This window comes from Pseudophryne corroboree, chromosome 8 (assembly GCF_028390025.1).
Source record: "Pseudophryne corroboree isolate aPseCor3 chromosome 8, aPseCor3.hap2, whole genome shotgun sequence".
Classification (NCBI taxonomy): Eukaryota; Metazoa; Chordata; class Amphibia; order Anura; family Myobatrachidae; genus Pseudophryne; species Pseudophryne corroboree.
This window is the reverse complement of record NC_086451.1, coordinates 375249018-375361614: the sequence shown is the minus strand read 5'-3', so window position 1 is coordinate 375361614 and position 112597 is coordinate 375249018. Positions and strand designations below refer to the sequence as shown.

The window sequence follows — 112597 nt, the reverse complement described above, 5'->3', positions numbered from 1 at the left end:
GTGGCTACGCCAGTGGGTGGCGGGCGCAGAGTCTAAGCGGAGTGTAGAAGCCTTGTCCTTCACAGGAGATTGGCTGTTTGGAAGTGAGTTAGACACTTGGATTTCGAAGGCTACCGCAGGAAAGTCCACGTACCTCCCCTCTGCAGCTTCACCGGCTAGACATTCTTACACTGGGCCTTCACTGCAGTCCTTTCGGACAGCACGCTTTATGGTTAAGGTCAGTGGTGCCTCAAATGTGGCATGAGGCTGCAGAGGTAAGTCATGTAAGCCTGTCACCACAGGGTCTCAGGACCAGGGAATCAGCTCTGTCTCCTCACAACCCTCAGCATGACGGTGTCCCTCCACTCCTGGGGGATCTCAGGGTGGGAGCTTGTCTGAGATTCTTCAGTCCCATTTGGAACAGCTCCTGCCAGGATGCCTGGTAAAAGACCTGATCTCCCAGGGCTACAAACTGGAGTTCGAAAGTTCTCTGCCTCACTCAAATCGGGATTACTGATTTCAGAAACCCTGCACCTCACACTACAGGAGGCTATTCAAAAATTGGTTCAGATCCAGGTCATTGTTCCTGTGCCTCTTCCACAATGGGACAAAGAATACTCTTCCAGTCTTTTTTGGTACCAAAACCGGACGGTTCAGTGAGGCCCATTTTGAACCTCAAATTGTCAAACCCATATCTGCAGGTTTTCTGGTTCAAAATGGAGTCTCTGAAAGCAGCGATCTCAGGTCTGGAGGAGGGGGAGTTCTTGTTCTCTCTGGACATAAAGGACGCGTACCTCCATATTCCGATATGGCCGCCTCATCAGACCTACATCAGGTTTGCTCTGCTGGATGAACATTACTAGTTCCAGGTGCTACCCTTCGGCCTGTCCACGGTGATGGCGGAAATTATGTTCCAACTCAGGATTCAGGGTGTGAACATTGTACCCTACCTGGACGATCTGCTGATAAAAGCGAGATCAAAGGATCTGCTTACTGCTGGACAGCATCCGCCGCACGACATCCCTGTTGTCATACCATGGTTGGGTTCTGAACTTTAAAAAATTCCACCTCGAGCCAACCCAGCGTCTCCAGTTCCTCTGAATGATCCTGGACACTGTGGCTCAGAAGGTCTTCCTTCCGGTGGACAAGGCAAAGGCACTTCAGGAGTTGGTTTGGGCGGTTCTGCAGCCGAACCGGGTCTCGGTACATCTTTGCCCCCGTCTGTTGGGAAATATGGTGGCCTCCTTCGAGGCCATTCAATTTGGCAGATTCCATGCGAGGACATTCCAACTGGATCTCCAGAAGAAATGGTCGGGTTCGCATCTGCAGATGTACCAGGTCATACGTCTCTCGCCGCAGGCCAAGATTTCTCTCCTGTGGTGGTTACAACCCTCCAATCTCTTTGAGGGGAGGAGCTTCGGGATCCAGGATTGGATTCTCTTGACCACGGACGCAAGCCGTTTGGCAGCATCACTTTACTGCACCGGGGATCACAGCACAACATGTGGAAGATCCGGCTCCCGGCAGCCCGCAGTGGAGCACCGATCACCGGCTCCTGGACGGGTATGTTTTTTTGGTTTTTTTTTACTTTTTTTTTTTTTTACCAGTGATCAGATTGTGTGTCCATTGGACAAGTTACTATATAGATACTGGTCGCACAGGTTAATTCACATCAAATAGATATACCCCCATGTATTATTATCTTAACATATTCGCAATTCACAGGAATATTTGGGGGGTGCTACCATAGGCAAGCTAAGTCAACAATAAAAAGGAGAGAAAAAGGCTCGAAATGCCCTAAGGTGGTGCACACAATTATATATTAGAATATAACTTTTATTATAATATACTAAAACCAGCGAATATTAAAAGAAAAATAAAGTAGTGTATATAAGAAAGAAATAGTGATTAAAATAAAAATGCTGCGCACTAGATGTCACTGGATTAGCTCGTATAATATTATTTATCTGTATTGGACATTGGACATACAGAGCTGATCACACTGCCGGGTCCCTGCACAGATTTTGTTGCCAGGGGGCAGCGAAAGCTGTGCAAAAGGCTGCATATCACAGTGCTGCCCGGTGATTTCGCCAACTTGAGCTGGCGAAATTATCACAGGACTCATTGCGATTTTTTTCCCATCTTTTTTTTTTTTTTGTAAATTTGGCTTAAATCGCATTTCCCATTATAAGTATGGGAAATGCAATGTGGGTTACTAAAAAAAAGTTCAAGGGTTTGGAGCAGTTCCAAAAGCACCTTAATACATTTAACTGATACTAAAATAATGTTAAAAGGGTGTGAAAACACCCTTTTTCACATTATTTTAGTAAATGATGATAATGATAATAGGCCCCTAGGGATGGCCATCGACCACCGATGATTCCTATTTATCGATAGTTTATGGCCGATGTCGAGTGCGCGTACCATCAATTGGAGAGAACCAGATGGTTTCCCTCCAGCAGGGGTCTATCTAGGGGTCCGAGCACCCATGGCACAGTAAGGGACTGGAACCCCCCCAATAGTTGAAATATGGAAGTCGCATGTGCCAAAAAAGGGGCGAGGCCACACAATAGTACCCTTAATTCATATTACACCACACAGTAGTGTCCCTTACTCACATTACACTGCACAATAATGTCCGTTATTCACATTATGCTAGGCAGTAGTACCCCTTATATACATTACACCACACACTAGAGCCCCTTATTCACATTACGTTACATTGTAGTACCCATTATACACATTATGCAACACAGTAATGCCGTCATCAGATGGGGACTGTCTGGACACCCACTTCCCCACTTTCCTGGTTTTGGCAGGCTTTCCTCTTCTGTATTTAAGGTAATTATAAGGCTTATTCAGGACTGGCACTCACACAGATTTCTTGATAAATGCCATGGTGCCCCCAGCATGGAAAAAGAATGCAGGCTGTAGTAAAGTAGCTGCGGCACTCACGGGCAGAGCCAGCCCTAACCAATATGATGCCCTAGGCAAGATTTTGGCTGGTGCCCCCTAGCACCGCCACTAGTTCTGAAGGAGATGCCTGGCATGAGTCAGCTGGAAATCTGCTAACGTCTGGCGCCTTTTGTTTATGAAAATGCATCTTATTTGCATTACTATGTGGCTAGGATTCACAAGCAGCTTCTGCTGATTAAAGTGATATGCAGCATGCCTATATTATGTGTGCGACTGCGGCTGTATCTGCATACGAAATACTACATTACAGTGATTTCCAGGAATACACTGCAACGTGGCATTTCGTATGCAGATACAGCCGCAATCACACACAGAATATAGGCATGCCGCATATCATTTTAATCAGCAGAAGCTGCTGGTGCCCCTAAGCATACCAAATGCCCTAGGCATTTGCCTAGTTTGCCTATACTTAAGGCCGGCTCTGCTCACGGGTCTTCCTGTTAATATAAGGCTACAGCCACACATAGCAGCCGGACCCGCTTGGCCGCAAGGTGACTACACATGGATGCCTATGCAGGTGCCCACACATGTGCAGCAGTCCCGCTGCCACTAGGTGTCTGGGGGTTGATCCGGATCGCGGGATTTCAATGAAAACACAAATTTCAATGTATGTGTTCAAACAGTGCAGCTATGTCGCACTGTGTTCCATTAAAATCCTGTGTGTCACTGGTTAGATCTCTGCAAAACTACAGGTGGCTGCTGGGAGCTATAGATTTGCAGAGTTACTTTATTGTAGTGAGGACTGCAAAGCGGTGCCGAACCCTGGCAGGAAGAACAGTGGCTGCCGCTGCTTCCTTCTGTGGTCGTTGCCGGGCAACCCTGCTGGTGGGGGACACAGGGGCAGAGTGAATCTGCCCCTTGGCCACAGGTAGCGCAGTCAGGCGGCGCCCCTCCTTAGCAGGCGCCACTGGCGAGTGCCATTCTGGCCAATGGCTAGATACGCCCCTGCCCTCCAGCGATGGCAAAGCATAAACCAATTTATTTATTTTTTTAAAGGTGCCAGAACATAGCCCCGCCCCTGACAACCGCGAGGCCCCGCCCCCAGATATGATTGGCCCGCGGGCCATTCACTGAAGGAACAGGGATGACCATCGATGGAGGAAACCATCGATGGACTCTCATAACATATTTGGTGACCATCAATGGCCACTCTAAATGTAATCATCGAAGGTAAGAACGCCGATGGCCATGCCTATTTTAAGACTGCAATGTTTTGTAGCCAATGTATAAAAAAAATAAAAAAAACAACAATAAACATTGTTTAACCGATGTTTTCTTTTGATGTTCGATCGTTACCAGAAACCTCACTATAGAGGAACTATCCTGCTGGCGTAGCTCCTCCCCCTTGCGTCGTAACTCCTCCCCCAAACGGAAAAGGTCCCTTAGCCCACTTGATTCTAGCATCTACCCTACCTAGAGTCCTGGACTGAAGTCATCATCATTATCCCACCCCTTCCTCTGATTGGCTGACTATAGGTCACGCGGTGTCCTGCACTAGGTGTCTGGGAGTTGTTGTCCCGCGCTCATTACCCGTGTATGTGAGCACAGCGTCAGAAAACTGCAAATCCCAGAATTCCCCGGGGTAACAAAAAACACGCCCCGTCCCCACCTCCATCCAAGCAGCGGCAGCAACGGTAGTACATACTGCCCCGTCCCAACTCCGGCACTTCCTCCGACACAACGTGAGCGCGGCAAGGTACGACCGCTCCGGGGCTGTTCCTCTGCGCTCTGTGGTTAGGGCACATGTATCTGTGCAAATCCCATCATGTCTTGTCAGTGTTTGCCTAACACTTTTGATAGCAGAGGGATCCCCACAGACTTCTATGCCCCGGGCCCTGGCATCACTGCTGCTATTGTAGTGGCTGGGGCAGTTTGTGCTAGTACATAGTTCCCTTCCTCTGCTGGGTCTGTTTGCATTACAGAAGACTTATAGTGTAGGTTATGTGGCAGGAGGGTGAGCACATACTGTAGCTCCTGTGTGCAGGTCAACGATGACTACAGCTCATACTTGCGTACCTGACCCTCTCCATGAGGGAGAAAATGCTCTGTTCCTGGACTTTCCTGGTAATGTATGATTGCCATCACCTGTGGTGAGCTAGGTAATTGATAAGGTGTTTCACCACAGGTGATGGCAATCATACATTACCAGGAAAGTCCAGGAACAGAGCGTTTTCTCCCTCATGGAGAGGGGCAGGTAGGCAAGTATGCTACAGCTGGGATTTTAGTGTCAATAGGTTATTTCCTGACTGTTTAGAAAACTTTAGGATTGCTACAATTATACCCCTTTCACACTGCCAATGCCGGATCCCACCCGGGAATTGGAAACGGGTCCTTCCCGTGTGGGATCAGGCATTGGACGCTGCTGCAGGCTTTCCCGACCTGGCTATATGGGGCAGCAGGGGCGGCGGTGGAGGTGGCGCTGGGAGATTAACTCATCTCCACGCTGCCTCTCCCTATCCAGTAAACGGGTCCCGGGTCGCATCGACCCGGGAGCCCGTTTACGCAGCCACTGACCCGGTATTCAACCCGGGTATAACACTGCTTTATACCTGGGTTGAATTGCCGGGTCGATACCGGGTTCTTTGTGCGGTGTGAAAGGGGTATAAGTGGCTTCGCCGCCGTCCCCCCTTGCAGAGCCAGAAGACAGAAGATGAATGACGAAATTGGCGGCAGAAGACTCTTGTCTTCATTAAGGTAGCGTACAGCACCGCAGCTGTGCGCTATTGCTCCCAGCACACTTACACACTCCGGTCACTGTAGGGTGCTGGGGGGGGGGGGGGGTGTGCCCTGGGCAGCAATTATAATACCTTTTGGCACTAAAAATACACATCCCCTAGGGTGGTCAAGGCGCTCACACGCTTATCTAAAAGGGTGGCCCTGCCGTCTCAGGATACGGCCGCCCTAAAGGAGCCTGCGGATAGGAAGCAGGAAGCTATCCTGAAGTCTGTGTATACACACTCTGGTACTCTGCTGAGACCTGCTATTGCTACACCCTGGATGTGTAGTGCTGCAGCAGCATGGACTGATACTCTGTCAGACAACATTGATTCCCTCGACAGGGATACTATTTTGCTAACCCTAGAACATATGAAAGACATCGTCTTATATATGCGGGATGCCCAGAGGGACATTTGCCTGCTGGCATCTAGAATTAATGCAATGTCCATTTCTGCCAGGAGAGTATTATGGACTCAGCAGTGGACGGGTGATGCTGATTCTAAAAAACACATGGAGGTTTTACTTTATAAGGGTGAGGAATTGTTTGGGGACGGTCTCTCGGACCTCGTATCCACAGCAACAGCTGGAAAGTCGACTTTTTTACCTCCGGTTTCCTCACAGCCTAAGAAAGCACCGTATTATCAAATGCAGTCCTTTCGGCCTCAGAAAGGCAAGCGGGACAGAGGCGCATCCTTTCTGGGCAGGGTAGAGGAAAGAAGCTGCACCAGGCAGCCAGTTCCCAGGAACAAAAATCCTCCCCTGCTTCCACTAAGTCCACCGCATGACGGGGCTCCACAGGCGGAGCCCGGTGCGGTGGGGGTGCGTCTCCGAAACTTCAGCAACCAGTGGGTTCGCTCACAGTTGGATCTCTGGGCTGTACAAATTGTATCTCACGGATACAAGCTGGAGTTCGAGGCGACTCCCCCTCGCCGTTACCTCAAATCAGCCTTGCCAGCTTCCCCCAGGGAAAGGGAGGTAGTACTGGCGGCAATTCACAAGCTGTACCTCCAGCAGGTGATAATCAAGGTCCCCCTCCTTCAACAGGGAAGGGGTTACTATTCCAAAATGTTAGTGGTACTGAAACCGGACGGTTCGGTGAGACCCATTCTGAAGTTAAAATCCTTGAACACTTACATAAAGAAATTCAAGTTCAAAATGGAATCGCTCAGAGCGGTTATTGCAAGCCTGGAAGAGGGGGATTTTATGGTGTCGCTGGACATCAAGGATGCTTACTTGCATGTCCCCATTTACCCACCTCACCAGGAATACCTCAAGTTTGTGGTACAGGACTGTCATTACCAATTCCAGACGTTGCCGTTTGGTCTCTCCATGGCACCGAGTATATTTACCAAGGTAATGGCCGAAATGATGATACTCCTTCGTAAGAAGGGAGTTATAATTATCCCGTACTTGGACGATCTCCTCATAAAGGCGAGGTCCAGAGAGCAGTTGTTGGTCAGCGTAGCACTCTCTCAGGAAGTGTTGCAACAGCACGGCTGGATTCTGAATATCCCAAAGTCGCAGCTGATTCCTACGACGCGTCTGCTTTTCCTAGGCATGATTCTGGACACAGAACAGAAGAAGGTGTTTCTCCCGGTGGAGAAGGCCCAGGAATTGTCGTCTCTGGTCAGGGACCTCCTGAAACCAAATCAGGTGTCGGTGCATCACTGCACGCGAGTCCTGGGAAAGATGGTGGCTTCATACGAAGCAATTCCCTTCGGCAGGTTCCATGCAAGGATCTTTCAGTGGGATCTGTTGGACATGTGGTCCGGATCGCATCTTCAGATGCATCGGTTGATCACCCTGTCCCCGAGGGCCAGGGTGTCTCTGCTGTGGTGTCTTCTCGAGGGCCGCAGGTTCGGCATACAGGATTGGGTCCTGGTGACCACGGATGCAAGCCTCCGAGGATGGGGGGCAGTCACTCAGGGAAGAAACTTCCAAGGGCAGTGGTCAAGTCTGGAGACTTCACTACACATAAATATACTGGAACTAAGGGCCATTTACAACGCCCTGAGTCAAGCAGAGCCCCTGCTTCAAAACCAACCAGTGCTGATTCAGTCGGACAACATCACGGCGGTCGCCCATGTAAACCGCCAGGGCGGCACAAGAAGCAGGATGGCAATGGCAGAAGCCACAAGGATTCTTCGATGGGCGGAGAATCACGTGCTAGCACTGTCAGCGGTGTTCATTCCGGGACACGACCTCCACCCGGGAGAGTGGGGACTTCATAAAGAAGTCTTCACACAGATTACAAATCGTTGGGAAATGCCACAGGTGGACATGATGGCGTCCCGTCTCAACAAAAAGCTAAAGAGGTATTGCGCCAGGTCAAGAGACCCTCAGGCGGTAGCGGTAGACGCTCTGGTGACACCATGGGTGTTCAGATCGGTCTATGTGTTTCCTCCTCTGCCTCTCATACCCAAGGTGTTGAGATTAGTAAGACTAAGAAGGGTCAGAACAATTCTCATTGTTCCAGATTGGCCAAGGAGGACTTGGTATCCCGATCTGCAAGAGTTGCTCACAGAAGATCCGTGGCCTCTTCCTCTAAGGCAGGACCTGCTGCAGCAGGGGCCCTGTCTATTCCAAGACTTACAGCGGCTGCGTTTGACGGCATGGCGGTTGAACGCCGGATCCTAGTGGAAAAAGGGATTCCGGAGGAGGTCATTCCTATCCTGATCAAGGCTATGAAGGATGTGACATCGAAACATTATCACCGTATATGGCGAAATATGTTTCTTGGTGTGAGGCCAGAGCTGCTCCTACGGAGGAGTTCCATTTGGGCCGTCTGCTTCACTTCCTTCAAACGGGAGTGAATTTGGGCCTGAAATTAGGGTCCATAAAGGTCCAAATTTCGGCCTTATCCATTTTCTTTCAAAGAGAATTGGCTTCTCTTCCTGAAGTGCAGACTTTTGTGAAGGGCGTGCTGCATATTCAGCCTCCCTTTGTACCTCCGGTGGCGCCTTGGGATCTTAACGTGGTATTAAGTTTCCTCAAGTCACCTTGGTTTGAACTACTCAAAACCAGTGGAGTTGAAATACCTCACTTGGAAAGTGGTCATGTTGTTGGCCTTAGCTTCTGCAAGGCGTGTTTCGGAATTAGCGGCTTTATCATATAAAAGTCCATACCTGATTTTTCACGTGGATAGGGCAGATTTGAGGACTCGTCCTCAATTTCTGCCCGAGGTGGTCTCATCTTTTCATATGAACCATCCTATTGTCGTGCCTGTGGCTACATGGGACTTGGAGGATTCAGAGTCCTTGGATGTTGTCAGGGCTTTGAAGATTTATGTGACCAGAACAGCTAGGATCAGGATGACGGAAGCTCTGTTTGTTCTGTATGCGGCCAACAAGGTTGGCGCTCCTGCTTCAAAGCAGACAATTGCTCGCTGGATCTGTAACACGATTCAGCAGGCGCATTCTACGGCAGGATTGCCATTGCCTAAATCGGTTAAGGCCCATTCTACTAGGAAGGTGGGCTCTTCTTGGGCGGCTGCCCGAGGGGTCTCGGCACTACAACTGTGCTGAGCTGCTACTTGGTCGGGGTCAAACATCTTTGCAAAGTTCTATAAGTTTGATACCCTGGCTGAGGAGGACCTCCTGTTGCTCAATCGGTGCTGCAGAGTCATCCGCACTCTCCCGCCCATTTGGGAGCTTTGGTATAATCCCCATGGTCCTTACGGAGTCCCCAGCATCCTCTAGGACGTTAGAGAAAATAAGATTTTACTTACCGGTAAATATATTTCTCGTAGTCCGTAGAGGATGCTGGGCGCCAGTCCCAAGTGCGGACTTCTTCTGCAAGACTTGTATATAGTTATTGCTTACATAAGGGTTATGTTATAGTTGGTCGGTCTTCAACCGAGGCTATGTTAATTGTTCATACTGTTAACTGGGTAGTTTATCACAAGTTATATGGTGTGATTGGTGTGCCTGGTATGAATCTCGCCCTTAGATTACAAAAATCCTTTCCTCGTACTGTTCGTATCCTCTGGGCACAGTTTCTCTAACTGAGGTCTGGAGGAGGGACATAGAGGGAGGAGCCAGTGCACACCCAGAATCCAAAGCTTTCTTAAAGTGCCCTATCTCCTGCGGAGCCCGTCTATTCCCCATGGTCCTTACGGAGTCCCCAGCATCCTCTACGGACTACGAGAAACAGATTTACCGGTAAGTAAAATCTTATTTTCTCCTATGTCCACATGTTCCACAGGGATCCCACCCTGACGCACCTGATTTGAGCATCTTTCTACTCACTAAACCTCTTCCTTCTTGTATGGAAGGGTGTGCATATGTGTTCTTCTCGCCTGAATAGGGCTCTACATGATGCTCCTGCCTAATTGCTTTGAAATCCAACTGATTTGCCTGAGCCAGTGGGTGGGGTTATATGGACGGGCCCGTTGCATCCTGGGAGGACTGAAAGCTTGTGATCGTTTGGTGCCAATCCGCTATCGCTCCATCTTATCCCATTGTTATCCTGTGGAACCTGTAGACAAAGGAGAAATACCGTTATCAATGGTATGTTCTTACCATAACGTATATTTATGCGTTATCAACTTATGTAGTCGCATATTTCACCAAGTATTGCTACATATTTATGCACATGCAAAAAATTCCTTACCAAGAAGAACAGACGCTCAATATACAGTTGCTACACCAAGCAGCTGCCAGGAAAGCAGGAGAGTCACTCCTGAAGATACACAGAAAATTGAGAGTAGACACCGCTATAGATGAAGTGATTGGAATTGACAATGATATGATAATAAAACAATTTATTATGTTAAAAAGCAATAAAACCACTTAAAAGATGATAATTTCTCTCCTCAGAATTATGTAAATGATGAAATACATACACCTCATTCAGTTCATATATCTGTATATAGTCAGACCAATTGGTGTCTGTTCCTGAATATGTACCCAGGTAAGTCCACTAGTCCCACAGAGGATATGGAATAAATCAGCACAGTTTGGTTGTTGAATATTTACCGGTCACCGTATTAGAGGTGGAAATGCTTCCATGAGTAAAAATCCATGTTGGAATTTAATGTCCTTATTTATAGCAGTGGGTGCTTTAGTTATCCTCTTATTGATGCACAAAGGGCTGATGGTGGGTCCGGGGTTGGTTCAGACACTCAGTTGCAGTCACAGGAGCTGAAGTGGTGCAGAGCAGGGGGTTCTGATGTGTTTTGCTGCTCCCCAAAAGTTTGCAGCTTTATCAAAGGATACCATGCAGTGTATGAATGGGGTTTATATACCCTTGCTAATGAGGAGGATTGGTAACACTTGTAACAGGAAGTCAAGCCAATCCAATCACTTCAAATAATATCTAAAACATGTATACAATATCTAGGAGGCAGACCTATTATATACATTTAATGCATAAACCTGGTAAGATCCTATTAATAAGATCTATTCCATATGCAAACTTTAATTAGGTTCATTCTGTATATCTGGGAAAAGTACATAGAGCGATTTTCAACCAATGAGTAAAATTATTTATTTCTATGGTAACTGTGTATTATGCAGCCCTATTGGTTACAGAGAGAGAGACTGGAATTACAGCCAATCGGAGCCTTATCTGTTGGTTGGTCAGTTGCGGTAACATGACTGCAAGTGTCTCATATCTCTGACTTATTTAATTTTTTATTATAGTCTCACATCCGGGTCACATGACGCGCACCCTGTCGCGCCCGGGTCACATGTTCCGGCGCCGACCCGCGACCAGGAAGTGAGCACACAGCTTGTAAAAAGATGAAAATCTTCATATATTAAGAAAGAAATTAATATTTGTAAGGGAGCATTAACTATTGAATAATCAATCGCGGTCACATGACCGCTGATGTCATAAGTCGCTGGCTTATGTTTGTTCCATGTGGTCTCGCTTCTGGGTCACGTGCCCTGGCACCAATCCACGACCAGGAAGTAGACACACTTTTATGGGGGAGGAAAGTCCTCATTTGAGAAATTGATTACTCAAAAAAAAAACAATGTTCAACTTCACATTACTTAGGAAGGGCAGTTTATGTCTTTCTGTATAAAAATGCCCAATGAGGGGGAGGTGCGATACTACATAGGTTATAAGGTGTCACATGACTCGGACGAGTCCGGTCATGTGACACTAGTAGGCGTTATAATCCATTGGACAGTCTTATCACATGACTATAAGGTGTTACATGATTTATCACATGGCTAAAAATAGCCAATCCTAGTGTTTATATACTATATCCATACTTATAGAGAATATGCAAGCAAATATTGATTATAATTGACTGTAAACATAGGTATAGACACAATTTGATGATAGAGTAAAAATGATCATTAAAGACAAGAATTAAAGGAATATATCAATGGTCATTAATAAAAGTAATTATTATAAGAAAAAATAAATTTCTCTTCCATTAGTTATTTGTTCTTATCCAATATGGAAGGCAATATGGTCTGTTTTGCACACATTAATGGTTAATAAAATATACTAAAGAATAAAAAGTAAATTCAGTACATAAATGGACATTATAACAATACATTTAATTCTACTGCTTCGTTCAACCCTTCGGGGTAAATAGAGCCTACTTTATGCATCCAATTAATTTCTTGAAGCGATCTCCTCCTCTACTTATGGTTGGTATATGTTCCACTACCAATTTCAAGCTTCCTGGATCCCCATTATGATGGTCAAAAAAAATGCTTAGATACACTGTCAGTATGTGATTCAGGATATTCCTACGATGTTCTAAAAATCTGACCTGTAATTTTCTAGTTGTTCGGCCCATATATTTTTGATTGCAACTGCTAACTAGTATGTAAATGACATAGGAACTATTGGAATTGATAAAACTTCTAATATCCCAAGAGTTCTGATGACTATTACTAGATTTTAATTTAGTTTCCTGTACGTGATTACATGTGATGCATTTATCCCCACCACATTTATAGAAACCTTTTGGTTTAGATGGAAGCCATCAGAGATTATCTTCACGTTGTATAATTCTATCTTCACTTTTAAGGGAGCTAGTATATTTTTTAGGCATACATTCTTTTTAAAAATGAAACGGGGTTTATTTAGCTGCTCCTATTGGATAGGGAAGACTTATTAGTTCAAAAAATGAAACCCCTTAAGCAGCTAAATAAACAGGTAGCATTTATATCTACCTATAATGACCAGTGTTCTGAAATTAAACGAATCATAAAGAACTACAGCATTCTAAAGCAGGATCATTTATTAATAGAAGACCTACCAATAGAACCCTGTTTCATTTTTAAAAAGAATGTATCCCTAAGAAATATACTAGCTCCTAGCTTCCTTAAAATTGAAGATAAGTGAAGATATTCCCATTAGTGTCACATGACCGGACTCGTCCGAGTCATGTGACACCTTATAGCCTATGTAGCATTTGTACCTCCCCCTCATTGGGCATTTTTATACATAAAGACATAAACTGCCCATCCTAAGTAATGTGTGATGTGAAGTTGAACATTTGTTTTTTTGAGTAATCAATTTTTTCAAATGAGGATTTCCCTCCCCACATAAGTGTCTACTTCCTGGTCGCGGATCGGCGCCGGGGCACGTGACCCGGAAGCGAGACCACATGGAACAAACATAAGCCAGCGACTTATGATATCAGCGGTCATGTGACCGCGATTGATTATTCAATAGTTAATGCTCCCTTACAAATATTCATTTCCTTCTTAATATATGAAGATTTTCATCTTTTTACAAGCTGTGTGCTCACTTCCTGGTCGCGGGTCGGCGCCGGAACATGTGACCCGGGCGCGTGACCGGGTGTGCGTCACGTGACCCGGAAGTGAGACCATATTAAACAATGAATAAGTCAGAGATATGAGACACTTGCAGTCATGTGACTGCGACTGACCAACCAACAGATAAGGCTCCGATAGACTGGAATTACAGCCAATCTATTTCTGTAACCAAAAGGGGTGCATGATACACAGTTACCATAGAAATAAATAATAAACCACTTTACCCATTGGTTAAAAATCGCTCTATGTACTTTTCCCAGATATACAGAATGAACCTAATTAAAGTTTGCATATGGAATAGATCTTATTAATAGGATCTTAACAGGTTTATGCATTAAATGTATATAATAGGTCTGCCTCCTAGATATTGTATACATGTTTTAGACATTATTTGAAGTGATTGGATTGACTTCCTGTTACAAGTATTACCAATCCTCCTCATTAGCAAGGGTATATAAACCCCATTCATACACTGCATGGTATCCTTTGATAAAGCTGCAAACTTTTGGGGAGCAGCGAAACGCGTCAGTACCCCCTGCTCTGCACCACTTCAGCTTCTGTGACTGCAACTGAGTGTCTGAACCAACCCCGGACCCATCATCAGCTCTTTGTGCATCAATAAGAGGACAACTACAGCACCCACCGCTATAAATGAGGACATTAAATTCCAACATGGATTTCTCTGACGTCCTAAGTGGATGCTGGGGACTCCGTCAGGACCATGGGGATTAGTGGCTCCGCAGGAGACAGGGCACAAAAGTAAAAGCTTTAGGACTAGGTGGTGTGCACTGGCTCCTCCCCCTATGACCCTCCTCCAAGCCTCAGTTAGGTTTTTGTGCCCGGCCGAGAAGGGTGCAATCTAGGTAGCTCTCCTGAGCTGCTTAGAGTAAAAGTTAGACTTAGGTTTTTTATTTTCAGTGAGTCCTGCTGGCAACAGGCTCACTGCATCGAGGGACTAAGGGGAGAAGAAGCGAACTCACCTGCGTGCAGAGTGGATTGGGCTTCTTGGCTACTGGACATTAGCTCCAGAGGGACGATCACAGGCCCAGCCATGGATGGGTCCCGGAGCCGCGCCGCCGGCCCCCTTACAGAGCCAGAAGAGTGAAGAGGTCCAGAAATCGGCGGCAGAAGACGTCCTGTCTTCAAGAAAGGTAGCGCACAGCACTGCAGCTGTGCGCCATTGCTCTCAGCACACTTCACACTCCGGTCACTGAGGGTGCAGGGCGCTGGGGGGGGGGGGGGCGCCCTGAGACGCAATGTAAACACTATATATGGCTAAAAATACATCACATATAGCTCCTGGACTATATGGATGTATTTAACCCCTGCCGTTTTACCTCATAAAAAGCGGGAGAAAGGCCGCCGTGAAGGGGGTGGAGCCTATCTCCTCAGCACACAAGCGCCATTTTCCCTCACAGCTCCGCTGGAAGGACGTCTCCCTGACTCTCCCCTGCAGTCCTGCACTACAGAAACAGGGTTAAAAAGAGAGGGGGGGGGCACTAATTTGGCATATAAACATATATAGCAGCTATAAGGGAGAAACACTTATTTATAAGGTTGTCCCTATACATATATAGCGCTCTGGTGTGTGCTGGCAAACTCTCCCTCTGTCTCCCCAAAGGGCTAGTGGGGTCCTGTCCTCTATCAGAGCATTCCCTGTGTGTGTGCTGTGTGTCGGTACGCGTGTGTCGACATGTATGAGGAGGAAAATGGTGTGGAGGCGGAGCAATTGCCTGTATTAGTGATGTCACCCCCTAGGGAGTCGACACCTGACTGGATGGTCTTATTTAAGGAATTATGTGATAGTGTCAGCACTTTACAAAAAACTGTTGATGACATGAGACAGCCGGCAAATCAGTTAGTGCCTGTCCAGGCGTCTCAAACACCGTCAGGGGCTCTAAAGCGCCCATTACCTCAGTCGGTCGACACGGACACTGACTCCAGTGTCGACGGTGAAGAAACAAACGTATTTTCCAGTAGGGCCACACGTTACATGATCAGGGCAATGAAGGAGGCTTTGCATATTTCTGATACTACAAGTACCACAAAAAAGGGTATTATGTGGGGTGTGAAAAAACTACCCGTAGTTTTTCCTGAATCAGATGAATTAAATGAAGTGTGTGATGATGCGTGGGTTTCCCCCGATAAAAAATTGCTAATATCTAAGAAATTATTGGCATTATACCCTTTCCCGCCAGAAGTTAGGGCGCGTTGGGAAACACCCCCCAGGGTGGATAAGGCGCTCACACGCTTATCAAAACAAGTGGCGTTACCGTCTCCAGATACGGCCGCCCTCAAGGAGCCAGCTGATAGGAAGCTGGAAAATATCCTAAAAAGTATATACACACATACTGGTGTTATACTGCGACCAGCAATCGCCTCAGCCTGGATGTGCAGCGCAGGGGTGGCTTGGTCGGATTCCCTGACTGAAAATATTGATACCCTTGACAGGGACAGTATTTTATTGACTATAGAGCATTTAAAGGATGCATTTCTATATATGCGAGATGCACAGAGGGATATTTGCACTCTGGCATCAAGAGTAAGTGCGATGTCCATTTCTGCTAGAAGATGTTTATGGACACGACAGTGGTCAGGTGATGCAGATTCCAAACGGCACATGGAAGTATTGCCGTATAAAGGGGAGGAGTTATTTGGGGTCGGTCTATCGGACCTGGTGACCACGGCAACAGCTGGAAAATCCACCTTTTTACCCCAAGTCACCTCTCAGCAGAAAAAGACACCGTCTTTTCAGCCTCAGTCCTTTCGTCCCCATAAGGGCAAGCGGGCAAAAGGCCAGTCATATCTGCCCCGGGGTAGAGGAAAGGGAAAAAGACTGCAGCAGGTAGCCCCTTCCCAGGAACAGAAGCCCTCCACAGCTTCTGCCAAGTCCTCAGCATGACGCTGGGGCCTTACAAGCGGACTCAGGTGCGGTGGGGGGTCGTCTCAAGAGTTTCAGCGCGCAGTGGGCTCACTCGCAAGTGGATCCCTGGATCCTACAGGTAGTTTCCCAGGGGTACAGATTGGAATTCGAGACGTCTCCCCCTCGCAGGTTCCTGAAGTCTGCTTTACCAACGTCTCCCTCCGACAGGGAGGCAGTATTGGAAGCAATTCACAAGCTGTATTCCCAGCAGGTGATAATCAAAGTACCCCTCCTTCAACAAGGGAAGGGATATTATTCCACACTATTTGTGGTACCGAAGCCAGACGGCTCGGTGAGACCTATTCTAAATCTGAAATCTTTGAACACTTACATACAAAGGTTCAAATTCAAGATGGAGTCACTCAGAGCAGTGATAGCGAACCTGGAAGAGGGGGACTATATGGTGTCCCTGGACATCAAGGATGCTTACCTCCATGTCCCAATTTGCCCTTCTCACCAAGGGTACCTCAGGTTCGTGGTACAGAACTGTCACTATCAGTTTCAGACGCTGCCATTTGGATTGTCCACGGCACCCCGGGTCTTTACCAAGGTAATGGCCGAAATGATGATTCTTCTTCGAAGAAAAGGCGTCTTAATTATCCCTTACTTGGACGATCTCCTGATAAGGGCAAAGTCCAAGGAACAGTTGGAGGTCGGAGTAGCACTATCTCGGGTACTGCTACAACAGCACGGGTGGATTCTAAATATTCCAAAATCGCAGCTTATCCCGACGACACGTCTGCTGTTCCTAGGGATGATTCTGGACACAGTCCAGAAAAAGGTGTTTCTCCCGGAGGAGAAAGCCAGGGAGTTATCCGAGCTAGTCAGGAACCTCCTAAAACCAGGAAAAGTGTCAGTGCATCATTGCACAAGGGTCCTGGGAAAAATGGTGGCTTCCTACGAAGCGATTCCATTCGGCAGATTTCACGCAAGAACTTTTCAGTGGGATCTGCTGGACAAATGGTCCGGATCGCATCTTCAGATGCATCAGCGGATAACCCTGTCTCCAAGGACAAGGGTGTCTCTTCTGTGGTGGCTGCAGAGTGCTCATCTATTAGAGGGCCGCAGATTTGGCATTCAGGACTGGGTCCTGGTGACCACGGATGCCAGCCTGAGGTACTGGGGAGCAGTCACACAGGGAAGAAATTTCCAGGGAGTGTGGTCAAGTCTGGAGACTTCACATAAATATGCTGGAGCTAAGGGCAATTTACAATGCTCTAAGCCTAGCAAGACCTCTGCTTCAGGGTCAACCGGTGCTGATCCAGTCGGACAACATCACGGCAGTCGCCCACGTAAACAGACAGGGCGGCACAAGAAGCAGGAGGGCAATGGCAGAAGCTGCAAGGATTCTTCGCTGGGCGGAAAATCATGTGATAGCACTGTCAGCAGTGTTCATTCCGGGAGTGGACAACTGGGAAGCAGACTTCCTCAGCAGGCACGACCTCCACCCGGGAGAGTGGGGACTTCACACGGAAGTCTTCCACATGATTGTGAACCATTGGGAAAAACCAAAGGTGGACATGACGGCGTCCCGCCTCAACAAAAAACTGGACAGGTATTGCGCCAGGTCAAGGGACCCTCAGGCAATAGCTGTGGACGCTCTGGTAACACCGTGGGTGTACCAGTCAGTGTATGTGTTCCCTCCTCTTCCTCTCATACCCAAGGTACTGAGAATTATAAGACGGAGAGGAGTAAGAACTATACTCGTGGCTCCGGATTGGCCAAGGAGGACTTGGTACCCGGAACTTCAAGAGATGCTCACAGAGGACCCATGGCCTCTGCCGCTAAGAAGGGACTTGCTTCAGCAAGGACCTTGTCTGTTCCAAGACTTACCGCGGCTGCGTTTGACGGCATGGAGGTTGAACGCCGGATCCTAAGGGAAAAAGGCATTCCGGAAGAGGTCATACCTACCCTGGTCAAAGCCAGGAAGGAGGTGACCGCACAACATTATCACCGCATTTGGCGAAAATATGTTGCGTGGTGTGAGGCCAGGAAGGCCCCCACGGAGGAATTTCAACTCGGTCGATTCCTGCATTTCCTGCAAACAGGAGTGTCTATGGGCCTCAAATTGGGGTCCATTAAGGTTCAAATTTCGGCCCTGTCTATTTTCTTCCAGAAAGAATTGGCTTCAGTTCCTGAAGTCCAGACATTCGTCAAGGGAGTACTGCATATACAACCCCCTTTTGTGCCTCCAGTGGCACCGTGGGATCTCAACGTAGTTCTGGGATTCCTCAAATCACATTGGTTTGAACCGCTCAAATCTGTGGATTTGAAATATCTCACATGGAAAGTGACCATGCTGTTGGCCCTGGCCTCGGCCAGGCGAGTGTCAGAATTGGCGGCTTTGTCTCACAAAAGCCCATATCTGATTTTCCATTCGGACAGGGCAGAACTGCGGACTCGTCCCCAGTTTCTCCCTAAGGTGGTGTCAGCGTTTCACCTGAACCAACCTATTGTGGTGCCTGCGGCTACTAGGGACTTGGAGGACTCCAAGTTGCTAGACGTTGTCAGGGCCCTGAAAATATATGTTTCCAGGACGGCTGGAGTCAGGAAAACTGACTCGCTGTTTATCCTGTATGCACCCAACAAGCTGGGTGCTCCTGCTTCTAAGCAGACGATTGCTCGTTGGATTTGTAGTACAATTCAGCTTGCACATTCTGTGGCAGGCCTGCCACAGCCAAAATCTGTAAATGCCCATTCCACAAGGAAGGTGGGCTCATCTTGGGCGGCTGCCCGAGGGGTCTCGGCTTTACAACTTTGCCGAGCTGCTACTTGGTCAGGGGCAAACACGTTTGCAAAATTCTACAAATTTGATACCCTGGCTGAGGAGGACCTGGAGTTCTCTCATTCGGTGTTGCAGAGTCATCCGCACTCTCCCGCCCGTTTGGGAGCTTTGGTATAATCCCCATGGTCCTGACGGAGTCCCCAGCATCCACTTAGGACGTCAGAGAAAATAAGAATTTACTTACCGATAATTCTATTTCTCGTAGTCCGTAGTGGATGCTGGGCGCCCATCCCAAGTGCGGATTGTCTGCAATACTTGTACATAGTTATTGTTACAAAAATCGGGTTATTATTGTTGTGAGCCATCTTTTCAGAGGCTCCTCTGTTATCATGCTGTTAACTGGGTTCAGATCACAAGTTGTACAGTGTGATTGGTGTGGCTGGTATGAGTCTTACCCGGGATTCAAAATCCTTCCTTATTGTGTACGCTCGTCCGGGCACAGTATCCTAACTGAGGCTTGGAGGAGGGTCATAGGGGGAGGAGCCAGTGCACACCACCTAGTCCTAAAGCTTTTACTTTTGTGCCCTGTCTCCTGCGGAGCCGCTAATCCCCATGGTCCTGACGGAGTCCCCAGCATCCACTACGGACTACGAGAAATAGAATTATCGGTAAGTAAATTCTTATTTTTTACTCATGGAAGCCTTTCCACCTCTAACACGGTGACCGGTAAATATTCAACAACCGAACTGTGCTAATTTATTCCATATCCTCTGTGGGACTAGTGGACTTACCTGGGTAGATATTCAGGAACAGACACCAATTGGTCTGACTATATACAGATATATTAACTGAATGAGGTGTATGTATTTCATCATTTACATAATTCTGAGGAGAGAAATTATCTTTTAAGTGGTTTTAATTGCTTTTTAACATAGTAAATTGTTTTATTATCATATCATTGTCAATTCCAATCACTTCATCTATAGCGCTGCCTACTCTCAATTTTCTATATTTATGCACATACCTTGCAACATAAAATAGCATTTAAATCCCAGCTCTGATAATGACCGTAAGGGAGGAAATGGGTAACTATGGAAAACCAGAACTGGATGCACCTGAGACTGCTGCCTTGAAGGCTAATGGACAGAGGAGGTCTCGTCTGCCCGACCATAAGACAAAATTACAAGCTTGTATCCTTCTCTCTAGATTATAAACTTTTGCATGTAAAGCTGGGTACACACTAGACGATATTTTGGACTATTTGTTGTTTTGAGCCGAATTGGAACGACAAATCGTTTACATTTTCTAGTGTGTACGCACTATTGTGCGCTTCTGTGCGTCGTTCATTGCATCTTCAGATCTGCAGTCAGATTGGGTGATATTGTTTGCGGCGCCATGCAGTGTATGAGATGTTGTTTAGTCATTTAGTAAAATGGCTAATGTGTATCTCCATTCTTGCGTGGTGTGGGGCGAAGGTAAAACTGCCCCGACCATCAGCAAGATTGATGGCCGTCTAGTGCACATGTTCTCAAACTCGGTCCTCAGGACCCCACACGGTGCATGTTTTGCAGGTCTCCTTACAGAATCACAGGTGAAATAATTAGCTCCACCTGTGGACCTTTTAAAATGGGTCAGTGAGTAATTAATACACCTGTGCACTTGCTAGGTTACCTGCAAAACATGCACTGTGTGGGGTGCTGAGGACCGAGTTTGAGAACCCCTGGTCTAGTGTGTACCCAGCTTATAGCTTTTGCTGGATTTTATAATTGTACATGACATGCCATGTTTTCGAGATATACTTTATAGGGGGTATTCAATTGAAGTTGGAAACTGCCGTCTTGTCGGAAAGATGTCTGTTTCCAACTGTTTTAGGTCGGAAGGAGTTCCGACCTATTCAATGGGTCTTGTTTTTTTCCGGCAAGTCGGGAATTCCTGACTTGTTGGTAAACACGTGGATTGTCGGAATCCATGTTTATTGTCAGGAACACAGCCAAACTCGACAGGTTTTAGCCCCGTTTCTGACAAGGGCCCTCATTTCGAGTTTATCGCATGTAGCAACTTTTTGCTGCTCGTGTGATCAACTAGACGCCGCCTATGGGGGAGTGTATTTTAGTATAGCAGGGCTGCGATCGCTTGTGCAGCCCTGCTACGCTAAAAAAGTTTCCTGCAAAACAAGACCAGGGTAAGAGTTACTTACCCTGTGAGACAGATCCAGCGACGAAGGTCCCGGGATTGACGTCAGACATCTGTCCTCCAAACGCCTGCGTTCGGCTCGCCATGCCTTGCCGCTACGCTCACTGTCTGCACTGGCGGCGCCGCCCAGCGACTACATGCGTGCGTATTGCGGGCGCCACGCAGCCGTAGTCCTGACCCGTTCGCACCGCAGCGAAGAACCGCTGCGTGCGAACGGGTCAGAATGACCCCCAATGTCAATCCTACTTTAAAAAAAGTTGGATTGACATCGTCTGGAACGGGCCAAATGTCGAGTTTGGCCGAGTCATTGAACACTTTCATGGCGGACAGGATCCAACATGAATTGAATATACCCCAAAATGATCAGCTGTCAGTCACCGTGAAGGAGCTCAACTTGGGTGTTGTGTATGTAATGTTTAGAAATACAGACATTTTATTTGCTGTTTGGGACCTTTAAAAGTGGGACACAATTATAATTTGGTTTTCTATTTGCAATATAAACTATATCCTGTCATTATAAGAGAGGGCAATTTTAAAAAGATTTAGTTGCATTGCATAGCAGATTTCATTTTGGATACAGCAAATACAAGTCATTGAGCAATGCAGATTGGGTGCTATCAATAAGGCAGTATACCGGGAAGGGTGCGAAAGAATTGCATATATTCTATTTCATTCAGTTGCATTTTTGTTAATCTTTAAAGGTTTGTGATGTCTTCCCACATTTGAACTACTTGTATTTTCAGCCTTAGTTACATTACAATATTATAGTTGTATACATTTTTTGTAAAGCCCCAAATATTCATGCACTATTTGTTGCAAACATTTCTTTGTCACTTAATCTGTCAAGTATATCTGAAACCCAGCATCCCCATATTTTTCCCTCAACCTATTTTAAATCTTAAGTCCAGTTTGAGCTAAATCGAAACAGGAAATCCGTCTAATATTCTCACTATCCGTTATTTATAGGGTCCCACATATATTACATATAAAATTGCACTGCAGACTCATTGATGAGTGCAGCATAACGGTTCAGAGCTACTGCTATTAAAACTAATGGCATATGTAAGAAAGGATACACTAGGGAGAATTATGCTCTATAGATACTTAGGGGTATATTAAAAAACGGCCGATAATTTGCCGCTAATTGCGGCAAATTATCGGCCGTTTTTTAATTCGACCGTCCAATTGACCATATTCAATAAAAAACGGATTCGACAGTCCCGCGGGCGAAAAACGGCCGATTTGACGGATTTTGATCCGTTTTTTTAAAAACAGGAAAAAACCCGAAAAAAAATGGCGTGGGGTCCCCCCTCCAAAGCATAACCAGCCTCGGGCTCTTTGAGCTGGTCCTGGTTCTAAAAATCCGGGGACAAAATGGACAGGGGATCCCCCGTATTTTTAAAACCAGCACCGGGCTTTGCGCCTGGTGCAAAAAATACGGGGGACAAAAAGAGTAGGGGTCCCCCGTATTTTTTACACCAGCATCGGGCTCCACTAGCTGGACAGATAATGCCACAGCCGGGGGTCACTTTTATACAGTGCCCTGCGGCCGTGGCATTAAATATCCAACTAGTCACCCCTGGCCGGGGTACCCTGGGGGAGTGGGGACCCCTTCAATCAAGGGGTCCCCCCCCCCAGCCACCCAAGGGCCAGGGGTGAAGCCCGAGGCTGTGTCCCCCCATCCAAGGGCTGCGGATGAGAGGCTGATAGCCTTGAGAAAATTGGAAGAATATTGTTTTTTCCAGTAGTACTACAAGTCCCAGCAAGCCTCCCCCGCAAGCTGGTACTTGGAGAACCACAAGTATCAGCATGCGGGAGAAAAACAGGCCCGCTGGTACCTGTAGTACTACTGGGAAAAAAATACCCAAATAAAAACAGGAGACACACACCTTGAGAGTAAAACTTTATTGCACACCTGCCGACACACACATACTTACCTATGTAGACCCGTCGACTGCCACGTCTCGTCTCCGACGATCCGGGGTACCTGTGAAAAAAATTAGACTCACCTGATCCAGTGTCCAGAGATAAATCCACGTACTTGGCAAAAACACAACACGAACACCCGACCAAGCCGGACTGAAAGGGGTCCCATGTTATTGGAGGACAGTGATCCTTGGACTGTGCCTTCTTTATGTACCAGCCAAAGCAGGGCATCATTGAGCACTGTGGGGACCATGTAGTTAGAGAAGTAACAAGCATAGCTCAGCAGTCGGGATTTCTTATTGAAGTGACTAGGGCAAAGAAAATAGAGCAGGGGTAGGCAAGTAATTTTTAATGGAGTCCGGATGTTATCTAATTATTTTGACCGAGGTCCAAAAAAAACACAAAATCAAATATCTGGAATGTAAATAATAACAAGCTTTTATTTTGTTGCTGAAACAAGCAATATACTACATTCCTTAAAAGGAATTTGAAGCCTTAAATAAAACTTTACTAGACATTACGGGGTATATGCAATTCCGGGCGAATTGCGGCTTTTTTTCGCCCGTTTTTAAATTTGACACAATTCGACCGCGGAATTCCGTCCGGCGGGTGCCGGAATTCGACATATTCAATAAAAAACGGATTCGACAGTCCCGCTGTCGAAAAACGGACCAATTGACGGATAAGTGCGTCCTGGATTCGACTTTTCGGACGGCACAAAAATGGTTAAAAACCCTTAAAAAAAAAATTGCGTGGGGTCCCCCCTCCTAAGCATAACCAGCCTCGGGCTCTTTGAGCCGGTCCTGGTTGTAAAAATACGGGGAAAAAATTTACATGGGATCCCCCGTATTTTTAGAACCAGCACCGGGCTCTGCGTTGGGTCCTGGTGCAAAAAATGCGGGGGGACAAAAAGCGTAGGGGTCCCCCCCCCGTATTTTTAACACCAGCACCGGGCTCCACTAGCTGGAGAGATAATGCCACAGACTGGGGACACTTTTATACCGGTCCCTGCAGTCGTGGCATTAAATCCCCAACTAGTCACCCCTGGCCGGGGTACCCTGGAGGAGTGGGGACCCCTTAAATCAATGGGTCCCACCCCCCCTCCAGCCACCCAAGGGCCAGGGGTGAAGCCCTAGGCTGTCCCCCCCAACCCCCCCCCTCCCCCATCCAAGGGCTGCGGATGGGGGGCTGATAGCCTTGTGTAAAATCAAAGCATATTGGTTTTTTGCAGAAGAACTACAAGTCCCAGCAAGCCTCCCCCGCAAGCTGGTACTTGGAGAACCACAAGTACCAGCATGTGGGGGGGAAACGGGCCCGCTGGTACCTGTAGTTCTCCTGCAAAAAAAATACCCAAATAAAAACAGGATATGCACACCGTGAAAGTACAACTTTATTACAAACATGCCGACACACACATACTTACCTATGTTCACATGCCGACTCTGTCCACGTCTCCAAGTAGAATCCGGGGTACCTGAAATTAAAATTATACTCGCCTAAATCCAGTGTGTCCTGTGTTTTTTTTTTTTTGTGTTTTTTTTTGTAATCCATGTACTTGGCAAAAAATCTAACCGCATACCCGATCCACGAACTGAAAGGGGTCCCATGTTTACACATGGGACCCCTTTCCCCGAATGCTGAGACTCCCCGTGACTCCTGTCACAGAGGGTCCCTTCAGCCAATCAGGGATCGCCACGTCGTGGCACTCTCCTGATTGGCTAAGCGCGTCTGACCTCACCACTGACCGCAAAGTTCCCACTATAGAATATAATGGAGCGGCTTTGCAATGCACTGTCTGCCAGCTCAGACTCGCATAGCCAATCAGGAGAGTGCCACGACGTGGCGCTCCCTGATTGGCTGAAGGGACCCTCTGTGACAGGAGTCACGGGGGGGTCTCAGCATTCGGGGAAAGGAGTCCCATGTTTTTTTGCCAAGTACGTGGATTACAAAAAAAGAACAGGACACACTGGATTTAGGTGAGTATAAATTTATTTTCAGGTACCCCGTATTCTACTTGGAGAAGTGGACAGAGGTCGGCGTGTGAACATGGGTAAGTATGTGTGTGTCGGCATGTATGTAATAAAGTTTTACTTTCACGGTGTGCGTGTCCTGTTTTTATTTGGGTATTTTTTTTGCAGTAGAACTACAGGTACCAGCGGGGGGCCCCCATGCTGGTACTTGTGGTTCTCCAAGTACCAGCTTGCGGGGGAGGCTTGCTGGGACTTGTAGTTCTTCTGAAAAAAAAAAAAAAAAACCAATAATCTTTGATTTTACACAAGGCTATCAGCCCATGGATGGGGGGGACAGCCTCGGGCTTCACCCCTGACCCTTGGGTGGCTGGAGGGGGGGGGGACCCCTTTATTTAAGGGGTCACCACTCCTCCAGGGTACCCCCGGCCAGGGATGACTAGTTGGGGATTTAATGCCACGGCCACAGGGACCGGTATAAAAGTGTGCCCCGGCTGTGGCATTATCTCTCCAGCTAGTGGAGCCCGGTGCTGGTGTAAAAAATACGGGTCTTTGTTACTCTTAGGCAGTGATTCAGGTTGGTTTGCAAAAGCAAACTCCTTCTTTAATGGACAAAACCATGGGGGTAATTCAGAGTTGATTGTTAGCAGTTGTGCAAAACCATGGGGGTAATTCCGAGTTGATTGCAGCATCAAATTTGATAGCAGATGGGTAAAACCATGTGCACTGCAGGGGGGGCAGATATAACATGTGCAGAGAGAGTTAGATTTGGGTGGGTTATTTTGTTTCTGTGCAGGGTAAATACTGGCTGGCTGCTTTATTTTTACACTGCAATTTAGATTGCATATTGAACACACCACACCCAAATCTAACTCTCTCTGCACATGTTATATCTGCCTCCCCTGCAGTGCACATAGTTTTGCCCAACTGCTAACAAAGATCCTGCTGCGATCAACTCAGAATTACCCCCAATGTGCACTGCAGGTGTGGCAGATATAACATTTGCAGAGAGAGTTAGCTTTAAATGGGTTATTTTGTTTCTGTGCAGGGTAAATCCTGGCTGCTTTATTTTTACACTGCAATTTAGGTTTCAGTTGAACACACCAAACCCAAATGTAACTCTCTGCACATTTTACATCAGTCCCACCTGCAGTGCACATGTTTTTGTACATTAAAGAAGAACTTTGCTTTTGCAAACCAACCTGAATCACTCCCTTAATGCGAGAAATTGCATTTCCGATCCTGAGACAGTTTTTTAAAGTTTGGAACTCTTGGAGAACAACTTCAAGGTGGGCATCTGTTAACCTTGATCGATGTCTGTTTTTCAGAAAATTCATCTTGGCAAAAGAGGTCTCGCATATGTATGTGGAGCCAAACTTGGTGGCTATGTTGATTTTTGTTTTTACAATTTGTGTACTTGTCTAAAACATGCTTAGCCCAAAAATCTTCAGTAGATGCAGTTTTGTACATTTTCAAGGAAACATCTTGCATGTCGATTATCTCCATTTGAAGGATACGTTTTGAAATTCCGAACAACTTCTCAGCTACATCAGTCCATTCTCCCGCTGGAGAAACTTCGTAAGGAGTTTTTATAAAATGTGACGGTTTCCCTATCTCTGCAAAGTCTTGGAATCTTGCTGCAAATTCCCTCCTAAGATCTGAGACAAAACTTGAAAATACTGCAGTGTCCATTTCAGAATAATTTTTTCTTAATTGAAGAGTAGTTGGAAAATGAATAAATTCTTGCTTTTCAATGTCTTTTTCAAATACAGGTTGAGTATCCCTTATCCAAAATGCTTGGGACCAGAGATATTTTGGATATCGGATTTTTCCGTATTTTGGAATAATTGCATACCATAATGAGATATCATGGCGATGGGACCTAAGTCTAAGCACAGAATGCATTTATGTTTCATATACACCTTATACACACAGCCTGAAGGTCATTTTAGCCAATATTTTTAATAACTTTGTGTATTAAACAAAGTTTGTGTACAGTGAGCCATCAAAAAACAAAGGTTTCACTATCTCACTCAAAAAAGTCCGTATTTCGTAATATTCCGTATTTCGGAATATTTGGATATGGGATACTCAACCTGTATATCAAGCTTGCGACGGAAAGCAGAGACACTTTGTATCAGATCACATATTAACTTTCCGTTCCCTTGCAACTCGGTATTAAGCTCATTTAAATATTTGAGAATGTCTTTCAGAAAAGACAAAGCTAGCATGTTGCACTTGTTGGCTAGGAACTCCATGTACTTCCTTGCTTCTTCGGTATTCAAATTTTCCAGGAATGCTGTCACTTCGTCTTTTATGTGCCAAAATCGTTCAATAACTTGGCCTTTACTCAGCCAGCGAACATTGTTGTGTTGTAATAAATCGGAATAGGCCGAATCACATTCAGACAAGAACTCTTTGAACTGTCTGTGCTGAAGAGCAGAGCGAGACCTCATAAAATTGATCAACTTAATCAAGGTGTCCATTACGTCTTTCAATGTAGCACTGAGTTTGCCACAAAGGGATGTCTGATGAATTATGCACTGATAAGATAATATCCCAGCATTCTTATCCCTGATTCTCTTTACCAAACCCTTTTCTTTGCCTATCATGGCCGGGGCGCCGTCAGTGGAAATGGTCACAATTTTATCATAGGTAATGTTTGATTTTGTAATGAATTCATCAAAAGTCTTGAACAAATCTTCTCCGCGAGTCTTGCCTTTAAATGGCAATATTGCTAGCAACTCATCTCTAATTAGTTTACTTTCAACGTCATAAAATCGCACAAAAATGGACATTTGTTCATTGTCAACAATGTCGCAAGATTCGTCAAGTGCAATGGCGTAACAAGGTGCCTTATGTAGAAGTTTGAGCAAGCTGCTTTTGTTGTCAGCAGCTAAAATTTCTGTTCTTCTTGTATTGCTTCTTGATGACAAAGGAATGCCTTGAATAGCCGCAAGAATGTCCTTCTTCTCTTCAAAAAGTGCTGTGACTGTTTCCAACATACATTCTTTTACGATCTCAGAGTCCGAAAATGGCTTCTGGTGCTTACTAAGCGTCCAGGATATGCGCAACGCTGCTCCTGCATATTTTTGTTGTTCGATCATGTACCAAACTAGTATAGCCGTACTATTTTTGTAAGAAGACAGACAAGACTGCAGTTTGTCTTTACGCGCTGCACTGCCAGGGGTAAACTTTTTATGAAAATCCTGATGATTTGTTTCGTAGTGTCGCTTTAAATTTTCACTTTTAATAATAGCGACCGTCTTGTTGCATATGAGGCAACGTGGAACAGCTCCAGTTCTTTCAGGCAGCGTAAAACAGTATAGTTCGGTCCACTCTGACAGAAACTTCCTATTTTCAGTGTCAACTTTACGCTTTTTATAAAACATGTTTATCCACAACACGATGTTTGAGTAACTTAGTAATTCGTACTCACGGATGCTCCACGTATACTGCAGCGTCACCGGGGTGCCCTTTGTGCCGTTCAAGACCCGGTCCGGATGCAGGATTCACCTGATCTACAATAAGCAAATAGAAAGGACTCAGCTGCCTTGATACACCACTCCACAGGGGGGAGAAAACACCAATTTCCTTAGAATAGTATACAAATGAAAAAGTGACATATCACTGGCACTAGGACAGTCCTTAAAGATGTGTAATCGCCCATTAGTGGGGAATATCACAGCCCAGGGTTTTACTTCACACACAACACAATGGGATGAAAATCAGTAATAAAAATCAATTTATTATAATAAAACAAATACACACTGCACTGAGAAGTTTGTGTATTTAATAATAATAATAATAATAATAATAATAATTTTATTTATATAGCGCTCTTTCTCCAACTGGACTCAAGGCGCTTTACAGACATCAAAAACAATGCACATGATACAGAGGATTTGAGTAATACAACAATTGACAAGCAACAGACATAAAAGAAAACCTTAAGCCCACAGAAAGCATAACGCAGGATTGGTGCAGGCATTTTGGGTAATAACTTCCAAGGGTTGTGTATTCCACCCTCACAAGGTACCAGGTGCAGCAGCCATATTAGGCGCTCGGCGTAGGATTACCCAGGGTGGGATAGTCCACCCCTAGAAGTGATGACACAAAATGGGGGTGATTTCAGAGTCCTACAGTTCAGAGTAGGGTTCCATCAAAACCATCAGGCCTATGTATTTTTCATCCCATCCACAAGTGTACCATATGGGGCAGCCATGTTGGGCGCACTTTGGAGGTTACACTGTGGGAGGTGAGCCATACAAGGGCCAAGGTCAAATGTGGGAAAACTGATGCTTATGTTGTAGTATGATGTACCCTGCATGTAGGGCACAATGGAAAGGTGTGCAATCAGTGGAGGTAAACATTACAGGAAAAACACATGGTGGAGTGGAAGCGAGCAATGGAGGAAAAAAAAAAAAAACAGGTAACTAGTGGCAGAGTAGGATTGGGCTAACATTTTGATTAGATATTAGTACGGGTGGGTAGGATAATGTGGGGGGCATACTCAATACTTAGAAGCAATAGGGATGTCCCTGCTGAACCTGGTCCTGTGCCCCACAGTTCCTTGTTCATCTTGGGGATTAGGCCCGGGGGCGGGCTTGATGTTCTCAGCCAGAGAGGTGCTAAGCCTGGTCTTGGTGTTCTCATGTTTGATTATTTGTTCTTGTGAATGTCCCAGGGATGTTTGGGCTGTGATATTTCCCCACTAATGGGCGATTACACATCTTGCGCCAGTGATACTTCCCTTTTTCATTTGTATACATTTGTAATACCTAATTGTAATCTTGTAAACTACAGAATCTGAGTACATTTGTGAGAGTGCACCCGCCACCTGTGTGGACACCAATATAATTGTAATCTTATGTATACGATGACTTCTTTACTCCCAGGGTGTAAGAATTAATTGCATCCCAAACCCCTACAGTGGAGCGCAGTATCTTTTCTTGTGCAATACAGACACAAAATATGTTTCAAAATATGACTGCTCACCCTTATGTGCAAAGCCCGCGTACGTGGGGACGGGCAGGCCGCAACCCGCAGACGCACTAAAAAGTGCCTCCCGGCTTCGCCGCCTGGTAGCTTGGTTTCCTCTTGAGAGGGTGAGTCCCCTGGGTGCGGGGGCTGGGTCCAGTCGGGGCTCCTCCACGCTGTGGTGCGGTGCGCGGGATCCACTCAGCGCCTCAGCCTCCATCAGTCCTGTGACGCAGCGTCAGCCCGCTCACGTGGGACGCAGCGTCAGCCCGCTCACGTGGGACGCAGCGTCAGCCCGCTCACGTGGGACGCAGCGTCAGCCCGCAAACGTGGGACGCAGCGTCAGCCCGCTCACGTGGGACGCAGCGTCAGCCCGCTCACGTGGGACGCAGCGTCAGCCCGCTCACGTGGGACGCCGCGTCAGCCCGCTCTGTAGGGGAAGGAAGATGGATGCTCTTGCCTCTCTGCGTCATTACAGTGTGACTGCCATCTTCCTTCCCCTGCCAGTATCCTGCCAGTATTTATAATTAGAGTTTATCTTAGATTAGTAAACCGGTCCGCTGTTCTGTCATTTGCGGTCCGGAGATGGACCGCGGTCCGGAGATGGACCGCGGTCCGCCAGTTGCCGGTTCCTGCAATAGAGTACAGGTGTGGGTAATTTTCAGTGAGTTAAGTTCCCTAACATTGGTCTTTTTTTGCTAGTATTGTATCCTATTTTTGTTTATATATAACAGTAGATTGCATATTTCACCCACTACTAGACAGGTGATTAAGTTAGCCTATTGAGTAACTGGGAAAGCTAGGGGTGACGCAAGAGGCTAACCTGCAGACAGGGCTTAACAATCTAAACTTTACCCTGGTATCCTCACATCCTGATTGTATCTTTTCTCTTTGAACTGCAGGCACCCAGTCCTCCTAACTGCTCTCTTATCTTATGTTACTAAGGAGAAATGAAAAAATGCGGGCGAAGGGTGCGAATTGCCATTGCTACGGTGTTTAAATGCCGGCAATGGCACCACTTTTCGGACCCCTCGTCTGGCCGAATTTGCACAAACCGGCTTGCAAGCAGTTTAGTGTGAGATCCAGATGCCGTACAATGCGGCTGTTGCTGCGCTGGTTAGGCTCGGCGAAGTCATCCACCCTTAATTGACCCCCCCACCCCCCTAAATGTCCATTATACATCGGACAATAATAAAGTCCATTTGCTTTCCTTTTATCTAATCTGTGTTCTCATTCACCGTCTCCAGAGTCTCACTAATGATTACCAAAATGAACAAGAAGCAATTGACTGATAAGATTTTGAATCACGCTCTGGGGATCATCTACTTACTGACAGGAGAGGTGAGTGTGGGCTCATTTTCCAGGTTGCATTTTCTCAGTGCGCTACATCAGAACAAGATAGAGATGGATGACTGGATTTAAATCAATAGAGCATAAGAAAATGAGTCTGGAAAGCAGAAACTGGTGGTGATTTAGAGGTGGACACATCGTCTCTATGTTAATGCCGCAGCCGATGGGTGTCCTATTGAGATGACGATGTGCATGCAGAGACATTAAGGCAGACCTGTGGTAGCACTGAATGTCCATAAGTACATGGCCGTCGGTGCTAGTGGAACGGCGTCTTCCAACATATTCCCTGCTGCTGACACGCCTGTTGCCGCACACCCCTAGTCACCGCCCAGGAACACCTATTGAAATTATATGGAAATCATGCATTGGGATCAGTACTAAATGCCGCCGGCCAGAATCCCGGTGGTCGAAATACAGACGCCGGAATCCCGACCACACAATCCCGACAGGGGTGGCGAGCGTTCCGCGGGCACGTTGCCTCGCTACGCTCGGCACACTATTATATTCTCCCTCTATGGGTGTCGTGGACACCCACGAAGGGAGAATATGTCGGGATTGTGGCGGTCGGTATTTCGACCGCCGGGATTCCGGCCGGCGGCATCTTGACCGCATCCCCATGCATCACCCCAGAAGCAACCATCGGAATGCATGTGAAAATTAAAACACCGGGCATGTTTTAATCCCATCCACCTGTGAATCCCACTATGTACTATATGTATGGGATTTTAATTCAAGAGAAATGTTTTTCAAATTGTTTTATAGGGAAGACTTAAAGTTTCATGGTATGTCTACAATCCACTAAATGCTTGTACAAGCTCTCTCCTGACTTTACCCATGACCCAGGCATTTCCCCTCTGATAACAGGGTTGAAGGCAAACCTTTTTTAGCACTGAGCACGCTCCATGGGGTCAATCCAATTAGCCGTGAAGGGTACTCGGACCTCTATGGGGTGGCCAGCACTTTTGTGCAATTTCGGTCCGCCATTAAGTGAAGTCGCTGCCACAATGACTCGCATCCGCATCGCTGCTAATTGGATTGACCCCAATAATTGAGAGGGCATAACTGTGAGGCAGATCAAATTGCTAATGATGACGGCTATTTCAGCAAGCGGATGGATAAGGGTGGTGTGGTTGCGTAGACACATACAGGCAAATATCTGCATTTAGTTCCATGAATGAAATTGCGTTCAGTTTACATACTGCTCCGAATCAACCCCAAATTATTTAGCGGCGCTCCTCACAGTGACTCAAGTGAGAAGCGTGTAATGTTCAGTTCTGTCTGTATGACGTTAACACTAGGCAGCAGTGATTTACTTCTTTCTGCTGCGGGGTACACTGGGCTCCACAAGGAATGGACAATGGGGTGTAGAGTAGGATCTTGATCCGAGGCACCAACAGGCTCAAAGCTTTGACTGTTCCCAGAATGCATAGCGCCGCCTCCTATATCACCCCGCCTCCCTGCACATGATCTCAGTTTTGTAGTTGGTGCTTCAGTAGCAGGCACTTAACAGAGGGGCTGCTCCAGGCAGCCCTAAGAAGAGCTTTTTTCTGAGGAAAAAAGTGAAGACTTCAAGGGCAGCAGCAGTGGTACATGTCAGTGGACATTCACGGCTGCAGCTCCGGCTCTCCCCAGCGGCGCTGTACACTCCCGAGCCCTGGTTGCCGGGTAACTACAGCAGGAGGCTCCGGTTTTCTTCTTGTCAGGCACACACGACGGGGGCTCTCCGGGATCGCATGGCCGCGCTTCGGGAGGTGGTAAGTGGGTCCTGCTTGTGGGACCCGGTCTTTATTGCGATCCGGCGCGGTCAGTGGGAGGCGGGCTGCGCGCGCTGGCGGTGGACACTGTGGCAGTACAGGCGATCCCACTAGATCACCAGGGCATGGGACAGGTCAGGTTTTCTCTATAAACCGTTTTATTAGAGCCCGCAGTACCCGGTGGTTTTGCCAGCAGGGGTATAGAGCTTGGACCTGAAGCCCCTTCCCCAGCCCCAGGGTGCCATTTTCTACAAATGTTCCCGCCCTGGAGCTGCATATCTGTCTCTCCCTCACTCCCTGGCAGTGTCTGCGGCGCCATTATCCCTCAGCTCACTCTTCCTGGAAATGCTTGGGCAAATCCTCCTATGTAAAGCCGCCTGGTTGTCAGTGCTGTGACTTTACAAGACACTTAAGTATTCTACTTGCCTTTTTTAGTCAGTGTTAGTTAAGAGAGAGTGCACTTAGTCAGGGTTTCCTAGTACAATTACCCTGTGATATACATCCAGTTCTTACTGTGTACTGTTATATCTATTGTTATATAGCTGTGTAAGCTAGTCCAGTGCAGTATTATTGTCAGTAATAACCTCTGCATTATACAGACTGTGACTATTTGTGTGTGCATTTGATAGCTGAGTGGTGTCCTTTTCGTGTCTTTCACTCAACCTGCTATCCCTATATTCTATAACCTGAGGGGGCTTGGTGCGTCACGTTTTATCTAATATAGGATTTTCACAAAGATATACTGTATTACGTATTTCTCTGACGTCCTAGTGGATGCTGGGAACTCCGTAAGGACCATGGGGAATAGCGGCTCCGCAGGAGACTGGGCACAAAAGTAAAAGCTTTAGGACTACCTGGTGTGCACTGGCTCCTCCCCCTATGACCCTCCTCCAAGCCTCAGTTAGATTTTTGTGCCCGAACGAGAAGGGTGCACACTAGGTGGCTCTCCTGAGCTGCTTAGTGAAAAAGTTTAAGTATAGGTTTTTTATTTTCAGTGAGTCCTGCTGGCAACAGGTTCACTGCACCGAGGGACTAAGGGGAGAAGAAGCGAACTCACCTGCGTGCAGAGTGGATTGGGCTTCTTAGGCTACTGGACATTAGCTCCAGAGGGACGGTCACAGGCCCAGCCATGGATGGGTCCCAGAGCCGCGCCGCCGGCCCCCTTACAGAGCCAGGAGACTGAAGAGGTCCGGGAAATCGGCGGCAGAAGACGTCCTGTCTTCAATAAGGTAGCGCACAGCAACGCAGCTGTGCGCCATTGCTCTCAGCACACTTCACACTCCGGTCACTGAGGGTGCAGGGCGCTGGGGGGGGGGCGCCCTGAGACGCAATAAAAACACCTTAGATGGCAAAAAATACATCACATATAGCTCCTGGGCTATATGGATGCATTTAACCCCTGCCAGTTTTTCCTTAAAAAAGCGGGAGAAAGGCCGCCGAGAAGGGGGCGGAGCCTATCTCCTCAGCACACAAGCGCCATTTTCCCTCACAGCTCCGCTGGAAGGACGTCTCCCTGACTCTCCCCTGCAGTCCTGCACTACAGAAACAGGGTAAAACAAGAGAGGGGGGGCACTAATTTGGCAGATTAATAAATACAGCAGCTATATAAGGGAAAAACACTTATATAAGGTTATCCCTGTATATATATAGCGCTCTGGTGTGTGCTGGCAAACTCTCCCTCTGTCTCCCCAAAGGGCTAGTGGGGTCCTGTCCTCTATCAGAGCATTCCCTGTGTGTGTGCTGTGTGTCGGTACGTTGTGTCGACATGTATGAGGAGGAAAATGGTATGGAGGCGGAGCAATTGCCTGTAATAGTGATGTCACCCCCTAGGGAGTCGACACCTGACTGGATGGTCTTATGGAAGGAATTACGTGATAGTGTCAGCACTTTACAAAAGACTGTTGACGACATGAGACAGCCGGCAAATCAGTTAGTATCTGTCCAGGCGTCTCAAACACCGTCAGGGGCTCTAAAGCGCCCGTTACCTCAGATGGTCGACCCAGACACGGACACTGACTCCAGTGTCGACGGTGAGGAAACAAACGTATTTTCCAGTAGGGCCACACGTTACATGATCACGGCAATGAAGGAGGTTTTGAACATTTCTGATACTACAAGTACCACAAAAAAGGGTATTATGTGGGGTGTGAAAAAACTACCCGTAGTTTTTCCTGAATCAGATTAATTAAATGAGGTGTGTGATGAAGCGTGGGTTTCCCCCGATAAAAAACTGCTAATTTCTAAAAAATTATTGGCATTATACCCTTTCCCGCCAGAGGTTAGGGCGCGTTGGGAAACACCCCCTAGGGTAGATAAGGCGCTCACACGCTTATCAAAACAAGTGGCGTTACCGTCTCCTGATACGGCCGCCCTCAAGGAGCCAGCTGATAGGAAGCTGGAAAATATCCTAAAAAGTATATACACACATACTGGTGTTATACTGCGACCAGCAATCGCCTCAGCCTGGATGTGCAGTGCTGGGCTGGCTTGGTCGGATTCCCTGACTGAAAATATTGATACCCTGGACAGGGACAGTATATTATTGACTATAGAGCATTTAAAGGATGCATTTCTATATATGCGAGATGCACAGAGGGATATTTGCACTCTGGCATCAAGAGTAAGTGCGCTGTCCATTTCTGCCAGAAGAGGGTTATGGACGCGACAGTGGTCAGGTGATGCGGATTCCAAACGGCATATGGAAGTATTGCCGTATAAAGGGGAGGAGTTATTTGGGGTCGGTCTATCGGACCTGGTGGCCACGGCAACGGCTGGGAAATCCACCTTTTTACCCCAGGTCACCTCTCAGCAGAAAAAGACACCGTCTTTTCAGGCTCAGTCCTTTCGTCCCCATAAGGGCAAGCGGGCAAAAGGCCACTCATATCTGCCCCGGGGCAGAGGAAGGGGAAAAAGACTGCAGCAGGCAGCCTCTTCCCAGGAACAGAAGCCCTCCCCTGCTTCTGCCAAGTCCTCAGCATGACGCTGGGGCCTTACAAGCGGACTCAGGTACGGTGGGGGGTCGTCTCAAGAATTTCAGCGCGCAGTGGGCTCACTCGCAAGTGGATCCTGCAGGTAGTATCTCAGGGGTACAAATTGGAATTCGAGACGTCTCCCCCTCGCCGGTTCCTGAAGTCTGCTTTACCAACGTCTCCCTCCGACAGGGAGGCGGTATTGGAAGCCATTCACAAGCTGTATTCCCAGCAGGTGATAATCAAGGTACCCCTCCTACAACAGGGAAAGGGGTATTATTCCACGCTGTTTGTGGTACCGAAGCCGGACGGCTTGGTAAGACCTATTTTAAATCTGAAATCCTTGAACACTCACATACAAAGGTTCAAATTCAAGATGGAGTCACTCAGAGCAGTGATAGCGAACCTGGAAGAAGGGGACTATATGGTGTCTCTGGACATCAAGGATGCTTACCTCCATGTCCCAATTTGCCCTTCTCACCAAGGGTACCTCAGGTTTGTGGTACAGAACTGTCACTATCAGTTTCAGACGCTGCCGTTTGGATTGTCCACGGCACCCCGGGTCTTTACCAAGGTAATGGCCGAAATGATGATTCTTCTTCGAAGAAAAGGCGTCTTAATTATCCCTTACTTGGACGATCTCCTGATAAGGGCAAGGTCCAGGGAACAGTTAGAGGTCGGAGTAGCACTATCTCAAGTAGTACTACGACAGCACGGGTGGATTCTAAATATTCCAAAATCGCAGCTTATCCCGACGACACGTCTGCTGTTCCTAGGGATGATTCTGGACACAGTCCAGAAAAAGGTGTTTCTCCCGGAGGAGAAAGCCAGGGAGTTATCCGAGCTAGTCAGGAACCTCCTAAAACCAGGCCAAGTGTCAGTGCATCAATGCACAAGGGTCCTGGGAAAAATGGTGGCTTCTTACGAAGCAATTCCATTCGGCAGATTCCACGCAAGAACTTTTCAGTGGGATCTGCTGGACAAATGGTCCGGATCGCATCTTCAGATGCATCAGCGGATAACCCTGTCTCCAAGGACAAGGGTGTCTCTCCTGTGGTGGTTGCAGAGTGCTCATCTTCTAGAGGGCCGCAGATTCGGCATTCAGGACTGGGTCCTGGTGACCACGGATGCCAGCCTGAGAGGCTGGGGAGCAGTCACACAGGGAAGAAATTTCCAGGGCTTGTGGTCAAGCATGGAAACGTCCTTTCACATAAATATCCTGGAACTAAGGGCCATTTACAATGCCCTAAGTCAAGCAAGGCCTCTGCTTCAGGGTCAGCCGGTGTTGATCCAGTCGGACAACATCACGGCAGTCGCCCACGTAAACAGACAGGGCGGCACAAGAAGCAGGAGGGCAATGGCAGAAGTTGCAAGGATTCTTCGCTGGGCGGAAAATCATGTGATAGCACTGTCAGCAGTGTTCATTCCGGGAGTGGACAACTGGGAAGCAGACTTCCTCAGCAGACACGACCTCCACCCGGGGGAGTGGGGACTTCACCCAGAAGTCTTCCACATGATTGTGAACCGTTGGGAAAAACCAAAGGTGGACATGATGGCGTCCCGCCTCAACAAAAAACTAGACAGATATTGCGCCAGGTCAAGGGACCCTCAGGCAATAGCTGTGGACGCTCTGGTAACACCGTGGGTGTACCAGTCAGTGTATGTGTTCCCTCCTCTGCCTCTCATACCCAGGGTACTGAGAATCATAAGAAGGAGAGGAGTAAGGACTATACTCGTGGCTCCAGATTGGCCAAGAAGGACTTGGTACCCGGAACTTCAAGAGATGCTCACGGAGGACCCGTGGCCTCTACCTCTAAGAAAGGACCTGCTCCAGCAGGGACCCTGTCTGTTCCAAGACTTACCACGGCTGCGTTTGACGGCATGGCGGTTGAACGCCGGATCCTGAAGGAAAAAGGCATTCCGGATGAAGTCATCCCTACCCTGATCAAAGCCAGGAAGGATGTAACCGTGCAACATTATCACCGTATTTGGCGTAAATATGTTGCGTGGTGTGAGGCCAGGAAGGCCCCTACAGAGGAATTTCAACTGGGTCGTTTCCTGCATTTCCTGCAAACAGGACTGTCTATGGGCCTAAAATTAGGGTCCATTAAGGTTCAAATTTCGGCCCTGTCGATTTTCTTCCAGAAAGAACTGGCTTCAGTTCCTGAAGTTCAGACGTTTGTCAAAGGGGTACTGCATATACAGCCTCCTATTGTGCCTCCAGTGGCACCTTGGGATCTCAATGTGGTTTTGGGGTTCCTAAAATCACATTGGTTTGAACCACTCACCACTGTGGACTTAAAATATCTCACATGGAAAGTGGTAATGCTGTTAGCCCTGGCTTCAGCCAGGCGTGTCTCAGAATTGGCGGCTTTATCCTATAAAAGCCCTTACCTAATTTTTCATACGGACAGGGCAGAATTGAGGACTCGTCCTCAATTTCTCCCTAAGGTGGTTTCAACGTTTCACTTGAACCAGCCTATTGTGGTACCTGCGGCTACTAGGGACTTGGAGGACTCCAAGTTGCTGGACGTAGTCAGGGCCCTGAAAATATATGTTTCCAGGACGGTTGGAGTCAGAAAATCTGACTCGCTGTTTATCCTGTATGCACCCAACAAGCTGGGTGCTCCTGCTTCTAAGCAGACTATTGCTCGTTGGATTTGTAGTACAATTCAGCTTGCACATTCTGTGGCAGGCCTGCCACAGCCAAAATCTGTAAAAGCCCATTCCACAAGGAAAGTGGGCTCATCTTGGGCGGCTGCCCGAGGGGTCTCGGCTTTACAACTTTGCCGAGCAGCTACTTGGTCAGGGGCAAACACGTTTGCTAAATTCTACAAATTTGATACCCTGGCTGAGGAGGACCTGGAGTTCTCTCATTCGGTGCTGCAGAGTCATCCGCACTCTCCCGCCCGTTTGGGAGCTTTGGTATAATCCCCATGGTCCTTACGGAGTTCCCAGCATTCACTAGGACGTCAGAGAAAATAAGAATTTACTTACCGATAATTCTATTTCTCGTAGTCCGTAGTGGATGCTGGGCGCCCATCCCAAGTGCGGATTGTCTGCAATACTTGTACATAGTTATTGTTACAAAAATCGGGTTATTATTGTTGTGAGCCATCTTTTCCGAGGCTCCTCTGTTATCATGCTGTTAACTGGGTTCAGATCACAGGTTGTACGGTGTGATTGGTGTGGCTGGTATGAGTCTTACCCGGGATTCAAAATCCTTCCTTATTGTGTACGCTCGTCCGGGCACAGTATCCTAACTGAGGCTTGGAGGAGGGTCATAGGGGGAGGAGCCAGTGCACACCAGGTAGTCCTAAAGCTTTTACTTTTGTGCCCAGTCTCCTGCGGAGCCGCTATTCCCCATGGTCCTTACGGAGTTCCCAGCATCCACTACGGACTACGAGAAATAGAATTATCGGTAAGTAAATTCTTATTTTTTATCTGTGATTTAGTCGCCATATCTCTCCTTTATCTCTGCTGGTGCTGACTACACTGCGCAGGGGATTGGGCTAGAGGTATTGTGCTGCTGACAAATTGTACTGTGTTACCTGATACTGCAAGTTATATCATGTCTGCTTCTGAGGGTAACGGTTCTGGGGCTGAACACACTGCCGGTGTTGCTGAAGCCGCAGATACCTATGAGGAGAATATAGCAGCTTTGGGCTCTGGTTCTGGAGGCTCCTTGCCCCCCAGTGGGACGGTGGCAACGGGGGCAAATAATGACCCGCTGTGGGCCGCTTTTTCCACGCTTCTGCATACGCTAGTTCATAAACATAACACCCCCTATGGGACCCCCAATGCCGGTGCAACCGTTTGTGGTCCCTGCAGCTAACCCGCCGTGGGCGGACGATTTATCTGCTCAAATAAAGAAGTTGAACCAGTCCCTGACTACTAAAAAGTCTGACCGTCGCTCGCCTACGTCCAAGGGGTCCTCTAAGCGAGCGCTTGTCTCCTCACAATCCACTGTTGTAACTGACACCTCGTCGGATGAAGACGGCACTTACACTGACCCCACAGGTTCTGATTCAGATACGGCTGATGGGGAGGGTGGTTCACATGTGGATGTTCCTGATCTTTTGGAGGCTATTAAGTTAATTTTACAGATTACGGATGATCCCGAGCCATCCGTTCCTCCTAAGAAACCAGATAGGTTCAAGTGTCAGAAGGTGATTAAACAAGTTTAACCTCACTCTGACCACCTAATTGATATACGTCAGGAACCCTGGGAAAACCCGGGTCCGAAGTTTGTGCCTCAAAAGAAGATGCTGGCTCGCTATCCCCTCGCGCCGGAGCTGTCTAAGAATTGGGAAACGCCTCCTCCAGTAGACTCACATGTGGCTAGGATGGTGGTTTCCTCAGCTTTACCGGTCACCATTGTCACGTCTCTAAAAGAGCCTACGGATAAACGTGTGGAGGGTTGTCTGAAAGCGATTTACACCCTCACGGGTGCTGCACAAAGGCCCACTATTGCAGCTACTTGGGCTGCAGAGGCCATTGAAGCATGGGCCTTGGAGTTAGATGCTGAAATCTCCTCTGACCATGCTAGACAATGCTTGTCTTATATTGTCACAGCTTCTCGTTATATTAAAGAGGCGGCTTCTGATGCCCTTATCCTGGCAGCCAAACGCCTCTGCTACATTAGTCGTGGCTCGCCGGATATTGTGGCTGAGATCCTGCTCTGTGGATCTGGACTCTAGAAAAACCCTGGAGGTACTCCCTTTTAAGGGAGATATTCTGTTTGGGGAGGATTTAAATAAGATTGTGGCTGACTTGGCTACTGTCAAAACTGCCTGTCTGCCAAGTACTGCTCCTTCTGTGTCGAAGGCTAAAGGTACTTCCTTTCGCCCCTTTCGTCCTTCAGGTAAAGCAAAAGGTTAGGCGTACAACAAGCAGGCCCGCACTTCCAAACCTGGTAAGCCTAAGCCCAAAAGAGCCTGGGCTGCCCGTCAGCCAGCTTCCAAGACAGATAAGCCTGCCGCATGACGGGTGCGGGCCTCCCTCTGGGGGATCCATGGTGGGGGGCCGGCTTCTAGGGTATACCCAGGAATGGTTGAAGACCACTTCAGATGCCTGGGTACGGGAAGTCGTCACTCGAGGTTATGCCATAGCCTTCAAAAACTGACCCCCCTCATCGATTTTGCCAGACAGATGTCCCGTTGGACAAGACAAAGGCAAACACTCTACATTCGGTGGTACAGACCCTCCTGGATACAGGAGTCGTAGTACAGGTGCCTCTTGCGCAGAGGGGCCGGGGGTACTATTCTCCGCTGTTTCTTGTCCCGAAACCGAATGGGTTCTCCCGGCCCATTCTCAACCTCAAGGCATTGAACAGGTTTGTGAAGGTTTCCAAGTTCCAGATGGAAACCCTTCGCTCTATAGTTCTGTCCTTGGAACCTGGGGACTTCATGGTCTCCCTGGATATACAGGATGCTTACCTGCATATTCCTATAGCAGTGTCTCATCAGCAATACCTGAGATTTGCGATTGGCAACTGCCATTACCAGTTTCGGCATTACCTTTTGGTTTAACTACGGCTCCGCGAGTCTTTACAAAAGTCATGGCGGTGATGACGATGGTACTCCGCCGTCGAGGGGTCAGGATACTGCCGTATTTGGACGACTTGTTAATCCTGGCAAATTCCCCAGAACTTATCCTGCGTCATCTAGATGTGACGATCCGGTTTCTGCAAGCCCACGGGTGGCTCATCAACTGGAAGAATTCATCTCGGATCCCTGCTCAGAGCATGGTGCATCTGGGAGCACTATTGGACACTCACAACCAGCGGTTGTTCCTGTCTCAGGAGAAAGTCCTGAAACTTCAAGACAGGATTCGTTGCTTCCTATCTCGTCCGCAAGTGTCGATACATTCGGCGATGCAGGTGCTGGGACTCATGGTGTCCGCATTCGACATGGTGGAGTACGCTCAATTTAACTCTCGCCCTCTCCAGAGGCTGATTCTAGCCAAATGGAACGGCCTGCCTCACCGGATCAGGTCTCAAATGATCTCATTCACTCTGGAGGCCCGTCTGTCGCTGCTCTGGTGGCTCCGGGACCAACAGCTGTGCAGGGGCCGTCCGTTCTGGATATCAGACTGGGTCCTGTTGACGACAGATGCCAGTCTAAGAGGTTGGGGCGCGGTGCTGGAGCAACACTCCCTTCAGGGGGGCGGTGGACCAAGGAGGAGTCCCTCCTCAATCAATATTCTGGAGTTGCGGTCGGTCTTCAATGCCTTGAACCTAGCCCAGCATTTAATTCAGAACCGTCCTGTTCAAGTACAGTCGGACAAAGCCACCACAGTGGCTTACATAAATCATCAAGGCAGCACTCGAAGCCGCCTAGCAATGAAGGAAGTCTCACGTATTCTACAGTGGGCAGAACACCATCTACCGGCCATATCGACAATATTCATTCTAGGAGTCCTGAATTGGGAAGCGAACTTTCTCAGTCGTCAGGACGTGCATGCCGGCGAGTGGGGCCTCCATCCAGAAGTGTTTCAACTCCTAGTGGAAAGGTGGGGCCTTCCACACGTAGATCTGATGGCGTCTCGACACAATCACAAGGTTCCGGTCTTCGGAGCAAGGACAAGGGATCCTCAAGCAGCATTCGTGGATGCGCTGGCGGTACCGTGGAGGTTTCGGCTGCCGTACGTGTTCCCTCCGGTGTCACTCCTGCCCAGGGTAATTCGGAAGTTCAAGCAAGAAAAAGGAAATCTGCTTCTCATAGCTCCGGCATGGCCCAGACGGCACTGGTTCTCAGATCTGCAAGGCCTATCGTCAGAGCTTCCAATTCTACTTCCACAACACCCAGACCTCCTCGTTCAGGGCCCCTGTGTCTACCAGGACCTAGGCCGGCTGTCTTTGACGGCGTGGCTCTTCAAACTTCCGTCTTAAGGGCTAAAGGGTTTTCTGAGGCGGTCATTCAAACTGTTGCGGGCACGGAAACCGGCTTCTGCTCAGATTTACTATATGGTCTGGCATTCTTACTTTGTTTGGTGCGCATCTAACGATTATGACGCTTCCAAGTTTAGTATAGCCAAGTTATTGGCTTTTCTTCAGCAGTGCCTGGACTTATGCCTGCGTCTGGCCTCCCTCAAGGTTCAAATATCTGCCTTGTCGGTGTGGTTTCAGAGAAAAATTGCGACCTTACCTGATGTGCATACCTTTACTCAGGGCGTGTTGCGTATCCAACCTCCCTATGTCCCGCCTGTGGCTCCTTGGGACTTGTCGGTGGTTTTGGAGGCGTTACAAGAGTCTCTCCGTTTGAACCTCTTGGTTCAGCTGACCTTAAGTGGCTTTCCCTTAAGGTGGTGTTTCTACTGGCTATTGCTTCAGCTAGAAGTGTCGGATTTGGGTGCCTTGTCCTGTAGTTCCCCATATCTGATATTTCACCGTGACCGGGCGGTTCTTCGGACTCGTCCCGGCTATCTACCTAAGGTGGTTTCTTCGTTCCACCTTAATCAGGAGATTGTAGTTCCGGCACTTGTTTCTCCTGATCTGTCTCCCAAAGAGCGGTCTTTGGATGTGGTACGGGCTCTCCGTATCTATGTGAAGAGAACTGCTTCTATTAGGAAATCTGATTCTTTTTGTTGTGTTTGGGTTTCACAAACGGGGCTGGCCTGCTCACAAGCAAACTCTGGCCAGATGGATTAGAATGGTGATTGCACATGCTTATGTGAAGGCTGGTCACTCTGCTCCTGATCACATTAAGGCCCATTCTGCTCGGTCTGTTGGACCTTATTGAGCGGCCCAACGTGGTGCGACCCTTTAACAATTGTGCAAGGCGGCTGCGTGGTCCTCTGTGAACACGTTCATAAGGTTCCATGCCTTCGATACTGCCGTTTCCCAGGATGCTTCCTTTGGACGCCGGGTACTTGTGCCCGCTACAGTGCGTCCCCTCCCATAAGGAACTGCTTTAGGACATCCCCATTGTCCATTCCTTGTGGTGCCCAGTGTACCCCGCAGCAGAAAATTAGTTTTATGGTAAGAACTTATCTTTGTTAAAACTCTTTCTACGAGGTACACTGGGCTCCACAAGGCGCCCACCCTGACGCACTTAGCTCCTTTGGGTTGGTATGGCATTAGCCGCAGACACGTCTCCTGTCGTGAGAATGCGGTATTGTGGCTACTAACCGTTGTCTCTTTTCCTGCTACTGCATTGGACTTAACTAAAAACTGAGATCCTGTGCAGGGAGGCGGAGTGATATAGGAGGCAGCGCTATGCATTCTGGGAATAGTCCAAGCTTTGTGCCTGTTGGTGCCTCGGATCAAGATCCTACTCTACACTCCATTGTCCATTCTTTGTGGAGCCCAGTGTACCTCGCAGAAAGAGTTTTAACAAAGGTAAGTTCTTACCATAAAACTCGTTTTCTTAAACCGCAATTGGTCTGTGGAACTTTTTGGATAGTTTGGAAGTTCTTGAGAAAAGGCCCCGGAGCTAAGGTCCAAGTGGCATGTGCCATTCAGAAGAACTGTATGATTTTACGAAGATCCAGAGGCTGATTGCTGCTGCCAGGTGCCTAGTGAATTGCTAAGCATTGCCATGGCTATTGTTTTAGATCATAAAAATGCATCTGACATGTATTCTCATTCTGTAGGAATATGTGGTTATAAAGAAGACTACCCCACACAACACCATGCACCTGCTGACTGGAGAGGTGAGCATTGCTGGGGATTGTCATTCTGATACACTGCTGGACACCATTCAATCAGCGAAGACTTTTACCTTTATTTCTATATACCTCTAGAATAAATTTCTGTGTGACTTTAGCTCTGTTGTCTGCAAGTTGCATTTAAAGTGGTTGATCCCCATACATGATAACCCACATTTATAACGGTCATATCTGACGATGCCAAGCTGGAGAATGCTGAATGCCATCAGGAAGAGGGGGAAGTCCATGATGGTGCCGGAAAGAGTTTCACTTTGTTCCTGTTTGCAGCTATATGTTATAAACTGAATTTCAACTTCCTTATTGTCAAGTACATGCCAATGGCCATACTAAGGCTATCGGTGGGAAAACTATTATTTGCTGATTGAGTGTCAAATGCGCAAGATCCAGTACAGCTTGACGCTTTATCGATCATCAAGAAGAATTGAAGCAGTTACTGCAGAAAAAAAATGCTTTCTACCATATCTGTAAACTTGTACCAATGTAGCTGCCGCCATACTCTTGTATGGAGACTGTATTGCAGCAGCATTTATCACAAAGCAATAAGCTCACCTTTGTAACTTACAACTTTTTCACATGTCGCCAGTATGTGTAGTGTGTCCAGTGGCTGCTGACCGGGAGCAGTGGTCTGTCCTGAATCCACCCTGAAAGAGATCCATGTCAGCAGGCATCTACTAGTATTGACTTACAGGGATGCAGATGCTAAGGCTGTTCCTGCTTTGCAGGAAGCAACACCGAAGTGAACTAATATCTCGGCCGCCAGGGTGGTGGAGAGAAAACTTCCCCTCTCCAGCGATTGCTGCAAGTCCCATAGTGTATAATCTTAGTGCTGATGAGCTACGTCACTGCTCCTGGTCAGCTCCAGTACACCTGCGCCAGACCTTACAAAATCTGTGAGATCTCTTTCAGGGTGGATTCAGGACAGACCGCTGATTCAAAAGTCGCAGTACACCCTTTTGTTTCAAAAACTGCAAGAAATGGGAGAACTAAATACTCAAGTAAGGTTACATGTCCAGTAAGGTTGTGTGTAACATGTCAAACAACATCAGAATTTACTGCAAAGTTTATTGCCGCAAACAGAATTGAAATAGCAGTTATGGTTCAAAAGTTACAACACTTTTTTGTTGTTGCAGGTAACTGAAGATGGCTTTGACAAAAGAGGAGAGAATTGAGGTAATTTTGATGTCGTGTGCTGTGTTGTGAAGGATGCCAAAGCCATTGTTGAGGTTGTCAGCTACAGTTCCAGTTTCTCGGAATTTGGAAATTAGGCACCTGACAGTGTTATGTGAAATTGGAGGTCTTTCTGGGTGCCGGTTGTTAAAATCTTCAGCTATGACACAGAAACTTCGTTCTCCAGACATCAAAATTATCTAAATTCTCTCCTCTTTTGTCAAAAGCCATCTTCAGTAACCTGCAGAAAAAGTGTTCTAACTTTTAAACCATAACTGCTATTTCAAATCTGTTTGCAGCAATAAACTTTTTAGAAAATTCTGATGTTGTTTGACATGTTACACGACCCCCTTTCCATTTGAAAAAACTGACTTAGATTCAAGATGGCACCCATGTTCGATAGATACCCTAAAAGATAGCCCTCTTCACCCATGGCGTACTGGAGTATTCAGTTTTCTCATTACCTGCATAGTTTTTGAAACAAGGGTGTACTGCGACTTGTAAATCACCCTGTGTATATGTATGTATGTGCGTGTATGTGTAAAATATATAAATATATATATATATATATATATATATATATATATACACACGTGTGTGTGTGTGTGTGTGTGTGTGTGTGTGTGTGTGTGTGTATGTATGTGTATATATATATATATATATATATATATATAATATACGCATATTTATTAATTATATGTGGCTGTGATTCCACAGGCATTGACCTTAAGATTGACCACTGTATATTTGAATGTTACTAAAAGAAACCCGTATTTATCCTGAAAGCATTTTAGTTTAGTTTACTTTGGTAGAATGGGATGCGGTCAAGATGCCGCCGGCCGGAATCCCCGGCGGTCGAAATACCGACGCCGGCATCCCGACCGCCACAATCCCAACATATTCTCCCTCCGTGGGTGTCCACGACATCCATAGAGGGAGAATATAATAGTGTGCCGAGCGTAGCGAGGCACTGTGCCCGCAGCGTGGCGAGCGAAGCGAGCCCGCAAGGGGCTGCGTTCCGCTCGCCACCCCTGTCGGGATTGTGTGGTCGGGATTCCGGCGTCGGGATTTCGACCGCCGGGATTCCGTCCGGCGGCATTTAGTACTGATCCCGGTAGAATAAGGAATTAAAAACTACTTGCCGACAAAACCAATGCAGCATGAGTCCATGAATATGAGTCTGGTTATTAAGGTGTAAACCGCCTCTTTTTCTGTAGAGGTTTAGGAATAGCTTTCCGTCAGTGTGTATTAATAGGACTATCTGTTTTAGGTACCAATAAAATGTGGCGACATCTCCATCTATTTCTCCATGGAGGAGTGGGACTATATAGAAGAACACAAGGACCTTTACAAAGACGTTGTGGTTAAAAATCACCAGTCCCTCAGCGCATTGAGAATGCAGACAGAACAGTGCTCAGGTGATGCATGTTTGTAGTTGAGCAGTAAAGAATGTATTGCACAAACAATGTGTTGTGAAGCTCTTCAAATACATGCCCTGCTTACCTGTGCCTAGTACGGAGGGATGCACATGCTAGCAATCTTCTTTTTCTACAAGTTTAGTTGTGCTTGCTTCCCCTTTGCCTGGTCTATGTTTTAGTTTCTTTGGACCTAATCACATCATACTGACGGCAAACAGTGCATCCAGGCTGATAGAGATTAATAGAAGGCATTTAGGTGTAAATAAAGGCATTATGAAGACAGGTACAGAAACCAATGTCCTATAAAGCTTATACAAACTAGAGAGACTCCTGCAACATAAAAAATTGTTAAACATTTTACATTTTCCCATAAGAAAATACAAAGGGTGTAAACAAACCTAGATAATGTCTTTTATAGTTTAATTACAGTAGATGCCTTTTGATAAATACCATATTTCACTGGCCTAGAGCTCTCCCAAGATATGACTATCACAACCAATCATATCCTGCGTTTTAGTAAAACATATTTCTCTATCGTCCTAAGTGGATGCTGGGGTTCCTGAAAGGACCATGGGGAATAGCGGCTCCGCAGGAGACAGGGCACAAAAAAGTAAAGCTTTACTAGGTCAGGTGGTGTGCACTGGCTCCTCCCCCTATGACCCTCCTCCAGACTCCAGTTAGATTTTGTGCCCGAACGAGAAGGGTGCAATCTAGGTGGCTCTCCTAAAGAGCTGCTTAGAGAAAGTTTAGTTTAGGTTTTTTTCTTTACAGTGAGTCCTGCTGGCAACAGGATCACTGCAACGTGGGACTTAGGGGGAAAGTAGTAAACTCACCTGCATGCAGAGTGGATTTGCTGCTTGGCTACTGGACACCATTAGCTCCAGAGGGATCGAACACAGGCCCAGCCGTGGAGTCCGGTCCCGGAGCCGCGCCGCCGACCCCCTTGCAGATGCTGAAGCGTGAAGAGGTCCGGAAACCGGCGGCTGAAGACTCCTCAGTCTTCATAAGGTAGCGCACAGCACTGCAGCTGTGCGCCATTTTCCTCTCAGCACACTTCACTGGGCAGTCACTGAGGGTGCAGAGCGCTGGGGGGGGGCGCTCTGAGAGGCAAATATAAACCTTATACAAGGCTAAAAATACCTCACATATAGCCCATAGGGGCTATATGGAGATATTTAACCCCTGCCTGACTGGAAAAATAGCGGGAGAAGAACCCGCCGAAAAAGGGGCGGGGCCTATCTCCTCAGCACACGGCGCCATTTTCTGTCACAGCTCCGCTGGTCAGAACGGCTCCCAGGTCTCTCCCCTGCACTGCACTACAGAAACAGGGTAAAACAGAGAGGGGGGGCACATTAATGGCTATATATATATATATTAAAGCAGCTATAAGGGAGCACTTAATATAAGGATATCCCTTGTATATATAGCGCTTTGTGGTGTGTGCTGGCAGACTCTCCCTCTGTCTCCCCAAAAGGGCTAGTGGGTCCTGTCTTCATTAGAGCATTCCCTGTGAGTTTGCGGTGTGTGTCGGTACGTGGTGTCGACATGTATGAGGACGATATTGGTGTGGAGGCGGAGCAATTGCCAAATATGCAGATGTCACCCCCCAGGGGGTCGACACCAGAATGGATGCCTTTATTTGTGGAATTACGTGATGGTTTATCTTCCCTTAAACAGTCAGTGGAGGACATGAGGCGGCCGGACAATCAATTAATGCCTGTCCAGGCGCCTCAAACACCGTCAGGGGCTGTAAAACGCCCTTTGCCTCAGTCGGTCGACACAGACCCAGACACGGGCACTGATTCCAGTGACGACGGTAGAAATTCAAACGTATTTTCCAGTAGGGCCACACGTTATATGATTTTGGCAATGAAGGAGACGTTACATTTAACTGATACTACAGATACCGTAAAACAGGGTATTATGTATGGTGTGAAAAAACTACAAACAGTTTTTCCTGAATCAGAAGAATTAAATGACGTGTGTGATGAAGCGTGGGTTGCTCCTGATAAAAAGTTGATAATTTCAAAAAAGTTATTGGCATTATACCCTTTCCCGCCAGAGGTTAGGGCGCGCTGGGAAACACCCCCTAAGGTGGACAAGGCGCTCACACGCTTATCCAAACAAGTGGCGTTACCCTCTCCTGAGACGGCCGCACTTAAGGATCCATCAGATAGAAAGATGGAAGTTATTCAAAAGAATATATACACACATGCAGGTGTTATACTACGACCAGCTATAGCAACTGCCTGGATGTGCAGTGCTGGAGTAGTTTGGTCAGAATCCCTGATTGAAAATATTGATACCCTAGATAGGGACAATGTTTTACTGTCGTTAGAACAAATAAAGGATGCATTTATCTATATGCGTGATGCACAGAGGGATATTTGCACACTGGCATCTCGGGTGAGTGCTATGTCCATTTCAGCCAGAAGAGCCTTATGGACACGACAGTGGACAGGCGATGCGGATTCAAAACGTCACATGGAGGTTTTGCCGTATAAAGGGGAGGAGTTATTTGGAGTTGGTCTATCAGACTTGGTGGCCACGGCTACTGCCGGGAAATCCACTTTTTTACCTCAAGTCACTCCCCAACAGAGAAAGGCACCGACTTTTCAACCGCAGCCTTTTCGCTCCTACAAAAATAAGAGAGCAAAGGGCTTGTCGTACCTGCCACGAGGCAGAGGAAGAGGGAAGAGACACCAACAGGCAGCTCCTTCCCAGGAACAGAAGCCCTCCCCGGCTCCTGCAAAAACCTCAGCATGACGCTGGGGCCTCTCAAGCGGACTCGGGGACAGTGGGGGGCCGTCTCAAAAATTACAGCGCGCAGTGGGCTCACTCGCAGGTAGACCCCTGGATCCTGCAGATAATATCTCAGGGGTACAGGTTGGAATTAGAGACGGATCCTCCTCATCGTTTCCTGAAGTCTGCCTTACCAACCGTCTCTTCCGAAAGGGAGAGGGTGTTGGAAGCCATTCACAAGCTGTACGCTCAGCAGGTGATAGTCAAAGTACCCCTATTACAACAAGGAAAGGGGTATTATTCCACTCTATTTGTGGTACCGAAGCCGGATGGCTCGGTAAGGCCTATTCTAAATCTGAAGTCCTTGAACCTCTACATAAAAAAGTTCAAGTTCAAGATGGAGTCACTCAGAGCAGTGATAGCGAACCTGGAAGAAGGGGACTTTATGGTATCCTTGGACATCAAGGATGCGTATCTACACGTTCCGATTTACTCCGCACACCAGGGGTACCTCAGGTTCATTGTTCAAAACTGTCACTATCAGTTTCAGACGCTGCCGTTCGGATTGTCCACGGCGCCTCGGGTCTTTACCAAGGTAATGGCCGAGATGATGATTCTTCTTCGAAGAAAAGGCGTATTAGTTATCCCATACTTGGACGATCTCCTAATAAGGGCAAGGTCCAGAGAACAGCTGGAGACAGCTTTAGCACTATCTCAAGAGGTGCTAAGACAACACGGGTGGATTCTGAATATTCCAAAATCCCATTTAATCCCGACAACTCGTCTGCTGTTCCTAGGAATGATTCTGGACACGGTTCAGAAAAAGGTTTTCCTTCCAGAGGAAAAAGCCAAGGAGTTATCCGATCTGGTCAGGAACCTCCTAAAACCAGGAAAAGTGTCAGTACATCAATGCACAAGAGTCCTGGGAAAAATGGTGGCTTCTTACGAAGCAATTCCATTCGGCAGATTCCATGCAAGAATATTCCAAAGGGATCTGTTGGACAAATGGTCAGGGTCGCATCTGCAGATGCACCTGCGAATAACCCTGTCACCAAAGACAAGGGTGTCACTTCTGTGGTGGTTGCAGAAGGCTCACCTATTAGAAGGCCGCAGATTCGGCATTCAGGATTGGATCCTGGTGACCACGGACGCCAGCCTGAGAGGCTGGGGAGCAGTCACACAAGGAAGAAACTTCCAGGGAGTATGGACGAGTCTGGAAAAGTCTCTTCACATAAACATTCTGGAACTAAGAGCAATCTACAATGCTCTAAGCCAGGCGGAACTTCTCCTGCAAGGAAAGCCGGTGTTGATTCAGTCGGACAACATCACGGCGGTCGCCCATGTAAACAGGCAGGGCGGCACAAGAAGCAAGAGTGCAATGGCAGAAGCTGCCAAGATTCTTCGCTGGGCGGAGAATCACGTGATAGCACTGTCAGCAGTGTTCATCCCGGGCGTGGACAACTGGGAAGCAGACTTCCTCAGCAGACACGATCTTCATCCGGGAGAGTGGGGTCTACATCCAGAAGTCTTCAACATGTTAATAGACCGTTGGGAAAGACCAATTGTAGACATGATGGCGTCTCGCCTCAACAAGAAACTGGACAAATATTGCGCCAGGTCAAGAGATCCACAGGCAATAGCTGTGGACGCACTGGTAACTCCTTGGGTGTACCAGTCAGTGTATGTGTTTCCTCCTCTGCCGCTCATACCAAAGGTATTGAAGATCATACGGCAAAGAAGAGTAAGAACAATACTAGTGGTTCCGGATTGGCCGAGAAGGACTTGGTATCCGGAACTTCAAGAGATGCTCACGGACGAACCGTGGCCTCTACCTCTGAGAAGGGACCTGCTACAGCAGGGTCCCTGTCTTTTTCAAGACTTACCGCGGCTGCGTTTGACGGCATGGCGGTTGAACGCCAGATCCTAAAAGGGAAAGGCATTCCAGAAGAAGTCATTCCTACCTTGATTAAGGCACGGAAGGAAGTCACCGTGAAACATTATCACCGCATTTGGCGAAAATATGTAGCGTGGTGCGAGGATCGGAAGGTTCCGACGGAGGAATTCCAACTGGGTCGTTTCCTACATTTCCTGCAATCAGGATTATCTATGGGTCTCAAATTGGGATCCATTAAGGTTCAAATTTCGGCCCTGTCAATATTCTTCCAAAAAGAATTGGCCTCTGTCCCTGAGGTCCAGACTTTTGTCAAGGGAGTACTGCATATACAGCCTCCTGTGGTGCCTCCGGTGGCACCGTGGGATCTAAATGTAGTTTTAGATTTCCTCAAATCCCATTGGTTTGAACCATTGAAAAAGGTGGATTTGAAATATCTCACATTGAAAGTGACTATGTTACTAGCCCTGGCCTCTGCCAGGAGAGTATCTGAATTGGCGGCTTTATCTTATAAAAGTCCTTATCTAATCTTCCATTCGGATAGGGCAGAACTGCGGACTCGTCCGCATTTTCTCCCTAAAGTGGTATCAGCATTTCATCTGAACCAACCTATTGTGGTGCCTGCGGCCACTAGCGACTTGGAGGACTCCAAGTTGTTGGACGTTGTCAGAGCCTTAAAAATATACATTGCAAGGACGGCTGGAGTCAGAAAATCTGACTCGCTGTTTATATTGTATGCACCCAACAAGTTGGGCGCACCTGCTTCTAAGCAGTCGATTGCTCGTTGGATTTGTAACACAATTCAACTTGCACATTCTGTGGCAGGCCTGCCACAGCCTAAAACTGTAAAAGCCCACTCCACAAGGAAGGTGGGCTCATCTTGGGCGGCTGCCCGAGGGGTCTCGGCATTACAACTCTGCCGAGCAGCTACGTGGTCGGGGGAGAACACGTTTGTAAAATTTTACAAATTTGATACCCTGGCAAAGGAGGACCTGGAGTTCTCTCATTCGGTGCTGCAGAGTCATCCGCACTCTCCCGCCCGTTTGGGAGCTTTGGTATAATCCCCATGGTCCTTTCAGGAACCCCAGCATCCACTTAGGACGATAGAGAAAATAAGAATTTACTTACCGATAATTCTATTTCTCGGAGTCCGTAGTGGATGCTGGGCGCCCATCCCAAGTGCGGATTATCTGCAATACTTGTACATAGTTATTGTTAACTAATTCGGGTTATTGTTAAGGAGCCATCTTTAAGAGGCCCTTTCTGTTGTCATACTGTTAACTGGGTTTAGATCACAAGTTGTACGGTGTGATTGGTGTGGCTGGTATGAGTCTTACCCGGGATTCAAAATGCCTCCCTTATTGTGTATGCTCGTCCGGGCACAGTACCTAACTGGAGTCTGGAGGAGGGTCATAGGGGGAGGAGCCAGTGCACACCACCTGACCTAGTAAAGCTTTACTTTTTTGTGCCCTGTCTCCTGCGGAGCCGCTATTCCCCATGGTCCTTTCAGGAACCCCAGCATCCACTACGGACTCCGAGAAATAGAATTATCGGTAAGTAAATTCTTATTTTCTACAATCTGCTAAGCAGATGTCATCTGTAGTGGTGCCACATTAAAACACATTACAGTATGGTTCAGAACATATAAACTGTTAAACCTTTCTCAATAACCTCTCATAAATTAGGCAATTCTACTTTGTACAGTGCAGTTAAGTCATTTCCTGTTTGTTACACTGGTGCTGTAGATATACAAGATCATTTTGTAGTTAAAATGTGTGTTTATTTTTGCTTTCAGTAAGGCTGGTGAGACACTGGACCATGGGATTGCAGGTTAGAGCTGGCACTTTAACTGGAACTTTAAAAGTAAGCTCCTCCCCTCTGCAACCCCATCATGCCAGTTTCTTTTAGTTTCCTTTATACCCCTTTCAAACCTAAAACTGCGGGTCTTACCCGGGAATACGGTCCCGGGATCATACAGGGACATTCTCGGGTAAGACCCCTTGCATACTGCAGTCAGCAGCCCGGCATATTGCCGGGTTGCTGACGTCAGATGTGACGCGGCGGGGGCGGCGCAAGAGATCACATGATCTCTAAGCGCCGCCTGCTACATAGAGAGGAAACGGGAGCCGGGGCACATTGACCCGGTTCCCGTTCACACTGACCAGGTTCCCGGGAAGATGCCGGGACCAACCCTGGAAGATAGCAGGGTTGAAATGCCGGGGCAGGAATCCCGGGATTTTGACCCTGTACCCTTTCACACTGAGAAATTTCCCGGGTTGATGCGCGTTCATGTGCATTAACCCAGGAAATTTTGGCTGGTGTGAAAGGGGTATTAGAGATGGGCCACCTTGTTTATAGTTCACTTCTCTTTTATTTCAGAACTTTTATTTTTTTTATTTATATATAGGTCTGTGTGCTGTGGTAACAGCACAGTTTCAGTGCAGCGACTGCAGGCAGCTGTCTCAATGGATAAGGCCGAGCTTGCGGAGTGGCAGCGGCGAGGGCATTCACTGCTCTGGATGACGGCACCATTTTTCTCGGTTTTGATGGGGCTGTAACCTGCCTGCTGGTCTACAACTGGTGCAAGCTCAGTTCTGCTCCTCTACTCTGCAACTGCCTCAAGACGCCTAAGGGGTATATTCAATAGGAGTCGGATCCATTCCGACATGCATTTGTCGGAATGGATCCGACAACCCCTATTCAGTAGAGTGGCCAAATCCGACTGTCGTATTTGAGCCTAATCCGACTGATTTGGCCGGTGTCTGTGCCGCTGTCAGCAGCTCCCCGTGTGTGAGAACCGCACATCACAGCCGCGCTGCAGGGACAGAGGTGCCTGGTCAGGGGACGGCCATCAAGGTACCTGCCAGCCCCGCTACCCGTAGCCCGCCTCACCTCTCCCCATAGCCCGTCGCACCGCTCCCAATATCCTCACCTCAATCTGACTTTTTTAAAAGTTAGATTAAGATTGTTGGAAAGGGGGCCAAAACCTGTCTGATTTGGCCCTGTTTCCGACAGTAGCACGCGGGGTCGATCCACGTGTTTTCTGACAAGTTGGGAATTCCCGACTTGTTGGTAAAAAACTGCCCATATTGAATAGGTCGGAACCCCTTCCGACCTAAATCTGTCAGAAGCTGCCGTCTTTCCGACAAGACGGCAGCTTCCGACAGCTGTTGAATACACCCCTTGGTATTTATTACTTTTTTTTGCCTTTGCTGGGATATTGTGCAGTTGCTCAGTGACCAGTGTAATTTTATCTTGTTTCGGGAAATTGTATTCTCCTGCGTCCACTATATATAGCCAGGTCCCATGGGGGTTATGACAGACAAAGGCAAACCCGCAAAGACAAAAGGCTTTACTATGGCTTTATATTTCACTTGTGCCCAATGTAGTAATAAATTGGTGTGTGTGCACAGGTGGACTCTGGGTCATTTGTATGCAAACTGTCAAGCAGGGTCTAGTGTTGCGCAGTCATTCAAGGCTGCTGCATCTGCCTTGCGGAGCCAGCATTGGGCATTGGCTCTGTGTTGATCAGTCTCTGACTTAATGAAGCTTGATCTGCTTCAGTGGGAGGATCAAGCTAGTGCAGCTGCTGTGCCTATTCCCTTGCTGCGTGTTTCCATGTAGCCGATCCCCCATTTGGTGTCTGATCCACCTTGGCTCCATACCGTGAAGTGTACTGTGTCAAGGTTTTAAAAAGTTTCCTCTTATTTGGATAATTTTTTTTCCCGAGGATCCTCAACTGTGCACAGTGCATAAGCCTCTTCCTTCTTCCAGTGCTCCGTAGGAAGTTTCTGATTCAGAGGAGGAGGAAGATGAACTTCAGGAGACTGACGTCATCGCGGAGGGTGAGGACCCAGAGTCTTCCTCCAGTCATAGCGTCAAAGATCTCATAGTGGCTATGCACCATTTTCTTGACTGCTCAGAGGTGGATTCCCAAGTGGAGGGCTGTGTTCATGTGTACATTCTTGTCGTCTTTGGATCTCCAATCTCACTGAGGAAGCCTGGAAGGCGCAGAATACAAAATTCTCCATTCCCGGCGGATTATGTGTCCAAGTATGAGCTGCCTCTTAAGATTGACGTTGCAGTTGTGCATTAAGCTAAACACACGGCTCTTCCTGTTCAGGGCTCTGCATCCTTTAAAGACCCACTAGATATAAATCTGGAGGGTCGTCGCAAGTCCATTTTTATGGGCTCTGGAGTCATTATTTGTCTTTTGTTGGCTTCTGCTTGTGTGGCTCGGGCCATGGAAACGTGTGCTGACAAACTCATTGTGGGACTTCACGAAGATGCATCCGGAAATTTCCTTTTTCAATTGGCCGAACAGCTTTGTGGTGCAGTTGAATACGTGTATGAAGCCATGCATGACAGCACTGCATTATCTTCAAGACCATCATCTATGGCTTCTCAGCTCGTAGGGCTCTTTTGCTTTGTGCTTGGTATACATATTTGGAATCAAAATGGTCATAGGAAGCTCATCGTTTGGTGGGGCGTTCATTTTGGTCCAGAAGTGGTTACCATTATTGCCCAGACTAATGGAGGAAAAATCACTTTTCTCCCGGTGACTGCTCCTAAACAGTGGGGTATGCGTCTCTTATCCTTTCACTCTTCTTGCTTCCTTTCAAGGTAGAGCGTCCACTTCGAGTCAGTCGGCAATGGGCTGTTATTTCCCTGGCCGGGGTTTGGCGTTGAAGGGTAGATTTTCGAGTGCTAATCGATACTCTGGGGCCAAGGTTCCAGAGAAGCCTAGTGCATAACGTGGTACTTCTCCGCTCAGCATGGTCATCAGTCGGGGATCAGTTGCTGCAGTTCGGAGACCGTTGGGTGGAGTCTTCAGACCCCTAGCATAATTTCTAGAGGTTAAGTCGTCGAGTTCAGGAGTCTGCTACCACAGCTGTTTTTCACCACTGTTCTTTGCGGAAAATAGAGTGGCATTGAATGATGCTATCAATTCTTTCTTTTTGAACAGCGCCATCGCTCCATAACCTGCGCTGGAACAGAAATGGGGTGTTTTACTCCAACCTGTTCCATGTTCTGAAGCCGAACGGCTCATTCAGGCTGTTTTTAAAGCTTTTTAAATCTTTGTGCGTTGGACACCAGATTGTGTGTAGATCTGGTTATGCATGAAGCTGTTGGGCGTGATGGTCTATACCTTCGAGACCATTCAGTACGCCAGGATAAAGTTACGGGAATTCCAGTGGGAAATTCTCCACAATTGGACGGGATGCTCATCATCCCTCTTGTCTCAGTTTCTCATTTTGTCAGACAGCACTCAGTCAATCTCTACGTTTGTTTGCTTTTTTTACGATCGTCTCAACCCTTGATCACTCCGGATTAGGCCATTGTGACCATGGACACGAGTCCTCCTCAGCTGGGGTACCGTAACATTACATCTTTGGCTCCAGGGCCTTTGGTCACCGATCAGTGTGCTCGAGTTTTGAGCCATCTTTCTGGCTTTCTTGAATGCTCAGTCTGTCCTGGCCTGCCAGCCAGTTTGTATTCAGTCGGACAATCCCACGGCAGAAAGCATATGTAAATCATCAAGGAAGTATATAGAGCACAGCAGCGATGGCAGAGGCAACCTGAATACTTTCCTGGTTGGAGACCTTGTTGTGGCGTGTCAGCAGTGTTCATCCCAGTATGGAAAGTTGGGAGCAGACTGACTCAGCAGAACCACGTTTCACCAGCAGGACTGGTCTCTCCATCCGGAGGTCTTCTAGCAGTTAGTTCAGAAGTGGGCTTCCGCAAGTGGATCTCATGGCTTCTCGACAAAACTGCAAGGTTCCACAGTTTTGTGCAAGATCCAGGGACCCGCTGGCTTTCACAGTGGATGCCATGAAGGTTTTGTGGGACTTTCGTCTGGCACATCTGTTTCCTTCAACCCCAATGTTACTCAGAGTCCAAAAATGCATCAGAAACCAACTGATGACTGTGATCCTAGTGGCTCCGGACTGGCCTCGCAGGTCGTGGTACACAGACATTCTCAAAATGTTGGCAGGTCCCGGATGCGGACTTCCACTTCATCCACACCCGCTACAACAAGGTTCGTTTATACACAAGGACCTCCCTCAATTGGCTTTAATGGCCAAGCTTTTGAAAGCTAAAGGTTTCTCTCACTCAGTAGTCTGCACTATGCTACGAGTATGGAAGATCTACATCTTGTGGTGTGAACATAGACAGATTCATACATCTAAGTTTCGTTTCTCTCTGTTTTTGGCCTTCCTTCAGGGAGGTTTGGACACTAGTTTAAAACTTTGTTCTTTGAAAGGGGTGTAGTATAGTATGCAGGCGGCCAGGCTCCCGGCGACCAGCATACCGGTGCCGGGATTCCGACCGCCGGCCTACCGACAGCGTGGCGAGCGCAAATGAGCCCCTTGCGGGCTCGCTGCGCTCGCCATGCTGCTGGCACGGTGGCACTCCACGCTTTTTATTCTCCCTCCCAGGGGGGGGTAGTGGACCCCCAAGAGGGAGAAAGTGTCGGGATTTCGGAGCCGGTATACACGGCGCCGGGATCCCGACAGCCGGCAAACTGAAGACCACCCCTTTGAAAGTACTGATTTTGGCCAGCCGATTTTCTTCCAAAGGCATTTGGCCCTTCTTCCAGAGGTTTGAACCTTTTATACAAGGGTGTGCTACGTATTCAACCACCGGTGCACCGTGGGATCTTAATCTGGTCCTATCAGTTCTCAAACAGGTTCCATTTGAGCCTTTGGATTCAGCGGATCTTCTGTTCATCACTTGAAAGCTGGTCTTCCTTATGGCTATTGTTTTAGTTTGGCATGTTTCCTAGTTAGCGGCTTTGCCTTGCATGCCACCTTTTCTGGTCTTCCATGACAATAGAGCGCATGATGTGGTCTCTCTCTACCCAGCACTTTTCACCAGTCGAGGGTCTCTCCCTTTGAACAGCACCATCGCCACATGAAGCTGTTGGGCACGATGGTCACCTTTTTTTAGTCTTCCATGATGATAGAGTGCTGCTTATTATGGTTCCTATGTTCCAGCTGAAAGTTGTTTCAGCTTTTCACGATTGTCTTTCTGCTTTTTCCTTCTTCGGCCACGTCCCAGGACCAGAATGATCTGGTTGTACAGGACATAGAGCTCTGCGGATTTAATTGGTCAAGTCTTTGCTTGTAATTTATGATGTACATAAACGTGGTTGACTGGTTACAAAGCAGACCATTGCGCTTTGGTTCCACTCAGTCATCTCTCAAGCCTATACAATTGCAGCACATTCCACCAGGGCGGTGGCGACTTCCGGCAGTGCGTACAGGGCTGTTGTGCAGCTACCTGGAACTCTGTCTGCAAGTTTACAGTCTTACCATTTTCATATTTTTGCCTCATGTGACGCCCACTTTGGCCGTACATTTCTCCAGTCATGCAGCCTGAGCAATCCCTCCCCTTGTAACGACTGTTGAACTTACTATGGTCCGGTGTCCCACCAGCCTTGCTGAAAACAAAGAGGATTTTTGGTCACTTTCTGTTGAAACCTGTTCTGATGCAGGCTGGGGAACACTGCGTTCCCTCCCTCATGCTTTGTCGTGTGAGGTTTACTTTCTTAACAGTTTTTTCTCTATCGTCCTTGTGGATGCTGGGGTTCCTGAAAGGACCATGGGGAATAGCGGCTCCGCAGGAGACAGGGCACAAAAAGTAAAGCTTTCCGATCAGGTGGTGTGCACTGGCTCCTCCCCCTATGACCCTCCTCCAGACTCCAGTTAGATTTTTGTGCCCGGCCGAGAAGGGTGCAATCTAGGTGGCTCTCCTAAAGAGCTGCTTAGAGAAAGTTTAGCTTAGGTTTTTTATTTTACAGTGAGTCCTGCTGGCAACAGGATCACTGCAACGAGGGACTTAGGGGAGAAGGAGTGAACTCACCTGCGTGCAGGATGGATTGGCTTCTTGGCTACTGGACATCAGCTCCAGAGGGACGATCACAGGTACAGCCTGGATGGTCACCGGAGCCGCGCCGCCGGCCCCCTTGCAGATGCTGAAGTAAGAAGAGGTCCAGAATCGGCGGCTGAAGACTCCTGCAGTCTTCTAAAGGTAGCGCACAGCACTGCAGCTGTGCGCCATTTTCCTCTCAGCACACTTCACACGGCAGTCACTGAGGGTGCAGGGCGCTGGGAGGGGGGCGCCCTGGGAGGCAAATGAAAACCTTTTTTGGCGAAAAATACCTCACATATAGCCCCCAGAGGCTATATGGAGATATTTAACCCCTGCCAAGATTCACTAAATAGCGGGAGACGAGCCCGCCGAAAAAGGGGCGGGGCCTATCTCCTCAGCACACAGCGCCATTTTCTCTCACAGAAAGCCTGGAGAGAAGGCTCCCAGGCTCTCCCCTGCACTGCACTACAGAAACAGGGTTAAAACAGAGAGGGGGGGCACTGATTTTGGCGATATTGAGATATATATAAAGATGCTATAAGGGAAAACACTTATATAAGGTTGTCCCTATATAATTATAGCGTTTTGGTGTGTGCTGGCAAACTCTCCCTCTGTCTCCCCAAAGGGCTAGTGTGGGTCCTGTCCTCTGTCAGAGCATTCCCGGTGTGTGTGCTGTGTGTCGGTACGTGTGTGTCGACATGTATGAGGACGATGTTGGTGAGGAGGCGGAGAAATTGCCTGTAATGGTGATGTCACTCTCTAGGGAGTCGACACCGGAATGGATGGCTTATTTAGGGAATTACGTGAGAATGTCAACACGCTGCAAGGTCGGTTGACGACGTGAGACGGCCGACAAACTATTAGTACCGGTCCAGGCGTCTCAGAAACACCGTCAGGGGCGTTAAAAACGCCCATTTACCTCAGTCGGTCGACACAGACACAGACACGGACACTGAATCCAGTGTCGACGGTGAATAAACAAACGTATTTCTCATTAGGGCCACACGTTAAGGGCAATGAAGGAGGTGTTGCATATTTCTGATACTACAAGTACCACAAAAAAGGGTATTATGTGGGAGTGAAAAAACTACCTGTAGTTTTTCCTGAATCAGATAAAATAAAATGAAGTGTGTGATGATGCGTGGGGTTACCCCGATAGCAAATATTGGCGTTATACCCTTTCCCGCCAGAAATTAGGGCGCGTTGGGAAACACCCCTTAGGGTGATAAGGCGCTCACACGCTTATCAAGTGGCGTTACCGTCTCCAGATACGGCCGCCCTCAAGGAGCCAGCTGATAGGAAGCTGGAAAGATATCCTAAAAAGTATATACACACATACGGTGGTTATACTGCGACCAGCGATCGCCATCAGCCTGGAGATGCAGTGCTGGGTTGGCTTGGTCGGATTCCCTGACTGAAAATATTTTATTCATATAGAGCATTTAATAGGATGCATTCTATATATATGTACGTGAGATGCACAGAGGGATATTTGCTCTCTGGCATCAAGATAAGTACGTTGTCCATATCACCCAGAAGATGTCATGGACACGACAGTGGTCAGGTGATACAGATCCCATACGGCACATGGAAGTATTGCCGTATAAAGGGAAGGAGTTAGTTGGGGTCGGTCCATCGGACCTGGGGACCACGGCAACAGCTGGGAAATCCAACCTTTTTACCCCAAGTTACATCTCAGCTGAAAAAGACACCGTCTTTTCAGCCTCAATCCTTCCTTTCCCATGAGGGCATGCAGGCAAAAGGCCAGTCATATCTGCCCAGACATAGAGGTAAGGGAAGTAGACTGCAGCAGGCAGCCCCTTCCCAGGAAAAGAAGCCCTCCACCGCGTCTGCCAAGTCCTCAGCATGACGCTGGGGCCATGCAAGCGGACTCAAGGTGGGGGGGTAGTCTCAAGAGTCTCAGCGCGCAGTGGGATCACTCGCAGGTTGACCCCTAGATAGTACAAGTATTATCCCAGGGGTACAGATTGGAGAGTCGAGACATCTTCTCCTCGCAGGTTTCTGAAGTCTGCTTTACCAACGGCTCCCTCCGACAGGGAGGCAGCATTGGAAACAATTCACAAGCTGTATATCCAGCAGGTGATAATCAAAGTACCCCTCCTACAACAAGGAAAAGGGTATTATTTTTCCACACTATATTGTGGTACTGAAGCCAGACGGCTTGGTGAGACATAGTCTAAACTGAAATCTTTGAACACTTACATAAAAGGTTCAAATCGAGATGGAGTCACTCAGAGCAGTGATAGCGAACCGGAAAAAAGGGGACTATATGGTGTCCCTGGACATCAAGGATTACCTCCATGTCCAAATTTGCCCTTCTCAACAAGGGTACCTCTGGTTCGTGGTACAGAACTGTCAATATCAGTTTCAGACGATGCCGTTTGAATTATCCACGGCACCCCGGGCCTTTTACCAAGGTAATGGCCGAAAAGATGTTTCTTCAAAGAAAAAAGGCATCTAAATTATCCCTTACTTGGACGATATCCTGAAAAGGGCAAGTTCCAGAGAACAGTTGGAGGTCGGAAGAGCACTATCTAAAGTAGTTCTACGACAGCACGACTGGATTCTAAATATTCCAAGAATCGCAGCTGTTTTCCGACGATACGTCTGCTGTTCCTAGGAATGATTCTGGGCATAGTCCAGAAAAAGGTGTTCCTCCGGGAGGAAAAAGCCAAGGAGTTATTCGACCTAGTCAGAAACCTCCTAAAACCAGGCCAAGTATCAGTGCATCGATGCACAGGAGTCCTGGGAAAAATGGTGGCTTCTTACGAAGCGATTCCATTCGGCAGATCTCAGGGGATTTGCTGGACGAATGGTCCGGATCGCATTTTCAGATGCATCAGCGGATAATCCTGTCTCCAAGGACAAGGGTGTCTCTTCTGTGGGGGCTGCAGAGTGCTCATCTTTTAGAGGGCAGCACACTCAGCATTCAGGACTGTGTTCTGGGGACCACGGATACCAGCCTGAGAGGCTGGGGAGTAGTCACACAGGGAAAAAATTTCCAAGGAAGTGTGGTCGAGTCTGGAGACTTCTCTCCACATGAATATACTGGAGCTAAGGGCAATTTACAATGCTCTGAGCCTAGGAAGACTCCTGCTTCAAAGTCAACCGGTGCTGATCCAGTAGGACATCATCATGGCGGTCGCCCACGTTATCAGACGGGGCGACACAAGAAGCAGGAGGGCAATGACAGCAAGGATTCTTCGCTGGGCGGAAAATCATGTGATAACACTGTCAGCAGTGTTCATTCCGGGAGTGGGCAACTGGGAAGATTTCCTCAGCATAAATGAATTCCACCCGGAAAAGTGGAAACTTAATCTGGAAGTTTCCACATGATTGTAAACCGTTGGGAAAGACCAAAGGTGGTTATGATGGCGTCCCACCTGAAGCGCCAGGTCAAGAGACACTCAGGCAATAGCTGGGACGCTCTGGTAACACCGTCGGTGTACCAGTCGGTGTATGTGTTCCATCCTCTGCTTTTCATACCCAATGTATTGAAAATGATAGGAAGGAGAGGAGTAAGAACTATACTCGTGGCTCCGGTTTGGCCAAGAAGGACTTGGTTCCCGGAACTTCAAGAGATACTAAGAAGGGTCTTGATTCGGCAAGAACCGTGTCTGTTCCGGGACTTACCGCAGCTGCGTTGACGCCAAGGCGGGTGAACGCCGGATCCTAAGGGAAAGAGGCATTCCGGAAGAGGTCATCCCTACCCTGGTCAGAGCCAGGAAGGAGGTGACCGCACAACATTATCACCACTTAGGTGAAAATATGTGCCAGGGTGTGAGTCCAGGAAGGCTCCACGGAAGAATTTCAACTAGGTTAATTTCTACATTTCCTGCAAACAGGAGTGTCTATGGGTCTCAAATTGGGTCCATTAAGGTTCAAATTTCGGCCTGTTGATTTTCTTCCAGAAAGAAATTGGCTTCAGTTCCTGAAGTCCAGAAGTTGTTAAGGGAGTACTGCATATACAGCCCCTTTGATGTCTCCAGTGGCACTGGGCGATCTCAACGTAGTTTTGGGATTCCTAAAAAATCACATTGGTTTAAACAACTCAAATCTGTGGATTTGATATATCTCACATGGAAAATGACCATGCTGTTGGTCCTGGCCTCGGCCAGGCGAGTGTCAGAATTGGCGGCTTTATCTCACAAAGCCATATCTGATTGTCCATTCGGACAGAGCAAAGCTGCGGACTCGTCCCCAGTTTCTCCTTAAGGTGGTGTCAGCGTTTCACCTGAACCAGCTTATTGTGGTACCTGCGGCTACTAGGGACTTGGAGGACTCCAAGTTGCTGGATGTTATCAGGGCCCTGAAAATATAGTTTCCAGGTTGGCTGGAGTCAGGAAATCTGACTTGCTGTTTATCCTGTATGCACCCAACAATGCTGGGTGCTTCTGCTTCTAAGCAGTCGATTGCTCGTGGGATTGGTAGCACAATTCAACTTGCACATTCTGTGGCAGGCCTGCCACAGTCTAAATCTGTTAAGGCCCATTCCACAAGGAAGGTGGGCTCATCTTGGGCGGCTGCCCGAGGGGTCTCGGCATTACAACTTTGCCGAGCAGCTACGTGGTCGGGGGAGAACACGTTTGTAAAATTCTACAAATTTGATACCCTGGCAAAAGAGGACCTGGAGTTCTCTCATTTGGTGCTGCAGAGTCATCCGCACTCTCCCGCCCGTTTGGGAGCTTTGGTATAATCCCCATGGTCCTTTCAGGAACCCCAGCATCCACAAGGACGATAGAGAAAATAAGAATTTACTTACCGATAATTCTATTTCTCGGAGTCCGTAGTGGATGCTGGGCGCCCATCCCAAGTGCGGATTATCTGCAATACTTGTACATAGTTATTGCTAACTAAATCGGGTTATTGTTGTTGTGAGCCATCTTTTCAGAGGCTCCGCTGTTATCATACTGTTAACTGGGTTCAGATCACAGGTTGTACAGTGTGATTGGTGTGGCTGGTACGAGTCTTACCCGGGATTCAAAATTCCTCCCTTATTGTGTACGCTCGTCCGGGCACAGTACCTAACTGGAGTCTGGAGGAGGGTCATAGGGGGAGGAGCCAGTGCACACCACCTGATCGGAAAGCTTTACTTTTTGTGCCCTGTCTCCTGCGGAGCCGCTATTCCCCATGGTCCTTTCAGGAACCCCAGCATCCACTACGGACTCCGAGAAATAGAATTATCGGTAAGTAAATTCTTATTTTCCCTACCAATTTTTTTGTTCTAACAGTTTCACTCCCACTATATTCTCCTTACTGGACTCCTTCTTTAAAAAAAAAAAAAAAGTACTAGCATGCTGAGGTTTTAAAATTAAAGTGCCAGCTCTAGCCCCAACCTGCAATCCCATGGTCCAGTGTCCCACCAATCTTGCTGAAAGCATAAATATACACATTTTTAACATTAGATTGATCTTATATACCTGCAGTGCCAGTATTATCTGTGTTTTTTATGTGAACACATTTTTAACTAGCTTCGTTATGGAGCAGTCACAGTAATAGACTAGCTCAGTCCTGGCTTACCAGTGGCTTTCCAGCTGTTATGAAACTGCAAGTCCCAGCATTCCCTGCCACAGTTTTGCTATTAGTGGATGCTATGGTATAATAATAAAACAGTGGCAGAGCATACTTGGATAAGTAGTGTTAACTCTAGGGGACGGGCAGGGTGCGGGTCCGTGAGGGGCACAAGCGCGCGCGGCGTGGCCATGAAATAGGGGGCGTGGCCACTTACACGTAATGCAAGTGGGCGGTTCAGTGCACAGACGGGGGCGTGGACGGCCGGCGCCGGCACTGTTGGAGGCGTGCCCAGCACCTACGGAGGTGCTGGGCTTCCCCCAAGCTCTCTGACAGCGTGAATGGATGTCGCGCGCATGTGCGTGGCATCTTTACACGCTGAGAGGGCAGAAAGCGGGCGGCTGTTTTCGCAGGGCGCCGCAGAAAGGGCAGGGCGGGTTTTGCCCTTAAAAAATCGGGCAGGGCACGGCGCCCTGCTAAAACAGCCTAGAGTGAATACTAGATGAGTCACATGTTAGCCAGGCCTTAGCTAGCAGTCAGTACAGTGTGCTCTTATCTTACACTAACTGCACCAGTTACAGATGTATCCAACAAGTGTTCTTTCCCAGGTGTAGGCTTGTAGCATCTAGGGACAAACTACACAAATCCAGATAACCATTATTTTATGCACACACTTTAGATTACCTTTGTTTTATTAACGTTTGCTCTTTTAAAAAATAATGCACTACGTAAAGGTCTTCCCCCCCCTCCCCCCCCCCCCCCCCCAGTTTAATAAGTTACCAACCAATAGGGAATTTAAGGCGGATAATCAGACAAGCCAAAATTTGAATATTTCTGCAGCAGGGTACACTGGTATTCCACAGGGAATAACATCGGGGGTGTAGAGTCTGATCTTGATCCAAGGCACCAACAGGCTAAAGCTTTAACTGTTTCCAGGATGCACTGCACCGCCTCCTCTATAGCCCTGCCTCCAGGCACTGGAGCTCAGTTTGTAAATTGGTGCCTGCAGTGCAGGTCACTAACAGGTGGGGCTGCACTAGGTAGCTCTGAAAAGAGATTTTTAAGAAGACTGCAAGAGCCGCAGCACTTTATATGTCACTGTGACATATTGTGCTGCGGCTCCATCACCTCCCCAGCAGCGCTGCATACTCCCGCGGCCGTGTTTCCAGGTACTTGCAGCGGAGGCACACCGGTCATCAGGCACACCACCGCTGACGCTCTCCAGGATCGCGTGGCTGCACGGCAGGGAGGAGGTAAGAGGGTCCCCCAGGTTGGACCCGCCGGTAAATTGCGGTCCCAGGAGACAGACTGCACCGCTGGCATGGACACTGTACTGCACAGGGACCCCACTATATCCACCAGGGCAGGAGCACAGGTCGGATTTATTAAAATCCATTTCACATAGGCTCCACAGTACCTGGTGGTGAGGACCAGCATAGGGGATAAGGCGTTGACCTGTAGCCTCTCCCCCAGCTCCGGGTGCCATCTACTGCTGGTGTTCCCGCCCTGGAGCTGCATTTCACTCTCCCTCACTCCCTGACAGAGATTTTGGCGCCATCTTTACACTACTAGCTGGGCTGATCTCTGGGACTGCAGGGCACTGTCTCCTCTGTAAAGCCGCCTGTCTCATCAGCGCTGTGCATTTACAGACACTTAAGTATTCTACATGTCATTTTAGACAGTGTTAGTTAAGAACAAGTGTACTGCTATCTGAATATTTAGTACAAGTATTCTAAGATACACATCCAGTAGTTTCTGTGCATTGATAGAGATCTATCTATCTACACTGCTCAAAAACAATAAAGGAAACACTTAAACAACACATCCTAGATCTGAATTAATGAAATATTCTTATTAAATACTTTGTTCTTTACATAGTTGAATGTGCTGACAACAAAATCACACAAAAATTATCAATGGAAATCAAATTTATTAACCCACGGAGGTCTGGATTTGGAGTCACACTCAAAATTAAAGTGGAAAAACACACTACAGGCTGATCCAACTTTGATGTAATGTCCTTAAAACAAGTCAAAATGAGGCTCAGTAGTGTGTGTGGCCTCCTCGTGCCTGTATGACCTCCCTACAATGCCTGGGCATGCTCCTGATGAGGTGGCGGATGGTCTACTGAGGGATCTCCTCCCAGACCTGGACTAAAGCATCCGCCAACTCCTGGACAGTCTGTGGTGGATGGAGCGAGACATGATGTCCAAGATGTGCTCAATTGGATTCAGGTCTGGGGAACGGGCGGGCCAGTCCATAGCATCAATGCCTTTGTCTTGCAGGTACTGCTGACACACTCCAGCCACATGAGGTCTAGCATTGTCTTGCATTAGGAGGAACCCAGGGCTAACCGCACCAGCATATGGTCTCACAAGGGGTCTGAGGATCTATTCTCGGTACCTAATGGCAGTCAGGCTACCTCTGGCGAGCACATGGAGGGCTGTGTGGCCCCCCAAAGAAATGCCACCCCACACCATTACTGACCCACTGCCAAACCGGTCATGCTGGAGGATGTTGCAGGCAGCACAACGATCTCCTTAGCGTCTCCAGACTCTGTCCCGTCTGTCACGTGCTCAGTGAGAACCTGCTTTTATTTGTGAAGAGCACAGGGCGCCAGTGGCGAATTTGCCAAACTTGGTGTTCTCTGGCAAATGCCAAACGTCCTGCACGGTGTTGGGCTGTAAGCACAACCCCCACCTGTGGACGTCGGCCCCTCATACCACCCTCATGGAGTCTGTTTCTGATCGTTTCAGTAGACACATGCACATTTGTGGCTTGCTGGAGGTAATTTTACAGGGCTCTGGCAGTGCTCCTCCTGTTCCTCCTTGCACAAAGGCGGAGGTAGCGGTCCTGCTGCTGGGCTGTTGCCCTCCTACGGCCTCCTCCACGTCTCCTGATGTACTGGCCTGTCTCCTGGTAGCGCTTCCATGCTCTGGACACTACACTGACAGACACAGCAAACCTTCTTGCCACAGTTCGCATTGATGTGCCATCCTGGATGAGCTGCACTACCTGAGCCACATAGGTGCTGAGAAGTGGTCTGTGGTCCCCACCTGCAGAACAACTCCTTTATTGGGGGTGTCTTGCTAATTGCCTATAATTTCCACCTGTTGTCTATTCCATTTGCACAACAGCATGTGAAATTGATTGTCAATCAGTGTTGCTTCCTAAGTGGACAGTTTGATTTCACAGAAGTGTGATTGACTTGGAGTTACATTGTGTTGTTTAAGTGTTCCCTTTATTTTTTTGATCTATCTATCTATCTATCTATCTATCTATCTATCTATCTATCTATCTATCGTTTTACTAGTCCAGTGCAGTTTTATTGTTTATCTGTAATAACTTCTGCATTGTACCTGTGACTGAGTGTGCTTGTAGCTGCTGTGTGGATTCCATTCTCGTGTATCACACTACTTGGGGGAGGCTAGGTGCGTCAGTGTTCACGCTAGGCTGTTTTAGCAAGGCGCTGCGCCCTGCCTGATTTTTTTTTTTAAAGGCAAAATCCGCCCTGCTTTTTCTGCGGCACCTTCTTTAACAGCCGCCTGCTTTCTGCCCTCCCAGCGTGTAAAGATGCCGTGCGCATGCGCGCGGCATCCATTCACGCTGTGAGAAAGCTTGGGGGAAGCCCAGCACCTCCGTAGGTGCTGGGCACGCCCCCAACAGTGACGCTGCCGGCCGCCCACGCCCCCATCCGTGGGCTGAACCGTCCACTTTTATTACATGTCTTGACCACGTCCCTTGTTTTGCATGACCATGCCACTTTTTTGACGCCGCGCTGCCCCTAGAGAGAGAGCGATATATCTATCTATATGTGTGTGTGTGTATATATATATATATATATATATATATATATATATACATACATATATATATATATATAATTAGTGCTACGCAGTATATACTGTTTGGTATTCTTTTCTGTGTATTTCAGTCACCTCATACCATTTAAATCCTCTCTGTGCCCTGAATTTACTGTCACATAACACAGGGGGTTATTTGCAGGTATTGTTTTTGTCTGGCTATATTGTAGTACTGCGCTCTAAGGCTACGTTCCCTATAGTGTGTGCCACACAGGGCGGGAAATCCACGGCCGCTTCTGCATCATGCAGTGCTGGCACCACGGATTTACCTGAGTGGGAAGTTTTAAATGATGGTTCAGGCACTGGATGTCATACACCTCCCAGTCAACCCGCAGCATCTGTGGCCAATCAGGACCCACTTTGGGCAGTGTTCTCAAATATGTTGAATATGATTGTGACACGTCTTACGCCCCCTGTGGGACCTCCTGTGCCATTACAGCCACATATTGTCCCTGTAGTTAATCCGCCTTGGGCAGACACTCTGTCTACCCAGTTACAACAACTAAATCAATCTTTGGTTAGACAAGTCTACCCCACGCCCCTCTGGGGCGAAGGGGTCATCTAAGTGGGCCATTTTCGCCTTACAATCCACTAATATTTTGGATGATTATTCCGATGAGGATGGGGAATATACTGATCCATCAGACACTGATACAGCCGCTTCTCATGAGGAATCTACAACCCAGGTTGATGTTCCTGACCTCGTGGAGGCTATTAAGCTGATTCTCCAAATAGATGAGATCGAGTCCACTACTGCGTCTAAGAAACCTAATTAGTTCAAACGTCAGAAGGTTACTAAAGTAGTCTTACAACATTCTGACCATTTAATTGACATACATCAGGAATCCTGGAAAGAAATTTTCTGCTGCGGGGTACACTGGGATCCACAAGGAAAGACATAGGGGTGTAGAGTAGGATCTTGATCCGAGGCACCAACAGGCTCAAAAGCTTTGACTGTTCCCAGAATGCATAGCGCCGCCTCCTCTATAACCCCGCCTCCCTGCACAGGAGCTCAGTTTTGTAGTTGGTGCCGCAGATAGCAGGCACATAACAGAGGGGCTGCTCTGGGCAGCCCTAAGAAGAGCTTTTTGAGAAGAAAAGTGAAGACTTCAAGAGCAGCAGCAGTGTGTGTACATGTCTAGTGACATTCACTGCTGCAGCTCCATCTCTTCCCAGCGGCGCTGTACACTCCCGAGCCCTGGTTGCCGGGTAACTACAGCAGGAGGCTCCGGTTTTCTTCTACAGTCAGGCACACACGACGGGGGCTCTCCGGGATCGCGTGGCCGCGCTTCGGGAGGTGGTGAGTGGGTCACGCTCGCGGGACCCGTACTTTATCACGATCCGGCGCGGTCAGTGGGAGGCGGGCCGCGCGCGCTGGCGGTGGACACTGTGGCAGTACAGGCGATCCCACTAGATCACCAGGGCATGGGTGCAGGTCAGGTTTTCCCTTAAAACCGTTTTACTAGTAGCCCACAGTACCCGGTGGTTTTGCCAGCAGGGGGATGAGGCTTAGACCTGGAGCCCCTCCCCCAGCCCCAGGGCGCCATTTCCAGCAAATGTTCCCGCCCTGCAGCTGCATATCTGTCTCTCCCTCACTCCCTGTCAGTGTTTGGACGCCATTTCTCTCAGCTACACTGTTCCTGGGACTGCTTGGGCAAATCCTCCTGTGTTAAGCCGCCTGGTTGTCAGCGCTGTGACTTTACATGACACTTAAGTATTCTACATGTCATTTAGACATTGTTAGTTTAGTCAGGGTTCTCTGGTACAAGTACCCTGTGATATGCATCCAGTTATTACTGTGCAGTGTTATATCTATTGACTACATAGCTATATAAGCTGGTCCATTGCGGTATTATTGTTAGTAATAACCTCTGCATTGTTTACATGTGACTATATGTGTGTGCATTAGCTTGCTGAGTGGTTTCCGTTCCGTGTCTCTCACTCAACTTGCTATCCGTATATTCTATAACCTAACCTGAGGGGGCTTGATGCGTCAGGTTTGATAATTATATAGGATTTTCACAAGATATACTCGAATACGTATTTTTCTCTGATTTTAGTCACCATATCTCTCCTGTATCTCTGCTTGTGCTGACTACACTGCGCAGGGGGTTGGGTAAGAGGTATTGTGCTGCTGCCAATTGTACTGTTACCTGATACTGCAAGTTATATCATGTCAGCTTCTGAAGGTAACGGTTCTGGGGCTGAACACACTGCCGGTGTTGCTGAAGCCACAGACCCCTATGAGGAGACTATAGCAGCTGTGGGCTCTGGTTCTGGGGGCTCCTTGCCCCCCCAGTGGGACACTGGCAACGGGGGTACATAATGACCCACCGTGGGCTACTTTCTCCACGCTTCTACATACGCTAGTTACTAAACTAACACCCCCTATGGGACCTCCTATGCCGGTTCAACCGTATGTGGACCCCGCAGCTAACTCGCCTTGGGCGGACAATTTATCTGCTCAATTGAAGAAGTTGAACCAGTCCCTGACTACTAAAAAGTCTTACTCCCTCGCTCGCCTAAGACCAAGGGGTCCTCTAAGCGAGCTCTTCTCTCCTCACAATCCACTGCTGTCACTGACACTTCGTCTGATGAAGATGGCGCTTACACTGACCCCACAGATTCTGACACAGATACTGCTGATGGGGAGGGTAGTTCACATGTGGATGTTCCTGATCTTTTGGAGGCTATTAAGTTAATTTTACAGATTACGGATGATCCCGAGCCATCCGCCCCTCCTAAGAAACCAGATAGGTTCAAGCGTCAGAAGGTGGTTAAACAAGTTTTACCTCACTCTGACCACCTAGTGGATATATGTCAGGAACCCTGGGGAAACCCGGGTAAGAAGTTTGTGCCTCAAAAGAAGATGCTGGCTCGCTATCCCCTCGCGCCAGAGCTGTCTACAAATTGGATAACGCCTCCTCCAGTAGACTCACATGTGGCTAGGATGGTGGTTTCCTCAGCTCTACCTGTCACTACCGTCACGTCTTTAAAAGAGCCTACGGATAAACGTGTGGAGGGTTGTCTGAAAGCGATTTACACCCTCACTGGTGCTGCACAAAGGCCCACTATTGCAGCAACATGGGCTGCAGAGGCTATTGAAGCATGGGCCTTGGAGTTAGAAGCTGAAATCTCTTCTGACCATGCTAGACAATGCTTGTCATATATTGTCACAGCTTCTCATTATATTAAAGAGGCGGCTTCTGATGCCGGTATCCTAGCAGCCAAGGCCTCTACTACCTCAGTCCTGGCTCGCCGGATATTGTGGCTGAGATCCTGGTCTGTGGATCTGGACTCTAGAAAAACCCTTGAGGCACTCTCTTTCAAGGGAGATATTCTGTTTGGGGAGGATTTAAATAAGATTGTGGTTGACTTGGCTACTGCCAAAACTGCCTGTCTGCCAAGTACTGCTCCTTCTGTGTCGAAGGCTAAAGGTACTTCCTTTCGCCCCTTTCATCCTTCAGGTAAAGCAAAAGGTCAGGCGTACAACAAGCAGACCCGCACTTCCAAACCTGGTAATTCGAAGCCCAAAAGAGCCTGGGCTGCCGTCAGCCAGCTTCCAAGACTGATAAGCCTGCCACATGACGGGGCGGGCCTCCCCCTGGGGGATCCCAGGGTGGGGGGCCGGCTTCTAGGGTATACCCAGGAAAGGTTGAAGACCACTTCAGATGCCTGGGTACGGGAAGTCGTCACTCGAGGTTACGCCATAGCCTTCAAAAACCGTCCCCTCATCGATTTTGCTGGACAGACGTCCCGTTGGACCAGACAAAGGCAAACACTCTACATTCGGTGGTACAGACCCTCCTGGATACAGGAGTCGTAGTACAAGTGCCTCTTGCTCAGAGGGGCTGGGGGTACTATTCTCTGCTGTTTCTAGTCCCGAAACCGAATGGGTCCTCCCGGCCCAGTCTCAATCTTAAGGCATTGAACAGGTTTGTGAAAGTTTCCAAGTTCCGTATGGAAACCCTTCGCTCTATAGTTCTGTCCTTGGAACCTGGGGACTACATGGTCTCCCTGGACATACAGGATGCTTACCTGCATATTCCTATAGCAGTGTCACATCAGCAATACCTGAGGTTTGCGATTGGCAACCTCCATTACCAGTTTTGGGCGTTACCTTTTGGTTTAACTACGGCTCCGCGAGTCTTCACCAAAGTTATGGCGGTGATGATAGTGGTACTCCGCCGTCAAGGGGTCAGGATACTGCCGTATCTGGACGACTTGTTAATCCTGGCAATTCCCCAGAACTTCTCCTACGTCATCTGGATATGACTGTCCGGTTTCTACAACCCACGGGTGGCTCATCAACTGGAAGAAATCCTCCCTGGTCCCTGCTCAGAGCATGGTGCACCTGGGAGCGCTTTTGGACACTCACAACCAGCGGTTGTTCTTGTCTCAGGAGAAAGTCCTGAAGCTTCAGGACAGGATTCGTTGATTCCTTTCTCGTCCGCAAGTGTCGATACATTCGGCGATGCAGGTGCTGGGCCTCATGGTATCAGCATTCGACATGGTGGAGTATGCTCAATTTCATTCTCTCCCCCTCCAGAGGCTGATTCTAGCCAAGTGGGACGGCCTGCCTCACCGGATCAGGTCTCACATGATCTCGTTGACTCCGGAGGTCCGTCTGTCGCTGCACTGGTGACTCCAGGACCAACGATTGTGCAGGGGCCGTCCCTTCTGGATATCCGACTGGGTCCTGTTGACGACAGATGCCAGTCTCAGAGGTTGGGGAGCGGTGATGGAGCAACACTCCCTTCAGGGGCGGTGGACCAAGGAGGAATTTCTCCTCTCGATCAACATTCTGGAATTGCGGGCGGTCTTCAATGCGTTGAATCTGGCCCAGCATTTAATTTAGAACCGTCCTGTTCAACTACAGTTGGACAACGCCACCACAGTGGCTTACATAAATCATCAAGGCGGCACTCGAAGCCGTTTGGCAATGAAGAAAGTCTCACGGATTCTACATTGGGCGGAACGCCATCTACCGGCCATATCTGCAATATTCATTCCGGATGCCCTGAATTGGGAAGCGGACTTTCTCAGTCGTCAGGACGTACACGCCGGAGAGTTGGAGCCTCCATCCAGAAGTGTTTCAACTCCTAGTGGAAAAGTGGGGCCTTCCAGACGTAGATCTGATGGCGTCTCTACACAATCACAAGGTTCCGGTCTTCGGAGCAAGGATGAGGGATCCTCAAGCAGCACTCGTGGATGCGCTGGCGGTGCCGTGGAGGTTTCGACTGCCGTACGTGTTCCCTCCGGTGTCACTCCTGCCCAGGGTAATTAGGAAGTTCAAGCAAGAAAGAGGAATTCTGCTTCTCATAGCTCCAGCGTGGCCCAGACGGCAATGGTTCTCAGACCTGCAGGGCCTATCGTCAGAGCATCCAATTCTACTTCCACAATGCCCATCCCTCTTTGTTCAGGGCCCCTGTGTCTACCAGGACCTAGCCCGGCTGTCTTTGACGGCATGGCTCTTGAAGCTTCCGTCTTAAGGGCTAAAGGGTTTTCTGAGGCGGTCATTCAAACTATGTTGCGGGCCCGGAAACCGGCTTCTGCTCGGATTTACTATAGGGTCTGGCATTCTTACTTTGTTTGGTGCGCATCTAACGATTATGACGCTTCCAAGTTTAGTACAGCCAAGTTGTTGGCCTTTCTTCAGCAGGGCCTGGACTTAGGCCTGCGTCTGGCCTCCCTCAAGGTTCAAATATCTGCCTTGTCGGTGTGATTTCAGAGAAAGATTGCGACCTTACCTGATGTGCATACCTTTACTCAGGGTGTGTTGCGTATCCAACCTCCTTATGTCCCGCCTGTGGCTCCTTGGGACTTGTCGGTGGTTTTGGAGGCGTTACAAGAGTCTCCGTTTGAACCTCTTGGTTCAGCTGATCTTAAGTGGCTTTCCCTTAAGGTGGTGTTTCTGCTGGCTATTGCTTCATCTAGAAGTGTCGGATTTGGGTGCCTTGTCATGTAGTTCCCCATATCTGATATTTCACCGTGACCGGGCGGTTCTTAGGACTCGTCCCGGATATTTACCTAAGGTGGTTTCTTCGTTCCACCTTAACCAGGAGATCGTGGTTCCCGCACTTGTTTCTCCTGATCTTTCTCCCAAAGAGCGGTCTTTGGATGTGGTACGGGCTCTCCGTATCTATGTGAAGAGAACTGCTTCTATTAGGAAATCTGATTCTCTTTGTGCTGTTTGGATTTTACAAACGGGGCTGGCTTGCTCACAAGCAAACTTTGGCCAGATGGATTAGAATGGTGATTGCTTATGTGAGGGCTGGTCTATCAGCTCCTGCTCACATTACGGCCCATTCTACTCCGTCTGTTGGACCTTCTTGGGCGGCCCGCCGTGGTGCGACCCTTGAACAATTGTGCAAGGCGGCTACGTGGTCTTCAGTGAACACGTTCATAAGGTTCTATGCCTTCGATACTGCCGCTTCCCAGGATGCTTCCTTTGGACGCCTAGTGGATGCTGGGAACTCCGTAAGGACCATGGGGAATAGCGGGCTCCGAAGGAGGCTGGGCACTCAAGAAAGATTTATGACTACCTGGTGTGCACTGGCTCCTCCCACTATGACCCTCCTCCAAGCCTCCGTTAGATTTTGTGCCCGGCCGAGGTTGGATGCACACTAGGGGCTCTCCTGAGCTCTTAGAAAGAAAGATAGACTTAGGTTTTTTATTTTCAGTGAGACCTGCTGGCAACAGGCTCACTGCAGCGAGGGACTAAGGGGAGAAGAAGCGAACTCGCCTGCTTGCAGCCGGATTGGGCTTCTTAGGCTACTGGACACCATTAGCTCCAGAGGGATCGACCGCAGGCCCAGTCCTTGGTGTTCGGTCCCGGAGCCGCGCCGCCGTCCCCCTTACAGCGCCAGAAGCAAGAAGAGGTCCGGAAAATCGGCGGCAGAAGACATCAGTCTTCTCCAAGGTAGCGCACAGCACTACAGCTGTGCGCCATTGCTCCTCACACACACTTCACACTCCGGTCACTGAGGGTGCAGGGCGCTGGGGGGGGGCGCCCTGAGAAGCAATTATAACACCTTGGCTGGCAAAAATACCACAATATATAGCCCTAGAGGCTATATATGTGGAAAATACCCCTGCCAGAATCCTAAAAAAAGCGGGAGAATAGGCCGCAGAAAAGGGGCGGAGCTATCTCCTGCAGCACACTGGCGCCATTTCTCCTTCACAGATCCACTGGAAGGAAGCTCCCTGGCTCTCCCCTGCAGTCTACACTACAGAAAAAAGTAAAAAAGAGAGGGGGGGCACTAAATTTAGGCGCTGTATAGATTATATAGAAAAAGCAGCTATAGGGGACATAACTCAGTTAGTCCCTGCATTATATAGCGCTCTGGTGTGTGCTGGCATACTCTCACTCTGTCCCCCCAAAGGGCTTTTGTGGGTCCTGTCCTCTGTTGGAGCATTCCTTGTGTGTGTGCGGTGTGTCGGTACGGCTGTGTCGACATGTTTGATGAGGATAATGATGTGGAGACGGAGCAGATGCCTTTAGAAGGGATGTCACCCCCTGCGGGGCAGACACCTGAATGGTTGAGCTTATGGAAAGAAATGAGTGCACGTATAGACTCCTTACATAAGAAATTTGACGACATGCCAAATGTGGGACAGCCGACTTCTCAGCTCGTGCCTGTCCAGGCGTCGCACAGGTCATCAGGGGCTCTAAAACGCCCGCTACCTCAGACCGCAGACCCAGATGTCGACACTGATACTGACACCAGTGTCGACGACGATGAGTCTAATCTGATGCCCACTAAGGCCATTCACTGCATGATTGAGGCAATGAAAGAGGTGTTACACATTTCTGATATAAATACAGGTACCACTAAAAAGGGTATTATGTTTGGGGAGAAAAAACTACCCGTAGTTTTTCCCCCATCAGATGAATTAAATGAAGTGTGTGAAGAAGCGTGGGCTTTCCCTGATAAAAAAAATTGGTAATTCCTAAGAAGGTACTAATGGCGTTCCCTTTCCCGCCAGAGGATAGGTCACGTTGGGAAACACCTCCTAGGGTGGATAAAGCGCTCACACGTTTGTCAAAAAAGGTGGCACTACCGTCTCCGGATACGGCCGCCCTCAAGGAACCTGCTGATAGAAAGCAGGAGGCGATCCTGAAGTCTGTATATACACACTCAGGCATTATACTTAGGCCAGCTATTGCGTCAGCTTGGATGTGCAGTGCTGCCGCTGCGTGGTCAGATAAACTGTCAGAAAATATTGACACATTAGACAGAGACACGATCCTGTTAACCATAGAGCATATAAAAGACTCAGTCTTATATATGAGAGATGCACAGAGGGAAATCTGCCGACTGGCATCTAAAGTTAGTGCATTGTCCATTTCTGCTAGGAGAGGCTTATGGACTCGCCAGTGGACAGGAGATGCAGACTCTAAAAGGCACATGGAAGTGTTGCCATATAAAGATGGTCTCTCGGACCTAGTTTCCACAGCAACGTCTGGGAAGTCAGCATTTTTACCCCATGTCCCCTCACAGCCTAAGAAGGCGCCGTTTTATCAGGTTCAGTCCTTTCGGTCCCAGAAAAACAGGCGTGGAAAAGGCGGGTCTTTTCTATCCAGAGGCAGAGGTAGGGGAAAAAGGCTGCAACAAACAGCAGGTTCCCAGGAGCAAAAGTCCTCCCCCCGCTTCTTCTGCCAAGTCCGCCGCATGACGGTGGGGCTCCACAGGCGGAGCCTGGTACGGTGGGGGGCCGCCTCAAGAATTTCAGCGATCAGTGGGCTCGCTCACAGGTGGATCCCTGGATCCTTCAAATAGTATCTCAGGGGTACAAACTGGAATTCGAGGCGTCTCCACCCCACCGGTTCCTAAAATCTGCCTTGCCGATTGCTCCCTCAGACAGGGAGGCGGTGCTAGCGGCAATTCACAAGCTGTATTCCCAGCAAGTGATAATCAAGGTACCCCTACTTCAACAAGGCCGGGGTTATTATTCCACACTATTTGTGGTACCGAAACCGGACGGTTCGGTGAGACCCATTTTAAATTTGAAATCCTTGAACACATACATAAAAAAATTCAAGTTCAAGATGGAATCGCTCAGGGCGGTTATTGCGAGCCTGGAAGAGGGGGATTACATGGTATCCCTGGACATCAAGGATGCTTACTTGCATGTCCCCATTTACCATCCTCACCAGGAGTACCTCAGATTTGTGGTACAGGATTGCCATTACCAATTCCAGACGCTGCCGTTTGGACTGTCCACGGCACCGAGGGTATTTACCAAGGTGATGGCGGAAAATAAGATTTTACTTACCGATAAATCTATTTCTCGTAGTCCGTAGTGGATGCTGGGGACTCCGTCAGGACCATGGGGAATAGCGGCTCCGCAGGAGACAGGGCACAAAAGCAAGCTTTTAGGATCACATGGTGTGTACTGGCTCCTCCCCCTATGACCCTCCTCCAAGCCTCAGTTAGGTACTGTGCCCGGACGAGCGTACACAATAAGGAAGGATCTTGAATCCCGGGTAAGACCCAAACCAGCCACACCAATCACACCGTACAACTTGTGATCTGAACCCAGTTAACAGTATGATAACAATGAAGTAGCCTCTAAAAAAGATGGCTCACAACAATAATAACCCGATTTTTGTAACAATAACTATGTACAAGTAATGCAGACAATCCGCACTTGGGATGGGCGCCCAGCATCCACTACGGACTACGAGAAATAGATTTATCGGTAAGTAAAATCTTATTTTCTCTAACGTCCTAGTGGATGCTGGGGACTCCGTCAGGACCATGGGGATTATACCAAAGCTCCCAAACGGGCGGGAGAGTGCGGGTGACTCTGCAGCACCGAATGAGAGAACTCCAGGTCCTCCTCAGCCAGGGTATCAAATTTGTAGAATTTTACAAACGTGTTCCCCCCTGACCACGTAGCTGCTCGGCAAAATTTTAAAGCCGAGACCCCCTCGGGCATCCGCCCAAGATGAGCCCACCTTCCTTGTGGAATGGGCATTGACAGATTTTGGCTGTGGCAGGCCTGCCACAGACTGTGCAAGCTGAATTGTACTACAAATCCAACGAGCAATAGTCTGCTTAGAAGCAGGAGCACCCATCTTTTGGGGTGCATACAATATAAACAGCAAGTCAGACTTTCTGACTCCAGCCGTCCTGGAAATATATATATATATATATATATATATATATATATATATATATATATATATATATATATATATATATTTTTAGGGCCCCGACAACGTCTAGCAACTTGGAGTCCTCCAAGTCCCTAGTAGCCGCAGGCACCACAATATGTTGTTTCAGGCGAAACGCTGACACCACCTTAGGAAGAAACTGGGGACGAGTCCGCAGTTCTGCCCTGTCCGAATGGAAAAACAAATATGAGCTTTTTTTTTTTAAGACAAAGCCCCCAATTCTGACAATCGCCTGGCCGAGGCCAGGGCCACAACATGGTCCCTTTCCATGTGAGATATTTCAAATCCACAGATTTGATCGGTTCAAACCAATATGATTTGAGGAATCCCAACACTACGTTGAGATCCCACGGTGCCACTGGAGGCACACAAGGGGCTGTATATGCAATACTCCCTTGACAAACGTCTGGACTTCAGGAATTGAAGCCAATTTTTTCTGGAAGAAAATCTACAGGGCCGAAACTTGAACCTTAATGGACCCCAATTTGAGGCTCATAGACACTCCTGTTTTCAGGAAGTGCAGAAATCGACCTAGTTGAAATTTTTTCGTGGGGCCTTCCTGGCCTCACCCACGCAACATATTTTCACCACATGTGGTGATAACGTTGTGCGGTCACCTCCTTCCTGGCTTTGACCAGGGTAGGTATGACTTCTTCCGGAATGCCTTTTCCCTTAGGATCCGGCGTTCAACCGCCAAGCCGTCAAACGCAGTCGCGGTAAGTCTTGGAACAGACAAGGTCCCCGCTGGAGCAGGTCCTTTCTTAGAGGCAGATGCCACGGTTCCTCTTGGAACAGACATGGTTCTTGCTGAAAGCAAATCCCATCTTAGCTCCCGAGGCCATTAGTCCTCTGTGAGCATCTCTTGAAGTTCCGGGTACCAAGTCCCTCTTGGCCAATCCGGAGCCACGAGTATAGTTCTTACTCCTCTACGTCTTATAATTCTCAATACCTTGGTTATGAGAAGCAGAAGAGGGAACACATACACCGACTGTTACACCCACGGTGTTACCAGGACGTCCACAGCTATCGCCTGAAGGTCTCGTGACCTGGCGCAATACCTGTCCCGTTTTTTGTTCGGGCGGGACGCCATCATTTCCACCTTTGGTCTTTCCCAACGGTTCACAATCATGCGGAAAACTTCCCGATGAAGTTCCCACTCTCCCGGGTGGAGGTCGTGCCTGCTGAGGAAGTCTGCTTCCCAGTCGTCCACTCCCGGAATGAACACTGCTGACAGTGCTATCACATGATTTTCCGTCTAGCGAAAAATCCTTGCAGTTTTGACCACTGCCCTCCTGCTTCTTATGCCGCCCTATCTGTTTACGTGGGCGACTGCCGTGATGTTATCCCACTGGATCAATACCGGCTGACCTTGAAACAGAGGCCTTGCTAAGCTTATAGCATTACAAATTTGCTCTTAGCTCCAGTATATTTATGTGGAGAGAATTCTCCAGACTTGATCACACTCCCTGGAAATTTTTTCCCTGTGTGACTGCTCCCCAGCCTCTCAGGCTGGCCTCCGTGGTTACCAGCATCCAATCCTGAATGCCGAATCTGCGGCCCTCTAGAAGATGAGCACTCTGTAATCACCACAGGAGAGACACCCTTGTCCTTGGATATAGGGTTATCCGCTGATGCATCTGAAGATGCGATCCGGACCATTTGTCCAGCAGATCCCACTGAAGAGTTCTTGCGTGAAATCTGCCGAATGGAAGCGCTTCGTAATAAGCCACCATTTTTTACCAGGACTCTTGTGCAATGATGCACTGACACTTTTCCTGGTTTTAGGAGGATCCCGATTAGCTCGGATAACTCCCTGGCTTTCTCCTCTGGGAGAAACACCCTTTTCCTGGACTGTGTCCAGAATCATCCCTAGGACCAGCAGACGTGTCGTCGGAACAACTGCGGTTTTGGAATATTTAGAATCCACCCGTGCTGTCGTAGAACTACTTGAGATAGTGCTACTCCGACCTCCAACTGTTCTCTGGACCTTGTTCTTATCAGGAGGTCGTCCATTTTCTTTGAAGACGAATCCTCATTTCGGTCATTACCTTGGTAAAGACCCGGAGTGCCTTGGACACTCCAACGGCATCGTCTGAAACTGATAGTGACAGTTCTGTACCACGAACCTGAGGTACCCTTGGTGAGAAAAGCAAATTTTGGGACATGGAGGTAAGCATCCCTGATGTCCCGGGACACCATATAGTCCCCTTGTTCCCAGTTCGCTATCACTGCTCTGAGTGACTCCATCTGGATTTGAACCCTTGTAAGTGTTCAAATTTTTCAGATTTAGAATCGGTCTCACCTAGCCTTCTGGCTTCAGTACCACCCTATAGTGTGGAACAATACCCCTTTCCTTGTTGTAGGAGGGGTAATTTTATTATCACCTGCTGGGAATACAGCTTGTGAATTGTTTTCAATACTGCCTCCCTGTCGGAGGGGGACATTGGTACAGCAGACTACAGGAACCTGCGAGGGGGGAAACGCCTCGACATTCCAATCTGTGCCCCTTTGATACTACTTGTAGGATCCAGGGGTCCTGTACGGTCCCAGCGTCATGCTGAGAACTTAGTAGAAGCGGTGGAGGGCTTCTGTTACTGGGAATGGGCTGCCTGCTGTAGTCTTCTTCCCTTTCCTCTATCCCTGTGCAGATATCTTATAGGGACGAAAAGACTGAGGCTGAAAAGACGGTGTCTTTTTCTGCAGAGATGTGACTTAGGGTAAAAAACGGTGGATCTTCCAGCAGTTGCCGTGGCCACCAGGTCCCATGGACCGACCCCAATTAACTCCTCCCCTTTTATACGGCAATACATCTTTGTGCCGTTTGGAATCTGCATCCCCTGACCACTGTCGTGTCCATAAACATCTTCTTGCAGATATGGACATCGCATTTACTCTTGATGCCAGAGTGCAAATATCCCTCTGCGCATCTCGTATATATAGAAATGCATCCTTTAAATGCTCTATAGTCAATAAAATACTGTCCCTGTCAAGGGTATCAATATTTTTAGTCAGGGAATCCGACCAAGCCACCTCAGCTCTGCACATCCAGGCTGAGGCGATCGCTGGTCACAGTATAACACCAGCATGTGTGTGTATACTTTTTAGGATATTTTTCTGATAAGCATGTGAGCGCCTTATCCACCCTGAGGGGTGTTTCCCAATGCGCCTTAACTTCTGGCGGGAAAGGGTATACCGCCAATAATTTTCTATCGGGGGAAACCCACGCATCATCACACACTTCATTTAATTTATCTGATTCAGGAAAAACTACAGGTAGTTTTTTCACCTCACACATAATACCCTTCTTTGTGGTACTTGGAGTATCAGAAATATGTAACACCTCCTTCATTGCCCTTAACGTGTGGCCCTAAAGGAAAATACGTTTGTTTCTTCACCGTCGACACTGAAATCAGTGTCCGTGTCTGGGTCTATGTCGACCGACTGAGGTAAATGGGCGTTTTTACAAGCCCCTGACGGTGTCTGAGACGCCTGGACCGGTACTAATTTGTTCGCCGGCCGTCTCATGTCGTCAACCCACTTGCAGCGTGTTGACCTTATCACGTAATTCCATAAGTAAGCCATCCATTCCGGTGTCGACTCCCTAGAGAGTGACATCACCATTACAGGCAATTTGCTCCGCCTCCTCACCAACATTTTCCTCATACATGTCGACACACACGTACCGACATACAGCACACACATAGGGAATGCTCTGATAGAGGACAGGACCCACTAGCCCTTTGGGGAGACAGAGGGAGAGTTTGCCAGCACACACCAAAATGCTATAATTATACAGGGACAACCCTTATATAAGTGTTCCTCCCATATAGCATTTAATATATATGTATATCGCCAAATCAGTGCCCCCCCTCTCTGTTTTAACCCTGTTTCTGTAGTGCAGTGCAGGGGAGAGCCTGGGAGCCTTCCCCTCAGCCTTTCTGTGAGGGAAAATGGCGCTGTGTGCTGAGGAGAATAGGCCCCGCCCCCTTTTTGGCGGGCTTCTTCTCCGGAGATTGTGAAGTCTGGCAGGGGTTAAATACATCCATATAGCCTCAAGGGCTATATGTGATGTATTTTTTGCCATACAGGTATTCTACATTGCTGCCAGGGCGCCCCCCCCCCCCCCGCGCCCTGCACCCTCCGTGATCGCTGTGGGAAGTGTGCTGACAGACAATGGCGCACAGCTGCAGTGCTGTGCGCTACCTGAGGAAGACTGAAAAGTCTTCTGCCGCCTGGTTCCGGACCTCTTCAATCTTCAGCATCTGCAAGGGGGTCGGCGGCGCGGCTCCGGGACGAACCCCAGGGCGAGACCTGTGTTCCGACTCCCTCTGAAGCTAATGGTGTCCAGTAGCCTAAGAATCCAATCCATCCTGCACGCAGGTGAGTTGAAATTCTCTCCCCTAAGTCCCTCGATGCAGTGAGCCTGTTGCCAGCAGGACTCACTGAAAATTAAGAACCTAAAAACTTTTTCTAAGCAACTCTTTAAGAGAGCCACCTAGATTGCACCCTTCTCGGACGGGCACAAAAACCTAACTGAGGCTTGGAGGAGGGTCATAGGGGGAGGAGCCAGTACACACCATGTGATCCTAAAAGCTTGCTTTTGTGCCCTGTCTCCTGCGGAGCCGCTATTCCCCATGGTCCTGACGGAGTCCCCAGCATCCACTAGGACGTTAGAGAAATTATGATACTCCTTCGAAAAAAGGGAGTTTTAATTATCCCGTACTTGGACGATCTCCTAATAAAAGCGAGGTCCAAGGAACAGTTGTTGGTGGGAGTAGCACTATCTCAGGAGGTGCTACACCAGCACGGCTGGATTCTGAATATCCCGAAGTCACAGCTGGTTCCGACGACACGGCTACTGTTCCTGGGTATGATTCTGGATACAGTCCAGAAAAAAGTGTTTCTCCCGGAGGAGAAAGCCAGGGAGTTGTCATCTCTAGTCAGAGACCTCCTGAAACCAAAACAGGTATCAGTGCATCGCTGCACGCGGGGCCTGGGAAAGATGGTGGCTTCTTACGAAGCAATTCCCTTCGGCAGGTTCCATTCCAGAATCTTTCAGTGGGACCTGTTGGACCAGTGGTCCGGATCGCATCTTCAGATGCATCGCTTGATAACCCTGTCTCCAAGAACCAGGGTGTCTCTACTGTGGTGGCTGCAGAGTGCCCATCTTCTAGAGGGCCGCAGGTTCGGCATACAGGACTGGGTCCTGGTGACCACGGATGCCAGCCTTCGAGGCTGGGGGGCAGTCACACAGGGAAGAAACTTCCAAGGACTATGGTCGAGTCAGGAGACTTCCCTTCACATAAATATTCTGGAACTAAGGGCCATCTACAATGCCATAAGTCAAGCAAAATCCCTGCTCCTACAACAGCCGGTGCTGATCCAGTCAGACAACATCACGGCAGTCGCCCATGTAAATCGACAGGGCGGCACAAGAAGCAGGATGGCGATGGCAGAAGCCACAAGAATTCTCCGATGGGCGGAGAATCATGTACTAGCACTGTCAGCTGTGTTCATTCCGGGAGTGGACAACTGGGAAGCAGACTTCCTCAGCAGACACGACCTCCACCCGGGAGAGTGGGGACTTCATCCAGAAGTCTTCCAGATGCTGGTAAACCGTTGGGAAAAACCACAGGTGGACATGATGGCGTCCCGCCTCAACAAAAAGTTAAAAAGATATTGCGCCAGGTCAAGGGACCCTCAGGCGGTAGCTGTGGACGCTCTAGTGACACCGTGGGTGTACCAGTCGGTTTATGTGTTCCCTCCTCTGCCTCTCATACCAAAGGTATTGAGAATAATAAGAAAGCGAGGAGTAAACACCATTCTCGTGGTTCCGGATTGGCCGAGACGAGCGTGGTACCCGGAACTTCAAGAGATGCTCTCAGAGGACCCGTGGCCTCTACCGCTCAGACAGGACCTGCTACAGCAGGGGCCCTGTCTGTTCCAAGACTTACCGCGGCTGCGTTTGACGGCATGGCGGTTGAACACCGGATCCTAAAGGATAAGGGTATTGCGGAAGAAGTCATTCCTACGCTTATTAAGGCAAGGAAAGATGTTACAGCAAAGCATTATCACCGCATATGGCGGAAATATGTTGCATTGTGCGAGGCCAAAAAGGCCCCAACAGAGGAATTTCAACTAGGTCGATTTCTGCATTTCCTGCAAGCAGGAGTGAATATGGGCCTAAAACTAGGCTCCATTAAAGTACAGATCTCAGCTCTGTCGATTTTCTTTCAAAAAGAACTAGCTTCAGTACCTGAAGTTCAGACATTTGTGAAAGGAGTGCTGCATATTCAGCCCCCATTTGTGCCTCCTGTGGCACCTTGGGATCTCAACGTGATGTTGAGTTTCTTAAAATCACATTGGTTTGAGCCACTAAAAACCGTGGATCTGAAATATCTCACGTGGAAAGTGGTCATGTTATTGGCCTTGGCTTCAGCCAGGCGAGTGTCAGAATTGGCGGCTTTATCTTGTAAAAGCCCTTATCTGATTTTCCATATGGATAGGGCAGAATTGAGGACTCGTCCCCAATTTCTCCCTAAGGTGGTGTCAGCGTTTCACCTGAACCAGCCTATTGTGGTGCCTGCGGCTACTAAGGATTTGGAGGACTCCAAGTTGCTAGACGTTGTCAGGGCCCTGAAAATATATGTTTCCAGGACAGCTGGAGTCAGAAAATCTGACTCGCTGTTTATCCTGTATGCACCCAACAAGCTGGGTGCTCCTGCTTCTAAGCAGTCTATTGCTCGCTGGATTTGTAGTACAATTCAGCTTGCACATTCTGTGGCAGGCCTGCCACAGCCAAAATCTGTCAATGCCCATTCCACAAGGAAGGTGGGCTCATCTTGGGCGGCTGCCCGAGGGGTCTCGGCTTTACAACTTTGCCGAGCAGCTACTTGGTCAGGGGCAAACACGTTTGCAAAATTCTACAAATTTGATACCCTGGCTGAGGAGGACCTGGAGTTCTCTCATTCGGTGCTACAGAGTCATCCGCACTCTCCCGCCCGTTTGGGAGCTTTGGTATAATCCCCATGGTCCTTACGGAGTTCCCAGCATCCACTAGGACGTCAGAGAAAATAAGAATTTACTCACCGGTAATTCTATTTCTCGTAGTCCGTAGTGGATGCTGGGCGCCCATCCCAAGTGCGGATTGTCTGCGATACTTGTAAATAGTTATTGTTAACTAAAGGGTTATTATTGAGCCATCTGTTGAGAGGCTCAGTTGTTTTCATACTGTCAAACTGGATATAGTATCATGAGTTGTACGGTGTGATTGGTGTGGCTGGTAAGAGTCTTACCCGGGATTCTAAATCCTTCCTTATTATGTCAGCTCGTCCGGGCACAGTGTCCTAACTGAGGCTTGGAGGAGGGTCATAGTGGGAGGAGCCAGTGCACACCAGGTAGTCATATATCTTTCTAGAGTGCCCAGCCTCCTTCGGAGCCCGCTATTCCCCATGGTCCTTACGGAGTTCCCAGCATCCACTACGGACTACGAGAAATAGAATTACCGGTGAGTAAATTCTTATTTTTTTTATGGTAAGAACTTACCTTTGTTAAAACTTTCTGCGAGGTACACTGGGCTCCACAAGGCGCCCACCCTGACGCACTTAGCTTCTTTGGGTTGGTATGGCATTAGCTGCTGACACTTCTCTTGTCGTGAGAGTGTGGTGTATGTGGCTACTAACCGTTGTCGTCTCTTTTCCTGCTACTGCATTGGGCTGGTTAACTAAAAACTGAGCTCCTGTGCAGGGAGGCGGGGTTATAGAGGAAGCGCGCTATGCATTCTGGGAACAGTCAAAGCTTTTGAGCCTGTTGGTGCCTCGGATCAAGATCCTACTCTACACCCCTATGTCTTTCCTTGTGGATCCCAGTGTACCTCGCAGAAAGAGTTTTAACAAAGGTAAGTTCTTACCATAAAACTCGTTTTCCCTGTCTAAAAAGATGCTAGCTCGTTATCCTATCCCTGCGGAGTTGAGTAACAAGTGGGAAACTCCACCGCCGGTGGACTCTCATGTCGCCCGTCTTGTGGTGTCATCTACTCTGCCTGTCACCACTGTCACCACACTGAAGGAACTGACGGATAAGCGTGTGGAGGGATGCCTGAAGTCTATGTCACCACCAGACAATATCTGTCTTATATTACCACAGCCTCCCACTATATTCAGGAGGCGGCCTCATAGGCTGGTGGTACGGCGGCCAAGGCGTCTACTATGTCTATCCTGGCTCGCCGGATTCTGTGGTTAAGGTCCTGGAAGGTGCACCTGGACTCTAAAAAGATCTTGGAGGTGCTCCCTTTTAAGGGAGACATCCTTTTTGGGGAGGATCTGAACAAGATTGTGACTGACTTGGCGACTGCTAAGACTGCATTTCTCCCAGCTACTATTCCTTCGGCTCCGAAGGCTAAGAGTACCACTTTTCGTTCCTTTCGACCTCCAGGGAAAGCAAAAGGTCAGGTGTACCCGAGACAGGCTCGTGCTTCCAAAACCACTATGTCCAAATCTAAATAATCCTGGGCCGCCCGTCAGCCTGCTTCCAAACAAGACAAGCCTGCTGCATGATGGGGCGGACCTCCTCCTGGGGGACCCCAGGGTGGGAGGCCAATTTCTGCAGTTCGCCCAGGCCTGATTAAAGACCACTTCGGACGCCTGGGTGTGGGACGTTGTCTCTCGCGGGTACGCAATCTCTTTCAAGAGACGTCCCCCCTCGCCAGTTTTGCTCAACGGTTATCCTTTCGGATCCATTGAAAGCGAAAGCTCTACGCTTGGTTGTGCGATCCCTCCTTGACACAGGAGTGGTTGTGCTGGTACCTCTGTCCCAGAGAGGCAGGGGATATCATTCGACCCTGTTTCTTGTTCCAAAGCCAAATGGGTTCTTCCGGCCTATACGCAACCTCAAATCATTGAACAAATTTGTGAAAGTGTCCGAATTCCGTATGGAAACTCTGTTCTCTGTTGTACTGGGAATGGAACCCGAGGACTATATGGTATCCCTGGCATACAGGATGCTTACCTGCATATACCTATTGCCTTATCGCATCAGCTATTTTTGCGGTTTGCTGTCTGCAACCTACATTATCAGTTCCAGGCTCTGCCATTTTGCCTGGCCACGGCCCCTCTGATCTTTACCAATGTCATGGCTGTGATGAGGGCCCTTCTCCGCCATCAGGATCCTGCCGTATCTGGACGACTTGCTGATCCTGGCGAACTCCCAAGATGTTCTCCTCAGTCATCTGGAACTGACGGTCCAGTTCCTACAAGCCCACGGGTGGCTCATCAACTGGAAAAAGTCCTCGCTGGTCCCTGCTCAGAGCATGGTGCAATTGGGGGCACTGCTGGACACACACAACCAGAGATTGTGTCTGCCTCCAGAGAAAGTCCTGAAAATTCAGGACAGGATCAGATACTTCCTCTCTCGCCCAAGAGTGTCGATACACTCAGCGATGTAAGTAATAGGCCTCATGGTGTCAGCTTTCGACATGGTAGAGTAAGCTCAATTTCATTCCCGCCCTCTGCAGAGGTTAATTCTTTCCAAGTGAGACGGTCTGCCTCAACGGATCATGTCTCAAATGATCTCTTTGACTCCGGAGGTTCGTCTGTCAATGAACCTGTGGCTACAGGACCAACAACTGAGTAAGGGCCGTCCCTTCTGGATCTCCAACTGGGTCCTCCTGACAATGGACGCCAGTCTGCGAGGTTGGGGGCGTGGTGTTAAAGCAACACTCTCCAGGGTTGGTGGACCAGGGAGGAATCTCTCCTCCCGATAAACATTCTGGAATTGCGTGCAGTGTTCAATGCATTGACACTGGCCCTGCTTCTGGTACAGAACATGCCTGTTCAAGTACAATCAGACAACGCCACCACGGTGGTGTACATAAATCATCAAGGCGGCGTTCGAAGCCGCATGGCAATGATTGAAGTGTCAAAAATCCTTTGTTGGGCGGAGCGCCATCTGCCAGCAATATCGGCAGTATTTAGTGTTCACTCTAGAATCCGGGCAGGGCAGGGTGCCGGATCTAGAGGGGCACTAGCGTGCGCGCGCGGCGAATAGGAGGCACGGCCATGCAAAATAGGGGGCGGGGTCATTGCGGGTAAAAAAAGGGGGCGTGGGCGGCCGGCGGCGTCACTGTTGGGGGCGTGCCCAGCACCTACGGAGGTGCTGGGCTTCCCCGAAGCGCGCTCTCAGCGTGAATGGCGCGTGGCATCTTTACACGCTGTGAGGGCAGGAAGCGGGCGGCAGTTTAGCAGGGCGCCGCAGAAAGGGCAAGGCGGGTTTTGCCCTTAAAAAATCGGGCAGGGCGCGGCGCCCTGCTAAAACTGCCTAGCGTAAACACTAAGTATTCATTCCGGGAGTCCTCAACTGGGAAGCGGATTTCCTCAGTCGTCAGTATGTGCACGCCGGAGAGTGGAGTCTTCATTATTTATTATTTATTAACAGTTTCTTATATAGCGCAGCAAATTCCGTTGCGCTTTACAATTTGAAATAACAATAACAAACTGGGTGATAACAGTCATAGAGGTAGGAAGGCCCTGCTCGCAAGCTTACAATCTATAGGGAAATAGGCATATGTACACAAGGAAAGGTGCTATCTATTGCATAGAATGAACAGACGTGAGGATATGTGTGGACTGTACAGAGTGGATGTAATTTGATAGGAAGGTTTATGAAAGTTATGTGGGCGGTTCAGGAATTTGATACGCTTGCCTAAAGAGGTGAGTTTTGAGGGAACGCTTGAAGGTTTGGAGACTAGAGGAGAGTCTTATTGTGCGTGGTAGGGCATTCCACAGAGTGGGTGCAGCCCGATGAAAGTCCTGCAGTCGTGAGTGGGAGCGAGTAATGAGTGTGGATGAGAGACGCAGGTCTTGTGAAGAGCGAAGAGGTCGGGTTGGGAGATATTTTGTGATAAGCGAAGTGATGTACGTTGGTGTAGTTTGGTTAATGGCCTTGTGTGTGAGTAAAAGTATTTTATATTGAATGCGGTAGAGTACAGGTAACCAATGGAGGGACTGACAGAGTGGATCTGCAGACGATGAACGTCTAGCGAGGAAGATAAGTCTCGCCGCTGCATTCAGAATGGATTGTAGTGGTGAGAGTTTCATCCGGAAGTCTTTCAACTCCTAGTGGACAAACACAAGGTTCCGGTCTTTGGATCAAGGAGAAGGGATCCTCAAGCAGCGTTCGTGGACGCACTAGCAATTCCATGGAACTTTCGGCTGTCACACGTGTTCCCTCAAGTGTCACTCCTGCCCAGGGTAATACGGAAGTTCAAGCAAGAAGGAGCAATACTACTTCTAGTCGCTCCAGCGTGGCCCAGACGGCATTGGTTCTCAGACCTGCAGGGTCTACTACTTCCTCAACGCCCAGACCTCCTCGTTCAGGACCCTTGTGTCTACCCGGACCTGACCAGACTGGCTTTGACAGCGTGACTCTTGAGGCTTCACTCCTGAGGGCCAAAGGATTCTCCAAGGCGGTTATTCAAACTATGTTGAAGGCCCGCAAACCGGCTTCTGCACGGATCCATTACAGGGTTTGGAATTTTTACTTCACCTGGTGTGCTGCTAAGAATTATGATGCATATGCGTTCAGAACTTCCATACTTTTGGCTTTTCTGCAACAAGGCCTAGACTTAGGTCTTCGTCTGGCCTCCCTCGAGGTTCGTATATCGGCCTTGTCGGTGTGGTTTCAGAGAAAAATTGCGTGTATTCCTGACGTTCATACTTTCACTCAGGGTATTTTATGGATTCAGCTTCCCGATCGGTCTATTGTCTTGAATGCCCTGCAAGAGTCTTTGGATGTGGTATGGGCTCTTCGTATTTACGTGGAGAGGACTGCCTCTCCTTTTTGGTTTTAACAAACGTGGCTGGCCTACGAATAAGCAAACTTTGGCCATATGGATTAGAATGGTGATTGCACAAGCTTATGCGCTGGCTGGACTACCAGCTCCTGCTGCTATCAAGGCCCATTCTACTCTGTCTGTTGGACCTTCTTGTGCGGCTCGCCGTGGCGCATCCACCGAACAATTGTGCAAGGCGGCTACGTGGTCCTCGGTGAACACGTTCATTAGGTTCTATGCCTTTTGATACTTCCGCCTCCCAGGATGCTTCCTTTGGACGCCGGGTTCTTATAACCGCTACAGTGCGTCCCCTCCCATGAGGAACTGCTTTAGGACATCCCCGATGTTATTCCCTGTGGAATACCAGTGTACCCCGCTGCAGAAAAGGAGATTTATGGTAGACTTACTATGGTTAAATCTTTCTGCGAGGCACACTGGATTCCACAGGGTGCCCACCTTGACGCACACTTAGCTTCTTTGGGTTTGTATGGCATTAGCCGCTAGTCCCTTCTCATGTCGTGAGAACGTGGTTCTATGTGATTAACATCTACCGTCTTTTACCTGCTACTGCATTGGACAGGTTAACAAAACTCAGCTCCAGTGCCTGGAGGTGGGGCTATAGAGGAGGCGGTGCAGTGCATCCGGGGAACTGTCAAAGCTTTAGCCTGTTGGTGCCTCGGATCAAGATCCAACTCTACACCCCGATGTTATTCCCTGTGGAATCCAGTGTACCCCCCAGAAAGAGATTTAACCATGGTAAGTCTACCATAAATCTCCTTTTTCTGGTATGCTGTTTATCAATTTTTCTTGCATGTTCCACCAATTCACCATAACATGTTACACACTATTGTTATACTACTTGTTGAAATATTGGGTAAATACTGGCAACATTCCACATGGAGAAGAGCTAGGAGTGTGGCTCCATAATAATCAGATAACCCTGAGTTGTTGTTTGTTTGTTTGTTTGTTTGTTTGTTTGTTTGTTTTTTTACTGCATTATAAGGTGATGGTCCTTTGTCCTTTTTTAATCCTATACAGATTTTTTTTCACCTAATTACCTGCTCACTACATGTAACTGGGAATGTACACCTATCATTCTGGTTGTGGACATTATCACTGTTTTTGTCCTACATTGCGCCCTTTCCCTGAGTAAGTGCTTATGTTTTATTCTCACAGATTTGCTGGAGGAAGATGTAGAATGCGTGTCAATAAAGGATGCAGAGGAGGATGCAAACAGTAAAGAGGATATTGACCCTATAGCACTTTCACCAAACATTCCCGTTGGTGAGTGGGAAATAGCTGACCATTACTGTAGATTTCCTGACATGCTGGTTTATTAGGAATCCCGGGCTACATGTACAGCACTGCTGTCATTAATCACTTTTGTCACTGTCCCCAGTTTCTGGACTCCTTTCCCTCCCCCTTACTGGACTGTAGCTAGAACAGTGGGGATGATGCAGAGTTACACACAACGTAATTGCTCCTGCACTGTGCAGAACTAAATGTGTATTTCTGCCAGTATACAGAATTGTACAAATCATTTGTGGCGGACCACCCCTATCCATCTGCCATCTGCTTAGTTTGATAGCTGCCATCCATATCATCAGGGCGTACTGACACCAGCCTGTACTTGGTGCAAATGGTACTCCTGGAAACGGGTGTATTTACGATTCTATCCAACTCTGCATGGCCGCAATTCTGTAGACACTGCCTAGGCCAGTTATTGTTGGCATATTTTTAATGGGTGCAGGGTGTGCAGTGCTTATGTACCCCTGGGTCCAGGGGGGCCCACACCACGCACTCTGCATCCATATAATTATACTTAACCCTCCAGAGTCTGGCTTCGCCGGCACTGCAGACAGATACCACAGGGAAATATGCAATGACAGCCATTTTCCAGGAGATTTGTGCATGTACCCATAGAGATGTCTTTGGGATGATGTCACAGGCACCATGTTACCAGAGACCTTCACATACATCATAGACTCTTGCACAAAGCCAGGGAGGAGGTGGTCCACATGAAGCCTGCACACTGGCCCTGGCCTCTCTTAAACTGCAACTGCCTGTTACGTACCACAAATGGAGACGCAGCTGAAATGCATATGACTCTATAATGCTTGTAAGACACGCCGTGCAAACAGGCAGTCACGGAGCATTATTGACATGGTACTGTGTAGCTTAGATATCTGTACATCTCTTAAGGGGCGTACACATGTACCGATGTGCAGAGAGATGTGTGCTGAGCTATCTAGCACAGAACGCTCCGCACACATCTCTCCCCTGCTCAGCACTCGATGTGTGCTGAGCGAGGTGATGGTGGTGGGGGGAGAACGCTCACCTCTCCAGCGTTGAAATGAGCAATTTAGATTTGGCATGTCTAGATCTAGCCAATCTAGAGTCACCGATAGCGATGTGCGGCCATGCGCGTCGCTATTGCTATGAGGGCATATACACAGAGAGATCCGTGCTTAATTTCTAAGCAATCTAGTCAGGTTGCTTAGAAATTAAGTATACATCTCTCGTGTACTTCCCTGTACACATGCAAAACTGCTTTGTGGGAGATGGGTAATGTACAGCATTAAATGATCAAACCATCATGGTCAATTAGATTTATTTGTATTTATTTTATTAGGGTAGTTTCCCAATTACATGGTGAGTCGTTGAATATACGATGCACTATTTACCAATAGCCTTAACAGGCTTGTTGTGTTCTCGGTTCATTGCCTGGGGACCACTCTGGGAACTTAGAATAGTCATTTTGTCTTCCTATGTTCCAAGCACCAAGACGTACACATTAAGCTAAAGAGGTGTGTGCATGTAAATTGTATGTCCTACATAAACAGAGAATATATTTTAAATAAGATATATTAATAGGAATTATTTACTATGTGATGTACAACATTCTATTTCAAGCGGAGGTATTCTGTGACTATATAGAAGGGACATTATATTCTTTATTGGTTACAGTTGGGGACTGTGATATACCTTCTAATACACACATGTGATGTAATAGAGAGTAAGGTGCATGTACAAGGTAATCTGTATGTCCTGGAGTGACATCAGTGCTCCCTACATAGAAAATCTTACTACTCGACAATTTTAAAAATATATTTTACATGTTATTTTAGATACACTAGTGCAGTGGTTCACACACTTTTAGGAATCATGCCGCCCTAGAGTATCAGTATTTTTTTGACGGCACCTCTAGACAAAAAGTTTTCATTGAGAAATTTTAAAATCAAATAATACATTGTTTGTATAAATCAGCAGACCTGGTGGGGGGGGGGGGGGGGGGGGAGGGTGGCTTTTTTCCCCCTAGGTATACCCCCAGCACACTAAAAATTACCTGTGACAATACCTGAACCTATCTGGTAATAGAATTTCAGAGAAATTGGTCACATGCGTTTGCAAAGACATGTTTAGCTGCTGGCCGCGTCAAGGCTTCTCCGATAGCAGCAGTCCTAACACTACATAATGGCAGTGCCCACATAGGGCCATGTGATTTGTCTACAGTAAGGCATCACTGTACTCCACAGCCCTATAGACTGAGAAAAACAGCATACATAAGTCAGTAGCATACAAGCAGACTAAATAAATACAAATATGTATTCTGGAAAACAGCACTTTGGGTGTCAGACTCATAAAAAGTGTGCCCCCCTGCCAGGTATATCAAGCCATAGTGCCAATAGCACAAAGGCTCATCTTCTACCCATGTAGCAGTGGGTACAGGGTAATGGTGTAAAAAAAATAAAAAATTAATACATCTAGTCCTTGGAGCGCTGCAGGTACAAGAATTTCTCTGTGTCTATAATGGTTTCCAGGGCATGCCATCACAATGAGAACCACAAGTGGCATCCAGACCTGCTGACACCAGGGGTGCGCCAGTGAAAAATGAAAAAATAAATCTGCAGACTGCAGCAGATTTTCTCACACTATTAGCCTATATCTTGCTCCATCAATGGCAGCATTCCCTAGGCATGGAAGTAGCCTGGTAAGGAACTGGCCACCAGTGGAAAGTTAGGGCCAGGAGAATAACCGTGAAAGACAGGGGCCTAGGAAGGAAGGGATCAGAGTGTAGGAAGCCACAGTGCTGCGCCAGTAAGATGGCAGACTTGTATCCTGTTATTTCAGTAAAAGTGCAGGATGCATCCAGTTTCATATATTAAAACATGTTTGTTAGATTCTGTATATGACTATATTACTGTATGTGCTTGGTCTAGACTAGGCATTCCCAACCATGGTCCTCAAGGCACACTAACAGTGCAGGTTTTAGGGATATCCAGGCTTCAGCACAGCGGACTTAATTAGTAGCTCATTTATTTTGATTTAACCATCTGTGCTGCAGCCTGGATATCACTAAAACCTGCACTGTTGGTGTGCCTTGAGGATCGTGTTTGGGAATGCCTGGTCTAGACCATACATAAATAATGTTTAATGTTGTGTCCTAAGTTTTCAGTGTAGTAATAAACAAAGCGCAACCTTCCGGTGCTCCCAAATGTATGTTCATAAACCTGTTGAATCTGAAAGGAATTTTATGTGACCAAAGTTATGATCAGCATTGTACTGCATTGTACAGGTGAGGTTACGGACCACATACTGACTGTTGAGCAAGTGGAGGAGACTGATGAGGGGAGTAAGCTGAAGGATGAGGAGGAGAGAATCACTGACATCACAGGTGAGGACCTATCACAGGGGTGCTGCATGCTGTAAGTATCCCTGTCAGCCAGAGCCACAGACCAGTTCACCTTGTCACTGCCCCACAAAGTGATGCTCCTTGACTTCTAGTGACCTCATGAAAATTTGAGAGATGTGAATTAAATGTGCCAGATTTACTTTGGTATTGGCAGCATTATGAAGACCTTGGTTTCCCTCTGTTCCTGGCAGTGTTGTTGACCTATGAGTACTGCAAACAGTTGACTGTCATATGACTGATTCCCATTGATTGCATTGATGGCTCTGTTACTCAGTACAAGGTCCAGGCAGTACTGGTGTGTGAGTAGATGGTGCCCTTATACTGTGAATTCTCCACACAAACGCTTCACTCACTACTGAACTAAAGTAGAAACTCCCTACAATTTAATAGAGAATAGAACAGAGTAGCAGTATCACTATTATCAGTGTTCCTAGCGTCTCAATATTTGCATTTTTTATGGCATCACTTCATTTTACTGTTGCCTGCAGTTTTCTCTAGATCTAATGCACTGTACAGTATCATTAGCAATTCCTGTTTTTATTTTTTAATTAAAAAAAGAAAAGCCCCTTGAGGGCTTTCCTTGCATTTTCAACTAAATTCCAAAAATAAAAAATCTGATTCTTCTTCAAAGCTCGAGAGAGTCTGTGGGGTAATTCAGTTGTTTTTTGGCCACCCTAATAAAGGGGCACCCAACGGAGCAATTCAGTTGTTTCTTCTTTCGGGCTAGCACATTTTACCTTGCAGCCTCTTGAAGTGGCAAGCTGAATTGTGCAAAAAGTCGGCTATTTGGTTAACCAAGCAGAACTTTTCCACTGAATAATGTCTGTCCTTATTCAGAGATGTTGGCAAATGCAGTCACAGCTGCAGTGCCATACGATAATATGCAAATATGGTAGCGTCCAGGATTTGCACTGCGTCTCAGATCTACCGTTTGTATTTGAGGATGCAACCACACATTGGTCAATCATCAAACTTTCTCTAGCATCCATAAGAGATATTAGGGAGACTTAGTACAATGGGGTATAGATGGGGTCCAAAGGAGCCGGTGCACTTTATTGTTCTTCAGCCGGGTGTGCTCTCTCCTCCCCTTTATGCCCCCTCCCACAGGCAGTTTAGAAAAAAGTACCCTCAAGAGAGAATGCACACTCTGCAAGATCCAGAGTTTTCTTCAGTTTATTTTAAAACGTATTATTTTCGGTATACTGTTTGGGCAACCGCATACCTCCGTGGGAGTTAGGGAGGGGGTGGGGGGGGGGCGGTCACCAGCCATGCGAGGTATCAGAGCCGCTTCCCCGCTGCAGGACCACTGCACTTTGGCGGTCACAATCGCAGCACGCTGCGCACCCCTAACATTAGCGTGAAGGTGAAGACAGGGGTGAGTACAAACCGGAGGCCCCGCTAGGGCGGTCCCCCGGATCAAGGTGCGGCTGACACACAGGGAGGGCATACCGGACCCTCTTTGGGGGGGGACCCACTATACCCCCTGGTATACACTGGCTAGCGTTGACTTAAAGTAGCACTGGTGTCATGTTTTTAAGCTATTTGGGAGACATTGCCAGTATAAAAAAAACACTAGCTCCGGCGCCATTGGAGGGGCGGAGCTACCTCAGAGCTGTACCAGCGGCGATTTGGCGCCTTCCTATGCTTATAGCTGCAGCAGCAGACACCTACAGCTCCTCCAGACTTTCAGAAAATGCTGGAAAACTGGTACAGGGGTGTAGCAGAGGGGGAGAGCCGCTATTGAGAGCAATCTGTGTCATGGATAGGACAGTAATCATAGGTGCTTCACCCTGTAAATATTAGCTTGCAGCCTCACTGGGGCTGTTAGCTTAGGTGTGCTGGCCCCTTCCCTTTTGTCTCCTCGCATACACTAGGGCAGGCTTGTTATTTATTACTTGTCTGTGTGTATGTGTATGTCAATTTGATTTACTGTGAACTGGTAAAACAAAAATTATGCAATGTATGTCACACCAGATTCTCTCACTCGACATCGGATTCTGTCTTCTATGAACAATGCAGCCAATCTTCACAACTCAGTGGTGTGAGTGTCAATCAGCCTTCCTAGCTAGGTGCCATTAAAACTATGATGTCTGATATGTCATCTCAACTCACTGCTAATGCACAAAAAACTCAGCTATAGTAGCAGGCTGTTGCAGACCTCGCTGCCGGGGCAGATGCTCCACAGCCCCCCTCTCACTCGGGACCACAAAAACGTGGGTTGTCCGTGTTACTCTTAGATTCAGATGAAAAGATACAGGAGGATGGGGAGGACTTGGATCCCACTAGTGGGGATTCCTCTTCTGCCCAGGGTATTGAACCCCTCATTCCAACTATACGGAACGTGTTACAACTCCCTCTAGAGGACACTGTATCACAGCAGTCGTTCTTCTTTGCACAGAATAAGCAAAGTGTCACTTTCCCTGATTCTGCAGAGTTAGATGACCTATTTAAATTAGCCTGGAAAAATCCAGATAAAAAATACCAAGCGTCAAAAAGGTTTTTGTACACTTTCCCATTTGCTCCTGAAGGTAGAAAATTCTGGAAGGAACCCCCAGCTGTTGACGTATCAGTCTCTCACCTATCTAAAAAGGCGGCCCTGCCTGCCCCAGGCTCCTTTACCATAAAAAAAACCCTGGGGACAGAAAAATAGAAACCACACTGAAGTCTGTCTACACAGCAGCAGGTGTATCACAAAGGCGGGTACTAGGTTGCTGGATTACCCATGCCATTCATATGTGGGCTACTCGAATTCAGGAGGGCTTCTCCCGGGATATGCCCCTGGTTACTACGGTGACTCTCCTAAGGCACTTTCAGGACACTGCTTGCGTCCTGTGTGACTCTCTCAAGGAGATGGGCAATATTAATGCTAGGACCTCTGCCATGGCAGTGTCGGAGCGCAGGGCCCTGTGGTTGCGTCAGTGGATTGCGGACACAGAGTCCAAGCGCAGTGTGGAGTCTCTCTCCTTTACTGGGGAATGGCTCTTCGGGGTTGAGTTGGATACGTGGATTTGTAAAGTAACTGTGTGGAAATCCATGTTTCTCCCCTCTGGGGCCCCGCAGGCTAGGCGTACCTACACAGGGCCGTCTGTTCAGTCCTTTCGGTCTAACAAATTTCGTTCTAAGGCCAGAGGTGCCTCTAATGCGACAAGAGGCACCAGAGGTAAGACCAGAAAACCAGCGATTATCTGTTCCCAGGATCAGAGCACTGATTCAGCTTCCACCAAGTTGGCCTTGACTCTGCCCACCCACCCCAAGAGGATCTCGAGGTGGGGGCTCGACTGTGTCATTTCAGCCGCATCTGGGAAGGGTCCTGCCAGGATACCTGATTAAGGGACCTCATTTCTCAGGGCTACAAGCTGGAGTTAGACGGTGCTTCTCCCCAACGATTTTTCAAATCAAGCTTACCAGCTTTGGTGGACACACGAGTTACGCTGCAACAGGCCATCCTGAAATTGGTCCAGTCCCAAGTCATTGTTCCAGTGCCACGACAACAATGGGGGAAGGGTTATTACTCCAACCTGTTTGTGGTACAGAAGCCGGACAGTTCGGTAAGACCCATTTTGAATCTGAAATCCTTGAACCGTTACCTAGGGGTTTTCAAGTTTAATATGGAATCCTTGCGAGCAGTGATTGCGGTCCTGGGAGAACAGGAATTCATAGTCTCCTTAGACATCAAGGACACCTGTCTCCATATTCTGATTTGGTATCCTCATCTATCTTCCCTGAGGTTTGCCCTATGGGACAATCAGTACCAGTTCCAGGCGCTACCCTTCGGACTGTCCACAGCTCCGCGGGGATTCACGAAGGTAATGGTGGAAATAATGTTCCAGCTATGGGTCCAGGGGGTCAATGTTGTCCCTTACCTGGATGATCTGATTAAAGCAAGATCCATGAAGCTTTTATTGTTGCATATCGACGGCACTATCCAGCCTCTCTCATAACATGGGTGGAGTCCCACCTGGAGCCGACTCAGTGGCTCCTGTTCCTGGGGATGTTGCTGGATACTGTGGCCCAGAAAGTTCCTCCAGGAGAACAAAGCGAGAACACTTCAGGAGATGGTCCGCATGGTTCTCCGACCTTGTCGAATATCCAACCATCTTTGCATAAGATTGTTGGGGAAAATGGTAGCCTCATATGAGGCGATCCAATAGGGAAGGTCCCATGCCAGGACATTTCAATTGGATCTCCTGAGCAAGTGGTCCGGATCACATCTTCAGATGCACCGGATAATACGGCTGTCACCTCAGGCAAGGTTTTCCCTCCTATGGTTGCTGCAGTCTTCAAATCTACTGGAAGGTCAAAGTTTCGGGATTCAGTATTGGATCCTCCTCGCGACAGATGTGAGTCTGAGACGATGGGGCGCTGTCACCCAAGGGGCTCTGTTCCAAGGCAGGTGGTCCGCCCAGGAAGCCCTAATCCCGATCAACATTCTGGAACTTTGGGTGATCTACAGTGCTCTGCTTCAGGACTCTCCTTTACTCAGGTATCACGCGATCCAGGTACAGTTGGACAACGCCACGGCGGTGGCGTACATCAATCGACAAGGAGGGACAAAAAGCAGGGCCTGTATGCGGAAGGAAAAGGCAGAAAGAAACGCAAGAGCCATGTCCGCAATCTTCATTCCTGGGAGTAGACAACTGGGAAGCGGACTTACTGAGTCCTCGCGATTGCCACCTGGAAGAGTGGGGGCTTCACCATCAGGTGTTTCAGCAGATCATCGACTGGTGGGGCTGCCCACAAAATTACATCACTTCTCGACTCAACAAGAAGCTTCGTTGGTATCGCTCACGAACCAGGGACCCTCAGGCGAAGGCAGTAGATGCACTGACGTCGCCTTGACCTTACCGGCTGGTTTACCTGTTTCCTCCGATCCCCTTGCTCCCAAGGGTGCTCAAGCAAATCTGGAATCAAGGTGTTCAGGCAATTCTGATTGTCCCGGATTGGCCCCGGAGGGCTTGGTTTGCGGATCTTCTGGGCATGTCCATCGAAGACCCTTGGCCTCTGCCAATGAGAAGAGATCTTCAACAAGGACCGTTCGTCTACCCGGACTTATAACAGCTTCGTTTGACGGCATGGAAGTTGAGCGGAACATCCTTGCTCACAAGGGCCTTTCCAAAAAGATTATTGCTACCATGGTTCACGCCAGAAAACATGTGACGTCTAAACACTATCTGGAGGAGATGTCTCTTGGTGCGAGAACTGCATGTATCCACCTACAGAGTTTCACTTGGGATGTTTCCTCCGTTTCCTGCAGGCTGGTGTGGATAAGGGTTTACGTCTGGGTTCCATTAAGGTCCAGATTTCAGCTCTCTCCATTTTCTTCCAGAAGAAATTGGCAGTGTTGCCAGAAGTTCAGACCTTCTTGCAAGGGGTACTTCACATTCAACTTCCTTTTGTGCCGCCCACGGCACCCTGGGACTTGAATGTTCTGTGAATTTCTACAGTCGTCCTGGTTGCAATTTCTGATTATGGTAGAAGACAAGTACCTCACGTGGAAGACTGTGATGTTGGTGGCCCCGGCTTCTGCTAGGCGTGTCTCAGAATTGGGTGCCTTATACCTTATCGTGTAAAAGCCCTTACTTGGTCTTTTTTGTGGACAGAGCCGAGTTCAGGACTAGGCAACAGTTCCTGCTGAAGGTCATCTCTGCGTTCCACTTGAATCAACCTATTGTAGTTCTGACACATCTGCTCCTCCGGAGGCTTTGGATGCTGTGCGAGCCTTGAAGATCTGTATCAAGAGAATGGCTCGAATCAGAAAGACTGATGCTTTGTTCGTGCTACATGATGCACAGAAGAAGGGTTGTCCTGCTTCGAAGCAGTCCATTGCTCATCAGCTTAAACTTACTATCCAACAGGCCTATGTGTCGGCAGCCTTTCCTGTTCCACAGTCTCTGAAGGCCCACTCTACAAGATTGGTGGGGTCTTCCTGGGCTGCTGCCCGTGGAGTCTCAGCCTTGTAACTATGCCGAGCTGCTACCTGGTCCGGGAAGAACACCTTTGTGAAGTTTTACAAGTTTGATACCCTGGCCAAAGAGGATACCTAGTTTGGGCAGGCGGTGCTGCAGAAGTCTCTGCACGTTCCCGCCCGTTCTGGAAGATTTGGGACGTCCCCATCGTACTAGTTTCCCCCAATATGGATGCTAGAGAAAATAGGATTTTAATTACCAACCAGTAAATGCTTTGCTTGTAGTCGATAAGGGATATTGGGCGCCCGCCTAAGTGCGTTGACTTTTCTGCAGGTTCTCTCTTCTGTTGTTACCTGTTCAGCTGTTGCTGTTTTGTTGTCAACCATTGCTGGTTGTTTGCTAGTGGTGTGCTGGTGTATAAATCTCACCACTCCTTGTTATGTTCCTTCTCTCGCTGTCCTTTCTCCTTCGGGCACTGTTTTACCTATAATTGCCTGTGAGAGGGGGCATAGAGGGGGGGAGCCAGCACACCCAGTTGAAGAAATTTAAAGAGGACCGGCTCCATTGGACCCCGTCTATACCCCGTCGTACTAAGTCTCCCCAATATCCCTTATGGACTACGAGAAAAGGATTTACTGGTAGGTAATTAAAATCCTATTTTTGAGTAACCCTATGATTGTGCAGCATGGCCATCTGAAGTAAGATTCCGGTGACATTATAACTGCATACAGGATTGCAGTAACAAGCAGTGACACTCACCTGAAATTTTTGCGACATGCCTGCATTTGAGTGGCCACCAACCCCCTGTTACTGCCTGCAAATGCTCCCTGACTGTAGATCACTATTAAAATAGATGTTTGGTACGGGATCCGGCAATCAAAATACCGACGCTGGAATCCCGACCATCAGAATGCTAGCAGGGGGGCAAGCGGAACAAAACTTCACTCACCACAGGTTCTATTCCCACTCCATAGGTGTTGTGGACACCCAGGAGTGGGAATAGCTGTGACGGCGCTGTCAGGATTCCGGCATTGGTATTTTGACCGTCTGGATTCCAACTACATCCCAAATAGACAGCACACACAAGTTGTAGGGCTGGTTGTCCTTGGGTAGAGGGTTGGGAACATGTTGTGGTAGGAGTCCCCACTATAGGGATTCCAGCCCAATTTGGGTCTAGTTGCCGTTATGGCAAGGGGACCCCTTGCTGTGTGTACCCCTGCTATACTGTCAGTCCCCTGGCTGGTTCATCCTGGTGCTGATTACTGGAAATTAGAGGGGATCTCTCACAGCCCCTCCAACCCACTTTCCAATATCCTAGGCTCACTGCCCCAGTGGTGGTTATGGCTTAGGGAGGGGGGGTTGCTTTTATTTTTAACCATTTATTGTCTTGCTGCAACAATGAAACCTGCAAGATCTTTTAGACTGTAAACGAATGTTGATAAGTCAGTACCCGTCTGCTTTCAAGCAATCCATTAAAAAAGAACTCAAGTAAAATTACCCCCAAGCTCCCTACTTCACAGTAGTCAAATCTCCTTAAATTCTAACTTGGATAAGAGAGGGGAGTGTGCGAGAGTAATGAAAGGAAGAATATAGTATGTACCCAAATCAAGAATTTTGCTTGTTATACATATTAACATAGATCCTATCTTAAAACAAAGCTGCGTACATACCTGACCGACACATCGTCAGAACCGCTGTCCTGCTGACCAAACAGCCGATCCAAGTAAACATACACACTTAATGATCGGCTGCTCAATGTGTCTGTCAGGACACCCAGCTGGGCGAGCATTTGAATTTGCCCACCCAGCTGTGACGTCTGCCCCCCACCGCCCGTACACACAGCCAGATGCGCCGATGTATCTGAAGATTTATTGGCCATCGGCTGTGCTGCACAGCCGGAGCAATATGTCTGTGACAGACATAGTTGACAGACATATCGGTGGTACACACAAGCCGGCTGACTCGCAATGGATCTGCTGTTCGAGCAAATGGCCAATGTATAGGCCAGTGTGTACCCAGCTTAAGGCTCCCGCTTTTTACATGTCCACCACTCTGCATCATATACAGAAGATATTGTAGTATAAAGAGGAGAACAATAGGGATCAGTCTGCTCAGATTTTGCCAAAAAATGTTTCCTGCATTGTGTAATACAATTGTTTTACATCAAATACCTGCAACAATCGAGAAGCAGATGGACATCAATGTATGTACACCAGAGATGATTTCATTCCCGTTAAGAAATTATAGAGGCATACAGTGCATCCGGAAAGTATTCAGAGCTTCATTTTTTCCCCTCAAATGCTTCACACAATACCCCATAATGCCAACGTGAAAAAAGGTTTTTGCAAATTTATTAAAAATAAAAAACTAAGAAATCACATGTACATAAGTATTCACAGTCTTTGCCATGAAACTCAAAATTGAGCTCAGGTGCATCCTGTTTACACTGATTATCCTTGATGTTCCTACATATTAATTGGCGTCCACCTGTGGTAAATTCAGTTGATTGGACATGATTTGGAAAGGCACACACCTGTCTATACAAGGTCCCACACTTGACAGCGCATGTCTAGGCACAAACCAAGCATGAAGTCAAAGGGATTATCTGTAGACCTTCAAGGCTGGATTGTCTCAAGGCACAAATCTGTGGAAGGGTACAGAAAAATATCTACTGCTTTGAAGGTCCCAATGAGCACAGTGGCCTCCATCACCTGTAAGTGGAAGAAGTTCAGAACCACCAGGACTCTTCCTAGAGCTGGCCGACCGTCTAAACTGGGGAGAAAGGCCCTAGTCAGGGAGATGACAAAAACCTGATGGTCACTGTCAGCATTCCTCTGTGGAGAGAGGAGAACCTTCCAGAAGGACAACCATCTCTGCAGCAATCCGCCTATCAGGCCTGTATGGTAGAGTGGCCAGGTGGAAGCCACTCCTTTAGTTAAAAGCACATGGCAGACCACCTGGAGTTTGCCAAAATGCACCCGAAAGACTCTCGGACCACGAGAAACAAAATTCACTAGTCTGATAATACAAAGATTGAACTCTTTGGTGTGAATGCCAGGCGTCCTGTTTGGAGGAAACCAGGCACCGCTCATCACCAGGCCAATACCATCCCTACAGTGGACCATGGTGGTGGCAGCATCATGCTGTGAAGATGTTTTTTAGTGGCAGGAACTAAGAGACTAGTCAGGATAGAGGGAAAGATGAATATAGAAATGTACAGAGACATCCTGGATGAAAACCTGCTCCAGAGCGCTCTTGACATCAGACTGGGGTGACTGTTCATCTTTCAGCAGGACAATGAACGTAAGCACACAGCCAAGATATCAAAGGAGCGGCTTCAAGACAACTGTGAGAAAGTACTTGAGTGGCCCAGTCAGAGCCCAGACTTGAATCTGATTTAACATCTCTGGAGAGATCTGAAAATTGCTGTGCACTGACGCTTCCCATCCAACCTGATGGAGCTTGAGAGGTACTGCAAAGAGAAATGGGCAAAACTGGCCAGAGATAGGTGTGCCAAGTTTATGGCATCATATTCCAAGAGACTTGAGGCTATAATTGCTGCCATAGGTGCATCAACAAAGTTTTGAGCAAAGGCTGTAAATACTTAGGTACATGTGATTTCTTAGTTTTTAATTTTTTATAAATTTGAAAAAAAAATAGTTTTCCACTTTGTCATTATGGGGTATTTTGTGTACAATTTTGATGGGAAAAAAAATATCCATTTTGGAATAAGGCTGTAACATATTAAAATGTGGATAAAGTGAAGCGATGTGAATACTTTCCGGATGCAGGGTATGTAATAGGGTCTGAATTTCCTGGAGGTGTGGGGTGCCAACCGATCTCGGACGTTTTTTTAAAGAGACCATTATTTACAAGGCAAAACCATGCCTGGTAAATGATTGCTCCCTTTAAAAAAAAAAAAAAAAAAGTCAGAGATAACTCTGACCCTTTAACATATGCCCCATAGTGTGTGTTATCTATTAAGGTCTTATACACTTGGGCATTTCCCGCCCATTGTAATTTTGATCTAAGCTGCATCCTAAACACAGCTGAGCTAGAAAGGCAAAGTATTGAATTCTGTGCGGAAATTGCAGAGTACGTACGTGTTGGACGATCATGAATACAGCATGTTCTTTTGTTTTCTGTGGGCCACTTCACCAGTTCTATATTTAAAAAAAAACAAACAAAAAAAACTCCCACCTTGGTAAGTGTTTGAGGAATACACGCACAAGACTGTAAATTTGGTTTGATTGCAGTTAAATAAATAAATATTATTCCTTTTGACAAGAGGCGCATCAGAAATAGTAATGTCTGATCATACGGCTACAGGAAGTGCCTTTCAATCACAATAATAAACAGTGACTCAGACGTATAGCATAGGCAAATTGAGATTACATCCATGGACTACAGGTGGTGTGTGATATTCTTGCTTGCCCATGTGTTCAGCCACAAATATCAGGTGGCATAGGCAATTTAGTGAATTATTTTGCACTATTATTAATTGATGAACTAACGTTATATTGTTCCCATAGATGATTCTGTTGGGATGAGAACATTAGAAGAGTCTCACCAAGTGGCCAGCACAGAAGGACTGTTGCAAAGCACCTATGTGCCACAAGAGTACCAGGAAGAAGAGTTTGACCCTAATTTCACTAATGAGTCTTACGATGTTGCAAATCTAATTTCTAGCTCTCTATGTGGTCAACCTAAACCATTCTCTCTGGATGAGAAGTACATCCCTGAGAACAATGGATCATGGGAAAATGTGCAACATTTGAAAAGAAAAAGCAGAAAACAAGACCTGCATTCCAAAAAGGATTATATAGATTTGGAAACGATACATGAAGATGATCAAATTGATGAGTTTGACTCAAATTTTTCTTACAAACACTGTCTGGATGTACACCAGGAATCGTCCACCCCTTATATATGTGGAGAGTGCGGGAGATGTTTCATCTCTGAGCCTGCCCTGGCAGAGCATATGAAGAAACATTCAGTTGAGAAACCTCATAGATGCAACGAATGTGGAAGGGAGTTTGAATATCGATCTCGTCTCATAGTGCACCAGAAAACTCACAGTGGGGACAAGCCCCATAAATGCAATGAATGTGGGAAGGACTTTAATTACAGGTCTCGACTTCTTGTGCATCAGAGAAAACACACAGGGGTGAAGCCTCATAAGTGTAATCAGTGTGGAAAACAATTTGACTACAAATCTCACCTACTTAGACATCAGAGAACACACACATGAATGAGAGATATTTCCTTGCCCACCTGAAGTGTCGCTGGGTCTCCCCTTGTTCACATGTGGCAAACTGTTCTCAGAATATGACCAATATATGGAGCATATGCTGCCGCTAAGTATGCTAGTGCGTACCACAGAAATGAATACTTTCTGGGGACGTCTATGCATTTTGAATGGGATTTGAGGAATAGAATAGGGTTTTTGTCTGAGGATGAAGGTTAGCAACCTCTGGTTATTCCTGTGATTAGTCTTGAAGTGGTAATTAGAATGACTCTGCTGATTTGATTCCAGAGTTCCTCAAAATCCAACAGAATACGTTGGCTGTAGGAACGTAAACCAAAAATGGACTTGGTTTACTAGCAGGATGGACTTGAGAATTTGCAGTGAAAGCAGCAATAATCCAATAGCTCAGAACTCGCCTTTTTTGGAAATATGCAACAAAGCTACTATCCCATAAACTGTAGTTTTACCCCATTAAGCAGTGGTTGTATGGCAGAGGAAGGCAAACATATAGGACTCAAACTTCCGTCTGTTATATGTGGAGCCATTTGAATCTTCTTTGAAGGGGGAAGATTTATAGGCTTTGCCCCAAATGTTAAGTGTTGTCACAACGCTCTATGATATTGTCCAACCCTCGCCTCTAGGGAATAAATAGCCACCAATCCCTTGTAATGGTAACAATTACGAGTTTTATTTTTTTGTTAAAAGGTTATTTAAAACTTCAGTTTTATAATCGCATCATTGACTGTCTTTTGGGTTTCCTTGATTATGGGCAGTTTTAGGTGACCAAAGAAAATGATGCAATGTCACACCTGTTAAAATGAGACGTACCCAGGTTAAGACTCCAATAATCTGAGAGTACCAACTATGAGGAAATTTGCGGACCGAAATAGAGTAAAAAAAAAATTGTTTCATTAAGAAAAAAAGGTATTAATAAACAGAGCAGTACCTTTTCATTGTAACTGTGACATAAAAGCATATCCGATTAAGTGATTTTTTTTTCTTACGGCGCACAATTTTGGGCAGCAACGCGGTTTTTGCTACACAGTTAAACAAGAGAAATATAGTTGCAGAGATTTCATTGACCATTACTGCTGTATTTACTTTGACAGTAATAGGGCAGCAGTCATTGAGCAATGTAGAACTGCTCTCATGGTAAACAGATTTACTTTGCAGCTCATTAATCCATTAGTGTGCCCTCTAGAAATTGTAACGGGCAGGGCGCTGAACTGCGGGGGGCATATGTGTGTGCGCGCGTCCAAAAAAGGGGGTGTGGCCACACATCATTTAAATGGGCGGTGCGGCCCACAGATGTTACTAGGAGGGGCCGTGGGCGGCTGGTGGCGTCACTGTTGGAGGCGTGCGTGCTGGGCTTCCCCCAAGCTCTCTCCCTAGCATGAATGAATGCCGAACTGCATCTTTACACGCTGGGGGGGCAGGAAGTGGACGGCTGTTTTAGCAGGGCGACGCAAAAATGGCAGGGAAGATTTTGCCTTAAAAGTAAATGGACAAATCCTGTAATTATTAAATGCTAAATATTACGTGCAGTCACCCTTATGCAAGTTGATTCCTTGGACTTCAGTGTAATTATCTCTATTCACAGAGCTCTCTAGTGCGTATGTAACCAAATGGCGATCAAAAAGTAAGGCATGAAAGACTCCAATATGCATCTTTTTAATAGTAACTTACTGTTGATGATATTGAAGGCTGCAAGGATATTTTGTCACAAACTTTTAAAACGTACAAAATGTTTTGTATAGCTACGGCAACTACCAACTGGTTGTTTTTTTTCTTCTTTTAAATATATTAACTTTAAGACTGTGTAAGGAATTTTGTCATTTGTACCAGTACCTTAAACCAGTGTTTCTTCAGATTAAAGTAATCCAATGTGTTCCTAGAGAGATCACAGAGCTAGATATTCAGTGTGCAGTGCTGCTGCTTATTCTTACACAGTGAGAGAAGTATTTACATTCATTAGTGGCATGCTTTTTTTTTTTTTTTATTAAACGGCAAGGAAATAAATCTTGTAAAATGTGGCAGTAATTATTATTACACCCCATCTTGTTATATTCATTGCTACTACTACCTTCATTGCATTCTGCAGAACTATAGTCATTTTGCAGTAGACACCGAACCACTTGTTGTTATTGTACATCAGCGACCATGGATGGGCTTTAACGACTGATGCAGTGTATCAGTAACTTTGCAGTGGAAATATAGCTTTTCCGAGTTTGTATTCAAAATATGTCACCTTGTGTTCACTCTAGGGTGACACCAATAGGGAAAGAGCACTTCTTTCAAAAAGGGGGCATGGCTGTTTGGTGAGGGGGTATAGCTTCATAACGCACCCCCTGTTTCGTCACTGTAGGGGGAATACCCAACACTTTCGGAGATGCTGAGCTGCCCCAAGCTCGGCATCTAATCACCCGGCGGTAAGTGTTAAACTACAACTTGTCTCCCCACGTGGGACACTGCGGCTGTAGTGGGGATGGCACATGGTAGGCAGTTTCAGTTGGGCACCCCCAGTAGGGCAGGGCAAATTATAGCATTTTAAAACTGAGCATGGGGCATTGCCCCGTTGTTAGTTGACAAAAACTCAAGCGACCATGTTCTAGGATACAGTGTTTTAAATATGGAGACTGACGCAGGACATTTCATAAATGATGAGCATTTATTTATCTAAGTTACAACACTGAAAACATGTAAGTGAGTAACAAGTTATACTCGTTTACAATAATAGCAAGAGCAAATTAAAATACTCAGCTCTTATCTCAGATGTTTTAAGATCAGTCCCAGATGATGGTCAACGATTAAGTTGCCTAAATAATGAAGTTCATTCGAATCTCCAGGGTTCCGTCTAATAACATTGTCGCAAGGTAAAAGCTGGAGGTGATTTGTAGAAGGCTAGGTCTGCTGCAGACAGAACTAGCTTTGATCGGAACTAATCTGCGATGTGTAATTCTCTAGGCTTTATAGTCCTCCTGCAAGATTACTTTCAATGTCTTTGAAGCTGTGTGCAGTAGTCGTTCACATAAGATAATTTATCTTCGACATGACAAGTTTCCCTTTTACCCACTTATGAACACAATACCCCAACTTACTAGACCGTTTCCATCTGAGGTACTGATAATAGGAACATCTATTTCTGCAGGACATTGGTTTCCACAGGAAAACATTGGAGTGTAGAGTTGATCTTGATGCAGAGGCACCAACAGGATAAAGCTATAGGCTGTCCAAGGATGCATTGGATCCTCCTCTATAACCCTGCCTCCAGGCACTGAGAGCAGTTTCAAGTTGGTGCCTAAAGCAGCAGGTCACCTAACAGGAGTGCTGCATTGGGCAGCATTGAAAAAGCTTTCTGAAAGAAGATTTCTTCTCCCGACTGTCAGCGCTGTATGTCAGGGTGACACTTCAGTGCTGCAGCTACGTCACCGTCACATATTCCCATGACTCAGTTCGAGGCGTCCCAGGTTAGGCACAGAGTCGCAAACTGCTCTCCTGGTTCCCTTGGCTGCTACAGTGAGGAGGTAAAAGGGTCCCCCAGGCAGGACCCGCCATTAAATCGCGTTCCGTCCGTGACCTAGGGAGATGAGTCGCGGCACTGGCGGGGACACTGTCACCAAACAGGAACTCCACTAGACCACCGGGGCATCTGAGAACAGGTCAGGTGTACTAACACCCCATTTAATAAGGCTCAGTACCAATGGTGGAAGCCCAGCATAGGGTAGGTTGCGCTTGACCTGTAGCCCAGGGTGCCAGATTTCCCACCTTGGAGCTGCCTCACACACTCCCTCACTCCCTGACTGAGATGCTGGCTGCCATCTTCTGAGCATAGCTGCCACTGGTCTCCAGGACTGCAGGGCAAGTCCTCCCTTGTAAAGCTGCCTGTATACAGCGCTGTGACTTTACAAACACTTTAGTATCCTACATGTCTTTATACAGAACGCATTAGTTGAGAGTGTACTGTTTCTAGAATATACTGTACGAGTATTCTGATATATCCTCTGGTCACTGACCGAGCTGTGATATATATGAGCAAAAATACTCCTCCTTTGCGCTACGTCAAAGCAACACTTAAGATGGAACCCCTGTTAGTGAGAATCTATACAAATCACATAAAAACAAATAATATCCAATTTTACTTAAAAATGGCATCCACAAATGCCCTATAAAAATGAGAAAAACGCTCACTGGTGACCAATACATTCACTGAGAGTTATACTGGACCTTTACTAAGTATAATTGGGACGTTTAAAGGAGCACATATCCCTGCTTATGAGTGGAAGCATTACAGTGTGATAGTTGTTAGTGGATGAATTGATGGTCTCAATCATCTTTTAAGTAAATTGTCAGAACACCCCTGAAGTCCTCGTGAGGAAACGTGTATGGTTCACCAATCTGCAATACTGTGTCTCTGTATTCGTACTGTCACACCCAGAGCTCACACCTTTTTGTTAAGGGTCCATTTCAGGTGTCCTAATTCCATTCAACCATCAAAGATCCTTGGTACTTTCGATTGATCTACATCTTCAGTTCTGAAGCAAATTCAGTATTGTATATACTAGCTCACTTGGATATTATTTTTATATATTGTGGCAGGAGAGGTGCTTTACCACCTGGAAGCTACTCACAGGGTCCTGTGGGTAGGTGGGAAGTGTGGATGGACCTAGTTCCCATCCAATTGGCCCAGACCAGGTCTTATCGGCTTCTTAGCCCAAGAAGCTGCTTCATCAGCCAGCACCTTGCTGCTGGGATAAAGCAGAGTCTCTCCCATTAGTCAGGGCTCCTGATGGCAGTTAGTGCCCAGGTGATAGGTCTGCTAGGGACTGTGGGATCCAGAAGACTGGGGCACTAGTGTCAGGGTGCCGGGGCCTGAAGGGTTCCTTATTAAGTAAAAGGGAGTGAGGCAGGGCCTAACCTCCCTGGTTGTTTATACTAGAGACAGTGATCTTTGTTTTATGTGCATCTTTGTTTCGCATACAGCTCCATACATATGTCTCTCTTGGCAGCACTCAGGACTGCATATCGGAATAAACCAGCTACTTTATGCGTCAGTGATTTATTCTGACATGCAGTCCTGAGTGCCGCCGTGAGAGACATACATTATATATATATATATATATATATATATATATATATATATAATGTATATGTGTGTGTATATATATATATATATACATATACACACACATACATTATATATATATATATATATATATAATGTGTGTGTGTATATGTGTATGTATATATATATATATATATACATATACACATACATTATATATATATATATATATATATATATATATATATATGTCTCACGGCGGCACTCAGGACTGCATGTCGGAATAAACCAGCTACTTTATGCGTCAGTGAT

General features: G+C 47.7%; 1 protein-coding gene across 1 annotated transcript; it reads left to right on the top strand.

The window, feature by feature from the left end:
• The first annotated feature begins 4492 nt into the window (after nt 1–4492).
• On the top strand, nt 4493–109256 carry LOC134949168 (zinc finger protein 888-like). The gene is made up of 7 exons (XM_063937590.1): nt 4493–4651; nt 31383–31476; nt 44804–44863; nt 47316–47463; nt 92553–92660; nt 95953–96051; nt 106508–109256. The coding sequence occupies exons 2-7, from the start codon at nt 31393–31395 to the stop codon at nt 107224–107226; spliced, it is 1218 nt and encodes a 405-aa protein (XP_063793660.1). The 5' UTR covers nt 4493–4651; nt 31383–31392; the 3' UTR covers nt 107227–109256.
• The last annotated feature ends 3341 nt before the right edge of the window (nt 109257–112597 follow it).

Bases quoted from the DNA above. Each gene is read 5' to 3' on its own strand.
- LOC134949168 (XM_063937590.1), top strand. From the start codon at position 31,393: ATGATTACCAAAATGAACAAGAAGCAATTGACTGATAAGATTTTGAAT. The intron at 31,477-44,803 runs GTGAGTGTGGGC...CTCATTCTGTAG, and splicing joins TCTACTTACTGACAGGAGAG to GAATATGTGGTTATAAAGAA. The intron at 47,464-92,552 runs GTGATGCATGTT...TTATTCTCACAG, and splicing joins GCAGACAGAACAGTGCTCAG to ATTTGCTGGAGGAAGATGTA.